At 32.6% G+C, this 101,941-nt stretch overlaps 8 protein-coding genes across 24 annotated transcripts; 3 read left to right on the top strand and 5 right to left on the bottom strand.

Annotated features, from left to right (window-relative positions):
* Positions 1-4,754: 4,754 nt before the first annotated feature.
* On the bottom strand, positions 4,755-7,005 carry LOC7479176 (transcription factor bHLH94). 2 transcript variants are annotated; one of them, XM_024601119.2, is made up of 4 exons: positions 6,339-7,005; positions 5,726-5,831; positions 5,403-5,572; positions 4,755-5,120 (listed from the first exon to the last, which is right to left on the bottom strand). In XM_024601119.2, exons 1-4 carry the CDS (start codon positions 6,738-6,740, stop codon positions 5,007-5,009), a joined length of 792 nt encoding a protein of 263 aa, XP_024456887.1. In that variant the 5' UTR covers positions 6,741-7,005; the 3' UTR covers positions 4,755-5,006. The 2 variants fall into 2 exon arrangements, with proteins under 2 accessions (XP_024456887.1, XP_002306288.1); XM_002306252.3 differs by having other exon boundaries at positions 5,403-5,831; positions 6,339-6,993.
* Positions 7,006-24,436: 17,431 nt separating this feature from the next.
* On the top strand, positions 24,437-34,568 carry LOC7455183 (ultraviolet-B receptor UVR8). 4 transcript variants are annotated; one of them, XM_024601991.2, is made up of 15 exons: positions 24,437-24,844; positions 25,306-25,377; positions 27,041-27,119; positions 27,530-27,589; positions 27,746-27,847; positions 27,975-28,068; positions 29,015-29,057; positions 29,169-29,214; positions 29,325-29,371; positions 29,498-29,600; positions 30,623-30,677; positions 30,832-30,898; positions 31,077-31,113; positions 33,258-33,337; positions 34,100-34,568. In XM_024601991.2, exons 2-15 carry the CDS (start codon positions 25,321-25,323, stop codon positions 34,223-34,225), a joined length of 996 nt encoding a protein of 331 aa, XP_024457759.1. In that variant the 5' UTR covers positions 24,437-24,844; positions 25,306-25,320; the 3' UTR covers positions 34,226-34,568. The 4 variants fall into 4 exon arrangements, with proteins under 4 accessions (XP_024457759.1, XP_024457756.2, XP_002307065.4 ...); XM_024601988.2 differs by having other exon boundaries at positions 25,306-25,382; positions 33,261-33,337; XM_002307029.4 differs by having other exon boundaries at positions 25,306-25,382.
* A 7,540-nt stretch (positions 34,569-42,108) lies between these two features.
* Positions 42,109-49,060, bottom strand: LOC7479175 (diacylglycerol kinase 2). Of its 7 annotated transcripts, XM_024601714.2 has the most exons (9): positions 48,896-49,057; positions 47,491-48,707; positions 46,749-47,124; positions 46,574-46,650; positions 45,757-45,876; positions 45,472-45,636; positions 44,648-44,689; positions 44,095-44,232; positions 42,109-42,690 (listed from the first exon to the last, which is right to left on the bottom strand). In XM_024601714.2, the coding sequence occupies exons 2-9, from the start codon at positions 48,601-48,603 to the stop codon at positions 42,541-42,543; spliced, it is 2,181 nt and encodes a 726-aa protein (XP_024457482.1). In that variant the 5' UTR covers positions 48,604-48,707; positions 48,896-49,057; the 3' UTR covers positions 42,109-42,540. The 7 variants fall into 7 exon arrangements, 4 of the variants coding, with proteins under 4 accessions (XP_024457482.1, XP_024457481.1, XP_002306287.1 ...); XM_024601713.2 differs by having other exon boundaries at positions 47,491-49,057; XM_024601715.2 differs by lacking the exon at positions 42,109-42,690 and adding an exon at positions 44,519-44,564 and having other exon boundaries at positions 44,090-44,232; positions 47,491-49,059.
* Positions 49,061-54,340: 5,280 nt separating this feature from the next.
* On the top strand, positions 54,341-62,731 carry LOC7455182 (uncharacterized). 4 transcript variants are annotated; one of them, XR_002981983.2, is made up of 11 exons: positions 54,341-54,820; positions 55,047-55,167; positions 56,711-56,796; positions 57,529-57,937; positions 58,036-58,136; positions 58,668-58,734; positions 59,681-59,908; positions 60,551-61,009; positions 61,324-61,399; positions 61,549-61,621; positions 62,190-62,266. XR_002981983.2 is itself a non-coding variant. In XM_024601907.2 (10 exons), the coding sequence occupies exons 1-10, from the start codon at positions 54,423-54,425 to the stop codon at positions 62,429-62,431; spliced, it is 2,184 nt and encodes a 727-aa protein (XP_024457675.1). In that variant the 5' UTR covers positions 54,341-54,422; the 3' UTR covers positions 62,432-62,731. The 4 variants fall into 4 exon arrangements, 3 of the variants coding, with proteins under 3 accessions (XP_024457675.1, XP_024457677.1, XP_024457676.1); XM_024601907.2 differs by lacking the exon at positions 61,324-61,399 and having other exon boundaries at positions 62,190-62,731; XM_024601909.2 differs by lacking the exons at positions 54,341-54,820; positions 61,324-61,399 and adding an exon at positions 56,506-56,552 and having other exon boundaries at positions 55,051-55,167; positions 62,190-62,731.
* Positions 62,668-64,318, bottom strand: LOC7455181 (uncharacterized protein At4g08330, chloroplastic). Of its 2 annotated transcripts, XM_024601910.2 has the most exons (3): positions 64,148-64,318; positions 63,029-63,460; positions 62,668-62,928 (listed from the first exon to the last, which is right to left on the bottom strand). In XM_024601910.2, the coding sequence occupies exons 1-2, from the start codon at positions 64,234-64,236 to the stop codon at positions 63,061-63,063; spliced, it is 489 nt and encodes a 162-aa protein (XP_024457678.1). In that variant the 5' UTR covers positions 64,237-64,318; the 3' UTR covers positions 62,668-62,928; positions 63,029-63,060. The 2 variants fall into 2 exon arrangements, with proteins under 2 accessions (XP_024457678.1, XP_002306286.1); XM_002306250.4 differs by having other exon boundaries at positions 62,668-63,460.
* Positions 64,319-68,250: 3,932 nt separating this feature from the next.
* LOC7455180 (CBS domain-containing protein CBSCBSPB3) lies at positions 68,251-75,977 on the bottom strand. The gene is made up of 14 exons (XM_002306248.4): positions 75,571-75,977; positions 75,249-75,417; positions 75,025-75,157; positions 74,116-74,286; positions 73,600-73,678; positions 73,380-73,493; positions 73,170-73,236; positions 72,181-72,286; positions 72,051-72,109; positions 71,134-71,240; positions 70,927-71,051; positions 70,258-70,340; positions 70,071-70,160; positions 68,251-68,850 (listed from the first exon to the last, which is right to left on the bottom strand). Exons 1-14 carry the CDS (start codon positions 75,753-75,755, stop codon positions 68,671-68,673), a joined length of 1,668 nt encoding a protein of 555 aa, XP_002306284.2. The 5' UTR covers positions 75,756-75,977; the 3' UTR covers positions 68,251-68,670.
* Positions 75,978-85,034: 9,057 nt separating this feature from the next.
* LOC7455179 (filament-like plant protein) lies at positions 85,035-90,832 on the top strand. Of its 2 annotated transcripts, none has more exons than XM_024601868.2 (5): positions 85,035-85,197; positions 85,576-85,748; positions 87,169-87,349; positions 87,769-89,126; positions 90,267-90,832. In XM_024601868.2, the coding sequence occupies exons 2-5, from the start codon at positions 85,638-85,640 to the stop codon at positions 90,633-90,635; spliced, it is 2,019 nt and encodes a 672-aa protein (XP_024457636.2). In that variant the 5' UTR covers positions 85,035-85,197; positions 85,576-85,637; the 3' UTR covers positions 90,636-90,832. The 2 variants fall into 2 exon arrangements, with proteins under 2 accessions (XP_024457636.2, XP_024457637.2); XM_024601869.2 differs by lacking the exon at positions 85,035-85,197 and adding an exon at positions 85,204-85,373.
* Positions 90,833-93,251: 2,419 nt separating this feature from the next.
* On the bottom strand, positions 93,252-101,438 carry LOC7455178 (fatty acid amide hydrolase). 2 transcript variants are annotated; one of them, XM_002306247.4, is made up of 20 exons: positions 100,893-101,436; positions 100,072-100,181; positions 98,718-98,778; positions 98,311-98,498; positions 97,942-98,071; positions 97,657-97,734; positions 97,396-97,543; positions 97,091-97,203; positions 96,565-96,640; positions 96,392-96,463; positions 96,226-96,280; positions 96,029-96,100; positions 95,828-95,908; positions 95,551-95,654; positions 95,368-95,460; positions 94,550-94,618; positions 94,300-94,364; positions 94,116-94,177; positions 93,947-94,042; positions 93,252-93,590 (listed from the first exon to the last, which is right to left on the bottom strand). In XM_002306247.4, the coding sequence occupies exons 1-20, from the start codon at positions 100,990-100,992 to the stop codon at positions 93,528-93,530; spliced, it is 1,836 nt and encodes a 611-aa protein (XP_002306283.1). In that variant the 5' UTR covers positions 100,993-101,436; the 3' UTR covers positions 93,252-93,527. The 2 variants fall into 2 exon arrangements, with proteins under 2 accessions (XP_002306283.1, XP_024456835.1); XM_024601067.2 differs by having other exon boundaries at positions 93,576-93,701; positions 100,893-101,438.
* Between the last annotated feature and the right edge of the window lie 503 nt (positions 101,439-101,941).

The following is a 101,941-nucleotide window of genomic DNA, read 5'->3' as shown; positions in this document are numbered from 1 at the left end:
ATATATATTGGTTTAGATTTTAACTAGAAAAAACCAATATATTAAATAGAATGAAAAAAAACCTAATTGATATTCTAGAAATCACATTAAACCCATTGCTAAAACACCTTTCAAGGTCAAAAACCCAAAATTAAATAGAATGAAAAAAACCTTTTAAACTCTAATTCATTTTTTCCAATAAAATAAAAGTTCTAAACCATATTAATAACACTTTTTCGGCAAAATAAATTTATTGATATCAAGATCAATTTTTTTGTTATTGAAAAGTGACGAACCAAATTCTCTTTCTTTCCTATCTTTTTTAAGAAACTTTCTCTCTCCTCCATCTAATGTAAGGACTCAAACATCAAACAAAAAAAATTTAGAATCAGTACTTTGCAAAACCAACAGGGACCAAAAATCATAAATTTAATCCTTATCACCAAACTAAAGTTTTTCGCATGAAAATAAAAAGGACTTTGTTTTTTTTTTTTTTAGTTTGATCCTTCTTTTAATTGTTTATTATACTATAATTTTAAATCATGTTTCGTTTAATTGATCTCTTATTCAATTTTGAAATTTCATTAAAAATTCTGGAATTTGCAGAATATACAAAGAAAAGAAAATATCAACATACAAATTAATATTAATATAAAATGTAGAGATGAGATTAAAAAAAAAGTTTAATAACTAAAATAAAAAATAAAAAAACAAAATTGTTCATTAAACAGTGTTGTGCAACGTGAACTTAGACAAATGCACATAAATAAACAATAAAAAAAGTATTTTTCTAGGTGCACTGTATAATATTAATCTTAGGCGTCTTTTTTTTTTTTTTTTTTTTTTTTTTTTTTTTTTTTAGTTCTACAGGTTGCCGGGTCTGGAGTGTGGTCTCCACACCACGCAACAGTGTCAGTTCCAACTGAACACGTCTTTTTTTTTATATATAACTCGAGATGTTCGGGTCAGTTTATACGCACCACAATTAATTTCTGGATTTACTAATATTCTACAAGCCCAATAAATATATAAGATACCACAAAAATAATAAGCATACACAAAAAAAATCAAAACCGGATAAAAAAAAGAAACAAATTCATTTCCCTGCTAAGTCAGAACCTCACCCTTCCCCCTTACGAGCACCTCGAATAACCTTAGGCGTCTTTTTATTATTATTAGTTCTACAGGTTGCTGGGTCTGGAGTGTGGTCTCCACACCACGCAACAGTGTCAGTTTCAACTGAACAGATGATTTTCTCCCTTTTCTGTCTTCACCGTAGGACAATAGTTTTTTTTGGTCATATAATTTTGCAGATATCAAATTCTAAAGAACGCATCATTTTAACAAAAATAACTTTTTCTTTATCAATCTTAATAGCATGGATAATGCATATAGTATTTTACTAGACAGAGGTGCATGCTATGTCGGGAATTATTTAATTTTTTTTCAACATAAAAAAAATATTATGACGATGTAAGAATTCTTAAAAAATTAAAAATATATAAAATTTAAGTTATTGACTTGACTGAATTTAATAAACTTAATTAATTTAAATAATATAAAAAAATATACAACAACAAAAAAATAAACTGACAAAAAAATTAACAATGTAAAAAAGTAAAAAAAAAAAAAACCAACTTGATCTCATTTGGATTAGCATACCAAATATATGACTTGGTCATGATACTGTTAACTCCATTGAAAAAAAACTGAATAAAACTAAGAAATTCCATTTATCAAACAACTCAATATTTAAGGGAGAAACTGAAAAAAATAAAATAAAATAAAATAAAGCTACAAAAAAATATGATTCAACCAGTTAACTCTGCAATCATTAGCACAAGATTAAGATAACCCCATAAAAAAATATATATATATAAAAAAAGAGCCTGAAGATCAATTCCTAATAAAACAAAAGTTAAAGGAAGAAATTGAAAAAAATAAATTAAAAAGGACATAAAAAACCAAATTCAACCTGTGTTAACCTTTCGAAACCCATGATCCTGGTCATAAGTCGAGATTAACCCCATATAAGGCAAACCCTAACAAATAACAAAGCAAAATTTTAAATCAACAAAATATTTAGAGATGAAATTGGAAAAAAAATGCAAAAAAAAGCACCAAAGCAAAAAAACAATAGTAATAAAAAAAATAGAGACTAAATTTGATATAAAATATTTTGAAATCAAATGTTGAGGAATTAAATTAAAGTTCAATTACAAAAAAAATGATAAAAAAAAAATAAGGACCAAATTTGATATAAAAGTCAAATGAAACTAAATAATAAGGGATGAAATTAAAAGAAAAAAAATCAATAAGAAAAGATTTAAAAAACGAGTAGCTTAAAGAAAACAAGAACTGAATTGAATAAGAAAAACAAATGAAAGAACACCTTTATATTTTGGTAATGAGAAGAGAGAAAAAAGAGGGAGAAGAAAAAAAATATCTACTAGAGTCCAACTACTATGTCATTGTGTACATGTACCACATCATCAAGAAAATCATAACGAGATACTTTCAAAGTTGTTAAAGAAGGTAGCATTTAGATTTGGGATAACACTTTATGCACCAACCACTTTTTTTTTTAAAATAATATCTATATTGTGAAAAAATCAAATCACTTTCAAATCAATTTGTTAATTACTAAAAAAAAAACAAGTTGAAATATAAAAATATCCTGAGTTATAAGTTTAAAATTTTTTGCTTTTAAAAGTAGTGTTTTACACTTGCTTATAAAATATAAAAATACCAAATTATACATTATCATCTTTCTAACATATTTTGCTTTCAAGGATAATATAATTTCACACCATGCTTTTAAAATGTTGAAAAACTAAATTGTCTTTAGCCAATCTCATAAAATTGGATTATTCTAATAGCAAATTTATTAACTTTTTATTAAAAAAACAAAATAATAATTATACTACTATGATGAATAGTAGTATATGACTAGAGATACAGTGAATTCACGTTAGCTTTTTTATTTATTTATTTATTTATATTAACTTTAATGTCACTTTTTTGTGCGGATATATGTGCCATGAAAATTAAAATCCAGAAAGCTTAGTCTTGAAACCCTGTCCACGTATGGACACGGCAGTCCTGTCTCTTGTTACCTCACCTCTCATAGATGACTTTATAGCTTTACTCTGCAACTTTGTAGCTTTTCTTCGCAACTTTGCTTTCCTTTATACTTGTTTTTTATTCTTGTAAAAATTCGAATCTCTTTTGATATTGACTTTTCAGGTTTATGTCTTGTACTTTCCCACACTATTTACTGTGATGCTGTAGTGAAATCATGTACGTGGTGGCATTCATTCCTGCAATTGGTATAAACTCTCTGTACTCCACATATACAGGAAAAAGAAAAGAGAAAAAGGGCTTCAAGTATACAAATTAAATCGCATTATTAAAAGACAGTACACAGTATAAAATATATTCGAAAAGGGCCTGAAAATCTGTTTATCTGCCAAGGTAAATAAATCCCAGCTGGGAACTGTGGGATTAATTTTTGGTGTGAATCGTTGGAATGATGTTAGCATTTCCAGGCCCTGAAAGGAGATTTGGAAAGCAACTTTCGGGAGTGTGGGAGTTGAATTTATTTTAAAAGTGTATTTTATTTAAGAAAATATTAAATTGATATTTTTTAGTATTTTTCAATAAATTTAATGTATCTATATTAAAAATACATGCCCTATAGTATCAAATACATATACATATACAAAGTTTCTATTAGAAACAGTATATATAACTAGTTAAAAGGATTGTAGAAGTTGCATGACAAATGATGAAAACATTGAAGATGGAGAAAAAAAACATATTTTTGTCATATTAAAAAGAGGGCATTATTTTTATAATTAAGCCAAAGCTAGCACAACTGTTATTAAGAACAGCTCCAAGAAGGAAAAGAGCCAGCGATTAAGGAGAGAAAGAAAGAAAGCAGAGCACAAGTGGAGAAATGAGAAAACAACATTAATACTGCAGAAAAATGACAACTACACCAATGTCAGAAACAAGACCACATAGCCTGTAATGATTTTACGTTGAAAATTTGAAAAGATGTGTACAATTTAACTTGAGCTCGTCAACTCTCAAGTTTCCAGGCCAAAGTCCTTTATTGCTCAAGTAATTGTTTCCTTGACAGAAAGAGGAATCGAATAATTCATTCACACACACACTGTTTTCCAAATCTAAGAATCTCCAACTTTTGTCCAATATGGCAGGTGGAACTCGAGACTGAAATCACATCCGTTAAAGGAAAAGGGAAATTATTCCAGTGTCGTAACAAAAGCTGAACGGGAACACTTGAATATCTGTGGGAAAGCAAGGGGCGCCATCATTCCAACTTTTAGGCATATAGTCTGCGACCCACAATGATGCATCCTTGGACCTGGGTTTTTTTCTTTTGTTTTCACTTTTAATTTGTGTTTTTTTTCATGTTGTTTGTATTTGTATTCTAGTGTTAAGCAACCACCCCACCCCAAGCCCCCGGCCACAACACACAAACACAAAGCTCTTTTTCCTTTTTCTTTTTTGATAATAGAACAAACATAAAGGCATAAAGGCCTCTAATGTTCAACTTATAGACAGAAAGAGGTAGTAATCTTGCATGGCATTTGAACCAGTAGCTAGTGTGTCTAGAATGCTTGTGTTTTGGACACAAGCACAATGCCCGTGTCAATCCGGTCATGGATTTGAATACAAAAACAGATTTGGTGGTCTAGAAACACACAGGCATTGTAGCAACCCCTTTGAGTTAATGTTGCTCCCCAAAGAAGATCCAATCAAACCAAGAGCATCGATCCACATCTAAACCATTTCATAGTACACAAAAGTTCCTAGAGAACATAACCCCCCCAAAAGGGTACGGCCACCAATAAGCTAAGTTCCACTAAACTTGCCACTGTAGGTGAGGTGGAAAACAACAACATCACACATGATCAGTTGCCCTTTGATCAGGTTTAGGCAACCAATTAATAGAAATCATTATTGATTTAAGATACTGATAAAGGAGAGACTCTTAGTCTCTATTCACTGCTAGGCATGCAATTGGATATAGCATCCTCTTGGATCCTACCCGCAATCTCATGCACAGCTGCTGCAATTTCATCGACTGAAGTCAATCTACACTCATCTTCAACCTGCCTCAAAATCAAACACAAGTTTCGATATTTAACACAAGTTTCGATATTTAATTAGTACATGGACTTCTAATTTATTAAAGTAACAAGAAACTTATTCTATATATGCAAGTTACTTCAGCTAAATAGATCATTTGGCATCATTATACTTCATTTGGATGGATCAATGTACTCGTAACAGTAGAGGTTAAAGAGTAAAACTTCCTTTAAATATGGTTATCATTTAAAATCAAAAACCAATTTAAGTATCAAAAGAAGCAAAGAAAAGAAAAGATTACTAACCTTAACACTAAAAGAATATAACACCATCTGACCAACAGTTGTTACATTTAGGTGAAGAGTATAAAGGCCAAGAGAGTGCAATCCAGTCACCATCTTCAAGAGCTGTTTTGGGTGTCTTCTTGATAGTATCTTGAGGTTTGCATGCCTTTCGGTCATTGTCACTTCAACATCTGCAATGGCAATTGGTTGCTTCTCAGCCAACATTGAATCAGTACTTGGTGATGAGTTGTTGCTGTTGCTTTGTTTATTCGTCGAACTGGCAGTTGAATACTGAGAAAAGGAGAAAAAATCCGAGAAGAGAGAAGAGCAATTGGAGTTTGTACCAGATTGCACTTTATTTACTTGCTTATGAGCTTCAAGAGATTGGGTAAGTTTCTCCAGCTCCTTCACAAAGTTAATGGCCCCACCTATGATTGATGCTTGATCTGGCTGCACTAATAAATAAAAAAACTAATAAATTATATATATTCCATGAAATTAAATGAAGAGATAATAACCTCAGAAAGGTTGAAGATGATGTGAATATCCAGGTTGAGAGTCGACAAGTCTAAATCCTTCAAGTACAACATCTTTTACTCAGAGACATACTTTTCAAGAAAAAAAATCCATCAAACCTTGACAGAAAGTTAAATACAGTTTTGCACCACTTGATCCCCAGGTGTTTCTCAATGCTGGGATGCATTGAGAAAAGCATTTTACCAAAAAGGTTTTAGTGGCTGTTAACAATTCCCCAAGGTGTCATGTCGTCTGTGAATGCAAAGCAAGACATTTTAACCTAAAACAAGGTGCCATACAAGCAGTTTTACGTTTAAAAGAGTTTATCCGACAAAGTGAAGTGGATCGGAATATCTCTTAATATTTTTTTGAACAGGGATTCAATCTTATTGATATGAAAAGAAGGAGAAAAAAGAAAGAAAGAAGAGAAAAAGGCCTTACCCTTTGAACATAAGAGGGAGGCATCATGGATCGAATCACAGTAAGATAGTCATTCATTTGCTTCCTCCTATTGCGTTCAACCTTAATGTGAGTCATCCTTTGATGTGCAACTTCTGCTTCATCTTTGATGCTTATACGACGCTGTCTCTTTCGCCGGCCTGCAGCATTACCTCCGGTGAAGAACCCGCCCTTACAGGCACAGCTAATCTCTTGGGAGGAAGAGTTATTGGTGTCCCAGTTATTATTTGGATGGAAATCAGATCCAATATTACTGATTGTTGTGTTTAGGGTTTCATGGTAATTAGCCTTTTCTCCTTCAAGACCAAATCCATGGATCCATGTTGCACCTAGTCCTAAAGTACTAGAGGGATCTTGTTGGAATACAACAGTTTCTAATGCCATTTTCTCTCTCTCAAGCTCTTTTACAGTAACATGAGATCTAGAGACCGACAATACTATTGAAAATAGAGGATTCTTTCAACCTGGGAAATTAAGGCTCGAGTGAGCGAAAAAGAGGACAAGAACAAAACAACTTGAGAGGCTCAAGTGGTTCTTTAGCCTATTTTGTTCAATCCCGACAGACTAATAATTTGAAAGAACAATAAGTTTGTGGCTCTCTTTCAATTATGGGTTCACACAGTTCAGTGTTTTCTTTTAAAAGGAAAAAAATATTCAGGCCTTGTCTACCAATATGCATTTGCGACAGCAAGTTGCATGACAGGTTTTGTATGTTGTGCTTGAGATATGATTCTCTTTCACTCACCAATCTGAAGTTAGAAGTCTTCGTTTACTGGAAAGATTTGGCACCCTTGATTTTGTTTTGGATTTCAATTGTGCTTTCCAAGTACCGATAAATTTTAGATTAATTGTATTTGGATGATAAATTTTTAAATTTATAATAAATATTTTATTTTATTTTTTAAAATTATTTTTACTCAGTTTATTAGATTTTTTTATTAAAAAAATATTTTACTAAAATTACTTATGGTTACCAACGGATTAAGTTCATCAATATATTTTAAAGAGTTAAAATATAATTACTAGAAATATCACTACCATTGTTTAATCATCAATGAAAATATTAAATCATTGATAATATTAAAAAAATCATCGATGAAATTATAAATGGTTTTTTTTGCCAATGAAATATAATATATATTTGCCTATGAAAATACTGACAGAATAAAGTGGATAATATTTTTTTATTTGTCTTGCTTTTACGTCTGTAAATCTATCGATGATTACATTACCGAAAAAATAACCAAGAGAACATGAATTATTGAAGAAAGTTTTTCTGACAAACAGTAAATGTTTGTGAGTCTATCAGAAAAAATCATGCCAATAAAATCATTGTTTATCTATTGAAAAAATATTTTTTTGGTAAAATATAAAATTCATAGTGAGTCAAGAGAGATCAACTAAGTTAATTTAAATCAACAAAATCATTTTTTTTTTAAAGAAGCAAAATAAGATATGCAAAGATTGAAGTGATAACGGACCACATTTCTTTTCATCATATATATTCATCAAATATCTTTACAAAGATAATTAACAGTATTATAAATTACTCTATCCCTTTCTTATCTACAAAATATCTTTACTGTTACATTGAAAAAACTTAAATTGACTTTTTTTCTTAGTTGATTAACAACCGAAAGTATGCACCAACTATTCAGAAATTTAAAATTATTTGGAAAACTGATAAATAGAAATACATATTATCAATATATTGTTATTATTATATTAATAATCTCATTTTTTAAATTAATTTCTTATTTTCATGGGTGGCTTCACACCATGTATCATAATTTGTAGTTAGTAACATCTATAGATTATGTATGGTATCAAGATTCTAATTAATCAAATTTATTAGTTTAATGAGTAATTGATGCAGACGAAAAAAAGATAGAGCAATAAATAAGCAACATGAAATTCTGTTAAATAAAGTTATTATACAAAAATTCTAATTTAAAATTTTATTATTAAATATTTATCTTTAAATATTCTATTAAAATATAAGTTAAACAACTCTATTTATACAACTCCTAAGTTCTAAGTTTATCTTGAAGAGAGAAAAAAAATCCTAATAAATAATTATGAAGGTATCCTAATAATTCCTAAAGTAAATAGAAAAAATAAAATTATCAATCACAATATTTTATTTTCTAAACTTAATAAAATAAATAACTAAAAAAATAAATAATTTCTTCAAAAAAATCTCCTGATAATTCTTCCCGAGACAACGTATTTTGAAGTTCAAGTTATTATTGTCTTAATCTCATGTCTAATCACCTTTTTCTTTCTTCACTTTAGATGTAGAACAATTTAATTTTAGATGTCAATGTCAATCCCTTCACGTTAAAGTTTGCATAAAAAATAGTAATTAATAAATCATTTCTCTTTAATGGGCTTCTAGAATGATGAAATACAAACCTATAACTTACTTCATCAATACGTGATTAGTCATGTAGGGAACTCTGTGTGGAAAGCTTGCATATGTTAAAAATTAAAGGAAGAGATTGTTAATAATAGGGTACAAGGACAATCATCTATTATATTATTGTGAATTATAGCCTTTAATATATTTTTAAAACTTGAGTTCAATGATTTCTATATATATACATGTTAAAGAAGAAAAAAAATTGGATCCATGTTTAATTTATTCCGTGTATATATATATATATATATATATATATATATAAAAGGAAAGAAACAATTATGATTATTATTTATATATAGGTCCATATTACATCATTTTTTATTATATTTTAAAATTTAAATTAATCAATATCCTTAATTAATACTTACTATCTTAATACTTTTTACTGCACTCTCAAAACTTCATTCTTAACATTTGAGTTTTTAACCTCGTACCCAAGTTAAAAAAAATAATTTTTTTTTAATAATTTCTTTACAGCAAGTTGCGTGAGAGAATTGAAGTTGTATGTTGTGATGAAAAGAGAGATGTTCTTTTTTATCTTTTTTTTTTTCACAAGTGTTTAATATAATACTGAGAGAGCATATTTATGGATGATTTTGATTTTCTGTTGATTTTTGTTAGTCTTTTAATTTTCACCGTTTTAGTATAGGTGCTATCCTCATCCTCATCCTCATCATATTATTATTATTATTATAAATAGAGGGAAAATAGGCAAAAGACAAAGCAAAATGAGATGTAAAATAAGCTGATAATTGTTTATTATTATTATTATAATCAGAGAAGAAGGCAAATAAGCTGCTAAAAGATGTACATAGTATTTCTCTTTCAACCTCTCTTTATATTAATTTTTAAAACTAAAACTATTACAAAATTAATTCTAGTAATTATCACAATTAATTCTTGTGCTTTAATTACTCTCCATAAATAAGTGAAAAACCTGAATATTTTTGCTTTAAAAGCCATATGTTTTTTACTTAGATAATAAAATTGTTCAAAGAAGGTTACTATTCATGTTGTTTTTTCTTGGGATTACTAAACTAAGGCCCCGTTTGTTTATTGGAAAGTAATTTCCTTTTGGAAAGTGAATTCCGAGAAAATGAATTATTTTCTGATGTTTGATAGTGTAATGGAAAATAAGTTGGAAAACACTTTCCAGTGTTTGGTTATGTCATGGAAAATGAGCTGGAAAATAACTTATTAATGTTTTATTTTTCTCAAGTTTATTAAAATAATGAGAAATAAATCTTACAAATTAAAAATTTGAATGATAATGAAATTAAAAAATATATAATTTCATGAATTATCTCAAATAAAATAAATAATAATCAAAATAATAGAGATCAAATCTAAAAAATAAAAAATAATAAAAGATGAATAAATTAAAATAATAATAATTAACATTTCATAAATTATTTCAAATAAAATAAGTAACAATCAAAAGAATGAGGACCAAATTTGATACATAAAAAATTTCAATAAAAAAATGATAAGGAAAAAGCAAATAACAATTATAAAAATGAGAACCAAAGTTAATATAAAAATTAAATTTTAAGAGATGAAATTGAAAAATAGATATTCAAAACAAAATATATATAGCAATCAAAAGTTTGAAGACCAAATTTGATATAATCAGCAAATAATATGACATTTCTAAAATTTTCACAACTTCCAGAAAGTGTTTTCCGCCCAAATTTTCCAGGAAAACACTTTCCTGGAAACCAAGCCAAATTTTTCTTTGACTGGAAAGTATTTTTCGTTGATCAACTTTTCTAATAGCAAACAAACACAGGAAAGTTTGGAAAGTGGTTTCCCGGAAAGTAGTTTCCGAGAAACAAACATAGCCTAAATGAACTAGTATAAAAATTAATTTTTTACTAGCCAAAGAATTATTTTATAACAAATTCAAACTCAAGCCCACTGGCAAAAAATAATTCATTATAAGAAAAAAAATATTTTATAGCAAACTCAAACTCGAGGCCTAGGGTCTGAACCAAGTCAAGCGAGCATACATGTGGCTTAAGCCTAATGTTCACTTTGCTTATGCCCTTTCATATCTTTAAGATTTGGTTTCCCTACGGGTTCATTTTTAACTCTTCAGCTTCCCACTATATAGACTAGGGATGATAATGAGTACCCGCGGGGGTCAAATTTCTTGATATGTATACCCTATTTATTATTCATCGGGTAAGAAATTAGATATTCATCAACCATTCATTGGGTCTTGGATATCCATACGGGTATCCATTATGTACTATTACTTATTATTTAGTACTAAAAAACAAAATAGTTAATATATATATATATATATATATATATATATATATATATATATTGTGTGAGCGCGTACACTTGTGTTTTATGTCAATATTGAGATATGTATATATCATATTGTATTAAGAAAGAAATCTAAATGTTTTACAAATATATCTATATAATATAAATATATATTTCAAGATAGGTTTAAGCGGGTTTCGGGTCAGGTTTAATAATAGTCATACCCTATCTATTATCTATCGTATAAGATAACTATCCAAAAAACACTCATTTATTCGAGTTGAGTTAGGTCGTTATCCATCGAGTTCAGATTAAATTATCATCCTTAATACACACACACACACACACACACACTACAATAAAATCTTGTATTATTTCAATGTGAGATAAAAAGTTTTGGTTTTCACAAAAATACTCCAACCAAGAATTTTTTTTAAAATCAATTATTCATTTATCCATAATTTATTTTAATCATATTAATATTTCATGTTAAAGAGTTTTTGTTGGAGAATAATTTCTAATAAATTTAACCCTAAAAATAAATGAACTCCACTTTTAATTTAACCTCAAAAATATTCATTAACCCCATGTTTTTTTAAATAAATTTTAATATATTTTGAATTGAAAAGTACTATACACCATATTATGAAACACACATTAATGGAGGGAGAAAAAAAAAAGTTATCACCAATATATATTCCTAAATGAAACCGTTTGAGGTAAGGGTGTGCCCTTGGGTTGCGGGTGTGATGTAATTTTGGTCTTTCTAGATTAGTAAGAGGCCCGTAGCAGGTGGTAGGAGACAGCAAGATGTTAGAGAATCCATGTGTGACCAAACAAAACAAAGGGTAGTTCTTGATCCACTGTAATATATATAGAATGAAGGCACTCCCTTTCCAAGAATCGACCTAGCAATATGCATTGTGTAAGCTCATGGCATCCCACTTGTATGTCTTGATTGTTTTGTGACGATTCATTTCTCATTTTGTCACAAATCAAAAGATACAAATGTAACATAGAATAACAGCGTTTACATGCATGTTTTGAGGTTGATTTTCAAATTTAATTTGAACTTAGGATGAAGTCCATAAATTTAAGGTTGATTTTCAGGAAAATATATGTGCGTGTGTGTAGTCTTCTAAAATTATCCTGTTTTCGCTTTGCCCCTTCATTATATTTTGATTTTTTTATATTTAAAACAATAATTCCTTCATGTACATCATGTGCTAGACAACATTCATCGCAACATGCATAAAATATTTTGAAAAGTCAAAATACTCTTCACAATAAAAAGGGAAATTTTTTAGACAAAAAAAAAAATTCTCTAAAACGTAGAAAGCAAATAATTATCACTAATACATGATGGAGTATGAAGAGTTCATGCTACCCAAAAGTAGCATAAGTTATTATTCGCTATTTATATCATTCGTTTTTGTATTGATTTAATGGACATGCATGTATGAATATATTTAATATCATTTGTATTATTATATGTATGTGAGATTCATTGAATATTAATTAGGAATGTTCTAGTTGATCTCTATAGGGAGCATTATCCCTTTTTTAAATCCTCTAGGGTATTTCTTGGGCAGTGTCTCATATGCATAACTTTTTTAACGTCTTGCCATATTTTCTCTGGCTAGTATTTAAATTGTACGAAAATAATTAATTAAGCAAGATTCTGTGATCAAAACTACTGTAGTATATGGTTGTTACGTTATCAAATTACATGAAACAAATTCATATCGTGACGACTATTTAATTTGTCGTTAATATGTTAATAATTTTCTTTTCCTTGGAATTGAAGGAACACCAACGTACGTACGTGTTGGTTATCCATTAATTAAGTAATATATGAGAAAGTTGTGCTTCTACAAATTAAGATGGATAGTCCTGATCATTTAACAATATCGATTTTAAACATGATATAGCTCCCATGCATGCACCCTCTCTTCTTCGATCCCTCAATATTTTTTCAAGTACTGTTTTCCCAGTAAAGTTTAACCTTCCATCACTTCCATGAACGAGATTCTTTAACGATTCGTGTATGATTTAACCAAATGGCTATACAATATTGTGTTTTCAAACCGGAATTAGTGAAAGGCGCCGTGGTTTAATTCTTTAAAGAGATGAAACTGCGGGTTAATTACTTGTTTCACGTCTCAGTATAGTTCAGCAACTTGCTATGTGTCCGTACATGCAAGGTTAATTATTCTATGATATACAAAATTAGTTGATAGGCAGGCCATTCAAGCCATAGCATATAGCTAGCACGCCTTGGATTCCGGTGTACCTAACTATATATATATATATTAGCTAATTTCCACGAATTTTAAGCTGTAATAAGACATTGGAGTTTGTTTATACGTGCGTTGTACATCTAGCTATGCTTTATATTAATAGTTTTAAGCGTAATGAGACATTATATGTAATTAAAGAATCAATCAGTCTGCTAGCTAACTCTACATGGACCTAATTATTTGCGTGGACATGTACATTAAATATTATATATCGTTAGTAATTATTTATTGATATAGAGAGACAGAACTGATAGCTTAGGGCATATTCATGTTTCTGATCACAGCAAAATGTTAAAACGTTCCTTGATCGATTCTCAAAAAGAAAAGAAAACAATTAAGCATATATTGGAAAGATCGCAAGAGAATGAATGCTTTGGTCATCAAATAATTAATTCCTACAATAATGATTTACTGTATATATATGACTATTTTTGTCATGAATCTCTTTCTTTATGATTATTTTTTATTTTTTTCCTTGTTACTATAGACTTTATAGCAACCAAATTGCAAGCCCCCAGCTGGCCCCTTGATTAATTTGGATCTTTTCTAGTCTACGTCTTGATATAATATGAAGTTCACACTTCACTGTCGAATGTGTTCTCTTTTAACATTTTTGGGTATTAATCTCAGGCCAGTTTGTGTTCTTTCACACTGGATTTCTCTTTGGTCAAGTTTTGCACAAACTTTATGTACTCATCCTGCTATTACTTTAATTTCTCCTGGCCTTCTAAATGTTTGTTTGGTATTGTAGATTATTTTATATTTTTTGTTTAAAAATATATCAAAATGATATATTTTTTATTTTTTATATCAGTATATTAAAATTATTAAAAATTATTAAAAAAATATTAATTTGATATTTTTTTTCAAGTGAAACGCTCCAAAAAATATAAATTAATACACTCTCAAACACTCAATAAGTGCTTTGAATCAAATATATGAATTTATGGGATTTATATAGAACCATACATGTCATAAAATCTAAATGTGAGGGTTAATAAATTTTAAAGAATAAAGACTTCCAACATTTTAAACTTAACAAAACCAAGCTGCCACACATGATTTATTTCCTTCTATCCATAACCACCATTTATTTTTGCAAATCAAACTATTATGGAAAGAGAGTCCTTATATATGTAAATACCTTTCACAAGCTTAGTTATCATATGTAGTGTAATCCACTTTTAGTATTGTAAACAACCCTAAATATATAAATACAAAAGGATGGATGCTCTTATTGTTAAGAAACCATTACAATTATACAAAATCAATCTCTCAATTATCTCAACTTGGTATTAGAGCATCTCTCATATTCTTATTCTAAACAGACTTTGAACAAAACCAAACTACTGCACTAATCCCTCATCTTCTTTCCTATGCTGCATCGCCACTAATTTATGCTCTTTTTTTTTTTTTTTTCTGGTGTGTCCATTATTACTGCTGCTAGCCAAGTCTCTACAGATTTTCCTCTATCTCTCATGGCTGCTCCTATTTTTTCTAATGAGACCGCTATCATCATTCTTTCAAATACTCAGCGGGTAATCTCTTTAAAGCTTTCAAACACCAATTTTATTTATTGGTAGATGCATATGAAGCCAAATTAATTAGGCCAAGGCATGTATTCCTTTGTTGATGGTTCATTCCCATGTCCCCCTTCTCATAGAATCTCTATTGATATGTCATTTCCTACTCTTAATCCTTTGTATCTGTCATGAAAGCGACAAGACCGCTTGATCATGAGTGCACTTTTGTCCTCTCTTTCTACTGTAGTTTTGCATCTGGACAACTTTGGAAACAATCCTTACTTCTTCATCAAACTCATGAATTATACAACTTTATGGTTCATTCCAAGACTTAGGACGAAATGATAATTCTCTCAGCACCTATTTACAGAAGTCCAAGGATTTGACGAACTTGCTGTTACTAGCAGACCAATCTCCATTGAAAAAATTAATTTATATCTGTTTTAGGGGTTGTGCAGCGATTTTAAAGATCTTGTGACCATCTTTTGTACTAAGGCTGACCTTATCTCCTACATTGACCTTCATAACCACCTACTCACATATGAGTTTCTCGATAAGGCTTCTCACCAATCTATTATGATAGTTCCCATATTACCAACAGCAACACAACAACCTTAGCATTTTTTAAGCAGTGTCAGTCCATTTCCAATAATAGCAGAATGGATCATTTTCATGGAGGTTGGCAAACCAATAATCATAACGGTTATAATTATGGAAATCATGGATATGGTTCAAGTCAGAATTTTGGTACTAATAGTTATGGTTTTCTTTGTAGTTTCGAGTATCTATGTTTTCCATTTCATTCTACATATAATGCTTATAAATTAGACTTTCACTCATCTTCTTAAGTTTTTCTAGGCTATAGTACCTCTCATTTAGGTATCAGTGTCTTAATTTATCATCCAATCGTATTTACATTGTTCATCATTTTCGATTTCATGAAAATATTTTTTCTTTTAACAAGTTTAAACAGATATTAGCTTAAAACACATCACCCTCTCCTACACTTATACCGCCTCTAACGCCACCTATCACATTTTTTATCCCAACACCACTTGTATCTACTGCTCACCTTCAGCAAATTCCTATTAAAAAGAAGTAATTAATACCACTACTTATAATTAATTAAAAAGAAGTGGATATAAATTCTCAAACAAAAGAATCACACTGAATTTTGTATTAAATAAAATTTATAAAAAGCAATGAAGAAAAGGAGAGGTAGAGAGAGAGAGAGAGCACCTGATGTCAAGGAAATGAGAGCAATAAATAAAGGATACTTTGGTCGGGGAATTATAATTAAGACAAACATTCCAATTTGCAAGACATGAATATTTTAATTATTACAACCTTACTGTACTTCAACTTTATTGGCTTAGAAAATCGTGCTGTTTAGAATTTTGTTCTAAATGATATATTTAAAAAAAATAATTTTTTATTTAAAAGTATTTTTATATATTTTCTGAATAGGCTGAAATTAAAAATAATTTTAAAAAATTAAAAGATAAAATATTATGAGTGTGAATCAATTTCATATCATTAGTGTGAATCATTGGAAAGATGTAAAACTTTTTGTTAGCTTTTCCAAGCCCTATATAGTCCTTCAAATTCTAACCACAGCAAAGCAACATCATATTCGTCAACTTGTCTTGGGGGTGTTCACATTGCTAATTATCTTCATAACTGGTACTTGATTAAAATAGAAGTTAAATACTTTATTATACATATTTATATACTAATGACTGATTGATACTTTGATAGAGATAGCTTTGGTTTTTTCTGTCGTTTCTTTAGAAACTTGGCATTAATGATCTTGGTTTAGTTTTCCTTTTTCCTGTCAAGCACAATCTGATCATTAAAAAGCACTTCTTTTAGATTTTTTTTTTCTCTCGCACAGTGCCACCAGTTCATTCTAAAAAAAAAAGATTATTCAACTTTGTGGCTGTTAAAATAAAAAATATATATATAAAAACGTATCTCGTAATAATTTTAATAATTTACATTATGGAGTAAAAAAATGTATTTCTACAGTTAAAATCTCTCTTTTTTATGTTGTTGAAACCATGAATTTTTTATATTATATGAATAAAAACTCAAAGCAATTAAAATAAATATATTTCCTTATCCAAAACTCTCTTTTTGTTATTTTTTATTTTAACAAAAGTATTTCTTTCTTATAAAAAAAACTTGGTTTTTTAAATAAAAACTTATCGTATAGAAATTCTCAACCAAGAAAAAAAATATTATGTTTTGATATTCTCATGTGGCGTTATGAAAAGTAAAAGGATAATTAATTAATTCAAGAAAACAATATAAAAAATCAAAATTAAGAAAATAACAAAAATATATATTATCCTCAGACTATTCATGTACAATTTAAAAAAAAAGATTATTTATATTAGTTTCCTATATAATTATTCAAAAAAGTGCAAATATTACAACAAAAAAGTTTGAATGATTTCTTGAATATCACTTAAATCACTTATCTAAATAAAATAAGAATTTATTTTAAAATATATATAAAACAAGAAGTGGAAGCTCGTGTGCCTAACCTTTAAAAATAAATGTCGGTCATTCAAGTAAAAGCCCGCGCGCCTAGCCCATGGAGTTTTTCTAAGACAGTGAACAGCGCGTTGCCTGCTACAATAGTCTTCAGCCGCCTAGGCCACCTCTAGTGACCGAACAATCAAGGTTTTTTTTGTTCTTGAAAGGGCAAAACAGTGGATGCACAGTGCCTTCTTGCAATTCTTATTTTTAATTTTAATTATCATATCACACGGTGCCTTCTTGCAGAGAAAATCCGCAGCCGTATAATAAAAGAAGCTTACAGCAGCGGGCAAAAAGAAAAATAAAAAAAAATGGAGTCCCATCAATTAAGCGTAATCAATAATTAAACCCTCGTCATTATTAGGACTGAAATTTAAGAGGGATTACGGCACCGATATTAGAACCCTGTTCTGCTCGACTGGTTGTTTTCTGAATTATTGAACGTGATTAAAGGCTAGATTTGATGTAAGTTTGTCTTGTTTTGTGTAATTGAAAAGAGTACTTAAATCGAGCCTAATCCTCAGCCACGGGCGTCTACACACGGTTGCTTCGGCATGTCCTGACTAGGCCCAGTGACAAGAATTCATCGCCGAGACAGGAACTGAAATGATGGAAAAAGGTGTCGGGAAGAGGACAGTAGAGTGCCTGTCCTGTTTAACTTTATATTTTCAAGGGGCTTCGAATGGGCTAGATAATTCCATCTGTACCCATGCACCTAGCCACTACACTTCTACCAAAATCCTTGTTACGTACAATTCATTTTTTTGTGAAACGTCACGGCTGACCACTTCACATGCAGCTTGCCAGTCAACTTGCTAGAAAATGTTCGATCCCGTGATGTTCACTCATACAGTACGAATTATACAAGATACAGGCATAGTAATGTGCTATACTACGAGTCTGTATTTTTTCTTGTAAAAATAATGTTAAGATAAAAATAATATTTATGTATTGTAATTGCCGTTCAAAAAAATTAAGTTTAATAAATTAATTTAATTTTAATAAAAAAATAGACTATTAATAAATAAACTCGGAGAGTATCAAAATATCAACTCCAAAAAAAGAAGAGGATCAAGAAGAAAATAGTGTTTTTAATGTTAAAAGTAGCATGTGGCAGAGTTATGAATAAAATAAATTGGAAATTGGAGACCGAAACATAACTTTTTATTTTATTTTATTTTTGAGAAGATTATTATTATGTACCAAAATGAATAATGATAAACTTGTTCTAAATGTCCTACAAAAGGAGATCATTTTTTTTTTTTTTTAGTTTCGAGGGATCATAGCTCCTCCCATCCTCTTCTTGGCTCCATCCATGTGTTTGGTTCGCAGTCAAGTTGGTTTTATAATTAAAACTATATTTCTAGGTCTATGCTATATCGGAAGGCCAAGATATTTTTATATATATTAAAAAAATATTCAGGGTAATGTAAATGTGTTTTTAAAAAAGTAAACAAAAACACGACACGAGACATACACCTAACTCGGCAAAAAAATCATATAACTTAATTAGATAATAAAAAACTAGATAACAATAATAAATGGATTAATTTAAATAAAAAAAGAATCATGGAACCTGCAAAAAAAAAAGTTGATGAAACAAAAAAGGTGACGAAACTAACATTCTAGTCAATTAAATGGGAAAAAAAGTAAAAAAAGAAAAAGAAAAGTAAAGAAAGAAAACCGACGTGAGCTAACCTAAGTGAGTATGTTGAATATACAATCCATGTAATGAGACTGGGACAGGCCAATATGCAAAAAAAAAAAAAAAAAAAAAGTTGAAGTCTACCTCTAACAAATTCAATATAAATCGATGAAATTGAAAAAAAAATCAATTAAAAAAAAACAAGTAACAAACCGGGCAGGTTAACCAAATTCTATGACATAGATCATGCGAATAAGTTAACCCAGTAGAAGAGAAATAAAAAAAGATGATGAAGTTGAATTCTAAAACAACCCAGCAGTTAAGGACAGTCACAAAAATATTATAATAAAAAACCAAGCCAACCTGGTCTATCCCACCAAACTCGTGGTCTAAATGATGGGACCATGATAAACAAATCAAAAAAATCATGAAGTCCCATATAAAAAAACTGCATCCTTGAAGGGTGGAATTGACAGGGAAGATTAATCATTAGTCAATCTAATGTTGAAGGGTAAAATAAAAAAAAATTCAAAGTAAATTCAATAGAGAATGACAAATAAAAAAAAACCAAGATAATCTGGGTCATTTTCAAAATCAATGAAGATTTTTATAGAAAGCAAATAAATAAAAATAATGGAGCCTAATCTCCAATTGAATAAATGTTGAAGGATGAACTAAAAAGAGTATGAGCTTAAAAAAAAGGGAAAACAAACAAACTAAAGCAAGCCTTCTAAGCTAAGTTGATCTCAAAAACTTGCTAACTCGTAAAATTTTAGACCAAGGCTTAACAAGAAGTTCAATTCTCAATCAATTTAATGTTAAAAGATGAAATAGAAAAAAAAACTATCAATTTAAAAAATTTGCCAAAGTAAAAAAAAAATAACAATTAAAAAAATAGGGATCAAATTTGATAGGAAAAAAAAACTTAAGGAGGATCAAATTGTAGCTCGTGAAATCCTAGACCCAAACTCAATCAAGAAACTCAATTCCCAACCAATTTAATATTTAAAAATGAAATCAGAAAAGATATCAATTAAAAAGAATTTCAAAGTAAAAAATAGTAATAAAAAATGATGATTAAATATGATAGGAAAAAAAACCAAAGGATGATGAAATTGTAAAACAAAAAATCAATTTTAAAAACCATACCAAACAAAACAAACTTACCCTGAGACAACCTGAGTTAAGCCATGAAACTCGCGACACAACACATAAGATTGGAAAAAACCCCAAAGAATGATGGAATTAAAAAAAAATCAATTGTTAAAAAAAATCTAAAAAATATCTTGGTCACTTATATTAACCTTTTAAACCTATGATGTAGGTCATGAGGCTGAAATTATCATGAAGCCAAATTTCCTATTAACAAAATCACGATCAACAAAATATCAATGGATGAAATTGAAAAGGAAAGTTTCAATAAAAAAAATATCAAAAGTAAAATAAATAGCAATTAAAAAAATAAGAATCAAATTTGAAATAAAAATAAAATTAAATTTTGAGGGATGCAATTAAAAAACAAATTCAATTAAGAAAAAAAATAAAGACTAAATTTGATAGATAAACAATCAATGGATGATGAGATTAAAAGAAATTTCAATTCCATGAATTATTTTAAAAAAATAAAAAAATAAATACCTAATATGAAAGAAATTTTTTTTTGAAGGGCTGCTTTAAAATGTTAATGAGTCTGGAACTACCGCAAAAAAAATTGCTACAGTAATTGTTGCATGAGTTTTAGTTTTTTTCAGTATTGTTTTCAAACAACTATAGCCTTCGGAATAATAGGTCAATCATTGTGTTGGTGAATCAAATCATACGCAAGCTATAGCTCGTTTGGCATTGCTTATCAACTAGCTGTTTATCTAAAAAAGCGAAACCAGAAAAGGCCTAACCAATCAAGCATGTCATCGTGTTATTGGAATAAGTTTATAGGGAAGTTAACCATCTAGATGGTGGCCCAATGATAAAAACTTGAGATTAAAAGGTTTGCTCTCTCTGTGGTCTCAGGTTCGAGCGCTGTGGTTACTCATATGATGGCCACTGGAGACTTACATGATCGTTAACTTCAGGACCCGTGGGATTAGTCGAGGTGCGCGCAAGCTGGCCCGGACATCTACGTTAAACTAAAAAAAAAAAGAGTTTACAGGGAAGTCTGTCCTTCCTACACCATGGCACATGTGGTGGAAGCATTTGGCTCCTCTCGACCAACCCTAAAGAGGTGGTTTTTCTTTGTCTTTTAGGAATTAAATAATGAAATCTCTCGTCCCCCGAGCAGTGACCTTTTAGGCTTTTATGCCCTATTTCTAAAGAATCGAAACCCTAGCCGTTGGTTTTGCACTTGCCAAGTTTTATTACTTATTAATGATGGTGGCACAGGCTCTGCTAGCCATTTCGAGAGAGTTCTCTGTGGAAAAGCCCACTTGAAAAGGTCGCTTGGAATTTGGAGAGATCATTCATCATAATGGGGGATATTCCTTTTTTTTTATTATTATTCTTTTTCACTTTTGCCATCAAATCTAGTTCCATTTTATTTGTTTGAAAGTAATTTTATCCTGGAAAGTAGTTTATAGAGGAAGTTAATTTCTAAAAGTTAAATTATTTTTTATTATTATTTGGTTGTGTCGTGAAAAAATAATAAGCTGGAAAATAACTTATTAATGTTTTATTTTTTAAAATTTATTAAAAGAATAAGGACCAAATCTGATAGATAAAAAGTTGAAGAATGATGAAATTGAAAAAAATATTTAATTTCATAATTTAATTCAAATAAAACAAATGGCAATCAAAATAATGAAGACCAAATCTGATGAATAAAAAAGATTGAAAGATGATGAAATTGAAAAAAAAATTAATTTCATAAATTATTTAAAATAAAATAAATAGTAATAAAAAAACATTCAAAAGAATAAGGATGAAAATTAAAACACAAAATAAATTTTATATAATGATTGAAGGGTGAAATTGATAAGAAAAATAAATTTAGCAAAAGGACCTAAAAAAATCAAAAGAATAAGGATAAAATTGATAAAAATAATATACCATTAATTTGAATAGAAAGATAAAACTAAAAACAAATAAAACTTTTATAAAATGACCAATAAAAAAATTAAAAATTAAAATAATAAGGATCAAATTGTAAAACATAATATATAACAAATTGAGATTAAATGATGAAATTGAAAATAAATAAAATATTTATAAAAGGGCCAAGAACAAAAAATAAAAATCAGAAGAATAAGGTTTGAATTTGAAATACCAACAACAAATAGGATCAAGCTGTCATTTTAGGGAGGAAAAGAAAAAAGAAGGAAAACAGAGGCCCACCGACAATAAATAACCCAACACTAACACGCACCACCCCAAAAATATGAGAATGTTGCGGCACTTCCAATGAAACAACAAAATGGTATTTTTAGACCTAGAGAGACGGTGCGAGGGTGTGAACACCTCCAATATGTTGGCACGTGCCACACACACAATGCGTACACCTTCAATTGCCCCTAAGTTGACCTGATAATACAAAAAAAAAAAAAAACTTTTGTGATAAGATGAAAAAATCACTTAAAGTCAATTTTAATTTTTTGACTTTCAAGGGCATTATAGTTGTTTCACTTTGCGGTTTTTTTTTAATATTTTCTATGTCTAATCAAATACCAAAGTGCCCATCATTTAACATAATAATTATAAAAAAAACCATTATGAAAGTACCAAATTGTCTTTTGAAGCTGATTTAAAACCTTTTGTTTTTAAGGATATTTTGATTATTTTACTATGCTTTTAAAACGTGAAAAGACTTACTTGTATCTTATCAATTCAATAATTTCTAATACGTTCTTCTTGTGAAGAGACTTTAATGCTACTAATAACTAATAACTAGTTTTAATTTTGTTGGTGCGAAGGGCAAAACCTGCTTTATACTATTTCAATGAACATTGTTTATGAGTTTAAGTCTATAGTGTTTTCGAAAGCCTGCTAACTTCTGTGAATGGTACATTAAATTCTTTAAAATTTATAATAACCAAGTAGAACTAATAAAACCGCTTGGCTCAGCTGAATAACTTAAATCATGAAAAAGAAAGAAATTAACCAAAATTCTAAACTTTTTATTTTCTTGGGCTTTCTTCAAAGCCCAAAATATCTGAGATAAAAAAACTCCTGCTCTAGACAACCAAAAAACTATTGCCGATCCTCCTCTCAATAAACGAAAGATCAAAACTTTCATTCACTTATCAATTCAGCCCAACACGTCTGGGCCTTTAAGAAAATTTTGAAAACAACAATAGCAGGATTCATACCTGCGGAGGCGAAAGCCGCAAGAGATCAGGACCTCATTATCCACTGCCACACTTGATGAATGACGCCAAAAATGATTTTAGTAAAAAAAAAAAAAAAAATTTATTATTAAAAAATTTTTAGCAAATCGACACATGTCGACCGGATAACACCCCAAATTTCAGCCTAGTTGTTGTAAGAACAAAAAAAAAAAGAGTTTTTTGAGTTGAAAATCTAAAATTTTAACCTATTTTTAACTAAAAATATTTTTAAAATACCATAAAACCCTCTTCAAATCATATAGTGACTTTAAAATACTCCGCCATCAATTAAAAAAAACCAAAATCAAAGGAATGAAAGATCTTTAAAAAAAGTATGATTTTTTTTTTCTAAGATATTTAAAGAAAAAAATTAATATTTTTAATTTTTATCATCAAATGAAACTTATTAATACTAAAAATGACGAGTTATTTCACTTAAAAGTGTGTTTATTAACCACTTTTTTTTATTATTATTTTAAGTTTATCTCTCATCTTTTTAATTCAAGAACTAAAAAGAAAAAAAATTAATTTTTTTACCAAGAAAGAATTGTCACTGGTTTATTATATATTTTCTTTGTGTTGTACTTATTAGTCTTTTATATTTAAATATTGTATTTTTATCATAAATTCAAGCTTAATTTCTTCTAACTAGGATAAAGGTATAATTTAATGAAAAAAAGTTTGAATATTAAAAAACAAAGATGGCTTGCTCTTGATATGAATAGTAAAACTTACCATGCCTAAGTTTGAAAATAAGAAAATGGAAAAGTACAACATTATGTTTGTTTTTGTATTTAAAAAATATTTTTAAAAAAGTTTTAATTTTTTTTAAATTAATTTTTTATAATTTTAGATCGTTCTAATATGATAATATTAAAAATAAATTTTAAAAATAAAAAATATTATTTTAAAATAAAAAATATTTTAAAAAACAATTATTATTACAATCCCAAGTACCACCATATATTAATTAAAAAGAAAAGAAAGTGAGGTGGTAAATTCATATAAAATCGACCGTGCCTTAGTTGTTTTGTTTAATGTTATAGGTACCAATGTACCATCTCACAAATTAAAAGTCCCGTAGTCTCTAGAGAAGTCTACCAACCTGCTTAAAAAAACTACGTTGCATTCTTCTAAACCATTCATCAACCTCTCTGCACAAAGGAAACTGGTTGGATCGATCGATAATCAAGAAAAACCTGAAAATAAATTGGTTGAAAATGAGAAAAAATAGTGTGTTAATAGGAGGAGGATTAGGTTATTGTTATAAACGATGGATGTCGTCGTCGTCAAGCAAAGGAAGAAAGAGATCCGCAGCAGTGTGGGGTAATGGTGACTACGGAAGATTAGGATACGGAAACTTAGATTCTATGTGGAGACCTAAGCTTATGAATTCCTCTTCCTTTCATAATTCTAATCTCAAATCCATTTCTTGTGGCGGTGCTCACACTCTCTTCTTAACAGGTCCTCTCTCTCTGTCGTTTTACATCTCTCATTTGACCTGAATTGTGAAGTTTTTTCTCTTTTTGGAGCTGTGTTATTGATTCTTATGGTATTTGGAAATAATTCAGAACTGAATTTTGATTTTTCTTTTGGAGAAATGAGTAAAATTGAACTCGCTTAATTTCAATGTATTCAGTTTTGTTTTTTAATTCAATTCTGTAGCTTTATTTAAACGGATAAATGATGAAAAAGAGAAAGTGATTAGATGAAAATATAATTCTATGTAATATGATTTTTAGACATTTTTTTTTGAATTATATTAGCTAGCAATTTTGGAACATGTGGATCTCTTATATATTATAATTTTTTTGTCTGAGTTATATTGTTTTAGTTTAATTGATTGTGAGTAGTTATTGTTGATGATGAATTTGAAGTTGTTAGTGTATCTGGGTAGAGGCTTACAAATTGTTGTCCCTCGACAGAAACTGGGCGTGTTTATGCCACCGGTCTTAATGATTTTGGACAGCTCGGCGTATCAAACAACACTACTTATTGTATGGTACAGTATCAGAAACTTTTTTTTTCTTCAATCCTTTCTCCTCTCTGTCTATGCTTCTATCATTAGATGATGTCTTTCCTTCAATCGATACAGGATCTTTAAGATACTCTCGCTGATATTTGCATGTATAAAAAGATAATTTTCGTTGCACTGAACTTGTGATCTTCTCGAAAGTAGAGAAAATATGAAAGTTTGGGGGTTTAAATTGGAGTTCAAGTAACTATTATAGCATCTCACTGTTGGGTTTTGGGATTCCATTACTTTCTAGGGTGAAAGTCTTTTTCCCTCTATGCTCTCATGAGCCCTTAGATCATGTAGAATTACAGTTCATGTAACTATGGCAGGATCATTAGTTTATTGAATTTGTGCTGTTTGCTGTCTGTTTTAAGTTGTCCAGAGGGTTATCCAATTGTACCTTTAGAGCAAGTAGTCATGTTCCTCTCTCTTGGCACAAGAACATCGACCTTTGTCCATGAGTATTATGACTTCTTAAGCAACTATTCAACATGGACGACAGGCAATGGGATCAAGTATTTGATAGGTCTTTTTTGGCTCTTTGCTACATTATGGTGTGATTTCATTAACATGCAAGTTGGTGATAAATGGTGTGAAAAGGAAAAGGTTGGGTATCTTCTATCAATCACCGTAAACCATGTATGGCCATATAACTACAAAATGTACGAAGAGTGAAAGAGCTATCAGATCACAGGTAGCACTCGATGTGCTAGGAGGACCTTACTATAAGAGTGCTTAGAATATGAAGCTGATGGCCCCAACCTGCCATAAAGAAAATTGCAGAGAAAAGACAGTAAGAAAATACGATGCTTCTAATAGAGAGTGGAAATATTCTTTATTTATACGTCTTAAGCGGCTGGTGTAGTGGATTGCATGTTTATTTGGAGTTTGGACTAGCATGTGGTGGTCCCTTATGCACCTAACGCTCAGGGGCAGGAGACTTGTATAATAAGATGTGGTAGTTAGCGATTTGCTCAACATTTGGTGCCATTTATGGTTTTTTTTCCTGATAACATGTTTCATGCTGATCCATTTGGAGAATTTCTGAGAGACCTATTTAACGTCAATGAGAATCTGTTACCTATCCAAAGCAACTAGTAAAGACACCTAAACTTAGCCTTAACTTTTGTTAGATGGAGCTGCCCGCGCAAATCATCTTATCTTTACCTTATCTGATCCATTTTTGTTTGAAATTTTTATAAACGAAAACTTTGTTATAATCAAATGAAGTCATTATCAGTCTATCTCTTGCCCTCTTAACGATGACCTGTTCATGGGGGCTTCTGCTCATCTATAGCAGAGCCATTTTAAACGATGTTCTCTCATTTTTCTTGAGAGGTGTTTGGAACTCAGCTTTGGAAGCAACTCATTCATGAAATTGGATGTTATCAGCTTTGGAAGAAACTTGATTGGACTTAATTGGAAGCAACTCATTTTTCTTGAGAGCCATTTTAAATAGAAATAGGTCTTATAAGTCTCTATCTCCAAATAAGTAATATACATTCTTATGAAAATTCTCTGTTGTGAATTGTGCTGATAAATGGTACTTTAGTGTCTTCTATTAATCTATGATTGATTGGACTGTTTTCAAAATTGTCAATGGAGCAGTTCTTTTGTATTATACATGTGCCTCACAATTGCAGGAGCCACTTGAAGTTTCTGGTCTCAAAAAGGAAATTGTGCAAATTTCAGCTGGTTATCATCACTCATGTGCTATTACAGGTTTGTGGGTGGTTATAGCATTCTTGTGGAGCTGGATGAATGTTGCTTCCAAGTGATTCTTGAAACAAAAACTAATCATATTTTTTAGGAATTTACCTATAAGAGCCATATTTCATTTCCTATCACACTGTTGTTTCTATACTTGCTTGTTTTAGTCACTTTCTGAGTTCAAAGATTTACTCACTCAACTTATAGTTCTTCTTCTTCTTCGTCTTCTTCTTTTCAATGGGAACTGGGAAAAGAGGGGAGGGAAGGTTTGGAGGGATCATGTACCTGTGGAATTGGAAGAGGGGATAAAAGTGCCAGCTCATGGATTTTATTTTGGTTCTTCCGTTTATTGGCTGTATTATTTGCTTTCTGTGACTGTATATCTTATTCCATTCTATGACAATAAATACCATTTCCTGTAGTGGATGGAGAGCTCTATACGTGGGGAAAGAACTCAAATGGACAGCTGGGTCTTGGAAAAAGTAAAAACTAAACTTGTACTGTGTTAAATATATAGGTGACATCATTGTGATTGCCTAGCTTCTCTTATTGAAGTTCCTCCCTTTAATCTTTTACTTGTTTGAAACAAAAACTCAAGGCCTAGTTACTTTGTACTTATGTATTTCTCTGATATGCAGAGGCTGAAAACGTAGTCCCTGTACCAACAAAAGTAGAATGTTTGAGCGGAATCAACATTAAAATGGTAGCTTTGGCTTCAGAGCACTCAATTGCAGTTACTGGTCTGTAGAAGGAAAATCTTACAGTGATTTTTTCCCCTCCTTGTTATCACTCACTGGTTCCTGTGACTATAGGAAAGTGGTGTGGTCTAAACAGTGTTTTGTATTGATTGTTGCTTATATTCATCAGATGGAGGTCAGGCCTTGAGTTGGGGAGGAGGAGGATCTGGGCGACTTGGTCATGGCCATCAATCAAGTCTTTTGGGGTTTTTTAGAAGCAGCAGGTTGAATTTGATTATTGCTAGCTCTTTAGTTGTTTTATGTGAAACTCAGTTCGTTTTCTTTCCTCTTAAATCCAAAGGACTATCCCTTTCTAATATTGGAATATGATGACTTACTGATTGTGTCAAAAGTTACGAGCGCAATATAAATGTGTACCTGTGGTTTGTGGGATAACATTGCTGTAGTACTTCTGTATCTTATTTTAAGGTCACAAATCATCCTGGGTGGCAAGAATTCCATGCCGCAAATGGGGCATGAATTCATTTCCACCATTGATCAACTGGGGCCCACATCAAGGGTAGGCATGAATTTGTTTACCATTCAGGCTACAAATCGTTTCCCTAAGATTGTAGTTTAGTTTGCTTATTAAAGTATGCTAGGGCTATGCTCTCTGTTTTTATTCTTTCGCCAGTCCAATTCTCGCCAGAAACAAGCTTTTATAACTGTGTTTTGAATATTTAGCCCAATGTGCTTAAATTATATATTCCACGGTCTGTAGAGAAGCAGCATGGTCAATAGATGCCATTTGACTAGAAAGGCATGAGCATCCACAAACACACACACACATCGATCACTGGTTTGTTTAAGAATGGCCTTATCCATATTTTGTGTTATGTATCTTTAGTGTGTTAATAGGGTTATAGCTCTAACCTAGCAACTGAGTTGGGAAGAGATGAACTCAATGTGTACCAAGCCTGGCATCAATTATTCAAATCGACCTATATTTGTGTAAAAGGGGATTTGTTTGAGCAACTTCCATGGTTGGTACCTGATGCTACACGCACATAAATTGAGGTGTCTAGCATTTGTATAAGGTGCCTCAAGATGTGTCTATGTGTGTTGGGATTCTATGGGCCTTCTGAAATTGATTCTGCTAGCCAGCCATGTCTTTCCATTTGTTAATTATGTATTTTAACATATTTCTATATATTTTTTATTATTTTGCAGTGAATATACACCTAGACACATTAAGAAACTTGAAGGGGTTAAGGTATTTTACAGATAAGATTTCAATTGTTGATTGATTATGTCATCTCTGGAATGGAAGTTCATTTCCATCATTAATCATTGTCTCATGGCTACAGTGCGAATGGATTTGTAGGTTAAAAACATTGCTGCCGGCTTGCTTCATTCAGCCTGCATTGATGGTATTGAGCTTCTTCTCTATGATTTTTTTTTTCTCTGTGTTCATGTAAGGCTGATGCAATGTAGATTTACTTTTAACATCTCTAGCTTGTGTGAATATTTAATATTGCAGAGAACGGCTCTGTCTACATATTTGGTGAAAAAGCAGTAGATAAACTGGTCAGTGCTAGAATTGGTGTTTACATTGGTTGTAAGCAATCATTTTCTGATTTTGTTGACTTCTATATGCATCTTATATTAATAATCTATCTGCTGGAAATGATTTCTTTTGAGAAAATTTTGTAGGCTTTTGGAGATGCGAACAACGCAACGACGCCATCTATGATAGGCAAATTGCCTTATTCTCAAGAAGTAGCATGTGGTGGCTATCACACATGTGTTATAACTAGTAATTTCTTGGTTTCTTTATAGTATTTGTATTTCATATTCACATATTTTTGTGCATATCTGTTTGTGTGCTTGAATGTAGAGGTGTATAAATATCAGTGCCATCATTTCGCATTATGGTATAGGAGATGGGAATATGAAGAGACTTGGGGAACAGGGATGTGCTGAAAATAAAAATCCTAACAGTATCAAAATAAGCTGATTAGTTATTTTTATACTCTGTTTTCACTCCCCCCCCCCCCCCCCCCCCCAGATTGATGGTCTTGAGACAGGAAGTTGGGAAAGGACACTAATGGTCAGAAAGAAATGGTGAACGAATGGAATATACCAGGCTATTTCAAAGGGATGCTAATTGTCAGAAAGAATAATTTTATTAAAGATATGGAGGATAAAGGTGGTCATTTATCAGGAAGCTTGATTTTGTAATGATGGAATTGCTCGCTTTTGTAGGTTTTGTCTTAGCATGAAGATATTTCTAGATCTATGATTGAAGAACCGATTAACTGTTCTGTTTCCAATAAAACATATATATTTGCAGATATATTTTGAGTTAGAAGTAACGAAAGTAGCTTTGGTCCAAAGGTTCGCTGTGCTTTTGTTCTAATTGTTGGGGACATTGAAGGGAATCGATGCAGGTCGTCATGGGTAAATTTCATGAATATTTTGCCAGTTGGCATGTCAGGAGGATTGTCAATCCCTAGTTTAATCAATCTGATCCTAAAAGGATGGTATGAATAAATTGGACTTTAGAACATTAGCCTGATGTTGGTTTATGTAAATCTTCTTGATTTTTTGTTTAGAGACCTGTTGAGGAGTGCCTAAACTACATTCATCTTCACTGACCCATAAAAGGGATTGTCTTTATACCCATTGGTTCCGGTGACTAGATTTTAGAAAAAAATTGATCTCTCACACACTCAACAACAACAGCAGCAGACTCAACAACAACACACACACACATGTATATACTTATGATTAGTGTAATCTAACATGTTTTCTTTTCCTTTCACTACCTTGTCATAGGTGGTGGTGAACTATACACTTGGGGCTCAAATGAAAATGGTTGTCTTGGCAACGGGTATCTATATTCCCTCAATCTTGAAGTTTAGGCTTGTTGAATGTTCACAGCTTGATCCATTAATGTCGATGTTGTTCACAGTAGGATTACAGATGAAAGTTTTGTTTGTTGAACACTGACATGTTTTTTTGGATAAAATATGTTTGGTTGACAGTTCTATTGATGTCTTGCATATTCCGGAGCGAGTTGAAGGCCCTTTTTTGAGATCTCCTGTTGAAAAGGTTTATATACTGCTGTTTCTTGGACAAATATGTTATAGGGCTATCTTGTTACATTCTGATTCAGAAATTAATTTAAAGGGTGTTACTTTGACTTGTGCTCTGTTTCCAAGTAGGGATATGGCATTCTTAACATAAATGATTCATTAGATTCTTGTTTTGATTGTTTTGTGATACACAGGTATCTTGTGGTTGGAAGCATACAGCAGCGATTTCAGGTACTCTATATTTTAGTTTGAAATTTAAATGTAAAGCTGTAGTTTCAGATATAGATTTCTAACTTTGCTAGCATGGTAATAAGGATTTTCTATTCTGTTGGCTAGTTGTAATGATATATACTGTTGGGTTTCCAAAAATCTAGGACGTGGTGGAAACGGTAATTTAATTTTTTTTTAAGGGTCCCAAGAATTTTGTTAGATAACCTAAGGTCGTTTAGAGTGGGAGCAAAGATTATTTAAAGATTAGATTTTTTTTTTTAATTTTTCTTTTCTCTACCCTATCTATCTGTATAGGTGGAGTGTATAATATGTTATGTATCATAACTTACAAAAAATATGAGGCATAACATTTTATTTAGAAGGAAAACTTAATAATTCTATAAATGGTAAAATATCACTTTGCCTCCTAAAAAATATCACATTTATTATTATTTCAGAATAGTTTTAAAAAATTTATTCAATCAAATCTTTATTTTATTTTTCTAGGTCTAAGAATTGTAATCCTTTATATTAATTACGTTCCAGTCATTAATCTTTAAAATTTATTCACAATCAAGTCACAAATTAATTGTCTCAGTTTAATTTTTTATCAATAATTTTTAATATGTGTGACTAATTAAGTTTCTAATAAGTTGAGTCAAATATAAATCATAATTCTAAATAAACTAGGATTAAATAAATTAAACAATTTAATTTATTATCAATTTAACAATTGATTGATCAATATTTGAAGATCAAGTGCACCGCTAGTAATGTGTTATGATTCTCAAATATTAAAAAAATCATAAATGATTTGATTTAACCTTTCAACAAGTAGTTTCTCAGTATAATAATTATTTTTTTTATCAAGAATATTCTGATATAGACATTATAACATTGAGTTTGTTTTCTCTATTATAATGTTTGTTTTCAATATTATAATCATTGATTATTTGAATAAGATTTGAAACTTCACATTGCACAAGGATTTTATAATCAATATTATTTGAGAATATATGTAATATTTTTTCTAATTTACCTAGGGTGATAATAATCTCTTGATCACTCAAATACATTCATATAGTTCATGTTATATTTAATATATGTATGTTTGTTACTTCTTATTAAAACAATGTGTAATTAAGATCAAAACGTAATATTTTCTATATAAGATGGAGATGAAGCCCATGTCAAAATTAATATAAGATAATTAAGATCAAAACGTAATATTAAAACAATGTATAATTAAGATCAAAATGTAATATTTTGTACATAAGATAATTTAGTAATTTCAAACGTAATATTAAAACAATGTGTAATTAAGATCAAAACAACGTGAACTATATTTGTTGAAAAAGACAGAAGATATGGTTACGCTGTTTGATGTGAAAGCAATTTAAAATATCTTGTATAAGCTGCCTCCCACGCTGGCTACCAAAAACATTTCCTTGATTGATCTAGTATCTATTTTGTAGATAGAGCAAAATGTTCTCTTACGAAACTAGAATTTAGCGTGGTGTTGAATTTGTATTACATTTGTAGTTACTGCACATGCTGTTTTGTTTTAGTAGTTGGTGGTTGATTTTGTGATAGTTTTTACGTTTGTAGTTAAAAAAAATATTTGCAGTTATAATTAAAATAAATAGATTTAAAAAAAAAATTTAGTTATGATTTTTTAAAAAATAGATATTATAAAATATATTTGGTTAAAATTATTGTGAGATAAATTTTTATATTAAAAATAAATAAAAAAATAGGTTATTTTAACTTCTATAAAATTAAGATTTGAAATGCAATAATACATGAAATCCGGTGTAAAAAGTAGAAGCATTTGACTAATCAAATGATTTTTTCTATGTAGTTGGCACAAAATAGAAGCTATCACAATATCAAATTTTAATTAATCAATTATCACAATATCAAATTGTATCATAGATGTATCATAGATTGATCAATCAAACAAGGGGCTGTGATGAAAAATTGTGAAAAATAACCGCGAAGTGGAAGTTTTTTTACCATTTTGTTCAAATGATTAGCTCTCTTCTTGAAGTATATAATCTTTCTTTTTTATGCCATGCACAATGCATTGTATTGTGTAAAATAATTTTTTGCTTATGATTACTTGAATCAAATAGCTGAGTTTAATTAGTAACCTTAACCTTCAGAAGGCAATGTGTTTACCTGGGGCTGGGGAGGTTCACATGGAACATTTTCTGAAGATGGACTTTCTTCTGGTGGACAATTGGTTTGCTTTCTCTTCTCCTGTATACTATGAAATTATCTTCTTCCAATGAGTTATGTGCGATGCTTGAAAACATCATTTTAAATATCAACGCCTCAGCATGTGGTAAAAACAGATTTTTTTTTTCTTTTTGAGAAAAAAGAAAACAGATATTTGCATTACCATTAAATTTTTTTTCAGTAGCCCGCGATGGCCATGGTAAGTAATAGATGATCAACAATGATACTTGAAATCATCACGCAATAGATAGCCAATGGTAATGGAGCCTACAGTAAGTTCCAAGGTTGAAAACATTTCTGGATAAACAAGTCAGAGTATTGTTTTTAATTCTCCCTTACAAACTTTTCCTTATTGTGAAATGATTAATCTTGTTCACTATACCAATAATATTAGATGCTAACATATAGTTCATGAGCCTGTACCATAAAATGCTTGTCACTTTTACTTGATATGAGACACTAACTTTTAGTTTATTTTGATGATATTATGGTAAATGCATTGTTGGATTTTATATGGTAACATCAAAGTTCTATCCTGCGTGGTTTTCTGCTATGGTGAAAATACTGAAAATGACTTCAAAATGTTATTCAAAACAAACACAAAATGTTCATCAATTCATTTGACCTTTAGAATATGATTGGTTTGCTGTGTTGAAGCACACCTTGCATTTTTTTGTTATTATCTCTGTAAATTCATTGTTATTGTGCTTCTTCTGCGCATTCATATTCGTCTTTACGAGTTACGAGTATAGGATATTGCATACAGGGTCATGGGGATGATTTTGACTACGTAAATCCTACATTGGTTGCCTTCGAGAAGAAAATGAAAGCATTGGAAGTGTCATGTGGGTTTAATCACACAGGTGCCATACTTGAAAGTGTTGATGCTTAAGCCATGGTTACGGTTCTTCAGTGAATGGAAGCGGTTTTGAGTTTTTACTGTTATTTCATTCATTATTTGGCTTTAACATATTCAAATGCCAATTAAATAATCATCAGTCATCAACTCCGAGACTATCTGTTCATACTCCGAACTCCAGAACGGTGCACTGTACATGATGAGGTCAATGTAACCTGTATATCCTTGCATTTACTAAAAGTAAACTATTACAGTGCGAAAACCTAAAATATGTGCGAAAACCACTGTATACATGTATTTTATTATGGATTGTAATAGTAAATTGATGATTTTATTAGTAAAAAAAATCACATAAAACTGTCTTTCAAGAGTAAAATGGTTTTTTTTTTCTAGGTTCTTTTGTCATTCTAAAATTTGTTGAAGGATAACTTAGTTTTTTCACATGTTTTTTTGGCATACTAGGGATTTTTTTGAATTTTCGTTTGCCATGCACAATGTAATTATTATACTGCCCTTGCAATAAAAAAAAATTTAGGCCTGGCTTTAGGAGCATATTTGTCATTTCATATTGGTTTTTTTTTTTCAATAATTATATGGTTCCGAGGGAGATTTGGTAATTTAACTAATAAAAAAAATTATTGACATGTTTGTGGAAGACATCAGTAAATGAGCCACCATGTCGTCTTTGGGTAGTGTGTGTGGTGGCTCGTAACAGAGAAAAATCAGCTTTCTTGAAATGTCTCTCAATTTAACATTTGTTTTTTTTTTTAGGATTTGATACATATTCATTTAATTAGGTTAATAACTTGAGTTTCAGATTTTTTTTTTAATGATATATATATATATATTGAATAATTAAAGTAGAGAGACATTTCAACTTCATCAAAACTTAACATATAAACACACTTCTCTATTGTCTTGTCATAGTTTTTCCCTTTCTAATAGATAATCGATAATTATTTTTAGTTAAAAGTAGTTATTTTTTTTTTTTGGATGAAGAGATAGATAAATAATCAGAATAAAAAATCAAATTCAAAATTTACCGAATTTTTTTATTTATTTCTATCTTTCATAGATATGAATTCTTTAAACAACCTGAAATTAATGTCACTGACACTAATAATTGTTTTTCGATCTTTCATCACCTCATCTTATAATGCCCCCAGCAGCAGCAGCAGCAGCAGCAGCAGCATCAATGCATCATCATGAACATATAATCTCGAAAATACTGGCTTTCATTCATTAATATTTAACATCCTTGTTCAAAAAAAAAAAAAATACCACAGAAGCGGTCCCCACACATGAAGTGTACCCAATCCCAATCCTACAAGTAAGAGTCCTGAGTACAGGACCCACAGAATCCACGCGCTCATGTCTCCTCTTATAGTGGGACCCACTCCACAGCTAACGTCACCTCTTCTCTCTCCACGTTGACTACTGTTCTGGGATCATAGAATCCGAGCCGTCGATTACCTGGAGTTTTGACCTGTGCTTTGATTTACGATAAAAATATTATTTTATTTCGTAATACTTTCTTTGTTTCCTCATTTTTCGGGCAGTTTTTTTCCTCGGTACCCTACCTTAGGCTTCCGCTGACACCGACATGTCGGGTTTTAAGGAGGTATTCCTCTAGCCGTCAGATCTTGAAGTTGAACGAATAGGATCTTATATTCCTGGCAACTCCGTCTTTGCAATGACGTGTTTCTAGGAAGAAACTGTTTCAGGTATCTGCTTTGCCCTAAATAACAACTGTGAATATTTTCATTTTTTTTTCCTTGGTAATATATTCCGTGCTAATTAATAAATACAGCGTAAAAAGGTACATTAATCTAATAGTCAGTCAACGACCCGAGCAATTTATCTGTGGTGACTAACCTATCAAAAAAAAGTTGACTTATTCAGTGAAAGTTGCGGAAAAAATTGTATTTTAAAATGTCTTTTTGTTTAAAAATATATTTTTATTTTATTTTTTAAAATTAATTTTTAACACCAATACATTAAAATAATATAAAAAAATATTTGAAGCTAAAAAAATTTAAAAACATGATTGAACTGCAATACTAAATATTACCTAAATCACTTTTTTTTTTATCTAATAACTTTGATAGAAGAAATTATGGTTTGTACCAAAATGCAATAAATAGTAGTTTATCCAAAACCGTGTTTTCAAATGCATTGATGAGTTTTCAAAATTCTGATTTAACTAACTTAATAACTTTTAAAAGAAATTTCTTTCAAATTCTATGATTAATCAAACCTTGGCATGATTTTAATCCATTTACATTTATGTAAGAAAATAAAAGGGTGATATGGTGTCTTATAATTAATAATGATTTAAGATGAGGATGAAAACATTGCAAGTCATCTTAATGTATAGGAACCTAAAGTGTTATAAAAATAATTTGGATGAGAATTGGAAGGGATCAAATGATAACAAATTAATGTGTTCGTCTAAATGAAAACATAGAAGTAGATTGGTAGTAGTCTAGTTTATATATTAATTTATTCTCAGCATGGTAGTACTTTAAATATTGATCATTCAATGACCCAATCATATCATCCTTCAATTTCTGTTTTTAGTGGTATAAGAGGAAAAAACAAATGTGGCTTGGGGTCATTGTAGAGAATCTCTTGGATTAAGTGTATGATGTAAAAAAACAAAATTAATATGCTTATAATATGGTAAAGCTTTTGTAGGTGTTGGCATTAATCAATTCAAGTAGCATTTAGTAGGAACTAAAAGAGAAATGGAACAATGCCGCAAATATCCTCTGGATGTTCATCATCAAATGCTTTTGAAACTTCAAGAAATGTTGAGAAGAAAAAAAGAGTTAGAGAAATGCAAGAAAATTTCAATCATTATAATGCATAACAGATGAAGAATGAAGAGTGGATGGTTACATAATTAGATGATGGTGGTGGTAAAAAAAAGATGTTAGCATCGAAGAATATCATAAAAGGAAAACAATTGGACACAAGTTTTGAAAAACATAAGGAAGTTGAAACCATAGATGTAAAAAAAAGATGTTGAGGACAACTCATGGTGTTTAAAAGTTGGCAAAATAAAGAAATAGTTGAATAATGTGATCTTACTATGACAAAATGGATGATTGATGCAAGTCTACCATTAATGTAATTAACCTTGTTTATTATCAGCATGCTATGAACGTTATAACAACTATGAGTCATGGTTTTAAAAGACCAAACTTCTATGCCCTTCGTGGTTATTACTTGGCAAAGACGATTGATGAAGTTAAGCTTTATGTGGAGAGTTATCAAGAAACTTGGAAGAAGACTGGTTGCACACTAATGACTAATGAATGAACAAATCAAAAGAAAAAAACTTTAATTAACTTATTAGTTTATTGCCCTAAAGGAACTATTTTTTTGAAATTTGTTGATGCATCAAAGGTTTCAAAGACCGCTGGGTTGTTGTATAAGTTATTTAGAGAGACGGTTTTGTATATTAGACCTAAAAACATTGTGCATATAGTGATTGAAAATGCTTCTAATTAAGATGTTGCTGATAAGTTATTGATGGAAAATTTTTCTTTAATATTTTGGTCTTATTGTGATGCTCGTTGCATTACCCTCATACTTCAATTGATTAATGCATCCATGTGTGTTGCATTGGTTTTTAATGTGCTTTTGCATCAAACTTGAACTATAATGTTATGAAATCTTGAACACTCTAGTGATGAGGATGTTGTTTGTGATAAAATATCTATCAAAATATGGGATTTGAAATTGTAATTTGTTAATTGATTTGCCTCTTAAACTTGTAACTTGCTTAGTTGTTTTTGTTAAATTATGTTGAAGTATTTTTCAATTAATTGCTTTAGTTGACATGCTATTCTTTTTATCTTTTTTTTTTTGTTAAACATTAACAAAGAGGATTGGTGGAAGGGATTTTGTATTATTTATCTTTTTTTAATTGGACCTAAACATAGACACGAGAGGATACTAAAAAGATTTATAATAGATTTATTTATTTGATTGACTTGAATCAACTTAAATTATTCATAATATGATTTCTTGACTAGATCAACTCTCAAGTTGCATTTAATAACTATGATATAAACTAAACTAGGAACACAACTCATATTTATTTATTTATTGAAGACTTTTGATAATAGTGTTTCAAAAACCCTTTTCTACTTTCTCTGCTACAAGTCAGAACTCTATATGGGTTAGGGTTTCTACACAGTGGAGAAAGGATATGCATGTGCGTGAGTTGAGGGGAATGTTGGCTGGCTCGAAGCTTAAGCAAAGAGTTTTCTCTCAAGAAACAACTGTTAAGGCTTCGGACCAGGCTTCATTCCCCTCAACCAATAAACTTATGTATGCATTTTATGCGCAAATTCAGTTCTTCTTTTGGATCTTTCTTTCTTTTTTTCACAGAAGAGATGAAGCATGAGTTCATCTCTGAGCGTAAGGTTGAGAGGAACGCTGTCTGGGTCGAGGTCATGGAGGCCATGATTATACATAAATGGCATTATCTGATGACAGCCCAGATAATCGATGCACCTGTCTTGAACCTAAATGATTCTCGGACCAGGCTCCATTCCTTCCAACCATCATTTGCTACAATTTCTTTGCTTTTCATCTCATGATTCCCCTAGCTAGCTGGCTGCAATTCTCAATATCAACATCTGGTAAAGTTCTCTCTATTTTAGTTGTACTTGTTTCTTCTCTCTCCATGGTTGTAATTATGAATATATATGAATCTGAAGGTCTAAGTAAGTTGCTTTTTTTTGTCTTCTGATGAGTATCTCTATGTTTATATTGTCTCTGGGACAGGGTCGCTAGCTTTTCTTTCAAGTTCCATATTCTCAGTTACGTGAGGATCAGTAGTATTTCACAATTGTTTCCCGACATGGATGAGTATAGCATCTCTCTCTCTCTCTCTCTCTCTCTCTCAGAAAATCACATAAAAGAAACACATAAACAGAAAATCACTCAGTTTCTTGATTATTCCTTACTTAAAATGATATATTAGAGAGATTAATAAAAATCATTTTATCTTAGATCTACTGCATGGTATCTAGCTAGCCTTGAATGGTTACATTTGACGAGACAATATAGCATGTGCAATTGTTTAAGGCAATATTTGACGTGGTTTTGAAAAAATTTAAAAACCTTTTCAGTTTCAAATTAATTTTTTAATTGTTTTGATGTAAAAAATAAATTTTAAAAAATAAAATATATATTATTTTAATATATTTTCAAATAAAAAATAATTTACAAAATAACATTTAACACATTTTCAAACCCACTTTACCTTGCTAAAAGCATATAAGCTCTTTTGTAGTGTCCAAAGGACAACCTCTATGTAACCTCGTTTTTAATACCTTTACCTTTCAGATCTTCAAGGCAAGGGGTACGGTAGAAACCTTCAGGTAAAGACATACATCTCTGCTTCTCTTTCTGAGCTAATTTTTACTCTCTCATGCAAACCATTGTATCAGATTAAAAACAAGTCTTTATAAACTGGTTAAAGCATTTAATCAGTTGCTCTAAATAGCCCATGATTATATAGCATTCAAATGGGTATATTAATATAGAAAAGGAAGAGTACCAATGAGAGAGAAAAATATATATATAAAAATTTTTTTTGAAGAAATTTTAAAATTCTAATAACGATATTATTAGTATCATTATAAAAATCTTAATGAGATAAATCTAATAATATTAAAAAAAATTATTAACAATAATTATAAAAATAAGCCATATGAGATGCTCAAGAGCAAGTCATCCACCTGCTATTTTTAGGCAACTCATGTGAACAACTTCAATTACCATTGATGATATTTTTTTATATCACTGAATTTATCTTTAATAGTGCTGGTAGTGTGATCAAGAAAGTTTTGATGTGTTTATAATATTTTTTTTTTCTCTCCTCTATAATTTGTGAATGATAATAATGGTACACTCCCGATATCCAAGATAAAATTAATTAATATGTAATAAATTTTTTATATAACATTTAATAAATATTGTTAATGTTATTATAAATGATAAGGTTAAATTATTTTGTAATGTATTTATGAGGTGTATTATTTTGTAATGTTTTATCGCTGACTGAGGTGGAAGAAAGCCAACGGGTTGCTGGTTAATTTTAGGTTTGGAGCTGAGGCCGAGAGAAACTAGCTCGGGTATGGAGGAGAAAAGATGAGGGAGCTGTTGGTGTTGATAATGACCAACGGTGATGGGGGTGTGATGTTGGTCGCTGCTTGCGATGTTTGCCTGATGACTCTGGTTTGTAAGGGCTACTATAGCAACGATCGACAACGAGATCAGGTGGATGGATTTTAGGAGGAGATCAGGTTTGTTTGAGGTACCGTTTATGTCGGGTTGAAAGGAAGGAGGAGGATGCAAGGCAGCTATGGGTTCTCAGCTGATTTGATGGCGATGGCTAGCTCGTCTGACCAGGATGATTTTGGGCTAGTGGGCTGGGGCGGCTGGTTTCGGTGCTGTGGAGGGAGAACTGGGAGAGGATAGATAGGTATTTTTATCTTTTCAGGGTTTTAGCTGGCTATTGAAGTACCCTATATCAACTTTCATTCTTCTGCCGAGATGATTTTTAAAAACTCCTGTTGAAAACGTTGTTCGAAACGGACACCATCAGACAGGTACTGCTCATTAAAAAAAAGCAGTATGAAGTTCAAGGTTATCAATTCTGTTCAATTTTGTTTGAAATGATGAAAACATTCCATATTAATTTAAAAAATAAAATAAATTTCATTTTATTTTAAATCTCGGTTCATTTCAGATTTTTCAACTAAATTCCACCCGGAATGTTTCGGTTTCATTCCACATATTTCGTTCTGCTCTTGAAAAGCCATTGAATCAAATTGAACCTTGTTCAATTTAATTAATTAAACCACCCAATTATAAAAACCCCTTTTTCATTACTATTTTCAATAACAATGATATTAATTTTTTAAAATTAGATTTATCATTAATATATATGGTTTATATTCATGTTATTTTTTTTTTCATGTTTATACTTTATAGAAATTTAAGCAAAACAAGGAATGCTTTAGATTTCATTAGCCTTGATAACATTGACTTAATTTTATATTTAAAATATTTGTGTTAAAATATTTTACTTTCATAATATTTTGATATTTTGTTTAAGTTGAATTACTTTAAGTTAAATATCTATTTAATCTTGACTATTTAGAAATATTTTAAATTTTAAAATTATATATATTTGGCATTGTGTTTGTATTGCATAATTTATAATTAATTTATCTTGAATTTGAATTATGTTTGTTATATATATTACAACCTCGAAACGGCTAAAATACTTCAAAATATTTTATTTTAATTAAAAAAACAAAATATTTATTGAAATATAATAGACAACCTTGATCTATGAACTATAGAAAAAGAAAATAGAGAATATGGACGAAAGGAATGAAGCTTTTTATGATAAGGAAGCTTGTGAATTTGAAACATAGATAGAAGGGGCCTGTACTTTAACACTCGAGTGACTCTCAACGTTTGATTAATCGAAGTGATAGCCATGAAATAATGCAGAAGGGTTGGTAAAGAAGTCTCGTGTTATTTTTACCGAAGAGATAGTTCTCACGTCTGAAGGAATATCGAATAAAGAACATGGGATTGTTATTGGGCCAATAAGTGGTAATTATCATGTTATTTAACCGAAGCGAAGCCAGAAACGACAACGGTGTCGGTTCACCAGTTCAGTGGTCTAGCCGATGGTTCATCGGCTCAATACCTAGAAAGAGTGTGTGCATATTATCAAGTGACAGGAGACGTGGTGAAATCTGTCATATATCCAGCAATTTCCATGTTAAATTAACCCATCTTTCTTGAAAACGATGGTGAGCTATTTCCTCTCTTGCCGAGTAAAATAAAATGAGATTTCGATAATCGTAAAGGAAAAATTCAAAAGACAAATGTTTCTATATTGTATAATTTCTGTTCGTAATATGTATGGGGTCTGTGTGTGTGTGTGTGTGTGTGTGTTGTGTATCACAATAGGCACAAAACTCTCATTTACAATCTCTCATAGCATTCATTTACAAGGATCCTATGTCAGCTGGCTTGCTCGCGTCTCGTGGGGCTGTCAGTCTCACTTTCGGGTTTCCAATTGCTTCTACAAAAGAGTTCAGTAAAAAAAGGAAAGATCCCGTTATGGTCAAAATGAGTGACCCAAAAAAAAATTAAGGAAAGAAAAAAGGATGTGAAAGTGGCATTCCCTCCATGGTCAAAGTGCATGGTCCAGAAAGGAATGCGAGGAAGGACACGCAATATGTTAGTGGGACAAAAAGCGAGAAACTAGCAGGCAAAAAGAGGGGGGGTTTAGAAATTGGAATCTAGGATAGATTGAGAGCCAGTTGCTGCAGAAGTAATTTCTTCTGAGATGCATTGATGACTCCTTTGCACTCAGCATCTGCCAAAACCTCTGTCATAATGGCAGCTGCGTGGCCTCTGGGCTCCTCAGAGGCTCTCCTCAACATGAACACCTGAAACATACCAAAAATCCATGAATTATAGTTAGAAAGGTTCAGATGAAAATAAATGATTGATAAAACACTAGAATGGTAACAACATGCTAAATACACATTCAAAGTGAAATCCCTTCTAATCCTGAACATCCTCAGCTAATCAAATATAAAAGGATGAATAATTTTGTTGCACCATTAGCAATAAGGATATATTTGTGGCAGCTAGCATCAGTTTCAGTTAATTCCAATGCACATTTGCACAATGCGGCAGGAACACCAACTTCCCAATTTTACAGAGGAGAAAAAATGAGGAACACTTGTACCGCATCAATAGTATAAGAGATGAAAATACAGGGGATAGAATCGTAAATATCACCTCCCTAAACATCATTTTGAGAATGCATATCATTGTTAATCATCAACATAATATTACGTGTCAAAGGAAAATAGTTTGCTTGACTAGCTTTTCTCCGCTAATTCTGCTTGTGACCAAGGGATTGACAATGTTCCTCCACAATCTCTACTCAGAGAATAGTATACAAACACACATCTTCAATTAAATTAAGTAGTTTCCAAAAGGTAAAGCCTGTGTTTATAGTGAAGATGATGAAAGTGCTAGAGATAAGGAATGAAAGAAATGATATTGAAATGAAATGCAGCATCAAGTAAACTAAAGAGAACGAAGCAATGGAAGAATATTTTGGAAGTCTTTTCTGAAACCATGAAGACAATATATAAAGATTTACACCATCATATGAGGATTGCTTTTTGTTGAATGTTTTTTTGTATATGCTTTCTACAAAATTGAGGTTGTGCGTCTATATGGTTTATTCTCATGACTTGTGCACAAAGTTGGACTCCATTTTTCTTTCCAGTTGCTGTTTGCCTTCTCCCTTTGCTTCTTGTATTTTTTGGCTTCCTCCTATTTATATATCCTATTTGTTCTAATTCTCAACTCATATACTTGATCTTAATTTCTTAGTCATAGCTACACTAAATAATCTTTACTCTTATTCATGTACTAGGGGTTCATGAACTTCATCGACAGTCTAGGAAGATCATAAAAATGATTCTAAATCAGTATATTATATTTCATCATTTTTAATTCAGTAATCTTTCACAAAGAAAGAAACATTTCTTCCATAGTTGAACTTCTGCAGTTACTAGGGAACGGATCAAGTTTCTCCTTTATTCACCTCAAGATTATCAGTATGACTTGCATAGTGATTAGGGAGGGATCAGTATCTGGAAGTTCAAATGATGGGGTGCTGTGTCTGGTGTTTCCAACGTTAAAGGATCATTCAAGTAAAAATGCAAACACATGAACTATGAGATTAGGTGTGCAATGGAAAAGCAGGGATCCATCAGCCAAGCCTCTTGTGTGAGAATCAAGTGCACTATAAGAGACAAGGAATATAATACCTGTTCATCATGCGTTATTTCTAAGCAACCAGGTTGATGGATGAATGGTTCCCCATCTATCTGAACTGGGAAAGCACTTGAAGCATGTATTTTGATGGCCTTCCCTTGTGCTAGCCTCGTTGCTTGTGAAAGTCCAACCTGAATAGTAGAACTAGCATTAGGGAAAAAAAAAAAGAAAAAAAAAGCATGCTACAAAATCAGAAGTGTAGCAGAGAACAACATCAAAACACTCTAAATAGCAGGCACCATAAACAGGCCTGGAAGATTATTTACTCCTAATTATTTGGGAGAAAATGATTTTTGAAGATAGCAGAACCTGCTCCAACCAAATGCTAGAAAGCACAAGAATATACGATGCCTCCCAAATATTTTTAAATTCTACCCCCTCTCCAATCCTACAAATTTCAAGAAGATCAAATCATACCATGTTACTCAGAACCACCCACTTTTCTCAGCAAAATGCAAAAAGCCTACACCAAAAATCCCAAGCCAGCAAACAACATCAGAGAAGGATGGCTATGCACCTCCTGTTGTTAATGCACGCAGAACGAACCTCATTGTGGCAATGTCCTGTGAAGCCTCCTCCTCTCCTCAGCTATAAAAGGTCCATAGGCAATAATTTTATTAAGAACTTTTATAAACACCTTGAATTTGAATAGTCATTTGGCTATCTAGATACAATTGACCAGAGGTGAAAAGGTTGTACTGAAAATTCCCAAAATTATTCCAAAGTTTCCCATCCAACCATCTTGGTTAAAGAGAAAGTGACAAGGATTTAAGAATCTGACAGAAATTACAAAATGCTCTATTTCTCTATCATTAAAATCCCAAGAGATGCCACCACCATCCATGTTGTAAAAATAGAAACTGGATATGCTGTACAAATGAGGAAGTGTGGTAGAAAAAAGTGAATTACGGATTGCCTTTGTTTTGGCCTAGAGAAAACCTTCCAATTCTACAGATGATTTTTCCCCTCATCCCTGACACAACCCATTAGAGATCTGCCATCAGCTGCTCAATCCACTTAGCTGTACCATGACAGGGCTTCTAAATAGAGGTAGACAGGCATTAGAAAAAGGGTAATGAAATCCTATAAAGAGAAACAAGCTCCCTTCTAACTGTTCAGATGCTTAGAAACCCGCACTACCATTAGACCTTAGAAAAGTTATCAACTGCAGATTGCAATGAAAGGTAGGCCTGGTTGCATAGCACGCACACATATGCACACATACAAAGTAAATGATAAAAAGGAATCTATTTTCAGAAAATCAGAAATCTGAAGTTCCTGAGATGAAACACTACACAAACACTTAGAACTCTCTCTCTCACACAAAGAGTGAACGAAAAGAAGGAACCTATATTCAGAAAATGACAAACCTGAAGTTTGCCGAGGTGCCATGCTCCACAGACACTTACAACTTCAAGCATTTTATCTTGCATGGATTGAAGACTGAAATCATCATCATGTTCATAGTCATTTTGCCAAAGATCCACGCCCCCCATATAGCTGCCAATGTTCAGCACAATTAAACCCTCACAATCCTGGAGGGAAAAGAAGGATGAAAGAACACAGCATTGAAAATATGAAAGAAAGAAACATGTTTTAAACGCAATTAAAACAAGAAAGCAGCCAAAATACTAAGATAACATCTAATCAAGTACCTTTGGAATCTGTATGTCTTTCCCATCAACTTCAAGCCAAACCTGCCATGGTAAGTCAGCACAAGCTCTATCCATCATATCTCTGGCACCTTCTCTGGCATATCGCAATTTATTCACAAACTGCAAATTAAATTTTAATTAGACAAATTCTAAGGCAAACAGTGAACAAAGATCAAAGGCCCGTTTCTGAAATATCAAATTGAAATTCCAACGGAAAGGAAAAGAAAGCTATAGTAACCTGGAGCACTTCGGTATCTTGAACTTCGGTCTAAGCATGTTTACCTTTAAAAAAAAATAAAGCACGATCGTTCTTTTATTCTTTAAACTCAAAATGCACTTGGCATTGCCTAGCAACAATGCCGGATACTAATGATCCAACAACCTGATTATGGTACTGAATGAAGTTGTCCAGTTGCAGGACAACATATAGACCATTATTTTTTCAGCCAAAACATTGAACTACCCTCAGGCTCAAGGGATATCCTACAGCAAGCATGCATCCAATAGATTTCAACAAAGAAGGGTGGTCAACTATAAGGAATATGTTTGAGTGAGAATAAAGGATAAATCAAACAACAAACAGAAGGGAACAAAGAATTGGTAAAACAAATTCCAGCATTGAACCTTCTTTTCCACTCAGAAACAGGGAGGTTTTAGAAATTGTAATGAACTGCCAGTGTCTCATAGAGTTTAAAATTGTACAGAAACATTACTGTCCAACAGAGTGCATGCTATGGAAAACTAAAGCTCTTTTGAGTGAAGTATCAGGCGATTGATTTAACAACATACATTACAGCCAAAACAAAAATATAGCTACCTGACTACTAAACTTCTCAGGATTCTCTTGACGTGTTATGTGAAATTCATATGCAAGCTTAGCATCACATCCAATACCTGCAAAAGAAAAATTGGTAATGAGTAACAGATTGATGAAGCAATCTGCGAAACAAGATTGATGAAAAAAATCCCAAGTAACAACTTCATAGATCTACCTAAGTAGTTCATCATGAATTTGGATTGTTCTCTTTCCATATACCCTTCTGAATTCTCTTCTTTGATATTTACTTTCCAGCGATCAAGCATTGTAACTGCAGCTTGGTCGATATCTTGCAAAAGTGTGCTCAAGCCACCTTGTCCATCAAACTTTGAGAAGCCTCCTCCCCATTGCAAGACCCTTGATAAATCATTTCCTGTACCAAGGGGAATAATAGCAACAGGTGGTGGAGATTCAAAGTTGCGCCTCTCAATAGCATCAAGGACCCATGCAACAGTTCCATCTCCACCACAGACCAAAACTCTAAAATACCGCACCTTGCTAAATAACTCCAAACCAATGTCAGGCCCCTGCAAATCACTTAATTCAAATACCTGAAATGGAGAATTAAGAAATTCAGCCACATACCATATGAGCTGTTACAGGCAATGTAAGTGAGAAAATGTAATTATTCATAACAACCACTATGTGGAAGTAATGCAAGAGGAAACCAAAGCCACTTTATTTTTCCATAAAAAAGCTTTCACAGGAAATTAATTCCCTTAGATGAAGTCCACATTATAGCACTTAGAGAGCACATTATGGAGATTCCTCATAAAATATGCTTACAATTAAAAAAAAATGTTGGATGATGAAAATAACACATTTGACATGACAATGAAAGATTATGAAAATAATTTTTTAAGGAATTAAAGGTCCACTTTTCTTGTGATAACTATTAAGGAGCTCAACTATATCACCTGTACAGGATTCAACAGCATGTTCAGTGTCCTTCGAAGAATAGGCCCAAGTTGACCTCCGCTCTTGGAATTAATGAAGACCAAAAGGGGCCTTGCATCTTGAGCCAAATCAGCCAATGCATACTTCTTAACTTGTTCACAGATTGCAGTTCCACCTTTATCATGCATTAGGCCATTAAGTGTGTACTTTATCCTGCCATTCTTCTTTAAGCAGTGGAAATCAGTCTCGCTGCTGGATCTGTTCAATCCAGCAAACCCATTCAACACAAAATCCGAGTTTCTATTGGCAGTTGTTGCACCTTGCAACTTACCATTAACAGGGCGATCATCTCCATGCTTGCCTCTGCTGCGCTGCTTTCTTCTCATCTGCCCACGAACAGAAGAGGCTATAATTTCCTCAGTGATCAAACTTAAACTGTTTCCTCCATCAACTTCCTTCACACAGAGTGGCGAAAGAATAATCCTCCTAAGGGGACCCAAATCACAAACATCACCAGATTCTTTTGACATTTTAGCTTGACATCTCACATGAATGAGCCTCTGACACCACAAACAATGCCACGTCGGTGAAGCATCAATAAAAGTAACACCACACGGTTCATCACAGTAAGAACAAAACACACTCATCTCAGGATTCTCATCCATATTAAACCATCTCTCTGACCAATGATGCCTCACATGGCTAGACCCTGCTTGCGCAATACACTTACAATCCTTCACCGCAAACTCAGAACAATTAAAATGAGCCGCCGCACCACAAACAACACAACGGTGCACAAAATCACTACGCAACGACGCACTACAGCCATTATATGGTAACACCAATGAAGTCAAACAAACACAGCATGCAGAAGGCTGTTTTTGACCATAAGCTAAATCTTCAATCCATAAATGACTAGACCGCGGAACATTTAACCTTTTCCAAACCTGCTTCTTCGCTTTAGCCGCAGCTTTAACCCATTTCTGCGATGCTCTTTTATGCCAATTAATTAATCTATAAACAATAACTAAAAATCCTAAAGCAGCTGTAATTAACCAGGCAATAAAAGATCCACTATAGTAATCATACGAGCTTGCAAGCACCCGCACAAGCGAAATTCCCAATCCCATCATTTCCAAAACCCTAATTCCACACCACCACCATCAATCAATTCAACAACAGCAACTCTCACCAAACGGATTTTCACTTCTCCGGATTTTCACTTTCCGTTCAAAATCTTAAGAAAAATCATAAAAATTAAACAAAATCAACAAATGATAATTATCAAAACGTGCAAAAATCGAGTAAATTACTAAATTAAAACATGATCAATCACTAGATCCCATATTAGATTTTGAGAGGGAAAAATGAGAATCGAAGGAGAGGGGAAAAAAAAGTAACCAGGAGGATAGAAATGAGGCATACATAAGCCCTGGAAAAGGAGATCGATCGTGATTTTGATTTTTGAGAGAGGATTTCTGGTTTCTTGAGAGAAAAAAGAAGAGAGCTTTTGAAGAAGTACAGGTGCTATGGATTTTGATCTATATATAGTAGCGTTTTTAGAAGGAGAGGGAATGGGCGGGCGGGATTTTTAATATGCGCAACAAACGCGGGTTGGCCTGCGGTATGGAAAAGATGTCGACGCTGAAAAAACCAAGTTTAGCCCTTGCATTTTGTGTTAACTCTCATGATCAGTCCTTATAGAAAGGTTTTTCCATTAAGTCGACCCTATATATGGCTATATTCGTTATGTTTTGTCGATTTTCAATCCATTTTAACTAAATTGTAGACAAATTGTGACAATTTTACACCATAGGAAGGGACTATGTTGCTTGTAATTCGGGTTGAATTGACAAGATGTGAGGGTAAATCTGATAAAAACTCGTATGGGGACTCATTTGCCAGTTTGACAAACATACAGGGGCTAAATTGTGGGATTTTCCAAAGTTAGGGTGCTTTTTATGAATTTATTTATTTTATTGTGTTTTGAATCTCGGGGGTTGTCGGTAAAGATGCTGGTTCTCGAGCTCACCGGAATTAATCAGGGGATGAGACAGTAAAGAGGGTCTGGATTGTTAAGATCTTTTTTGGACGAGTTACGGAATATTTCTTCATCAATTAGTGGGCTTTCATGTGAGATTTACACGTGGAATCCACCCAGACAAACTAGAGGTCAATATTAGCCACATCCTTCTGGCTTGCTATGCTAATTATTCTTCGTTGAAATCATCGACCATCATGCACTATTATGTTTGAATTATTTTTTTACCAAACACACTATAATTTTTTTTTTCCTAAACTTGGATGCTCCCATGTTTATCTTTTATTTAATATTTGTTTTAAAAAAATATAACCAATCATATTAAAAAAAAAATAATGAATCTAATATTATTTTTTATATACAAAATCATAAATCACATACATTAATATTTAATATTTATAATTTATTAATTATGATGAATATATGAATCTTCGTGGTTCATGAATTACTCATAATCCATTCATTTTCTTCATATGATTAATATATTGATACATATACAAAGATATTTTAGAAATTAAAAAAACTTATTAATAAAGTATGAATTTAATAATAAATATTTTTCTTTAATAAAACTCAAATCTAAGCTCATGAGCCTCCAAACTCGTTATCCAACCCACAATTTAATATTTAAAAAAGTCATTACACATTTTATAAATCAATTCCAGCTAGCAATTTCTACCGTCAAGAATAAAGAATTCCACGTGGATGCCCCTTTTGTATCACAGTGATATCTCAATTTCCATGCACATCTCTGGAATCATCGTATCACAATGATATCTCCTCGTATTCGGTGATATTTATTTTCTTGGCTGGTCCAATGTTTCAAAGCACTGCTGGAATGAGCATTATTATCATCTTGGCTTTACACTGACCTAACCAAACTTGAGTGATTATACAAGTTGACTCATAAATGACTAATTTATTCAAATATAATCAAATTAAAATTAAAACTTGTTTTTAAATAATATTATTTAAGACAAGATAAGAGACTCAAGTTAACCCAATAATTCATGAGCGGACTTAACAATTCAATGATGATTTTTTTTTTAATTATGTACCCTAAACAACATACGAACATGATTCAACAAAAGTATTGTTGAAGTATAAATTATAAAATATAAAAGGTTGATGGTATATTCAGCATTTAAATTGAATACAACTCTTTAAAATAAAAATAAAAGGAGAGGTCAAATTTTCTTATAACTTGTATGTAATTTGTAAATAAAAAATAAATATAACATTAAGTGTAACTTGATAAAATAATTATTTTACTAGAAAAATATTCTAAATTCCAATCTCATATTTGCAAACTCACTCAAAAATAAAAATGAAGAAAAGGACTCAGAAACCTGTAAGATGTAAAAAAGGAAAGCCCTGGGTTATTAGCCTATGATATCTCTAAATATATCTAATCTGTCAGTCTAAATTCAAGCCTGTAAAATCTTCCTGATGCATTTCGAAATTCCGTTAGCCACGTCATCTCCCTTTCCGGATTTGGCGCCAACACGCTTCTAAGTTTTATTTAGCCGAAAATACCCACCAACTGCAATCAGTACTCTCTCTCTCTCTCTCCGGTTTTTTTTTTTGAAAAAAAAAAACCCTAAATCGCAAACAACTAACTGATCAGCAGAAAAAATCATCGACGTCAATGGCTACAAAATTAAAGAAAGGGATGTTAGGGGTAAAGGCGTGGCTAGTGGTATCAAAGTCAGGCAATGGATTATAATGGCACTGACAAGGAGGGTGTCGTTGAGGATACTTGGGGTTCACCCTCATGTTTCAGAGAAAGACTTAAGCAAGAGAAGAGATCCAGCTTTTCTGCAGACATGAAAAGTCAGGAAATAGTGGGTGAGGGTGCAAATACAACAATGAATGTTCCAGTAGCTGCAGGTCCCAGATTGCTTCCTTTCGAGTTCAGAGCACTTGAAGCTTGCCTGGAGTCTGCTTGCAGGTGCCTTGAACGTGAGGTACATGGTCTGTCTATTATCTGTGACCACTTGTATTTCATCATCTGAATTGTGAAACAAATGGTTTAACCGTTATATATTGCTTAGTTTTTTAAAACATAAATAATCAAACATCATTTCAATTAGATTAATTATCGATTCTTTTGAATTCTGATAAGCTTTGTGTGAGGAAATGGATCATTTTAACTGCAATTTTTGCTTTCCTGCGCGAGTAGATGCTGTTAAATGTATTTGATTTAAAATCTATACATGCTGTCAAGTATTACTGGTTTATCCTGTTTGAATCCCAACACCCAGGCGATTTCTCATTGATTGATTTCACCTATCGGTGTAAAAACAAAAATTAAACGAAGGGTTTGTGGCTAAATGGACGTCGGAGAAAGGCACTAAATTGCAAGATAAATCTTTTCTTCCTAGTAGATTCTGCTTTTACTTTAATTATCCAAGCCATGGCCCTCCCAGTAAGAATTGTTAAGCCATCAAAATAGTTACAAGATCTTTGGCAGATGCAGCCATCAAAATATCTTCTTTTTTCCCCCTCATCGTGTACTTTATGCTACAATAAACTTGTGAATTACACTGGATGCATTTTATCGGATTCCATCTTTCTATCCTGTGTAGTATATCATCTTCCTGTAGGTGGATGCTTTCTGCACGTTGTTTATACAGGCTATGAAAGAGAGACAATTTTGCGTATTTGTTCTTCATGATTCATCTGCGAGTGTCACTCTGTCTCTAGGGAATTCTATTGTTTGGATTTTGAAACTGCATTAAATTGTTCATCAAAAAGGTATTTATATATAATTTAATCTTCTAGAAGTTTAACAAAATGTGATATAAACAAAGCAGTCTAGCATTGTAGGATTGTTTGGAATGAACTTTCATATTACACTCTTTGATGGGAAACCAATACAATTTTGGGAGACTGTGATAGCCTCAAATGGAGGTTGTATAGCTTTATTTCTAATTTGTTTTAATGGTAATGTTTTAATAATTGATTTTTAAAATAATTTTTTTAAAATACATTAAGATAATATTTTTTTATTTTTAAAAATTATTTTTAATATCAGCACATTAAAATAATAAAAAATAAAAAAAATAATTTTAAATAAAAAAATTAAAAATTAATAAAACACTATTTAAAATTCAATTCCAAACTGCCTCTAGAAAAAAAAATATATATACTGTCATCAAGAAGCTATCATCAAAATAGTTACATCTTTTTAAGAATTTTTTTTTTAAATCACTACCATTTCTTAAGTTAAAAAAAAACAAAAAAACAAAGTTAGTATTGTGACGATTCGATTTGTTTATATATTTGTCTGATGAAGTACGATACAAATGTGTACTGTTGCTGATGTGTCTAGTTTTTATTGGTCTTAGAAGTCAAATGTCTCTCTTTAAATAAGAGGAACTGATTCTATCTAGGATGTTGCTAAGATTTCCTTTCCTGTTGACTTGTCGGAATCTCTGTCTCCATCTTTCCAACCTAGATTCTTTCCCTCTCTACTAAGCTTTCTCAGCAACCAAACATCGGTTAAGCTGTAGCACCACCATGGCTACGAAATTAAAGAAAGGCATGATAGGGATGAAGGCACCAAGTTCACAAGCTAAGTACCCATCTCGTAGAAGCACACGTTATTCATGTGTTTTATTGGACACTTTACAAGAACTTATTCGGTTCTGTTCAGTGGCTCGGCTCTAAGGGACCACGGGTTCTGTAACAAAAACTTGAGATAATTTTACTGTGGATTTTCTATTAAATTTTTAATTTTTTTAATTTTTTTTAGACAATTGTATGTTTTTATGCTAAATTAAAGATCAATTAATTCAAATTTATTGAGCAATAACAGGATTAAAAAAAATAGCCGGGGTAGAAAAGACACTGAAAATAAATGGTGAATTCAAAGTTTTAGTAAAAAGTTCATTTTAGTTCTTTAACTTTATAAATTATATCAGGTTGGTCCTTAAATTGTTTTACAATTCAATTTTGATAAAAAAAAATTATTTTTATTGAGTTGAACCATATTTTTGAACCATATTTTGGGTTGATGAATTAGTTCCTAGATGTTCTAAGGGTGTTAGTAATGTTTTAAGATTTATTGAGTTAAGCCACAATATCTAAATTATTATTTGTTTTTTTTTTTGTTGTTTAATATATTTTTTGTCCCTCATTTTTTAAAAAAAAATATGATTTCACTATTTTTTTTATTTAATTCAAAACTAAAAAAAACAATTTTATCATTTGTTATTAATTATCTATTTTTGGTATCTCAGTTCTGCATGCTTATCCTGTTTTTTTTAAAATATTTTATATAAAAAAATTTTCATATATCTTTTTTGTTTTTATTGTATAATTAAATGAAAAATAATATTTAGGATAAAAATTTATCGAGTCCGATAAAAATAATATATATATATCTGGCTTTTCTCCTGAAATCTGGAGAAGCGTCCCTGTCAAATTATATTGAAGAAAACTGGACTCTCCAACCTCATAGTGACAAGGATTGAGGTAAGCCTCACTGGCCATTTGCTGTGGATATTTCGTGAAGGGGTAAGATGGGATCCCAAGATTTATGAGAGTATTTTGATTTGTGATGTTTTTTAAAGTGTTTATTTTTTTGAAAATATATTAAAATAAATTATTTTTATTTTTAAAAATTATTTTTAATATCAATATATTAAAACAATTTAAAATATAAAAAAATTAATTTTTTTATTATTTTTTTCAAAATTAGGATGCAAAACGTGTCATAATCACAGAGGGTATCCTCTAGGCCATTTTCTAGCCAGAGAATTTCACCCCAAAAATGGACAGCTGAGTTTGAACCACATATTTTTATCACAGAGGGTATCCTCTTATTAAACTTCTTTTCAGAGAGTTAAGGCCTCTTCCTTCTTCTTTTTTTATCTCTCTGTGTAATCTCTCAGCCTCACACTCCCCATGATCACTTGCAAAGCTTCAAGCTTCAATTTCGAAACCAACCCATCTCATCAAATTACGCTTAAAAGATACCTACCAAGTTCACAAGCTAAGTACCGGCCATCTCATAGAAGCACAGCGGTGTCATGTTCTTCTTCTTCCGTTGGGGGGCTGAAATGGAACACCACAACCACAAAGGCAAGTCAAAGAGAGAAGAAGTCCCAGAAAGAGGAAGGAGAGGAAGGAGAGGAAGGAGAAGGAGAAGGAGAAAGGAAGGTGCATTGTGAAGTGGAAGTTATTTCTTGGCGGGAAAGAAGAATTAAGGCACAGATATTAGTCTACGCTGACATTCAATCAGTCTGGAATTCTCTCACTGATTATGAGCGACTTGCTGATTTTATTCCAAATCTTGTTTGCAGGTAATGTTGAGCCTATAATATTGCCACCAAACTCTTTTTTTGTTGTTGAGATTTTTGGTTATTAAGGTAGAAAGAGTAGGGTTTGAAATTGAGTCCTGCCCACCGCTCCTGCACTACAGGGGAGAGTATTGCTGGACTGAATGCACATTGGTGTTGGAAATTGTTGTTAATGGAGAGGGATTGGTATGATTAGAAAGTTGTTTGTTTTTTTATTGATTTTGTGCAGTGGGAGAATCCCTTGCCCACATCCTGGGAGGGTATGGTTAGAGCAGAGAGGATTGCAAAGGGCACTCTATTGGCACATTGAAGCTCGTGTTGTCTTGGATCTCCAAGAATTTCCCCATTCAGTAAGCTCCTTCATAGGCCACTTTTCAATGCCATTGTAGAATTATCCCTAATGGTTGTCACTTGACTATTCTTGCGTACAAAAGAGAATAAAAAACAATAAACTTGCTACTATTTTTGTAATTCGAGAGTTTTTCTTTTCTTTTCAAAATAGCACACGCGGAAAAAAAAATATTGCAAAGTATCTAAGCTGGAAAAAAGGAAATAGCATGTTTTAGGTTTTATAATAGTTAGATAAAGATTGTTTTTCAAATTGTTTTTTACTTAAAAATATATTAAAATAATATATTTTTATTTTTAAAAAACTATTTTTGATATTAATATATCAAAACAATCTAAAAATATAAAAAGAATTCAAACACAGTTTTAAACACATTCCAAAATAAAATTTGGTTGCAACCATTTAAAATTTAATAGGTTGTGCTACTCCCAGTAGCGTAAGGTTGCACTATTAGGAGTGGTGCAACCCTAAACATTTTGAGAGAAAAAAAAGTGAAAGTTATGCTATTAGTGTAGCGCAACCTTCAAAAATAAAAAATAAAAAATTGTGAAGGTTGCGCTGATGGGAACAACGCAACCTTCACAATATTCGTTTTGCATTTTTAAGGAGCAGCACGATCAGTTGAATCATGTTATATATATATATATTTTTTCAGCTGTGCTACTTTGCAAATTTTTTTGGGAGTCTTTCTAGTACTTCCCCTCGTCTTTTTCGAACATTTAATCAATGAGTTGGTTTGGCGTGAATCATTGTACTGTGAATTTTGCTCATCATGTTTCTCATCTACTCTTTGTTGTAGCTGACATGGTATTTTAACCACTTGCTACTTCAATTCTGTACTTCTTGTAAGACATGAAAGTCTATGAAATTGCTAACTAGTAGAAGAGCTACCATACTTACTGAGTGTCAAATCAAGCATGATTTGATATATTCAGATGTTAAAATTCAACTTTCTAAAGTTGTTCGCTAGATGCGATTACCTTCTTTCTTCAAATACATAAAATTTCTAAGTTGCCATAAGCTCTTCATTGGATCTCATGATAAGTAATGCCTTTCCCTTTCAGTGCATTATAGTAATAATGCTTATCTCCTTTTCTGGTCTGGAAAGGAACTCATGGTTTTCTTGGTTGTTTTAATGGAATAATTAAACTGCATGATTCAGCTTCTACTTGCATTCCTTTGGAGTTTTCATCCTACCAATGACTGTTAAATTTATTTATCAATTATACATTTTAGTTTTTCTAATCTTGTAATTTCAAATAATATTCTCAGTTGTTGATTCATATATGTGTAGTTGCTTCTCATTTTGAAACCTTTTGGATGAGTTTCTACAACTCAGGCACATGTTCACCTCCGAGCTTTTCCATGGTTGATGGCGATATCTTGGTGTGTTGGCTTTTGAGTTAAACTGCATGGGTCTACCTTTTCTCTTATTTAAGATGAAGATCCGAGAAAGTTTCATCCTGTGAATGCCTTTTTCTCATCTGTTGCATGTGTAAGTTTCATGTGAGATTTGTTGTCATAAATCATCTATTTGGGTTCAGGCCAATAATCGTGAACTACACTTTTCAATGGTTGATGGGGATTTTAAAAAGTTCGAAGGCAAATGGTCATTGAGATCTGGGACAAGGTAGATCCATAAACACGATATAGAAACCTAGCATTAAACTTATTTTATTAGCCTCTCTCAATAGCATGTTCTGTATTTAAATATGCTTTATTTAGCCATGCAAACCATCATTTTCTTTTTGTTTCCAGTTGGGGATTGGTTGTTGCTTAAGGAGTACGTCTTGAATCAAGAAAGATTTGAAACAAAATGGTTGCAAGTTTATATTTATTGCCTTACCATATGAAGCTAGATAGAAATTGGTAGAATGACTTTCTTTCAGATTTTCTCTTGAGCTGTGTATTGTTGTCAAAGTAGTGGTAGTTTCTGTCTGTTGTTGTGTTCTAAGATTAGTTTCTGGTTAAGGATGTGAAAATAGGTGTGTCCTTGTGTAGCTGGTGGGTAAGCCATGAGGAAACAACATGGATAGATAAACTGGAATTAATACTCTTTTTTGAATGCTCGCTCTGACAAAAACTCTGAAAACCATCTCTTGTTTTCTTGGGTTTTTCTGATGGTAAATGGTTGAGCACAAGAAAGAAGAATTTTGCATCCGAGAATAACTAATAACCAAGTTTAGTAGGCATCATAAAGGTGCCAAAGAAAGAGGAGAGAAAAGAAGAAAAGAAGTTGGTGTCTTTTTTGCTTTGCCATAGACTGTAAGAATGCATTATCAGCGATTGCATGAAAAAAAATTCAGTTTTCTATTGTCTTTTCTGTTTTCCTTTCTTGATCACCTTTTCTCTTTATTTGCAGGCATGGAACAACAACATTGTCATATGAAGTTAATGTGATGCCACGATACAACTTTCCAGCTATTTTTCTGGAGAGGATTATTGGATCAGATCTTCCTGTAAATCTTCGAGCCTTGGCTTGTCGGGCAGAGAGAGATTTTGAGGGGAACCAGAAGACAGGAATTACAGAGAGTGAGACATCCATGACTGCATCTACTTCTCCTGGAATGGTTTTGGATGGTGCTTTTCGTGAGAAGGATAAACTGTCAACTGAAGATTTAAAACAGAGTTATCCCAGCTCAACTTTTGGTCCCATGCTGCCACCTTCAAATGATTTGAACAATAACTGGGGGGTGCTTGGAAAAGCTTGCAGATTGGACAGGCGTTGCATGGTGGATGAAGTTCATCTGCGCAGATATGATGGCCTTTTGGTAACTGATTTACTCTGGTTACTGTTATATGGTTTTCCTCTTCCAGAGAGAGTCACTTTTGTTTTAGCAGTTGCTGATAAAGTGATTTTGGGATGAAGGAAAATGGAGGGGTTCATCGCTGTGTTTTTGCTAGCATAACTGTAAAAGCTCCTGTTCGTGAAGTTTGGAATGTTTTGACTGCTTATGAGAGTCTTCCCGAGTAAGCCTTCCATGTATCTAGTCAAGTATTTATACAATTCTTGAAAGATAGATTGAGCATCTGAACCTGCAAACTTTTAAACTAGATGCTTCTTTTACTTGTTCTATTACGACCAAGCAAGACTTAATCCTTTTTTGTTAGGATTGGTAATCACAAGTCATTCAAGGCTTTATTAGGGTTATGTTTTGAATTTATCACTCCTGAATAAAAAAGCACAAATATAATTGACTAAATTAGCTAATGTATTGCAGCAACCTAACTAGACCTTTATGATAAACATATTTAATGAATTCACTTAAATCCAAGGAAAATATGATAGAGGTTCTTAGCTAGATAAGGTGTGAAAAAAATAATTTGAAGGTATTTATTTGTGAGAGGAAGAAAAGGACTGGACTTGCTATGAGCACCTTAGATTATTAACTTCATTTACAGTAACTTTAGTTTTGTTACAGATTTTTGTAAATCTTGAATCAGGAGATCATGTTACCCTTTTCTTGCTTTCAAAATTCAATAATCATGTTCTCAATGCAGGTTTGTTCCAAACTTAGCCATCAGTAAGATTTTATCTCGAGAAAACAATAAAGTTCGCATTCTTCAGGTAAGAGCAGGATCTTTACTTGCCAGGATATTTCCGTTCCTGGATTAAACTCGATTCTTTCATTCTATGGCTAGATAGGTTCTGTTCCTGGAGATATATATACTTATGAAGTGTTGGATTCCCACCAAATCCAGTTTGATTAATAAAGGGTATGGAGATCAGTAAGGTATGAGTGGCCTTATGTCAGAGTTCTGCCTGATATACGTGGGGGTGGAAGTGACAAATTATGCATCCTTGTGAGCTGAATTACTTCTAGAGGGGTGAAGCATTTATTAATCATTAACATATCAGATATCTCTAAAAAATATCCAAATTTTTAAAATTTGTGGAAGTGCTCTGATACTCTTCACGTGCTGGTAATTTCACATGTATGCAACACCCCTTTTTAGAGTTGCAATGCAATTTTTACATATTCTGAGCCTTTGCATAAGTGTGAAAGATTAATATTTTCAACGGAACCACAGAAAGGCTCCATTGCATGTTCTTTGACTAAAGCAAGAATTAGAAACCGATCTAAATTTATTGTGGGTCCAAAGTCCCATCTCTAATTTCAACTGAAGAAATGGGGTTGTGATCAAGGAGTAAATGCTTCTACTTTATGATGTAGTAGTTAGTTTCTTCTAATGCATTGTTTCTATACTCGATGCTGCTCCTTTATACCCTGTACCTTCCTGGATTGAGTTGAAAGGATGCATGCGATGAAAGGTCTGACAGGACTGTTTAGAAACTATTATAATTTGTTATCAATTCATACAATCAATTAACCATAGATCATCAGATTAATAGACTTTAGACTTTCCACTGTTGTATTGTTAGCTGTTTTGAAAATATCTGCTACCATTCAATAGAGCAGCAATCAATGCTTTTGGTTGTTAACTTATGTAAGGTTTATGGCCAACATTTGGCAAAGCAAAATTGTAATGCTTCACATTTTCCCTGTTTGCAGGAAGGATGTAAGGGCCTATTGTATATGGTACTTCATGCACGTGTTGTTCTAGATTTATGTGAACACCTTGAACAGGAAATCAGTTTTGAGCAGGTAGAAGGGGACTTCGATTCATTTCAAGGAAAATGGATTCTAGAGCAATTAGGAAGCCACCACACGCTACTGAAATATAATGTGGAGTCCAAAACGCACAGAGATACATTCCTTTCTGAAGCTATTATGGAAGAGGTATTGAAATATATTCAATCTGGCTTTAGACATTTTAAACTGTATTTTGGCTCTCCCCTTGGCTTATTTAGATTTTGGATGTAGATCTCCGGGGTTCAGTCGGGGCATGATAATGAATGTGTATAGATCTAAAGGCTTTTTCCTTACTGATCAATGTACTTTTTGTCCCACAAAGTAGACTTCTTGGTTAGATTTACAGTAACTTTGGACTTCCTCGTGAAATTGAGTTCTCTTTTCTTTCTTATTTTTTCAGAACTTCGGGTGTAAATATTTCATTTTGAATGATTCATTTGTGCAATAACAGCCACGGATACATAATCTAACTTGTCACTTGAAATGCTGGAAGCTTCATGAAAATGTTGGAATTATTTGATAGCATCAATCTGGTGGTGCCATTATTGTTTTTTAGTAGTCGCACTAGTGGTTAAAGGATACATATATTTGAATACTGTTCAAACTTCAAATCTCAGTGGAGGCTTTGAATTTGCATCAGAAACTGTTTTAAGTTTATAATACGAGAAAATTTGTTAGAAACTTAATCACATGTAGTGAAATTTGGCACTTCTTTGGAATGTGTTGTGAAAGTGGTTACTATGAACTTTGCACAAGAAATACTGGTAGATGAGAACATTATTCTTTCAGGTTATATATGAAGATCTCCCATCAAATTTATGTGCAATTCGAGACTATATCGAGAAAAGGGAATCCAACAACTCTTCGGAAACAGAAGAACATGGACAATATTCGAAGGAATTGGATTCATCCAGAGGTGACAGTTATCACGAGCACAGTATGGCAGTTCAGCAGGTTTCTGATGTCAGTAACCCAAATTCACTTAAACAAAGACCCAGGGTCCCGGGATTGCAACGAGATATTGATGTTCTTAAATCTGAGCTGCTGAAGTTCATTTCAGAACATGGGCAGGAAGGATTTATGCCCATGAGAAAGCAGCTTCGTTTGCATGGTAGAGTAGATATTGAGAAGGCCATAACACGAATGGGTGGATTTCGAAGGATTGCGACATTAATGAATCTCTCCCTTGCATACAAGCACCGTAAACCAAAGGGATACTGGGACAACCTTGAGAATTTACAGGAAGAGGTAGAATAGATCTTCATTTTACTCTGGTATCTATTTTCATTAGCTAATTTTCCAGCTTTGATAGTGTTTAAATTCTCGAGCATTGTATCTTTATGCTCAGTGAAGCTATCTGTTTGTCTACTAGTAGGAGGAAGGGGCGAGAAAGAATTCCCAGAAGAATTTTTCATTACAAAATTATTTCCACGTTCCATCATTGTTCAGAAAATCCTTGGAGGCCAAAAATTGACACTTTTCATCTGTAATTTGTTCGCAACAAAGTTTTGTAGGAATTCAACATTTAAATATAAATCTGGTGTATTTGCATGTTTGTGTAGTGTGCCCTGCATCCATATGCAATATGCATTTAAGGACAGCTACAAAGTACAGATTTGGTTGCTTTTTCCATCGTAGGTAATTAAAATGCTCTCGACGTGGTTTTGTTTTGACACTTGAAAGCAAACAATCTAACTAAATTTGATTCATAGAAAAGCTAAAAAATTTATGCATATGTGCATGTGTTATAGACTTGCAGAAGTTAATTTGCTGAAGTTAATTTGCAGATTAGTCGATTCCAAAGGAGTTGGGGAATGGACCTTTCATTTATGCCAAGTAGAAAATCTTTTGAGCGTGCAGGTAAAATTACATATCAATTTCTTGTTGTGATACCTTTCTTGTCCTATCAAGCCGTAGGTTGCTTCTCGATAGCAACATGTTATGATTCTATCCTGAACAGATTTGTGGGAAATGGTACATATGATTTAAAAACTGCCTCTGATCTTTCCTTATATAGTAAACAAACTCTGCATTATCCATCAAAGAAACTTTGTGAATTCAGAAATTCTACTTCTATCTAAACCAAAATGTATTGGTAGCTTCTAGTTGCCTCAAAACTTTGATGTCAAGCTGGCATTGAAGTACAATAGTTTACCACACATGTACATAGACATTGCAAAAATTATCCTTGCCCACTTGCCAACCCTGCTTGTATGGAAGTTCATAAACCTGACAAACAGCACAATGTAAATAGCTCCTTTTTTTTATGAACACAGTCGGAACAGTCTCGACCTGGGACATGCTATTATTTCTGTCCTATAAAGACTGGAGTCTAATTCTAGAATTGTGCCGCATGATTTTTCTTGTTCTCTATTTTCTGTTTTGTTTTACTTTTTCATATTATAGTTACCAAACAAAACTTGTGCAGGGCGATATGACATTGCACGAGCTTTGGAGAAATGGGGAGGACTTCATGAAGTTTCTCGTCTCTTGGCTCTCAAGGTGAGGCACCCCAATAGACAGGCAAATTCTATCAAGGATAGGAAAATTGATGATGTTAGTACTGATGCTGAAGGTGAAGACAAGATTCCAACAAAAGCATATGTATCTCAGGATACACAAAAATGGCTCATGAAATTTAAAGATTTGGACATTAATTGGGTTGATTAATTATGTAATCTTCTATTAATCTCCCTCTGTTTTTAAGCGTTGTTTTGCCAGAGAATTCCTTTGATAACCAGATATGTGGTCCTTTTTTAAAAGATTTTAGGGTAGTGATAGGAACTCCAGAACCAAATCCTTTGCCTTGCTCCTCCCTGTAAACAATGAGGTAGCAATGGAAAATGGAAGTCACAATTATCTAGGGTTCTTGAACAATGAGACCAATAACTACAAAGAAGGCAATCAGACTGTAACTGCTGAAACGTTTGTATTCTCTGTTCAAAACTTATTACATCACACTTTTATGCATGAACTATAAAACAATACAAAAAATAACTGATAACAGACACGGCTGCTACTAGACCCCGAATTACAAGCTGCTCTTAGCCCTCAAACATCAAGAAAAAAGACAATAAGAGCATATAAGAGTTCCCAATCAACGCTTCCAAGTGCACAAGTGCACTGCAACTCCCCTTTTATATGTATCAGTATGTAAATTGCTGCACCTAACAGTGTTGATGATGTTAATCAAATTGGCACATCAGAACCAGAAACCAATCGTGCAGGAAATTCTGATAAAACAATAATGCGAGATGAATCTTACACTTCAGCACCAACATGAAAGCATCAGACACTGCTCAGCTCAAACTATAGTCCTCAGTAGAAGCAGGCTGCAAGGAACGTATCTTGATAACATAAATTCTGGCATCAGAAATCCCATCCCAAGAGATCAAATCTGATCGACATTTCCCCAATCTGAGAGGGGAGGAAGAGGTATTATTCTCTTTGTAAGCAATCCCAAGATGATTTCCACATTTGTAACAAAGAAGCTTGGTTCTTCGCTGGAATAAACCCCAGGAACGCATGGAATTGAAGTATGGTGTACATCGAAGTTCTTCAATTTGAGTGAACCTGGTTTCATCAATGCTGAAGAATGAAATACTTCCTTTCTTTATGGATTTCTTGTAATTAACTCCAATATCTGGAGTGTTCCGGTTGCAAGAGTTCAAGTTTAACTGATACCCACAAGAACCGCAGCTGCAAAAGAACAAAGTAAAACCACTGGAATTTAGTATCTACATCTCTGCTACTGGTTTTGTTCCAGCTCTAATACTAAAATTAAAAGACTATAACATTAAAAAAGAAGAAGAAAGAAGCAGAAGCAGCCATCATACAGAGATATGTTTGAAGAACAAACAAAATCCTTGTCAAGCTTGAGTGGGTCACAAATGCTGATTTAGAAACTTTCTGCTGAATGATGTCTAGTTAAGAAGATCATGTCTTAGCATTCAAATTATTTTCCAAGGCAAGTAACCTTTTCTTTCTTTTTCGAAGAAATGAACACACTATTTCAAGCACACATCTAAACCCAATCCATGATTCCATCTTGAAAACTTTCTTGAACCAATTCAATAACAGCAGCAGAAGCAGGCTAGCAGCCACATTTTAAAGAACATGTATTGAACGGAATTGTTGCTGGGTTGGTTCAGACTAAATAGCTCAAAGACAAAAACATCAACTCAAGAAAGAGGAAAAAAGAAGTCCAAACCCACAATTGCAAACGTCATAAAAATTTCATTCTTGATTTAACTTTAAGTTTTTTCATGACAAAAGATTTAGACACCAGTATCATCCATCAATGGACTGCCAATATATATTTTTTTATCATCAGTCAACCAAGAATAGGAATACAAAAGATAGTATAAATGAGAGCAAGAAAGAGACCTGTAGTTAACGTGAGGGAGACTGAGAGACAATGGAGAAGAAGGGCACTGAAAATCTTGAATCTTGTTGTCTAAGTCTTCACTGCCCATCTTCAATGCCGTTAAAGAAAGCGAGTTTGTGTCCAGTTAAGACAAAGAAGAGCTTCAATGTGGCTCCTCAATCTTATTTGCTTGTGTTTTTAAAAGAAAGAAAAGAACGGGTGCAACGGTCACTAGAAGAGGGTCCCTCCAATCCATGTGTGGGGTCCCTCCAATCCCATGTGTACCTTCCTCTTTTCTGATCTAATGTCAACGGTAACTCATGAGCTTTTTTCATAGATTAAAAAAAATAAAATTCTAAACTAGAAAAACTAAAAAAATAATTCTTAAATTAGCATAATAGTCAATATGAGTGTGTTTAGTATTGCGGTAGCTATTGTGGTTGTGGTTTGAAAAAAGTTGTTTTATAAAAAGTACTTTTAGTTGAGGTTGGTTTGAAAAAATAGATGTTTGGTTAAAACTGTGGTTGAAATTGAGGTTGAAGAAAAAGTAGTTTAATGTGTTTGGTTAAAAGAATGCTTTTCAAATTGAGGTTATAAAATAATATATATATATATATATATATATATATATATATATTGATGGTTTTTAATTTAAATATTGTAGATTTAACTACTGTTATTACATTATGAAATAAATAATATTGATATCAAATATTTTTTATTATTCCATTAAACTATGTGCAATTTCATCACGTACGAAATATATCCAACAAGGACTATATTTTCCATGGTTTCTTAAGTGCGCAACAACAAAAACTGAATTTTTTGTTACGTCATCAAACGATCTCCTTCTAATTTTTTGAATAAAACACAATTACAAATAAAAATAAAAACTGAATTTTTTTAACTGGGTCGGACCCGGCAAGAACATAATTGGGCTTGCGATCAAATTCTGTAAATGTTACGTCATCAATTGATCTCCCTTTTAATTTATGTAGTGTTACTAAATAATATTAAACACTAGTTTTTCGAGTAAAATATATTTTTTAAAAAAAATAATTTTTTTTTAAAGTAAGTAGATATTCACCTGACACTGTTCACGTGAACAGTGCCAAGGTGACTTATATTTAGCTGGACACCCAGGTGAATTATATTCACCTGCAGACGTGAGAAGCAGCTCCCAGCTGCTTCTGATGAAACGGTGTTTCACCAAAAATATCCATGTGTCCCACATGAAAAGCAGGTGAGTTTTTATGTTACCAAACGTAATGTTTACGCGGTGAACTTTAAAAGCAGAAGCTACCGCGTAAACAAACACCCTCGTAGAAGTACCACCTACATAACTAGATGTGTTGCGCCCGGTTGCTACCTGCAAAACTAGTAAATTTAATTTTTGTTCTTGCATGCATGCATGTTTTTCCTAGAATTTATATATACATATAAAAGTCTATGCATAGTTTATAAAGTTACAATAACCATGAAAAAATAATAAGTCAATGGCTAGTAAAAAAGATGATATGGCACAAAAAACAAAAAAATAAATAATAAATAAATGAGACGTTGTATATCGGAATTTCAATAATTAATGACACTCTCAATATTACTAAAATTATATATTCAAAAATCAATATGCATTTTTTATAAAAATATAATAACCATAAATAAAAAAATTCAATGACTAAAAATCATAACATGACACAAAAGATTTAAAAAAAAATAATAATAAATAAATAAATAAATAAATGAGACATCAAAGATCGAAAATCTAATAATGACACTCTTAGTATTATTAAAAAAATATTAATGAGATAAAATTCATAAACATCATATAAAACCAACTTTAAATCTAGTAATAAAATGCAAGCAAGTGAGCACACCATATTTTTAAACAATATTTGTCACGATTGGCTATTTCAAGCTCAATGGTGGTACAATTCGAAAGGAAAGAAAAAGAGAGAGAAAATCAGTGTCTTGAATCCTATTGAAGATGTGTGACCATGAACAACCACACAATTAGCTATCTCAAGCTCAATGGCGATACAATTGAAGTTATCACTCTGTTACAAGAATAAGCCCTTTTCAAGCATTGTATGTGGTTATCCTCCTTCCAATACAAAGGTTAATTCTGCGGCAACTTTAGTAGCAACTGTGGAAGAAGTCATTCAAAGAAGGGTGAGTATGGATTAATTACAACTCAAAAGAGCTCGAAAAAATTAAACAACGACAAAAAAGGAGTTCAAGTAGGAGATTTGGTTTACTTAAAACTTCAACCTTACCTTACAAGATTATACAGAAGGTGGGAGAAGTAGCTTGTAAGCTGCAATTGTGATCCAAGCAGAAGTTAAAAGACAATAATAAACAAAGAAAGAATAGATCTTCATTTAGAATATATCCTCATCTAATAGTGGTAGATTCACACCTAATTATTTAGAATCATCTATTATCGCAAGCTCAATGAAATTAAATTGCTAGAAGGTGTTGCAATTCATCTAGTGTTTCACTTCTCATTAGTCAAGAAGAAGGTTGGCAATAATGCAGTTACAATCTCTGCAATTCGAATGACTGGTGAGGATGGAAAAATCAAAGTTAGTCTAGTAGCAATCTTTGACAAGTTCTTCGATGAAAAAGGGTAGCCGTGCAGTAGTGATGGGTTTGATACAATGATAGAGAATATTTCAAGAAGATGCCACCTGGGACGAGGTAGAGGAATCAGCAAGGCAATTTCTTAATTTCAATTTAGATTCTTGGGGACAAGAATCCTTAAAGGGAGAAGAGGCATTGATACGAGCTTTGAGTTCACCGTGGCTTGGAAATCAAGGAAGATCAGTGATTGACGTGTGATAAATGCAGAGACTATAAGAAGCAGTAGCAGGAAAGAGTAACATAATGGAATAATACATGTGAAGATTAATTGGTTAGGCTCTTACAGTTAGTTGAAGCAATTAGTGTTAGTTAATTCAGTTAGAAATCTGGAAATAAAGAACTTGGAAGGCAAGTATGCAGAACTCTCTCTCTCCCTTCAATTTCTTCTATCTCTCCCTCAACTTCTTCTTGAACAATTGCTTGTTAAGGAGAGATTTTAACAGGCAAGCGCATTAAAAAGGCACTGTGCCCAAAAAAAAATTTTCTGCAATGAAAAACTAAACCGCAATGCTTTACCATTAAATATTAATGAATTTTAGCCCCAACTAAACTCTCAGAAACTTGGAACTACCACCTAAAATGTCATCCAAGAGTAAAACCAAAAGAAGAGGTATCTTCATGTTCGAGCCCTGTGGTTGCTCATATGATGGCCACTGGAGGCTTACATGATCGTTAACTTCAGGGCCCGTGGGATTAGTCGAGGTGCGTGCAAGCTGGCATGGACACCCACGTTAAACTAAAAAAAAAAAAAAAGGTATTTGATGCCATCATCAATTGGTTTGGTTCAATTTGAATAAATAAATAAAAAATCTAACCAAACCCATTTTTTTAAAAGGAAAATGTGAACCAAACAACCGGTTCATACTGAATAGTTTGGTTCCGTTTTCTATTCAAAAAAAATTAATTTAATCCATGGGGTTTTTAATTGACCCGACTTTGATATAATAAGCATGGGCTTTTTTTTTTAATTTTCTTATTAAAAAGAATTTGGTTTTCAAATCTTAAACAGTACAGACTGGTTTTTTTTTAGTTGTTGGTTTATATCCCAGGTAAGTTTATATATATAAATTTTTATCATTATTCATTTATTTTGCTCACCCCTACTAATAACAGAAGCGGAGAAAGATCCATAACTTCGTAGACAAACCAGCTAATAAATTCCTTGAAGAAAATCAAAGGGCAATTGGAAGCCTTCGACAATGGTTAGAAACAATGAAGAATGCCCCTCTTTTCATTTGTATACTTTGCATATAAACCACTGTTTAACTCCCCCAAACGAAATTGCTGCCTAACGAGTCGATTCCATCATTAGATTTATTTATTTTTTTAAAAAAAAAAGAGAGGGTAAAAGCAGCTTATGATTGGCACCTGTTGCAGCGTTTCTGTTTTTCTGCAACTTAACTACGTAAAAATGACAGGCCATGCGGAAACCAGACAGGAAGTTATATTTTCACTTTGCAACTGTTGAAGCGTCAGCAAATAATGAGAAACTATTTCCTCTTTTCCGTTGTTAGGTAACAGGAATTTGATTGAACAATGTTTGTAGGTAACAAACTAAACACAGTGATGAAGTATCGTGTCCACAACTTAATACAAGATCTAGCTTTTAGCTGTTGAGGTTCCCCTGCAAAAATTGCAGTGCACTTGGAATGTCATCAGGATATTAATATTGACATACCCTATCACCACCTTTAGTGCTTCTGTGTACCCAGCATTCCGTGCATATGCAAGATAAGAATACACTTCCGCCTCTTTCTAATTGAGCAAAAATCACGTTTAACCTTCAATTTTCCTTCAAGCTCCGGTCAACAAATATCTTCAAATGTTGTTAGAACCCCCCAGTGGACCAACTCCAAAAGTCCTCTAAGCATATACTTCATTTACAGGACTCAACAAAATCTCACAATTTTGCGCGCTTTAAGTACACGACCACAGCAACGCCTGCTAAAACAACACCAGCTGCCAAGATGCCAGAGCGGAGAGACACCAATCCAGCTCTCTGGGTGGTAGTTGTAGTTGTACTCGACGGTGATGTTGTTTGATGACTTGGATCATAATAGTCAAGGTGCAGCCTTAAAACCTGAGATAGAGAGACAAAGAAGGGGAGAGAGATTGAGTCCCCTGAAAATGACAAATTAAGACTAATCGCACAATCTAACTTGCATATCATATATTTTCAAATAGAACAATAACGATGCAATGACAAAAGAAAACAAAAGGAGAATAATCAAAACCAAAATAGCAGATATCATAAGACGTAATCTTCACTCTCCTTTTTTTTTTAAAAAAAAGGATTTCCATAATCGTCTGAAGTCTGAACCCATCATGATCAAAATAAACAAAAATCCTACCATTTTAAATCATATGAGCTCATCAGAGTCCTAACTTGAACCATAAAGACCCGGTTCACACATGAATCCTTTGTCATTTAAAGGCTACTTCATGGTCCTATACCTTTTAAAATCTTCACATTGTAGCTTTGCGACAGCATACCAAACACAGGTTGTATCTGTTACAATTACAGCACTCACAATAATGTGGACAAAATGACACAATGACTACTACATTGCAGACAAAATGCATTAAAATGTTATCAAGCATAAGGATTGTGATGACATCACTCCAACTTTAACAGGAGCACCTGTACTTAGCCATAAACAAGGACGGATCCAGACTTTCACATTTGGGAGGGTAAAAATATAAAAAATCTATTTTGGGGTGGCCATTTCTTTAGGATTTATTTGAAAAGTTTCTAATGACGAGGGGTATTTTGGACTTCTTCAAAACTTTAGGGAGGACAAAGTCACCCCTGGCTTCCCTTTAGATTCGTTCCAGGCAATAAACTAATGAAAGAAAGATTTATTTTCCTACTCTGGCATGCACATACATACACAATATTGATTATGCACGTGACCTTTTCACTAACAAGCTCCACTTTTTTTTCTTTTTTCAATCTACAACTAAGTGGGTTGACAGTGGAAGGAGGGAAATGGAGGAGAGAGACCCAAGATAACATGGATGGAAACGGTATAGAATGATCTAAAATCTCTCGATATTGAGGCAGACTTGGTTTATGATCAACCTGAATGGTGTAGAGGATCCATATAGGGAACCCAACTAGTCTGGGATAAAAGCTTTGTTGTTGTTATCTACAACTGAATGGGTCTTTGGCATCGCAGCAGAAGTGGAAAGAACACCTAAACACATAGAGCTGTGCCACTTTGAATAATCTAGCAAATGTATTATTCCACTAAATATTTATACCCAAATCTAAATATAATACTATTGGCAAAATATTACCTTCAGACCCCCTGATCTAGCATGGTTAACAGCACTAATGAGATCACCATCAGTTGCAAGCAAAACTTTATCACCTTCATCATCTTCATACTGCAAAAAAGGAATTAAAATATGCTAAATATAGTCAAGAAGATAAATGGCAATACAGGATACAAATCGCATTCATATAATTATAATCCTATCTTACCAAAAGTTGGGGTCGGTCTTGCTCATTATCAGCACCAATCCTTTGCAAGACAGTAGAAAGAAGCTCATTTAAATTCTCAGTGCCTGAAAAAAAGAGGTAAAGGAAATATAAGATTTACTTTGGGTTTTATTGGATAACTTTTAAAAGATACAGTCACCAAAACATCAAGTTAACATGCTCTTTTCTATAACACTGTTTCATCATAATACCAAACACAATTAAAATCTTAATCTTCGTGTTTTTCACATCACTATCATACGGGACCCTAAATATGGTTAAATGTCGGTCTATATTAGCATATAAAGTAACATTCAAATCAAGTCTCACAAGCTAAGAGTCCACACAACAATTAAAAAGCACATCATCATTTCAATCACGAAATCCATGCCAAAAGCTTAACATATTCCCATTTCCCCGTGAAGTAAAAACATGATGTAATTTAACCTCAAATTTAGCTGAAGCAAGGAGACTGCATGCAATGGTGAATTTCATTATTTTTTTTAGTTAACATGGTCTTTGTCCATAATTTCTTAGTATATATCAAAAATCATTCCAAAGTGTGCCTGCAGTTTGTGAGCAAAAGTAAAATACAAAATAAAGTAAAATACAAAATTTGTTTAGTTCAGAAATGACTCATTCTCAACAACATTACTGTTAATGAACACTTACCACAGTTGAGTCGATGTACTCGGCCTTTTAGATCCTGAAATTTGAAGGCAAATGAATTTCCAAGACCAAGAGACGGATACCTTCCCAGTTCTGTCGCATCTGATGCCATTAGTGCAGACATTTCACTGAAAACAACACCTTGTAGGTTTAGTTACAGAAACAAATAAGTCCCAGGGTAACATCAAAGTATGACAGCGTTAGGAAGACCTTTGGGTGTCATAATCATCTGCTGGTTCTAAAGCAAGAGCAGAATCCCAGAACTTTTGCATCATTGTGTTGGCCACGTCATTAACAGCTCCAGAGCTACTTTCAACCTTGTAAAGTTTGAAATGGGCCAGTTGAGTTTTGAAAGAATGAAAACAAAATACAACATAAGAAAAAATGACAATAGAGCTTATCTGTGCTTCAGTAGCATCTCTAAATAAGAAATTTATCTAATTTATAAAATTCATTTAGCAGCTATAATGTGAAAAATGGCTTTATCTGGTAATCTTTCTTAAACAACATGACGAGCACGTGTTGGCATTGGTCCAACCAAGGGCCTGCTAGGGACTACAGTGATGTACTTCCAAGCACTCAAAGAAACTTGCACATTGCGTTCAGTCATCCAGTGCCAAGTGTCACAGACCAAAAATAGGGATTGATGAAGGTTCAAAGGTAGAAATGCAGGAAGCTCTTTCTTGAATGTCTATAAGATTAAAAATGCACATGAAGGAGATGAAAACAGCAAGCAGCTGTATTAATGTTGACATTGTGCACTTCACAATGTTGAAGTTGTAACAATCAAAATGTTCGAAGAATGGTGGTTTACTAAGCTATACAACAAAACAGTGACATGATCACTATGACATGGTTATCAACTTAAATTCCACGGCCTAGTGCTTGAGAGTTGGTAAATGGTTTTTTACTCGCTCAAGTTTCTTGACTGAACTAGTACTTCAATTGGAAATGAAGAAAAGGCAAGGAAAAAGGCATTTCATGGTCCAAAAATTTGCTTTATCTATGGGTGACAAAATATTTCTACTTGACATAAAGTTTGAGCACACATCCCCAAATCTCAAAACGCTTTACCCCCACTCTGGAATACATATCATTACTACAAGCTGTGTAAGAAATGAAGTTACCAAGGAAATTGCTGCGTGAGTTATCTGCAGAACATCTAAACATGCAGCAACAGACCCATCTGCCCAACAAATGTTAATTAGATTACTTGAAAAGAAAATAAACAGTTTTGAGGATTGAAGATACACTCACCCTTATCCACAACAGGAAGATGCAAAAACTTCCCATCATGCATTACATGTAATGCATCGAGAATTGTTGTTTCCAATGTTACACATTCAGGGTTCAGTGTCATTACCTGAAGCATTAATAAAAATATCAGAGAAATAATGCAAGGCATCAACAACTCTCAAAATAATCCAAGCTCTTATTACAATATGCAAGTTACATCAAAGGATTCATTGAGAAAACATGAAATGTAGGTTTGTGCATTCAATATAAGGCCAATGTTGGGCAAAAAAGAAAATGAAAGCTCCCCCACAATGAAATGGAAGGGAAGGAACCTAGCTAAAAAGCTGAAGAAAAGGGACCGGCCACAATACCTGTGTCGCCAGATTAAGAAATGAAGGGGAAATGTGCAGAAGGGGAAAAACACATATCAAGAAAAATTAATGTGAATATTATACGTATCTTCAAATATAGCAATAAAATATCAATTGTTGGCAGTGCAAAAGAAGTAAGTCATAAAACCATTAACTGTCCACAGACATACAACCAAATACAAAATCTAAATGATAAGAAAGGGACGACAAATTACGAGTCACCAAAAGCAATTATGTGCAGCTGGCTACTTCTCATAGATAAAACAATGCTGGTGAGCCAACAATTTGTTTTTCAATCAGTATCATGCATCATAAATTATGCATAAGAAATCAGAATCAGGAATTCCCCATAAATAGCATTAATCCTCTCCATGGTTACTTTCATACCAGGGACAGAATGAAACATTATATGAAGCTTAAATAGCTACCATCTTTATAAAAAAAGTTAAACAGGTGGATGAATAAACAAATAACCTCCCATGCATTGTTCTTTTATTCATCCACAACAATGGTGGCAGCTAGCGGAATTACAGCTTAGATGATCTAACAAATTGAACCTTCTAGCACAACTGAAGAGTTAAAACCATACAACAAAGTGCCAAATAAGAAATAACAACGTATATGGTTTTCACAACAAACCTTTTCCACAAGAGTCAACTCAGGAGAAAGATTTTGTGCCACAACTCGCATGAGAATATCCTTTGAACTGCAGCAGAGCAGCATTAAAACTGAGAATGGACACCACAGACATCAAAAAAGAAAAAAAAACACTGGATCTCATATTACAGACATCAAAAATGTTCCAGAAACAATTGAGTAAAGAAAAATCCGGGTAAGAAAGATAAGTACGTGAGTATCCCCTGAATTTTGTTCCCGGTCACAACAATAACTGAATTAACCCGCAACTCCCGCATCTTTTTTGTAGCAGCATAGACAGGATCTGATGGTGAAGCAATTGCAACCCTGGAAGCACGTAAAGCTACAAGAATTGGTAACACAAGTACACCCTCCACTATCTCAAAACAAAAGCTGTACTCAGAACAAGAAAAGTTCAAGATAAAAAGGTTACTTTGACTGTTCACCAATAATTGTTGACAAGGAAGGCTTGAACATCCGCTCCCTCAGAGTTTCTATGAAAGCATATGGAGCTGAAATGGAAGATGACAGGTCGAGGAAGGTGTAAGACAAAATATGAATAGATACATTTAAAGGAAAAGGAAAGACAAATATTTAAGAAAGAAACTACATTACATAGTACATTGTTATATATAACAAATATCTATTTTGTTGTGCATTCATTCATTTACTATTATTTTTGCATAAGTCCTTGCTTCCTTGGAAAGGAAATTCAAACATTTACGAATGGAAAGCAATTTTAAATGCAGAGTGGCAAGTGAATGTTAAATTGATTTTTTTTTTCCTTTCTGCCATAAAGATTAATAAGATATGTATAACATTGAGCACTTCACAACAACAGAAAAAGCAATAAGAAATTTATAAAAGCATGCAAGAAGAGAAAATGAGCATTTTCATATGTTGTTGCTAATGGTAATAATAAGAACAGCAAAGAGTAACAACCACACACCAGTAAAATTGTTTCCCCACTGACGCTCCACCCCTTCAACAGCAGCAGCGATGGCACTCCCCTGCTCAGCAGCCTTCTCCATTCTAGATATAGCATCATAGAGGCACCTTGTTATATCCAGCAATGCAATAACTTCACCATTCTCCACTACAGGGAGGTGCCTGAACTTGCCTGTTGACCAAAACACAACTATGATGCTGTTAAATAATTGCACTTGATTGGTCACAACAAGGAGTGTGTAAAAACAATCTGCAGCGTCAATGCTGAAAATTCACATACAACTATGCCCATTTGTTTTGTGGTTTATCACAACAAGGACATGCCATGCCTACACTTCTGAACTCCTAGATTACCCGACCACTTCCACTCCAGCAAACATCTATATTGTAAGCATAAGATTCTACATGACAAGTTCTACTGACAAATACAGAAATCTCAACAACAAAACCTTGTATATTACCCCATCAAAGAAATACCATGGGCTAAAATTCTTAGAATTCACATTATAGATCGATTCTTTCTCCATTGTTTCTCCCAGCTATGCAATTCAGACTCTTTCCCCATCTGCTCATACTATAATAATGAAAAACTATCTTCCTCATTCACCAAGCTCCAACACCAATGTAACAAGACTCGTGCACATCAACTTCAGATACAGGAATTTTCCTAAATTGTTTCATGCACAACCTAGTAGGATCAAAAACAAATTAACATGTGATAACAGTTTACTCTTCACCACCAACAAAATTTAAAATTCAAGTAGCCGTTTTAAAGCGAAAGTGTTGAGGAGTCTCCAAATTCTAACTCCCAAACCCCACCTCAGCAAGTTATGGCCTTGTGATGACCTTGAGTAGCATAATCACTTTCAATCACACAGAAATAAATCAGGCATTAAAAAGAGAAGCTAACCCTGCACCATCTTCTGTAGCGCTTCGATGGCTAATGAATCCGATGTGACAAAAATAGGATTTCTTGTCATAATCTTTGACACTATTGTATGCTCCGGCCTCAACCCCTCCGCGATTACTCTCGCCGAAATGTCCTACCCGCAACAACAAAAACATCAAAACACTATCCCTCACAAATAACATGGAAACAAACAATAGAACACGACAACATATGCAAAAATGAACCTTGTCAGTAACAATCCCAGAAAGCAACGCATTAGCATCAGTCAATAAAACAGCATTGACACGACGAGCTGCCATTCTCCTACAAGCATCAAATACTGTGGTTCCCTCCGGGATTGTTAGTGCTTTCGATAACTTCAGTTTCTTCACTGTCCTTTCCCCTCCCACAGACCTCCACAAAACAATTAATCATTCCAATTAACAATTAAATATTTAATTAATTTTACCTATCTAATTAAATTACAATTCACAAACATAAATTACAAAGATAAAAAACTTAATGAAAATAAAATAGTGAAAGCAGTAATTCAATTATGGAACCTACGATGGAGCGTTAGGAGAGGAGGGCTTGGAGGAGTTGCCGACTTGGGAGATGTTGGTGGTTGTTGTGCCGCCATTCTCAGAAGCTAGAGACGCCGATGAGGATGATAATTTCCTGGCTGTGGATGGGCCTCGTTTTTGGGTCAAACTGGTTCTCTTTGGAGGAGGAGGACCCATTTGACTGCTCATCTTCCAATTGAATCAAATTAGGGTTTTGACCAGGTTGATTAATGCAGGGCAAACCGAAATCGAAAAACAAAATCCAAGAGAGGGAGAGAGTTTAGGGTTTTGGCCCTCTCTCCCTCTTGGTTTTGAATTGATTGGGGGGTTTGAGGTGGAAGACGAACGACAGAATAGAACAGAAGAATGAGTTGACAAAAATATTTTTCCCACCTCAGCTGACCCTTGTTCAAAAATAAATGGAGATTAATAATTACTAATTAATAATGTGATCTAATAAAAGATAATTTCTGTTTCACTCCCTGTACGTATAGGGTCAAGTCAATTTTACTCAAGTGTTCCGTCCTTCTTCATTTCGAAAAGCTGTGGTTAAGCCTTTTTAAAAATTACAAATTATGATTTTTAAAAATAATTATAAAGTCATGTATGGAAGGGATTTTGATAGTAATTTTTATGGATTATCATGCTATTTGGAATTATGTTTTTGAATAAAAATACAAGAAAGTTTTACAAAAATAAAAAGCAGTGATTCTCGTACCAACATTTAGGTTCGAGAATGTGGTTGTGGTTGCTTTTCAAAGTAATTTTCACTTATAAATATATTAAAATAATATTTTTTTTTATTTTTAAAAAATAATAATCCTTTTAAATTTTTGAGTTTGAACTTTAAATTTAGAGTGTGTTTATTTTAGCAGTTAAAAAAGTTTTTGAGTGTTTTATGAAAATTTTATTTTTTGTTTTAAATTAAATTTTTTTTTATGTTTTTGAATCGTTTTGATGTAAAAATATAAAATAATATTTTAATATATTTTTAAGGGAATGACTTGGTTTTACTTAACTTGCAACTTTATTCAATAATATTTCTTACCATAAAAAATAATACTTAAAATAAGATAGAAAAGGAAATTTAGTTTTAGTTAATATGTAAACTTATTTAATGATACCCTTATCATAAAAAAACTATAAATTTATGGATTTTCATCAATTTATTGAATCATTTAAGCTAACTTTTCTTGGGATTTGTAAAATAAAAGTCAAATTTACCAATTCTTTTATGTACAAAATTTATAAATTTGTTTGCTTTGGGGCCCATATTTTCTCGATTATGGAGATAATTGGGAAGAAATAAAAAATATGGTGGAAGATGGATTTTTCTACAAATTCAGGGGCCACAATAAGTTTTTATCTGAAATTTGAATTTAAAATTCGTGAGGCTTTTGCTGAGAAACGAATGGTATTGGTGGCCCATTACTCGGACATGAGGCGTGATATCCACGCCACGTGTAAACACTCGACATTTTTTTGGCATCCATGATTTCTCTCCTATTTTTTTTGGTTCATAAATAAATAAATTAAAGGGGCATTAGGAATTAGAGGTAAGCAAAAAAAAACTAAAAAATTAAAAAAATCAAAAAAAATTAATTGAAAAAACCGAACCGTGAAAAAAAACCGATTAAAATTTTAAAAAAACTAGCCGGTTCGGTTCGGTTTTGGTTTTATAAGCCTGAAATCAAAAAAACCGAACCGAACCCAAACCAAAAAAACCGGAAAAAAAACCCGAGTCAAACCGGAAAAAACCGAGCCGAACCAGTTTGAGCCCTTTTTTGTCCTAAAAAAATCAAACTGAACCGAAACCAGTTAATTTGAACCAATTTTGTTTTTTTTTTTAAATTCAGTTTGATTATTTTTAAAAAAAAATTAAACCAAATTGAAAATAATCATTATTACAAGGAATAAAGTTATGTGGGCTTATTGAAACTCAAGACATGAGAAGCCCTAGCCTATTTTCTACTGGGAGTCCATAATGGAGAAGATATAAGAGGCATCAAAACCCTTAAACCCATAATGGCTTTTCCACACCCAGTAAATTTTTTTCTTTTTCTTTTCCAAAATTCAAAATTAAAAAAATGTATTATTCCAATACATGATTTTATTAACTCTATCTGAGAAAATAATTTTTCATTCCGCGCTACATGCATGAAAGTACCATGAAGAAAAGAAGAGTCTTTTAAACTCTTCGTTTACTACGTACTAGCTAGATGACAGATATTGTGTTTGGGACAAGGTTGTTGATTTTGTTTCGATAGATATTTTATTTTTTTAATTTGAATAAAATATTTCAGTTTTGTAGTATTTCGACGTGCCGTTTCGGGGTTATATTGTTTATATATATATTCAACAAATATAATTCAAATTCAAGATAAATTAATTATAAATTATGCAATACAAACACAATGCCAAACAAATATAATTTTAAAATTTAAAATATTTCTAAATAGTCAAGATTAAATAGATCTTTAACTTGAAGTAATTCTTCAACTTAAACAAAATATCAAAATATTATGAAAATGTTTTAACACAAATATTTTAAATATAAAGTTAGGTCAATGTTATCAAGACTAATGGAATCTAAAGCATCCCTTATTTTGCTCAAATTCGTACAAAGTATAAACATGAAAAAAACAACATGAATATAAACCATATATATTAGTGATAAATCTAATTTTAAAAAATTAATATCATTGTTAATGAAAATAGTAATGAAAAAGAGCTTTTTATATTTGGATGGTTTAATTAATTAAATTGAACAAAGTTCAATTTGATTCAATGGCTTTTCAAGAGCGGAACGGAACATGTGGAATGAAACCGGAATGTTCTGGCTGAAATTTAGCCGAAAAATCCGGAACGGATCGAGATTTAAAATGAGATGAAAATTGTTCCGTTTTGTTCTGTTTTTTGAATTGGTATGGAACGTTTTAGTCATTTCGGGCGAAACAGAACGGAATTGACAACCTTTTTGGGACAGATTAATTTTTTTTAAGATAAAAAATTATTTCAGTAATACAATGTTTTTAAATAAGTAATAAAAATTTAAAATTTAAATAATTAAAAAAAAGGTTATTCACACTATAGAGCAGCAACAAAAAAAAACATGAAGCAAGAATAATATGTTTATATTTAATTAATTAATTTAATTTAATTTAATTTAATTCAAAAATATATTTTTTTTAGAGAATTAAATTCAAAAAAGGTTAAAAAACAGAGGAACCGTGTTATTTTCAAGACGGCTAAAAAATCTCATAGAAAGCATGGAGAAAAATAAAAAAAAATTATTGGAGGATAAAACAAAAGGCTAAGCTTAAAAAAATTAAGAAAAAATTATTTCAGTAATACAATGTTTTTAAAAAAGTAATAAAAATTTAAAATTTAAATAATTAAAAAAAGGTTATTAGCGCTATAGAGCTGCAACAAAAAAAAATCATGAAGCAAGAATCATATATTTATATTTAATTAATTAATTATATTTAATTCAAAAATAAATTTTTTTTGCAAAGAATTAAATTCCAAAAAGGTTAAAAAATTAGAGGTAACCCATGTTATTTTAAAGACGGCTAAAAAATCTCATAGAAAGATAAGCTTAAGAAAAATAAAACAAATATTTTGGAGGATAAAACAAAAAAATAAGCTTAAAAAAAATAAAAATAAAAATCAAGTAAACTCGAGTGAATAATCTCTCAAACACACAGATGTTAAATTCAAGATAATTTATTCAAATTTATTGTGTGTGTATGTATATATAAACATGTTTAAGTTTATGGTATACAAAAATCATATTTTACTGGAAAGATAAGGCAGCCCCACGACATGGCGTCTGGTTACAATGACACAACGCATCAAAATTCAGAGCATTAAACTCTCATTTTGAAAATATGAATTAAATAGATACCATTAACAAGTGGGACCTACAAGAAGAAGATCGAACTTCAATGATGCATCATGCCTGCACGTCACGTCAGCACCATTGACAAAAAGAGCCACAGATCCAATAATTTGCCCCTCTTCCTCTTTTCGCTGTTGGTGAGAGTTCGCTGCTCATGAAATCTGCCAAACAATATAAATAGAATATAAAAAAGGCTTTTCTCCTGGGAGAGGACAAAAAACTTTTTGCCCGATCTTTCTATGTACTGAACTTCGACGCTTTGTATCAAAATTCATCAAAATCAATTTCATGTCTGTCTATGTTCCTGATCTTGATTTAGATTAAACTAGGCTATAGTGCATCAATCGATTTTCAGAATCTAGTTTTATTTCATTATATTGTAATTAAAATAAATATTTATGAAAAAATACATTCATTTGTTTTGTTTTGGTCATGAAATGTTTTTTTTTATATTAGAAACATGATTTATTAAATAACAAGTGATGACAATTAGAAGAACATATTGTAAAATCTTCAATTGAAAAAATATTTTTTTATTAAAAAATTCATTTTCTTTATTCATGTATTTTTTCTATTTCGAGGAAAACATATGTTTTTTTTGTGAGAAACATTGTTTTCTTAAATAAAATCTTATTCGATCGTGAAAGAAAGCTTTTATTTAAAAAATTTAAAATCATGATTTGATTATTTCTATGCACTGACATGAAAAAAAATAAGAAAAATAAATTTGAGAAAACCATATACAAAGTTATAATTAAAAAAATATATATATTGTTTTTATTAAATATTAATGATAAATGTTTTCTTTAAAAAAATCTATATACTAGGTTAATATATAATTATTCATAAATTAATTGTTAATAATGTTATAAAAAGCTTTACTCTTCTTAAACGATGACACGATTGAATAATTCCTTGAATATCATTTTTCTAATAAATTTATTTGAAGAGAATTGTGTTCTAATATTATTATTATTTTTTTAAAGTAGGATAAAATTTAAAGGGCTATTTAAGAAAACAATTTGGTGCATCTAGACCGCCCACACACCCACCTTTAATTTCTTAAAATAATATCATCTCATCTCACATCTGTGGATCACCAAAGTTTCGCGACCATGCTGCACTATGCAGTGGCACATGAATGAGTAGATGTTCAATGGAGGGATGGACAGGAGACCAGTGAAAGAAGGAAAGGGATAGATATAAATGATCCCTCCCCAGGCATACTATCAACAATAAAACCAATTAAATAGGATTATAATCATGCTTTAGATGCCAATTTATCTCTCACTCTTTTTTATTAACGAGGGTATTCGGATCAGATTGTGTGTATCTCGACTAATTCTTTTTATCTAAATTGTCGAATGTCAGGACTCATGAAGGGTATGTTTGGATAGATTAATTTTTAAAATGTTTTTTTAGGAATATATTAAAACGATTCAAACAAACATAAAAGATTAATTTAAAACAAAAAAATCTAAAAAATTTATAAAAACACATTGTACCATTATATCAAATAATATTAAAAGAACCATTAAACCAATTAAACTATATTAGAAACTAGTTCATGGCCTCGTTAAGATGGCGTTGAAATAATAATAAAAACATTTGAAAGGAACAAAAGTTTTAGTTCACTTTTAATTATTTGATATTATTACTAAATCTGATTTAGGTTATTAGCTTTTAAATCTTTTAATTTGATTCCTTAATTGATCATAATTTAAATTAAATTATATAAGAGTTATTTTGATATGACTTACCCAACTTAATAAGTTAGCAACTTTTATTGCAAAAAAAAAATTATTTGACTACAAAAATTTAAATCAATATGACCTTTTATTTTAATATTGTAATGACAATATATTAGATCGATCTGAATTTTGAAGCTTAACCCATTAAATTTATGATTTTGTGTTATGGACTCTATTCAATTTAAAAACTTTATTATTTAAATTATTTTTTAATTAATTATATGATAACAAGAATAAGCATTTGTAAAACCGAACAAGAATTAAATGTCAAGATATTTATTTAAGATTATAGTAATTTTATAGAAAGTAAATCAAATAATTTATAAAAATAAATTTAAAATCAAGTAAATGATAATGTTTAAATCATAAAAAAATGACAAAAATAAAAATAAAAATAGAAAACTGAAAAAAATATTCTCCTTTGAGTTGGCACCCAAATTTTTAGATGCAGTGAGTAATGCCCTTCAATCAACTATTACAACTTTCTTTTTTCTGTCTTCTGTTTTTTTTAATCATGAAATTTCGGATAAATGATGGGAAATCCTTTATTTATTGTTTGTTTAGAATTGTGGTAGCAATTTAAAATGTTTTTCGTTTAAAAATTTATTAAAATAATATTTTTTTTATTTTTTAAAAATTATTTTTGAGATCAACATCAAAATAATATGAAAACATAAATTTTTTTTGAAATTTAAGGGAACGTGGTTTCAATCGCATTCCCAAACGCTCTTTTAATTTTTCATCTGGTCATTGAATTTTTTTTTAAATCACACGTGTACACCTGTTTTAATAAATATTATTGTTTTCTATAAATTATTATTATTATTAAAATTTTAAGGGTGGAAAAGGTAATCAAAGGCTAAGGTCTTTTTTTTTAAAAAAAAAAATCTTGTGAAATATTGATATAGTAAGTATTTTTTTTTCAATGAGATGTAGCTCAAATTCTTTATATTGATATCTTATTTAAAAGATCTCAAATTAAAATATCCATTCTTAAAAAAATAACAATAAATAAAAAATTTCATAAAAAAATGCTTTCCATGGCAAGTAACTTTTTTACAATGAGAAATGCTATGCATAACGCCATATAGGGGTGAGCAAAAAAACCGATAAATCGATTAAACCAAAAAAACCGGAAAAAAATAATTAAAAAAACCGAACTGAAAAAAAAACCGAATTAACCGATTAAAAAATCACAAAAAAATTCCGGTTCGGTTCGATTTCGGTTTCTAAAGTTTGAAACCGATTGAACCAAACCGAGCCGGTTCAACCAGCCAGCACTTAAAAAAAAACCAACTATAAATACAATGTTTTCTAACCCTAAAGTCACATTTAGCCATCAGCCGCCCCACCCCCCTTTCTCTGCATATATCTCCCTCCCTTTACTCTCACTTTACTCCTTTCTCTGCATATCTCTCCCTTTACTCTCACTTTAGTCTCTGTTTTGCTTTGATTCCCTTTACTCTCTGTAAACCTAAAGTTATATGCGATAAAGCAGATGATATCATTGAGATACCAAGATGAAACATCACTTTAACAAGTTTCAAGGAATTATTAACGAGTTGACTGCAATGGGTATTAACTTTGATGATGAGATACATGGATTATGACTTCTTGAAAGTTTACCAAACTTATAGGAGATGTTTAGAATGTCACTGTCTAACTCAGCCTCTAATGGTGTAATATCAATGACTTAGCTAAGAGTGATGTTCTAAACGAGGAGATGAGAAGAAAGACATCGGGTTCGTCTTCCCAGTCACTAATTATCAATTTGAACCGGTTTGGAAGGGAAAAAAACCGAACCGAACTGAAATTAATCAGTTTGAACCGATTTTCGGTTCGGTTCGGTTCAAAAAATTAAAAAAAATAATTCGGTTTGGTTGTTTATTTTGATTCAAAACCAGACCGAATCAGAAATGCTCAGCCCTAACGCCACCATTCATCATTTCGAATATATTTTATCCGCAGGTTGCATTTCCACGACAAAAAAATCCCATCAACCTCACACGTATCCGCTCGATCAAGAATACAAAGAAGAAGAAGAAGAAAACTTCTAATTATTCATTTTTTATACCTTCAAATGATTAATACATGCTACAAACACCACATTATAGTATAATATCAAACTCTACGGGGTGTAGCTTAACTGTTCAGATTCTAAGTTTGTTCCTTAAAAATCACCAGTTCGAGTCTCACAAACCTCAAGACCATTAAAGACTTATATGGTCGTTAACTTCAGGATCCGTAAGATTAGTCGAGGAACGCGTAAACTGGTCCAGATACCAACATTAAACTAAAAAAAAAATCATGCATGCATGGTACTATAAATTTTGCTTACATGGTGTTTTGAAACCATTAAGCAATAATTACAACCTTGAAGATAAAATATTTCCAGAATTAATATTGTTTTTCTTTTTCTTTTTTTTTTATTCAAGGAAGCATGGGAAAGAAGAAAACGAGAGAAGGACATGTAACCAGGCAACGGGCACTCACATCCCAACATCAATCGAAGGGAATAAAGCCATTTTTTATTTGAATAATCAAATAAAAAAGTCTATTTAAAAAATACAATAATTAATTTCACTTTTTTATTCTTTCGCCTGTTACTATCAAAAAATTAATGTAGGACAATATCTCTAGTCTTCCAGTTGGCCCTACACTATTTTTTTTTACTACTTCTCGTTAATTAATAGAATAAAGAAAACAAAAATATCAAAATCTTGAAAAGAAGAGATTCTCAAAATATCACAAAAAAAAAAAAAAAATCTGGCGATTTAAACAGCTGCATTTTATACCGACATTCCTCAGATCTTCCTGCACAGTTTGTGTTCTTTGCTATTCAACTTTTTTTCATCGGTCAATATTTTATCCAAAAAATCTCCCTTCTTTATTTTTATAGAAACCTCAAACTCACTGGTTTATCGCATGGACCCAAAATTTGGATAGTAAAAAAATAATATTTAGACGGTCAAGATTGTTTTGGTATTATTATTAAATTTAATATAATAGTTTAAAATTGAAAAACTGACTAGATTGTTTAATTAATATTTAATCACTTTACTAAATTCTGAATTGGGTTATAAATTTTATTGACTCCAATTATTATATTATACTTTATTCTATGATAAAATATATTAAAATTGATTACCATTAACCTAATATTTAATAATAAAATTAAAAAAATTCTAGAAATATAAAAAAACAAACAAAAAAAAGTTTAATTGCGTTTTAAAAAAACACAAATGAAGACACAAAGATAACGTTTGGGAATGCGGTGCAAATCATGTTTTTAAAAATTTAATTTATTTTTTGTTAAAAATTAAATTTTTTATATGTTTTGGATCGTTTTGATGCGCTGATCTCAAAAATAAGTTTTTTAAAAAATAAAAAAAATACTATTTTAATGCATTTCAGCATAAAAAATATTTTAAAAAACAATCATAACCTATAAACAGACCTTTTAAAGTTAAACTCGCATCCATTTTATATAGTTAACACTAATCACTTGAACGAAGAATCAAAATTAATATAAAATAATTAAAACAATATATTAAATCGTTAAACCGCCATCATGATTTTTAGTTGTTTTAATAATTTAATAATTTTAACTTTTTTATTTTTTGAGATAAGTATTATTGTCTTAACTATTATTTGTTATTTTTTTTATTTTTCAAAGTATTTTTTTAATAAAAATATATTAAATAATATATTTTTTAATATCATTATATTATAACTATTTAAAAATATAATTAAAAAAAAACTTTAAATCTTTTCAGAAGCGATCCTGCACGGAAAAAACAATCGGTGCCTTAATTTTGTTAGATAGATATTTTTGTTGAAGAGAAATGGGGCTATTATTGGCTACTAGGCAGTGTAGAGCTTTTCTCATGCGGTCCTCTCTGACTCTCTCTCTATCCATCTACGGCTTTCTTCTTTATTTCCATGACACTCATTTCATGGCGTAAAACTTGGGGATTTGGTAGGTGCCCAGTTGATGAGTTGTTCAAAACTTTATGTCTCAAGTAATTGCTGATAGATAAAGAACCAAGCTTTAAAAGGGTTATCAATAATATCCATCTTTGGATGAACATGATTTTCTGCAAAAAGTTGAGACGTTGTTTTTAGATTGGTTGTGGAGAGTGAATTCAAAGCAAAGTTAAGATTTTACCAAAAAGTTTACTCATTTTTATTTGCTTGTAACAGTTGGATTTGACCTCTTCCGTTTGCTTGCTTACATTGTTTGGTATCCTTGAACTACTGAGTTTTCAAAGCAGACACTTGGTTTGGTGGTCATATCTTAGGATTAAGATTGTTGGTTTTTTCTTTAATGATGCTGGGTGTTTGTGTTTATTTGTAGCTACACAATGAAAATAATGGATTTTTGTGAGAGGGGATAGTGATGCTTTGGTGGCATTGGAGATGGACAGGAGGAGTTGGTTATGGAGAAGGAAGTCTTCAGAGAAGAGTCCTGGGGAGACAGAGAGTTCAGGATCCATCTCTTCTCATTCTGAAAGATTCTCTGATGATCAGGTTGGTTCAATTTTGGGTTTTGAGTTTCTTGCGCATTGCTACCCCTTGAACCTCTTTGTTAATTGAAAAAAGAGAGAAAGAAGAGCAAATGGGAGTGATCTTTGGATATTGGAATGGATTTTCCCAATTTAGGATTTTCTTTTTGTGCCGTATTTGTCATGTCCTGTCACTCTTAAGATTGGTCTCAAATTATGTCCTTTTGCTCATCTTTCTGAGTTCACAAAAAATACTCTCAAAAGAAATTTCCCAAACGAATCCTGCTGTTCTTATCCTAGGATAGTTTCTTCCCGCACCTCCAAGCAGAATCCTTCTTATTTTGTATTGTCTTGTTAGGCCGTGAAGGTGTTGCTCGCTTGAAGTGCTTGTTTGGTTTTGCCTTCTGACAGAATATCACTGCAAAAAATTATGAGCATTTTTTTCTACAGCTTTAATTCTGGAGGTTGGCTGAAGCAATTCAGATATAAATGAGCATTTCTAAATTGACTAGTATGAATCTATGGCCTAGGCTTGAGTCCATCTTCTCCTTAATAGAGGGAGTAAAGTTTGAATAGTGAATTCAATTCCTTGAACTCTTTGCAGTTCCAACAATCCCATCTCTTTCATAAAGTTTCGTCAGCATCTTCTTTAATGTCTGCTAGTTGCTCAGGCTCTTCACTTGTAGTGTTGCTGTCTGCTACCCTCCTCATTGTGATGTGAAGATTGAACACGGTTTAATACTTGCTCTACGGATTCTTGGATGTTGCTGGGGCTAGCTCCTACTTGACTTGAAACTTCTTGGACATAGCTAAAAATAATTTCAAACTTGCCCAAAAAAATTTCTTCAACCATCTGAAATATGCTCTAGTATGGATTGCATCTGCTCTGCAAGGCATGCATCATCCATTCAGTTTCAGTGGAAGAAGAAGAAGCACAATTAGAATTAACAGCAGTTTCATGTGGGACCATATCCATATTTTAAAAATGTTCCTTTCCATTCTGAAGGTGAAATGGGTATTTACGATCACTTGAGCAGTTGTCTATGAGGATACCTATACTTTTTGAATCTTAACCAATAGAATTCCGCTTGGCTTGAATCTTCATATTACATCACCCACTTAGTCTCTTCACCATCCTGATTCTACATGGATCAGGGATGATGATTTTTGTTCTGTGAATCTTAATTTATTAGGCTGGCACCTGCAGTTTAACTCTCTACAATCAATTTAGTTTCATTTTAGGTTCTGTTTAGTAGGATGGAATTCCTATTCTTATTAAAAGGATGCCCACTCCTTTTCCTGTATCTATATAAAAACTCTGGTAAGCTTTTGAAACTGAGAATTGAATATCTTATTGTCTTATTGATTCTCTATTATATCATTGTGTCCTTGTTTTAATTGATGCTGGAGAAATTCTGATTTTTCTTTCTTTCTTCTTGGCAAAGGTATATCCAACTCATAATCCTCAATCACCAGAAGTTACATCTGAAGCTTTACTTACTGATGAAGACATTAGAGACAATGTGAGGACCTTAACAGATAAACTATCTGCTGCTCTCCTGAACCTTAGTGCCAAAGAAGAGTTGGTAAAGCAGCATGCCAAAGTTGCAGAAGAAGCAGTTTCAGGTATTTATTCCATTTTTTTCCTGCTCTCATTCAAGGTTGAGCTAGTGTTTGGTTTCTTCTAAATTAGAAGAATACAAACTTGTTAAATAAAAAATATATATCAAGGCCACCCCAGTTTGTAAAGCTAGTGTTGTTCCGAGATACCAGTTAAATCCCTCCCATGATATAGGTATAAGAGCAGGGAGGGATTAAAGCTGAAGGAGGGCTTTTCTCTATGGTGTAACCCGGCCATTAAAAAAAAAACAAAAAAGTAAAAGAAAACAATCGATGGCATTTTTTAGAGATTGTCCACAAACCTCTTTTTATTATTTTTTTTTCCAACACCATCCCTTTTCTTATCCTAATTAGGATGCGATCTATAACCTTCTTCAAATATCTGTATTATCAGCTATTATTAATTTTTCTGCCTCAAATTCTAGGGTGGGAGAAAGCTGAAAAAGAACTGTCAGCTTTAAAGCAACAAATTGAGGCTGGTACTAAGAAGAACTCTGGACTTGAAGATAGAGTTTCTCATCTGGATGCAGCACTTAAGGAGTGTGTGAGGCAGCTAAGACAATCAAGAGAAGAGCAAGAGAGAAGGATCAATGAAGCTGTTACCAAGAAAATTTGCGAACGGGAATCAACAAAGTCTGAGCTTGAGGCCCAGCTCATTGAGCTCCAGGCTCGACTTCAAACTGCAAAAAGTGATGCCACTGTGTCAGCTGATTCTGAGTTATGGCAAAAGCTTAATGCTGTAGAGAAAGAGAATTTGTCCCTTAAGCGTGAGCTCTTTTCTCGAGCTGAGGAGATACAGGTTAGAATTTTGGAGAGGGACTTGAGCACCCAGGCTGCTGAAACAGCAAGCAAACTACAACTGGAAAGTATAAAGAAGCTTGCTAAACTTGAAGCTGAGTGTCGCAAGTTGAAAGCCATTGCTCGTAAAGCATCAGCTGCTAATGATCATAAATCTTTAACAGCCTCTTCAATTTGTGCTGAGTCTTTCACAGACAGCCAATCCGATAATGGGGAGAGGCTACTGGCAATTGAAAGTGATTCATGCAAGAGGAGCGGCTTGGAAATGAATGAATGTGATCAAATTTGCTCTGACTCATGGGCATGTGCTCATGCTACCGAACTTGATCAATCCAAGAAGCAGAGGCCTATTGGAAGAAACGTAATGGCCCCTTCTTTAGAAATTAATCTCATGGATGATTTTCTGGAAATGGAAAGACTTGCAGCTTTGCTAGATACAGAAAGTGGAATTTCTTACCTTGAGGCAGGACCTGTATCAGATAAAGGAAATGGTAGTGGAAACCCATTGAAAGAAGAACTTGAATCCATCATTAACAGGACTACTGAACTGGAGGAGAAGTTGGATAAGATGGAAGAAGAAAAATTTAAATCAGAAATGGCCTTGACTGAATGCCAGAGGCAGCTTGAGACATTAAGGAGTCAGCTGAAGGAAGCAGATGCAAAGATGGAGGAGCTGCAAGATCTGTTGACTCTTGCAAATGAATCAAGACAAGCTAGAGAGGAAGAGATAATGCGATCTGATTCAAAGAGAAAAGAGACAGAATCACAACTCAGAATTGCTGAAGCTGAGATCAAAACCTTGCTTTCTAAAATTGTTTCATTAGATGCAGAGGTTGAGAAGGAGCGTGCTTTGTCAGCTGAAAATGCTGCAAAGAGCCAGGAGTTGGAGGATGAGCTCTCAAAAATGAAATGTGAAGTTGAGCTCCAGCATGAGATTGAGCGCAAGCGTATTGCCAGCTTTAACGAAGAGTTGAAGATAACACAGGTCAGTATCTTAAGACTCACTTGAAGCTCGATATCTATTCCCATTTCAAATTCATAAACGTTGCATTTAATTTTAATTGAGTCCACTTACATGGTCTTTGGTGCCTAAAACTGCAATACATATTGATCCCCTTGCATTTTTCATCTTTGCCGCAATACTCTGTTACAGCAACTTATAGCAAGCCAAGTCAACTAAATTGTGGCGTGAAGCTCACCAATTAGAACACATAACAGATTTCTTTAAAACATTGATTTTGTGAATTCACAAATTTTTATTGCTTGTTTGTTATTTGACCATTTAAAGCCAATGCTTGACAGAATGGCAAATGTATTGTGAAAAATACAAGGCTATAAAATGAAGATTCAAACTCACCTTTTCCCTGCATTGTTATATGCAAAACCCAAATTGTGGAATTTAATTGATAAATAAACCTACCGTCACTGTACTTTTCTGGAATAAAAATGTCCTGAATTCTTTCATAGTGATCTGCATTCTGGGATAATTCAACTGGTATTTATTTATTTATTTATTTTTCAAATTTCAAAGTCTCATGAGAGGGAATGTTTAGACTAGAAATACCATTGTTGATATTCCCTCTTGCTTGCCGATTTACAAGCCATTTAAACTTAAATTTTGCAAACTCAAGTCTCTCCATCTAATATCTTATACTCATTGTCCATTTCAAATTAACTTCCATATTGCAAATGTTCTACAAAAGCAATGGTCCCTGTTGCACTTTTGTTCTTTTCAATAATTTTCTTTTAGTTAGCCACTTGATTAAATTATTAGAAACGATATCTCGAAGAGATTAAAATATTTTCTTTATCATGCTTTTGGATTAATTTCCATTAAAACGTGCAGTTTTACCTTTACAAGAAAAAAAAAGGTTTCAAAGCCACTTTCAGATTTCCTTTCATGAATTTTTCAACGACATCCTTTGTCAGAATCATATTCGGTCTTGTAAAAACCAATTGGTATCACAGTTATGATTGATGTGAGATACCTAAAATCTTTGTATATCTGGATGCACGCTAATCATGACTTGATCTGTTAAACATAACTGGGTTAAAGAACAGGAGTAATTTGCTAAAAAACCTGCTTTCTTAATTTGGTATTCATATCTTCTGTTTCATGGCGCAGGAGAAAGAGCTAGCTGTTGCTGCAAGTAAACTTGCCGAGTGCCAGAAAACCATATCTTCTCTTGGTCTTCAATTGAAATCTCTTGCAACTTTGGAAGACCTGCTTGATTCTGATAAATCATCGGATGTCAGTAGTGAAGAATCAAAGGATCATGAGAATGGTGAACGCTGGAGATTAGATCTTGGAAATCAATCTTCAGGTAGAGATTCTGAGGCTATCCAAGTCACCGGAGGTGCTTTAAGATTAAAGAATGGCGGTGATTGGGAGTCGTCATTATCATTAAACTCGAGCTTTGTTTCTGAAAAAACCCGAAGTGGGTTTGGAAAGTTTTTCCCCAGAGGTCAGAGTAGGGCTCCAAATGAAAACTAGTATATGTTAAAAATAACATTTAAGGAATCCACTAGGTAATAAGTTTTCCATTGTAAAGCATTCATTCTTGTCATAAAAAAAATGCAGATTCCTTCTTTTGAATCTGCAGTTGTATTTATATACATATCACCTCTTGCACAAACAGATCATCCATGGAAAAATATATTTATACATAAGAAATAATGTTCTTCCTGCTATCATTTGGTGCCTTTCAGATTCATACGTTTATACATTGCACATCCCTATCCCTGTGTGCAAGTGTTCGCGTGTATGGGTTTGCATTTGCGTGTATCCACACGCATGTTAGAAACTTCGACAAACATGGATGTATTCCTCTTGAACTGACGAGGTCTCGTGGCTTCTCACACCTGTTTGGCTGGTTATAAAGACGAAAGCAACAATCCAATAGGGAATTTGCAACGAAAAAAGAACAAAATGATCTGTGCGGTTTGGCTGTTTTGGAGAGGTGAAAAAAAGACGAGGTTTAGTTTTCTTGATTGCTTTTATATACTAACTAGTTAGGTGTCTCGAGGCATACTTTTTTTTTCCCATAAAAAATATTAAAAAAATATAAAATTTAAGAGTGTTGGGTTTATCTATAAAAAAAGACCAAAGAACTTTGGACATTTTATTATTACAGACCCAAGAATCTTAGGTCTAACTGTAATCTGGACTCTTTAAACTTGAGTCGGGACGCAAGATCCAAGGGCCTTGGATCCGGACACCGGACCCAATAGCTTGACACCGGACCCAATAGCTTTGAATTTAGACACCTGACCCAAGTGACTTGGCCCTGGCGGGGTTGGAAGACCCAAGAGACTTGGATTTGTGCCCTTGCCTCTCCCAAGCAACTTGGGTCAGACGAACCTTCCAACCCTAAGTTTCTTGAGTCTGAAAGATATGCCTGGCACAAGTTAGTAGTAGGGGTGAGCAAAAAAACCGGAAAACCGATTAAACCGAGAAAACCGGAAAAAAAATAACTGAAAAAACCGAACCGAAAAAAAAAACCGATTAAATTTTTAAAAAAACCGGCCGGTTCGGTTTGATTTCGGTTTTATAACCAAAAACCAAAAAAACCGAACCGAACCGAAACCGACAAAAAACCGGAAAAAAACCTAGCCAAACCGAAAAAACCGAGCCAAACCGAAAAAAACCGAGCCAAAATCGAAAAACCGAGCCAAACCGGTTTGAACCGGTTTTTGCCCTAAAAAAACGAACCGAACCGAACCGAAACCGGTCGGTTTGACCCGGTTTCGGTTCGGTTTCGGTTTTTTTTTTCAAAAAAAAAATTTTCGGTTTGGTTACTTTTTTTGATAAAAACCGAACCGAACCAAAAATAATCACCCCTAGTTAGTAGTAGTAGTAGTAGTAATAATAACAATAATAATAATAATTGATTATCCTTAAAATCAAATCTATGTTTTTTTTTTTTTATAGTAATAATATTTATTGTAATTTTAATAATATTAATAATAATATTTAACTTATCCGTGCTTTTATTTTTCAATCTTTTAAATTTTTTTTTATGTTTTTCTTTGATGGTAGTAATATTTTTTTTTAAAATCAGGTAATGATAATAACAATAGTAATAATAATTCTTAATTTTACCCTTTAAATCAAATTTATTATTGTTTTTCAATATTAATAATATTTTCTACAAATTTATTAATTATTATATGAATAATATTAATTATAATACAAATTATAATAAAAATAATATTATTTTTAATATTTATTATAATAAAAATCATAATATTTATATCACAAATAATAATATTTTAATACTACTACTTTTAATTATAATAAAAGTAATAATATTTAGAATACAAATAATAATATTTATTATATTAATAATAATAATGAACTTGTCTAGCTAAAGTTTTTATAGTAATAATTGTTTTTTTAAAAAATTATTAACGATAATGATAATAATAATAATAATAATTGTTATTATTATTTTTTCATTTTTCTTCTCTGCAGGGTTTGCAGACCTAGCCGCCCGAGTATGCGAACCTAAGGCGTGGGTCAGAAGAGACCCCAACGTGCAGGTTTGCAACCAGCAAGCGGTTCTGCAGAGTCAGGCGCGCTAGGCTGCAGACCCCATGCTCGCCTGGGTCTTCACCCAACGCGGGGCCTGCAGACCCATGCGTGTGGGCATGCAGACCTGGTCGTCAGGTCTTCAGCAAGGCGTGCGGGTTTCCTAACTCCTGGGGCATGGCAGCCCAATGCTAGGTGTTTACAGCTTGGTGCTGCTGCCAGGCTCGCTGGCTGTCCCTAACGTCAGGCCTTGACAACCCCAACACGAGGTGTTTATTTGCTGGGCTGCTGTCAGGCGTGCGGGTCTGGCCGTAGTGTCCTGGCCTGAAGCCGAGCGCCAGGTGTCTGCAACCTGGGTCATGTAGCCCCACCAAAATCCGAATTGACCATTTTCTTCCCAACCAAAAAGACAACCCCACCCCCTCTAGTCTCTGCAATTCTATGTGGTAAGGGTATCTCTGCCATTACACCTCCCCAACCCACAATGTTTTTAGCAAAGAGCAAACTCAAATAATGCAATCCACAATGAAAACACTCACAGTCTATAGTAATTCTCCTATAGTACCGAACAATACAATCTACAATAAAAGCACTTACAATTCATAATAATTCAGTTTATAGTAAAATATTGATCTCTTTTAGTTATAATTAATATGATAAATATGTAACAGCATTGTTTTTTTTATATATATAAAAAAACAAAAGTAAAATACATGGTTTAAATGTGAATAACCAGCGACTAAATGCTATGGATAAACAGGTAATCCACACCAAAATGTTTCTGACATTTCACCAAGATAAAGAAGAAACGATAGGGTGTAGAAGCACGTTGAGAATTGAAAGACCCTCTTCCATTTAATCTTTCTCGAGCAAATCATAGAAAACCTGTGGTTTTCTGTACTTTGAAACGCAGAGAGTCTGAAACCAAAAATACTTGATACATCAGTTCTATGAATAAATAGCATGAGCCTCGTATGAAAAGATCTTCAAGATTCAACACATTTCTCACAGGAGCATTGCAAGGGTTAGCTGCAATTGTACAAGTGATCAAGAAAAGATTCCTCCATGGATTAATTAATCAATTTAAATGCTATTTGGAAATACATCTCTGGATTCGGAAAAAAGTTAGAATAGCATATCATGCATATGGCTAAATTTGTGAATACTTGCACTGTTAAGCTTGTGAACATTTTAATACGAAACTTAAAGATTCAAATTGAAGGCCAAAGAGAGAAATAATACAAAAATCTAAATCTCAGAACCTGATAATATACCTGCATAGCATATGCTATATGGATCAATGTTGGTTCTGACCATGGCCTTCCGATAAATTGGAGGCCGATAGGCAACCCATTTTTGTCATATCCAACCTGTCATACATAATTCAGGTTAGCAGAAGAAAACTGATACCGATGATGATGAGACAGCGATAAAGATCATTACTGGAACGGTAACTGCTGGCAATCCCAGAAAATTTCCTGCTATCTGATACCGAACTAGTGCAGCTGCAACAATGAAAATGGTTTGAGTGATTATTCAATTGTATTTGTATTTGGCTACTTTCATGTACAGTAAAGCAATTTGATACATTTTCTGTTAAAATCTCGTTATGTCCTGAACTTCATACCTCCATTAATGTAGTCCAGCTCACCAGTCTTGAGAGCATCATCGAAAATTGGGTATGCAGTTACGCTGTTTTATAGAACAGATGAACATTAAGCATCGGAAGATGGAAGAGCATTTTGATGTCAAACTTCACTTTTTCATACATCCAAGATGCTTTACAGTAGAGAACAAGAAGAATATAGAGTAACCTGAGCCCTTCAAAACAAATATAGGGAATCGTGTACAACACCAATAAAAGGAGAAAACAATACCCTACTGTCGGTGTGACAATGACATCTGCTTTTGTAAATATATTCCTGTGAAATTGCATCTGCCGGCTCCTGCAAATACATAGAATCTTGTATCATTCACGTATTCATGAAATGAGGACAACCAAATGAATAATTATGTAGGAGTCAAAATGGTAAGTGACTGGCTAATAACTAACAAGTAAACTCCACTGGGAAGTCATCTGTATTCGATGATGACTCAAAATGCTGATGACAAGTGATTGGCTTATTGAAGTTTAAAGATGAGCTCGAAGTCAGAATCAATGAAAGTGACTTGTGAACACTTTGATAGAATTTATACAAAAGTATATTATGACATAATACTAGAATTCACTACAGAATACGAGCAGGGGTTTGAAGGGAAATAGCCCTAAGCTTCAACAACTTTTGCATGAACCCGCTGCTGCTAGAACTGAATATACTAACCTGTGTTTAGGACTCTGACACTTTACCATAATGAAAAACTGGCCAGCTAAACAGTAGAATTACTTTGTCATAGATAACTAATAGCGCTAGAGGTACCGTGTAGATTTGGGGTGGAAAAGAAAATCTTGCCATTGATATGTACTTAACACGAAGCTTCAGTAATGGAGTATTTGAAACAAGAAGTCACCACAAGATAAATACCAGAAAGGTTAATATAAAATGCAGCGTTTGAAGGCTTATCATGATGTTATTGCAGCATTTGAAGATAGATTCTCAGAATTTACTGATACAGGAAGCTGGCATTTGATTTAACATCAAATTTAATTTCAACTGTAAGCATAAAAGAAATTAAATAAATTTAGGCTGTAATGCACCTGAGTTTCTGAGCCTTTATATACTCTTCACCACTGAAAGAACCATATACACAAAGTGCTACCCTTAAATCCCATCCTGATTCTGCATTATCCCTATTTCAAGAGCACAGAATATCATCATCCACATTTTAAAATGTTTTATTGAAAAGAAGGATGAAAATGTGTTAGCCAGAGGTAACATACAACTTCTCTAGATAAGAACTAAGTGCAGCAGTGCACTCAGATCCGATTGTTAAGTAATGTGCGAGGCGCATTGATTCTATGTCTGGTATGGTAACATCTACAGTCTTGCATGTAAGAGGCCATAAAACATTAGCATAGAGTGGACAGGGACGAAACTAATGAAGAGCTTCCTTGAAAATATTGTAAACAAGTTTCTTTACAACAACAACATACTATTCGAGAAAATATATTTATTTTCATCAAAATTTGTAAAATATTTAATATTATATTGCCATACCTTCCACCCAAACTTCTCAGAAAGCTGGTGCAATGCTTGGGAACAACATGTTCTAATATCATCACCGCAATCACTAAACCACTAAGGGACCCGTTTAGTGGTTAAAGAATAAAAGAAAGGAATCAGAAGAATGATCCGGTGCGTGTAAAGTAACTTGAGACAACAACATATAGCGAATCCAAGGTTGAGAAATCCACTAACCTCCCCATATCTTGCCAATATGACGTTTGACACTGAATTTGTTGATTGCAGCAGTGGGAAGTATACCTTTGGCTGATAGTTTCAGAAACAAAGAGAGAAAAGATTGTCTTTTGTCAGATGTTACTCTGAAATAGTCTAGAAGGCCATTTTCAAAGAGTTCCCAGACCTGTAAAGAAAACTGCGGAGCAGTTTCTTACCAGCGGTATAGCAGAGGTTTCATGGGAAGGAAGTGGGCCATTTATAGCTGCATAACTGGAAAATAAAAAAAAAGATACTTTATACTCTACATGAAAATCATAAAATGGCATCCAAACAGACACTTAGAACTCAGATAAAAAGTTCAAATTAAGAGAGGACACTGACACTATAAACGCATCCTCTATCGTGCCTGCTAATACTCCTACCATCCCAACTGTCCAGTTCAGAGGAAGAACACTGAAAAAATGTAAAATTTATCTTCACAACATCGAAAACTCATCTACATTGAGAAATCCAAAGATTTATGAAATGAAATCAAGCTAGAAATGAGCTCTCACCCAGAGTGAGGTACACGCCCGAAAGTTGGTTTGAAACCAACAACACCACAAAGAGCTGCAGGCATTCTCACGGATCCTGATTACATTATGATGAAAGATGTATTTATTTAGACATTATTGACATGATACATGGTACTATAAGTAACAATTTTGAAGAATTTTCTGGCATAAACGTCAGAACCTTCCATCAAACATAAATTTATTAACTTGTTAAGAAATATTTTAATTGCATAGGAAATCTTGGGTTGCTGCAGAAAAGAAAGATTTATTTTCTTAGCTCAAGGAATTACAGAAAATACTCGCAGGGAAGTTAAAACAAGAATGAAGTTAGTGTCTGCCTATTGACATGGCAATGGACTTCATAAACTGGGAAATGGCAATTGCAGGTGTTATTCTTTTTCCGTGATTAGCTACTGTATTCAGTTATTCTACATATAAAACCAAAGAAAGATTACCGTTTAGTGAGAATGCTTCAACTCAGCTTGATAACAATAGAGTTTTCCAGTTAAGGATGGATTTAAATTACCTCCCCCATCAACACCAAGGGCAACAGGGCAAAGTCCTGCAGCTACCACAGCAGCTGATCCGCTAGATGAACCTCCAGAGATCATGCCAGGATTGTATGGATTTCTAGTAGCCCTACAACATTCATAATTATGGAAATGCCATCATTGTCTTTAATAATCTTTCAGATGCGTTAAACATATAAGTATAATTTATTTATGACGTTACAAGAAACAAGAGATCGTAATGTATTTGGGTTACGAGTTTCAACGTTTCATGTAGGATATTATTCAAATTTATCAGTGGAGAAAGGAAGATTAGTCTTACCCATAGTGAGGATTTATTCCACTTGTTCCAGCTCCAAGCTCATGCATATTGGTTTTTCCAATAATTACAGCACCACATGATCTGAGACGCATAACACAGCAAGCATCACCTTTACAAGATCTGAATTTGTGCAACCACTTTGTCCCACCTAGAAAATTCAATTTTACATCATCAGTAAAACACAGAAAAAGAAGATTTATAAGCACAAGAATCAAGTGGAGCAATTTTTCGAATAAAACAACATGGTCATTGATGAAGTACCTGTTGTCGGATAAGGGCTACAGTCTATTTCATCCTTTATTGCAATTGGAACTCCATCTAGAGCTGATATTGGCTCCCCTGGAATGAAACAGAACAAGTAGGAGTTTCAGAGCATGCTCAAAGCGACTAATATAAACTAGTGAACTAGAAGAATGAGACCATCAATAAATTCAGACCCAATACTTTTCACGAGATAAACAGTGCACCATTGATGGAAAGAGGGTTGAATGAAACTGCTATATTCTCATATGCAAAGATTTACTCATGAGTTTCAATTAAGACTACCTCTTTCATACCGACGAGTTGATTCTTTAGCCTGCCTTAAAATATCTTCAGCATCATAATTAATAAAAAATGCCATGTCCATTGGAGGACTGGAAGATTCACGGATGGCAGTTACTAATTGTTCTGCAACCTGTGCTAACGAGAAAAGCATCAAGAACTTATGGAAAACTGCAGTATAAACTGCATTGATATAATTTACATGACAAACTTGTCGGCAACAAGAAAAGAGACTGAAAGAAATTCTTTGAATCATGTAATTAGACCTTTGAGGTTTCAAATGTATGCGCAAGTTACAGCGCTTACATTTGAAACCTCAAACAAAAAAGGAAAAGAGCATTTCATGAAAGAAATGGCTAAGAAATGATGTACCATGCATGGAGTTATTTCTCCTGAGCTGTAGGCTTTAGAATAATCCATTATTGTCCAGCGACGGAAAGATGGCTTCAATCCATTTACAATTTTCTCTGAAGGCAGAGGCAGACAGTTAATTGCCTGCTGAACTTGCTCAGACGGTGATAGACCAGAATCTATGTGCTTGACTTCTTGTTCATTGAGCTCTGCAGTGATGAACTCAAATCAAAATCTTTCTCATGGAACTCCAATGGAAGAAATACAAATGGCTGATAATGGTATAATTGTTTTAAATCTTGTAAGACCAGAATTTCCTCTTCAAGACGTAATCAATGCTAACTCTTCTGTAACTATAACCAATTTACAGCTTGTGAACAGTATCAAAGATAGTATAAGAGTTAGAAACTTAAAGGTAGTGAACCTACCTTCAAATGGATGCATAGGGACGTACACAGGCGATTCCTTCAGTTCTGCATTTGTAACTAGCTGCAAGAGTTGCAAGCATTCACGAGTATTTGACATAGAATATCAAAATTCAATGTGAGATAAATGCTTGTCCTTGCTATGAAGGAAAAATGAGGCCTTAAAATGTGATTCTAATATACATAGGAACAGCTTGCAAGATGTGTATACATAGAATATCTGTTCATGCCAGTTTGATTTTGACTTTCATTTTTGACACCCCAGGTGACATGGATGTCGAATTATGGCTCATGAATTCAGACCATTTCTATATATATCTACTGGGAAGCTTACATTATTCTACATGAAAAGCGCTCATAGCTGAATCCTAGTCAGAACATTCGCAAGTAAGATTTCTAACTGGAAACAAAAACGCTTTGAAATCCAATATCTGACTCTAAATTATTCTAATACCAAAAGAAAATATAATTCTGCATCAATAAATTTCAATGAATTATGCACACATTCTGTATATTTGGACAAAAAAATATGATTAGTTAATTATGTCTTGTAAATTTCTTCTGATGGGCAGTAGATTCGAGAGGACTGGATCCTATGAATAATAATAAGGAAACAGTAAAGCTACTGCCAGGTATCCAGTGGAACTCTTGACAACTAGATTGAATGAGACAGTGCAGGTTTTGTTTCACATAGACTGGCTGTATTTTGAGACAAAAGTACAACCATTAAGACTCACACATTACTCTTTTGTACCATTCCCCTACAAAGAGACACAGAATAATTTGTTGGTGGTTAATTTTTGTCACGTTAGGTGCTTATAATGGATCATAATCGGTTTGTTTTAATTTCATTTAAGGTAATATTATTACAAAGATTTAAGTACATGCTTCTGCAGATTTAAGTTTGGTGAGGAAAAAGAGAGCTTTGAAGTGAAGTTACGAAAAAGGTAGCTGTGGATGGATTGGGGCATGTGGGGTAACAAATGTAAACAAGTTTTAAGGCTCTGACAGCAAATGCACGTAACCTAGCTGCACCAATAACGACTACCATGTACAATTAGGAATATGTGGACCCTAGGGTAGTTTAAGCCTTAAAGATGATTCAGAAAAGTACAGGTGATGTTTCTTGATATGGTTTTGATTATATTCAATGATTAGTAAAATTTTGATGCAAAAGGGAAAGAAGATGCCGACAATTAACTAGAAATGCAAAAGTGAAAGAAGATGTTGACAATTAACTAGGAAGGAAATGTAACAAATTAGTAATTGCATGATTGGTCATTCATAAGATGAACGAAATTAAGAACTGAGCTACTACTAAAAAAAAACCACGATGAAAAAAATGGGAAAGACAGACCTTGTGAATCAGATTGTTTCTCTTCAAAATGTACAGCAGGAATGTTCCAAAAATCCGCGACTCGAGAAACCAGGCGAAAATCTTGACAGGAAATCCAGCCATGCGAGGAGCTTATGAAACAGACGCAAATTTTAGCGCATATATGCACACATTAGCCAAACAGCATGAAAATTAACTCAAGCATATGTCTGCAACAAATATATTCAGGCAAGTATAGGCATATGCAGAAGGGCATATATACTAAGCAAGACTTCAATAGCTTGCCTTGAAGTTTCTGCTTTTGGTAAATATGGTTTTAATTAATGATGAAGAAAGGACCGGTTTTAATTAAATGATGAAGAAAGGACCTGAAGCACAACGAAACTAGTCTAGAGTAAGTGATTTCACTATCATTGTTTCCAGGATCAATAAATTGTAAACATTATTTAAATCAAACAAACAAAAGTACTCTGCTGCAGGAAGATCTGTTCAAGCAACCTGACTTGATAGAATCTCTGTCCAAACAGTTAGTTTCAGTACCAAATTAACAAAAAGTCGAGAATTTTGCGAGAAAGAACATCCAACCATGGTTGGCTTGATAGTTATGATATGTTGGTTCAAGATTCTCTGCCTATAGAGTGATAGAATGGTAAATGAATCTCAATGCTTCAGATTAAAACACTGAAACTTGTCTACAAATATCTCATCAGCAAAAACTCATCAACTTAACCCTACCATATTGAACTTGAACCTTGATTGTTTCTGTGATAAGGCTATATGCAAAAGAACCTTAGCAATCGAAAGTGAAGTATATGATGGAAGATGGAATTGAAAATGAAAACCTTTGACATTGGCTTGCAGATAGAATTCATCACTGTCAGGGCCAAGATTAACATTCTCCACAGGCTTGTAGACCACACCTTTAGCTCTGAACAATCCCATGTGAAAGTGGTAGGTTTTGGACAAAGAAGCAGTAGTGCTGAGAGAGGTTAGCAAGAACAAAGTGACACAGCCACCACCAAAAGATACATGTAGACGAGTCAAAACCAAAAAGGCGAAAACGATAAGAAAAATGCTGTGCTTGATTGAAAGCTAATATTAACTGCTCCAGTGATAAACAGTTATGGCACGAGAAGTGTAGAAAAAAGAAGAGAGAGGGAGAGAGTCGTTTTCAAGAAAGGTATGAATTTGGGTCGAGAAAATAAAAGAAGATGATGGATGGTCAGCAGCAACTCTTGTTTCTTAAAACAGTAGATTGCTTGGCGGGTCAAAACTGCAAGTCGAAAGGCTTATTTTGTTTGTTTCTTCTTTTCTTCTTGCTTAATGGTTTCTCTTGCTCTATTCCTCAATCCTCTGCATGTGACTCTGTCAAGGTCTTCTCAGTTTCTTGTCAAGCAATGAAAGAAATTCAAACGTAGATATACTAGCCCACTTGTCCTTTTACACAAAAGAAGAAGAAAAGGCTGTGCAGATTGATGTCATTAGGGGGTGACAATGGCTGGTTAACGAGGTTGAAAGTGACTTTTCAAATTATTTTATGTATTTTTCAATGGTTCTAACATCCTCCTATGACCACTGAAAAACATCTGCAGAAACAAGGAAGTCAAATTTAAGGAATTTTATTTTTATAAATTTATCTACAATAATGTCGTTTTATAGCTTTTGTATAGAAAAACCAAAACGATATCTTTTAAGAAAATTAAACTGGATTAACTTAGCTAACTGAATCCAGCAAACTTAAAGAACAGAAGAAAATCTCTTGGGGAGTTTAATGAAGAGCAGTGCCCCTCTGGATTCATTTGGAAACCAATGATGGCTAGAAGTGCAAAAAAAGCCATCTAACCGTTAGATGATTGTCTGTTTTGTGGAGTTTCATTGTTTAAATGAATAG

The sequence above is a fragment of the Populus trichocarpa genome, chromosome 5 (assembly GCF_000002775.5).
Source record: "Populus trichocarpa isolate Nisqually-1 chromosome 5, P.trichocarpa_v4.1, whole genome shotgun sequence".
NCBI classification, from domain to species: domain Eukaryota; kingdom Viridiplantae; phylum Streptophyta; class Magnoliopsida; order Malpighiales; family Salicaceae; genus Populus; species Populus trichocarpa.
Note: the sequence above shows the minus strand (reverse complement) of the source record. Positions and strands in the feature narration are given on the sequence as shown.

Excerpts from the sequence above, each read along its gene's own strand:
- LOC7479176 (XM_002306252.3), bottom strand. The coding sequence starts at position 6,740 with ATGGCATTAGAAACTGTTGTATTCCAACAAGATCCCTCTAGTACTTTA. Across the intron at positions 5,832-6,338 it reads CTCCCTCTTATGTTCAAAGG|CCAGATCAAGCATCAATCAT; the intron begins GTAAGGCCTTTT and ends TTATTAGTGCAG. Across the intron at positions 5,121-5,402 it reads TATATTCTTTTAGTGTTAAG|GTTGAAGATGAGTGTAGATT; the intron begins GTTAGTAATCTT and ends ATTTTGAGGCAG.
- LOC7455183 (XM_002307029.4), top strand. The coding sequence starts at position 24,601 with ATGAGAAAAAATAGTGTGTTAATAGGAGGAGGATTAGGTTATTGTTAT. Across the intron at positions 29,601-30,622 it reads TCACACATGTGTTATAACTA|GTGGTGGTGAACTATACACT; the intron begins GTAATTTCTTGG and ends ACCTTGTCATAG. Across the intron at positions 33,338-34,099 it reads TTTCTTCTGGTGGACAATTG|GGTCATGGGGATGATTTTGA; the intron begins GTTTGCTTTCTC and ends TATTGCATACAG.
- LOC7479175 (XM_024601713.2), bottom strand. The coding sequence starts at position 48,603 with ATGATGGGATTGGGAATTTCGCTTGTGCGGGTGCTTGCAAGCTCGTAT. Across the intron at positions 45,877-46,573 it reads CTGAGAAGTTTAGTAGTCAG|TTTGTGAATAAATTGCGATA; the intron begins GTAGCTATATTT and ends TTTAATTTGCAG. Across the intron at positions 44,233-44,647 it reads CAGGACATTGCCACAATGAG|GTTGGACTTTCACAAGCAAC; the intron begins GTTCGTTCTGCG and ends TCTACTATTCAG.
- LOC7455182 (XM_024601907.2), top strand. The coding sequence starts at position 54,423 with ATGATCACTTGCAAAGCTTCAAGCTTCAATTTCGAAACCAACCCATCT. Across the intron at positions 57,938-58,035 it reads GCAGATATGATGGCCTTTTG|GAAAATGGAGGGGTTCATCG; the intron begins GTAACTGATTTA and ends TTTGGGATGAAG. Across the intron at positions 58,137-58,667 it reads GCTTATGAGAGTCTTCCCGA|GTTTGTTCCAAACTTAGCCA; the intron begins GTAAGCCTTCCA and ends TTCTCAATGCAG.
- LOC7455181 (XM_002306250.4), bottom strand. The coding sequence starts at position 64,236 with ATGGGCAGTGAAGACTTAGACAACAAGATTCAAGATTTTCAGTGCCCT. Across the intron at positions 63,461-64,147 it reads CTCCCTCACGTTAACTACAG|CTGCGGTTCTTGTGGGTATC; the intron begins GTCTCTTTCTTG and ends GTTCTTTTGCAG.
- LOC7455180 (XM_002306248.4), bottom strand. The coding sequence starts at position 75,755 with ATGAGCAGTCAAATGGGTCCTCCTCCTCCAAAGAGAACCAGTTTGACC. Across the intron at positions 75,418-75,570 it reads TCCTCTCCTAACGCTCCATC|GTCTGTGGGAGGGGAAAGGA; the intron begins GTAGGTTCCATA and ends TGTTTTGTGGAG. Across the intron at positions 73,679-74,115 it reads GTGGGGAAACAATTTTACTG|CTCCATATGCTTTCATAGAA; the intron begins GTGTGTGGTTGT and ends CTTCCATTTCAG.
- LOC7455179 (XM_024601868.2), top strand. The coding sequence starts at position 85,638 with ATGGACAGGAGGAGTTGGTTATGGAGAAGGAAGTCTTCAGAGAAGAGT. Across the intron at positions 87,350-87,768 it reads TGCAGAAGAAGCAGTTTCAG|GGTGGGAGAAAGCTGAAAAA; the intron begins GTATTTATTCCA and ends CTCAAATTCTAG. Across the intron at positions 89,127-90,266 it reads AAGAGTTGAAGATAACACAG|GAGAAAGAGCTAGCTGTTGC; the intron begins GTCAGTATCTTA and ends TTCATGGCGCAG.
- LOC7455178 (XM_002306247.4), bottom strand. The coding sequence starts at position 100,992 with ATGGGATTGTTCAGAGCTAAAGGTGTGGTCTACAAGCCTGTGGAGAAT. Across the intron at positions 100,182-100,892 it reads TCTGCAAGCCAATGTCAAAG|CTCCTCGCATGGCTGGATTT; the intron begins GTTTTCATTTTC and ends CTGTTTCATAAG. Across the intron at positions 94,043-94,115 it reads TGCCAGCAGTTACCGTTCCA|GTTGGATATGACAAAAATGG; the intron begins GTAATGATCTTT and ends TATGTATGACAG.